Below are 138,340 nucleotides of genomic sequence, written 5' to 3' on the forward strand. Positions count from 1 at the left end.
GGTCACCGCAGGTGGGGACAGCTGTGGGGACTGCCTGGCCATCGCCAGGGGTGTCTCACCTCCACCCTCCCCAGGGCAGAGGGTCCTGGGGATCGCATGTCCCCCCTTCCCGGGCTCTCCTGCCCCCAAGCATCAGCTGCACAAACCCCAAACACTCCCCCCTTGCCAGGAGGGAGAGTCTTTTTGGGGTGTCATGGACCCCACGGAGCTGGGGACAAAGGCTCCCACCCCCAAGCGTGGTGGCTTCCCTTGTCCCCAGGCCCAGTAACACCCACTCAGGACCAGTTATCAATGGGGTGTGAGGGAGTTAATGGGGAGGAGGGTCGCTGGGGGAGTCCATGGGCCTTTCTGGAGCATCCCTTTGGGATGTCCCTGGAGTTGGTCTTGAGGATCCCTGGGGTGTCCCTGGAGTGTGGGGAGGATTCCAGGCAGGTCCCTGATGTCCCTGGACTTCCCTTGGGGTGACCTGGGTGTCCCTGGCGGACGACATCCCCCCCTTGAAGGCCTGGAGGAGGAGGAGGAGCTGAAGGAGGGCTCTGTTGGGCTTATTCGGCTTTTAAACCTTTCTTAGGTTTTTATTTTCTCGAGAACGGGAGGAGGAAGGAGGCAGAGGGGGGATGCCTGCGGCCGAGGATGCTGAGCCGGGCTCCGCGGCGGCTGCGAGGACGGCGGCGGGCACCGGGGGGCGCGTCTGCCCCGTGCGCTGCCACCGGCGGAGGGGACAGCCACCGGCCCGGCCCCCTCCCCGGAACGGGCAGCGTGTCCCCTCCCGGGCATCCCCCTGTCCCCTCCCAGGGCAGGGGGTCTGTCCCCTCCTCCCCATGCTCCCTGTTCCCTCCCAGGGCACCGGCCTGTCCCCTCCCAGGGCAGGGGTTCTGTCCCCTCCTCCCCATGCTCCCTGTCCTCTCCCAGGGCAGGGGGTCTGTCCCCTCCTCCCCATGCTCCCTGTCCCCTCCCGGGCATCCCCCTGTCCCCTCCAAGGGCAGGGGGTCTGTCCCCTCCTCCCCATGCTCCCTGTTCCCTCCCAGGGCACCGGCCTGTCCCCTCCCAGGGCAGGGGTTCTGTCCCCTCCTCCCCATGCTCCCTGTCCCCTCCCGGGAATCCCCCTGTCCCCTCCCAGGGCAGGGGGTCTGTCCCCTCTTCCCCATGCTCCCTGTCCTGTCCCAGGGCAGGGGTCTGTCCCCTCCTGTCCCAGCCACCCGTTGTTCGTCCCACGTGCCACTGTCTGCACAAAGACACCCGCCCTGGGTGGTGTCACCGACCAGCTCGGTGAGCACCCCGGAGCATCCCCACACCCCGGGGACACGGTGGCACAGTGCCACCCCACTGTCCTTCACCCCTGCGCTGTCACTGTCCTGGGTGGGACCTGCTGCCTCCCCCCCGGTCACAGGAACGGGGTCAGTCTGGACCAGTTTGGCCACCTTAGTGCTTGTAAAAACACAGGCGTGGGCCCAAGGGACATGGAGGGACACATGGCCACAACTCTGCCTTTGCGTGGGGCTGGGTGGCCCTGTTGGCCACCAGCTCCAGCCCCAGGAGGGGACAGCCACCCATCACACTCAGTGTCACCTCTGCACTCCCTCTTTCTGCCGTGTCCCCAAAGCAGAGCCAGCTCACAGGCTCCATCACACTGTGTCTGTCCCCTGCATCTCCACGGGTCCCACATACATCCTCTGTGGGGGCCCTGACCTCCTCCCTCTGTGCCCCCCACCCCAGAAAGTGTCCAAATTTTTGGGGAACCTCCCCAACGGCATTGCCGCCCCTGCAGCATGAAGGAAACGTGCTGGTTTGTCCCCCCTCCGACAGCCCCCGAGCACGCTGCTCGCAGAGGGAGCCACCGGCTGCTGCGGTGGGCATGGGAACCCGCGCGGCTGGGGGGGCTCCGATGGAAAGGTTGTTGGGGAGGCGGGGGCGCAGGAAACAGGTCGGAGGGGTGCTCAGAAACCCACAGCGTCACTCTTCCCCCAGCCAGCAGAAGTCACAGCGGGGACGGGGCTCTGACTGCTTTTGCTGATGGCCTCCGCCGTGATGAGCAAAGCGGGGGGCAGGGGGATGGGAGGGTTTCCCCCGCCTCCACAGGCAGCAGCTTGCCCACAAAGCCTGCATGACTCAGACTTATGCCCTACTATTTTGGGATGACCCAAGACAGAGAGCACTTGTTGGGGACACAGAGGATCCCTCCAGTGGGTTTTCCTCCTGCTGAGAGGTGGCACCCACGGGCATCGTGCTCTCACTTTCCATCCGTGGGGCTTTCTTGGTGTGATATCACCTCCAATGGCAGGTTGGCTAGCAGGATGACTAACCACCCAGCCCCTTCACACCTTCCCCACACCCCCCCCATAAATCACACCTCCGAGAGGCTGCTGAGAAACCCCCCAGCTTTCTGCTCTGTGGCAGGAAATGTCACTGAGCCAGCGCTGCAGCCCCAGCCTCAGCAAAACCCCAGCCTCCCTGGAAAATCTCCCTCCTCGACCTCATCCCTCAGGCACCTGGGGCCTGGAATGTGAAGACTCCAGTGATTTAGCAGAGGGAAGGTGTTTGGGCAGAGCAGCTCATCCTTTTTGCATCTCTGCCCTCCAGAGCTGATATGAACTGGCCAGGATGGGGCTGACTTCAGCCAGGATGATGCTGGAAGCGGATCTGTTTGGGGTGGAGGGGAATAAAAGGACTGCGTCACATCTCTGGGATGGAGAGCAGAGCAGAGCAGGTGTGAAATCGGTGCCTGGAAAAAGGGCATGGAGCTGACTGCATTGCTTTCTTACCTTAAAAATACAGCCCGCATCCATACATGCACCCATGCGGCTCAGCTCCCTGCTGCTTGCACCCGTCCTTTGGGAAAGACGGTGTTTTTCATGTATTTTCCAAGAAGCTCTTTTCTTTCCTGCAGTGATTTCATCCTGGGGTCTTCCCTGCTTTCCGCGTGAGTGAATCGAATCCATTCATTGCAAGCTTTCAGCTCCTGCCCACGAGCAGGTGGTTGGGAAAACTTCAGTAGTAAAACTCCTGCACAGAAACCCCCTGTGATTCAGTTTGGGGCTGGAGGGGAGGAGGCAAAACTCATTTTCATAATACTGTGTTGAAAAAGAAAAAACTCTCAGCTGCAAACAGACGGTAGCCGTGATCAAGCAGATCTTGCCGGAGGGTTTCCCCCAGGAGCAGAGTGAAGGGGATGACCCAGCATGTGTTGTGCAGCATCCCTGAGGCACCCGGGGCTGAGCGCGTGATGCTCGAGGAGCTGCCAGGGGCACCCAGAGCAGCTCATCGGGAGGATGGACCCAGCCAGGACAAGCTTTAATCTGAAACACGGGCAGTTCTAGCTTGTTTTTGTTGTCCTGCTCCACTAAACTGAATATCCTCTTACTAATTTATTGCATGCAGTCCTGGACCTAAAAATTGCCAGGCTGATGCCTGGTTTTCAGGGTCTTCATCAAGCTGGGATGGGGTAACTCACCCTGATGAGACATGTCCTTTGGTTGTGATCGGCCCTCAAGGATCTCAGGTTGGAAATTCATGTCTGGAGGGGGAAAAGCATTTGCATGTACAGCAGCGGGGAAGAGGAGCACAGCCACGTGGGAGGAAGACACACTGGTTTATCCCGTGTTTAACTTCCCCCAGCATCTCCTGGGTCTCATCTCATTTCCAGTAAGTGGCTGGATTTCCCACCCACATCACTCGCCACAGACAGCCCCAACCTGCCTCAGTGACGTAGCATCACCCACACCACATCCCCCGTGCCCCAGCGTGGACCACAGGCAAAAGGAGCCCGGAGCAGACAGACAGACACCTGTACAAGGCTGCTTAAACCTGAGATCCTCAGGGAAAAGGGGGAAACAGCCACAGGGCAGCAAACACCCCCTGCAATTAGAGCTGCCACATCACTGACAGGAAAAACAGGTCAGACAGAGGAGCAAAGGGCGAAGGCAGGCGGGAGCCAGGTGGGTGGCATGGTTTCAGGCACGCCACCCAGACACATGAGCTCAGTTTATGCTTCCCTTTTGCCAGCCTGTCCTGGGGGAAGCGGGTGGTGACACCCATGGCAGAACCAGTCCAGGGGTGACAGCATGTGGGAGTGCTGCTGGGCCAGCTCCAGCTCTAACTGTGGCTCAGACAGGGCTGGGGAGGGCAGCGTGTGCTGGACGGGCTGAGCCCAAGATAAGATGCAAGATAAGAAAAACTCCAGGTGGGGACTCAGGCTGGTCTTCTCCAGGGCACAGGGAGGATGGAAGATGCTGTCATGTCGCAGCAGCATCTCTCCATCCCTGGGATGAAACCAGGGATGGCTGTCGGGGCATCCTGATTCCAGGCTCCAGCCAGCTTCTGCTGGGGTTGCCCTGTACCCCCACCCCACCAGGAAAAGCTGCCCAGGGGGATGTTATGGCTGGAGGCAGCACCTCGGATGAGCCTACAGTCCATGCATATCCCGGGTGCCTTTGCATGGTGCAAACAGGCAGCTGCTGTGGGATTTTCTCACCAGCTCTTGCATTTGATTCAGGCAGATACAAGACTTCCTGGGTCTATTGTCCAGCCCAGCAAACCCTCCTCCCAGAGCAGCCTCCAAGGCCGCCGGTAAGGCTGGAGACAGAAATAGCCCCCCAAAACAGTGCTGGGAATAAATAAAATGCTCTCGAGGCTTTTGTTTCAGCCATGTGGCCGTTCCCGCCCCGCCTGTGCCAGAGGAAGCCCGCAGAAGCTCCTGCAATACCTGACCTTCCTGTGCGTGCCCGCTCCCATCGAAACAAGGCTCCCAAAATAACTCGCTCAAACAATGTGGCCATAGTCTGGGTGAGGGTGGTGACGCCTCGGCTTTCCCCTCCAGCTTTTCCCTCCAGCAGCCCTGAAGCCCTTAACAAACCCCGGTGCATATGTTTGCTCATGGCTTTCGGGTTATTGTATTTATAGGAAACAGCCAGCGGCCAGGGGAAACGTAGCCCAGAATAAACCACAGCCTGAAATGTTCGGTCTTTGTTGCTTTTCTCAGGAAACTTAGCTTTTTGCTAAGTTTTTTGTCCTGTCTGTCCTCAAGGAGGGGGGACAGGGACCCATTTGCAAAGGCTGGGCTGGGGAAGGAGACATTGCTGCAGCCCCTTTGCGGGTCTGTGGGGTCTCTGTGTTACCCAGGGACCCAGAGCTCTCCCTGTGGCACTTGGTCCCGTGCTCTCAACCTGCTTCTTGGGCAAGAAAACTGAGCCCAGGCAGCCGAAATGATGTTATCGCAGCCCTGCGCCCTGCACAGCCCCAGCCCATCACTTCCAACCCACTCCCCGGGTTTCAGCATCGCCTTGGCTCACCGTTCCCAGCCCTCCACTCGCCTCTTCCTAGGACACTGTGAAACACTTCGGTGTCCAGGGTTACAGTGAGGGGTTTTAGAGATTTGATAACTCAACGCTTGGCAGCAAAAGAGCTGGAAACTCAAACACCTCGGCGTCCGCATACAGCACCCGAGCGGTAACACCTGGGCGCTGGGTTTCTCTCCCAGTCCTGAGTGAGCTCCCCACCTCCTCTCACTGCGAGGGGGGACTGCCAGAATCACACTTCTTGTTTTAGCTCTGCTGAAACTCGCCTGCCTTTCGGGCTCATTTCTCCTTCTTTACGTCAAGATGCCACAGCCGCATATGCTGCCGGCACCAGCGGGAAGTTTTCTGCCAAACCCAGTGCTAAGAAAGAAACAAGGCAGGGAACGCTTTCGCTTTCAGCTGCCAACCCCCCCTGAAGATCAGGGACCTGCAAAACTCTCCTGAAAATCCTGGGTTGGGACCTCTGGCACAGGTCCCAGGGGACAGAGGTGCCCGTCACCGCCATCCCTGTGTCCCAGCTGGTCCCCCATCACCTTCGATGCTTTGCAAAAGGAGCTCATCAGTGCATCGCTGCAAACCGGCGCTGGAGCTTGCGGGGGCTCCTACCTAACTGCCAAGGCCTAAATATTTTCTGACGGTACCTGCAGGAACAGGCCCTGCAGCCAGCGCTAAGAATAGCGCACAGAAAGGCAGCTGGGCACGGGTTTAAACGAAGCCGCGACCCTTTGAAAGCCCTGCAAACGGGGGCCGAGCGCTGCGCCGGGGCTGCTGGGCTCTGCAACCGGTTCTGCCATTGTGCCGAGGTGCTTTGATGGAGGGTTTGAAAGAGAGAGGGAGGTATTGTTCTCTCCTGCTTTTGTTGGCACGTTTTAAAAGCTTGCATTGCTATTCCCTGCTTCCCTCCATCCCAAGCCCGGCCTTTCTCCCCCACCACCACCACCCCCAGCTGTCAACCATCAGCTCATTTTTTCCCAAAATCAGCAAAAAGAGAGCTGCGAGTTCAGCACCGCTCTGTTTCACGGGCTGGCAGCCAGGCAGCCCCTGCCTTCATTCCTAAAAACCATTCCCAATGTCAAAGCCAAGGGTGCGCGGGAGCACCGTGACTCCTGCCCAGCTCCCAGCGAGCAGCAGAGGCGCAGGCAGAAGGTGCCGGGACCCACAAGGACTCGCCGCTGCTATTTCTATCCCTGGCTCTCGGCAGGTGGTGGGCGGTGAGGAGCGGGGTGCTGCTAACACCACCCCCCCACCCCCCCCGTGGGTTTCTCCAGCAGAAATTTGCCCAGTTTCTCACTCCCAACGGGGCCAGCCTGAAGCAGGAGCAGCAAGCCCAGGGCACGAGGGGTGGGCTGGCACTGGGCTGCGGTTGCTGCTGGGGAGGAGTGGCAGGCGAGACACGGAAGAGGGTGGGGGCACTCCTTGGTCGTGGGGGGACCCCTTGGTCATGGGGGAAGAGGGACAGGGGAGAGCCCAGCCATCATCCCAGCAGCATCCCTCGGCTCCTGCTGAGAAACACGGCACGTGCCTGCTCTTTTCCATTCTTTATTTCAACGATCACATTCTCACTTTGGTCACAGCTCTGAAAGGTTTTTTTGGTAGCTGTCGTGGTGTTTGTTTTTTCTCTTCTCTAATTTGAACCCACTTTCTATAATATTATAAAATTATACAAGTACAGTAATCATCAGTTGATAATAAATAGGTATTTGTTAGTTCACAAAGTTAAAGTGCTTTGAGAAGGGATGTAAGAAGCTCTATCCTAGATTCAGGGGGGGGGGTAACTTGGAAATGTAGTGCAGTAGGAAGCTCTGGCCCGTTGTCCATAGTCTGTGGTCACAAGAGGCACGGGGCATCCTGCCCCCCTTGCCAGAAAGACCCCTCGGGCACTCCTGAGTGTCTCTGAGCAAGCACAAAGCAGGAGCCGTGCTGCTGTGACAGGTTATTGGAAGCATGAGATAGGATGCCCCCTCCGTTACACGGCCTGAGGCTGGGGCATTCCAGCCCTCGATAGGGCTGGGAAAGGTTTGGACAAGGTGTGGGATCGCCCCTCGCCCACAGGCGCAGGGAGAGCATCCCTGTTTTTCACAGTTTAGTCTTGCTCGAAGACCTCAAAGCCCAAGGGAAGCAAACCCTGCTCCTCCCCTGTCCCCTCACTGCGAGGGAGAGGGGCAGATCTGCTCCGGGTGGTGGGGGCAGCCGCAGCCCCCCCGGCCCGTCGGCATCGCCCTGAGATCAGCAGCCTGCCGCCTCTCACCCTGAGGAAGCCCGGTCCCTCTCCTGGAGGAGAGGTGCTGGGAGCAGGGGCTGCCTGCTGCCCACAGATAAATGCCCTTAGCTGCCTGCAGAGGATTTGTGCGTTTAAAACTTCTTCTCGGGGCCTCTCAGGTTTGGTTTGGGCTCTGCTTCCACCTTCCCTTCCTGTCCCCTTCGGTCTGTCCTTCCCCACACCCCAAATCTAGTCATCTTCTGAGGCTTTTCCATGCAAAATGCTAACTTCATGCCTGCCCTTGCCTTGCAGGTTTCCAGTGCTACTTCCTGATCTCCCTCCCATGTCAAAGCCAGCTGCAAAAAAACATAAAACAAACCAAACCGTAAAACCCTTCCAGAGCCCAATTCTCCAGACCAGAAGGGGACTCACATGTGGCACTGGGAGCGTTCCAGCTGCTTGCCAACCCAGACAGACATTAGCCACTAAAAACTTGGAGGCATCAGTCCCCGCTCGGAGCGAAGCACAGATCAACCAGTTAGAAAGGGCTGGCTCCTCCTCTTCATCACATGCACGTTCCCAAAGAGAGGAGTCATCGTGCCCTGAGGATCAGTGCATGCACATCGGCAGAAGTCCCCTGAACGTCCGCACCCAGGGTAGGCTCAGGACAGTCACCAGTACAGAGCTACCAGCGCGGGCTCGAGGAGAGGCTGACGCCGCTCCCTTCACGCTGCTGGGTACTGTGAACGTCCCCCCACACGTTTGGGTACCCCTCCCCTCCCTGTCCCCAAACCCTGCTCCATCTGGCCGTCGCATCTTCCTCGCCATGACTCTTCCACCAAGGCCAAAGATGGAGGGGCTGCTGCCCGGGACCCCTTTTGGGACAGTCAAAGATTAATGTCCGAGGAGTGACTAAGAGAATGGGGATCTCGCCTCAGGAACGGACAGCAAGTGCAGGAAGAACGGCAGCAGCCAGGATGGTGGGAACACAGTCCTGTCGTGTTCAGTGGAAGAGCTCCACCAACACCACCATCAGGAGCAGCTGCAGCCAAGAGCCAAATGTCACGGTGGCCTGGCCCTTCTGGGACATGAACCTGAGCTGGTTGACCAGGCGCTCCTTCACCAGAGCCTGCTTGAAGCCGTCCTCCTCCGAGATGCAGACGTAGTGGCCGTAGTGAATGTGGCTCACGTTCTGGATGAAGTGGAAGCAGTCCTGCTGGGGGTGGGTGGTGTTGCAGGTCTTGATGAGGCTGTTGTTGTGGTACCAGTTGTAGGTAGCATAGTGGGACTCGATGGGACAGTTGAGGTAGTAGCGGGAGAAAGGGACGACTGTGATGTTCTGATAGTCATCTGCTGGAAGAGATTGAGAAGGGAGGGATGAGGCAGGCATGTCCAGGAACCACGGATCCCCCCACAAGCCTGGGAGGAAGAACACTTGGGTCGATGGGGACATATTACACAGCCATGTAATGACAACGGCAGGGCCTGACCCATGCCTGGTGAAGTCAGTGGGACTCTCCTCCCAGGACGTCAGCAAACGCAGAGTTTAAGACCTCTCACCCAGCTCAGAAATACATTATCTAGTGACGAACTCCACACTGAGACTTGCTTGGTGTCTCCGTTTCAGCACGGTCATTCCCAGTTCCCCAGCAATGAGTTGCACAACCCATACAAAGACCTAAGAATCAGCCACCCTGCCCCAAACACCCCCTGGATACACGGCCTACAGCTCAAAACCTTTACATACCTTCCTTAACATCTCCCTTTTGGCACGTTCCTCTCCACAGGTCCAGGTTCAGGTTCTGACGCACCTCTCTAGCAGACGGGAATAAGCATTAAGAAAGTGTTAACGTCAGGGAAGCAGCGATTCAGCGCTAGGAAAGGAATCACCCATATGAAATACAGTGGATCAGATAAGGAAGACAGTTTAAACAGCTGTGATTATTCGGGTAGATACCTCTTCGGAGGTTGGTGGATGACAGATGTGAGACCCAGCAACTCACCACAATCAACTGTTTTAAACAGCATCACAACCAGCAGAGCTACACACACTTCTAACACCAAAAAAGGGGCTGAGTGCTCAAAATCCATTGACCTCTCCCTCTCCAGAGCAGGGTGTCCAGGTGGCCAAGAAGGCCAGTGGTATCCTGGCTTGTATCAGCAATAACGTGGCCAGCAGGGACAGGGAAGGGATCTTACCCCTGTGCTCAGCACTGGTGAGGCCGCACCTCGATGAGTGGGTTCAGTTTTGGGCCCCTCACTCCAAAAAGGCCATTGAATGACTCGAGCGTGTCCAGAGAAGGGCAACGGAGCTGGTGCAGGGTCTGGAGCACAGGTCTGATGGGGAGTGGCTGAGGGAACTGGGGGGGTTTAGTCTGGAGAAGAGGAGGCTGGGGGAGACCTCATGGCCCTCTCCAACTCCCTGAAAGGAGGGTGCAGAGAGGGGGGATGAGTCTCTTGAGCCAAGTAACAAGTGATAGGACAAGAAGGAATGTCCTCAAGCTGCTCCAGGGAAGGTTTAGACCTTATACTTAGGAAGGATTTCTTTGCAGAAGGGGCTGTTGGGCGTTGGAATGGGCTGCCCAGGGCAGGGGGGGAGTCCCCATCCCTGGAGGGGTTGAAGAGTCGGGTCGACCCGGCGCTGAGGGATCTGGTGGAGTTGGGAAGGGTCAGGGTGAGGTTCATGGTTGGACTGGAGGAGCTTCAAGGGCTTTTCCAACCGAGATGATTCTGTGTGAGGGGTGCTGCAGGAGGGATGGATCCCTGCAAAGACAGAGTTTCTGGGGACAACACAGATGTCTGCGCTGTTACTGCCTGGACACGATGGGCTCATCTCTCTCTGTGATGGGAAGATGGCCTCAAAACCATGGTCAGCCCTGGCCAGGAAGGGGAGGACTGAGGGTCTGGGTATTTCTCACACAAAACCCAGCCACGTACCGGTTTAGATAAACCGACTGACAAGTGCCGTTGAACCACCCGCAGTATGGATCCCTCGCCAGCAAGCAGCTGTGGCAGTTGTTGCGATACACCCTGCACATGTCCATGGGTATCTCCACGACTTTATTTGTTGAGCCAACGTAGAGCATCGCCTGCAGGAGGGAAGCAGAAGGGCCGATCATCTCGGCACTGTGTCCCAGTGCCACCTTACGAGTGTCTAACCCTTCTCCTGCAGCTTCACTGTGACACTGGGGTGGTTTTCACCAGCGGGGCTGGTAGGTCTCCAGGCAATACAGTCATATCTCCCGATTGCGGGAGGGGAAGCCACCATCCTTCCCCCCACTAGCCTTGTGTATAAATAAGTTTGCTCCTTCAGTGACAGCAGTGTTGTCACCTCTGGGATGGAGCACCAGCGCTATCTGACAGCTCATCTGCCAGCGAGGCTGGACAACGAGAGGGAAACTGCAGGGGGAGGGGAACAGTGTGCTGGGATTTGGCCCAGGGAGTAAACAGCCGCGTTCTTCCCTCGCCTCCAAAGGAGAGGGGGCATCCAAAAACCTCTGTCATCCACTGACCACACAGAGAGTTACCCAGAACTGGGGACATCAGCCCAGCTGGTAGGATTTAGCAAAGCACGCTGCGGGGCCCCCCACAAACCCATCCAGAGGCTGCTTTTAGATCCAGGAGATGCCATTAAACCAGCTGTCCCTGCCTCCCCTGCTGCCTGCTTTTAAAGCTACAGCCCGACCTGCTGTTTTCCTTTCTGTGGAGCAGGCAGACACCCACCCTCTTGTGGTCCAGGATCATGGACTGGATCGGGTCCTTCTTTGGGAAGACCTGGAGCTCCATGATGTTCTGCACCCCATCTGGCAACTCCACAATCTTGTGGATGGATCCCTTGTCTAGAAAGAAAGAGGGGAGAGCCCTGATGAAGCATGCTGAGAGCAGAAAGGCAAGGCAGAGTGGCTGCAGGCAGGGCTGGGGAAGCCAGGCAGAGAACCAGCTCTGCCTCCAGCCCTTGCTGTGGCAGACAATACCTGCTCTGCAGAGCCAGGCTTAACTGGATTCCTGAAACCAGCCACTCAGAGAGGACGGGACCTTTCTCAGAAGGAGCCTGCTTGCTCTGCTAGGAAATCGTCCCCCAGACAGCAGTGTTCCCCACAGCAGAGCCTTGTCATCCTCACAGCCAAGAGCCATGAGGAACCCATTTCCCGTTGCCCTTTGGGCCTGGCTGTGCCTGCTTTGATCAGCAGCACTATAACAGCCTCAGCAAGAAAAACCAACCTCTCCAGAGCTCTGCTCTGCTTTGATCACTGGCCTGTTTTTGCGTGAGCCTCATCTCACCGCTTGCCTGAGGCTGAAACTTGGGTTGTGCCTTTCTGTTTTTCTAATTAAACTGACTCCCCTCCCCAGTTAAACTACTCCAAAGTGGTGATTTAAGAAAATGAGTCAGTTTGGTGGAGGGGTGGAAAGGCAGATCCTGAGGGAACAGGGCTCAGGAATCCTCATTGTTTACCCTCTTCGTACTTGCATGGTTTCCCCTTCCCAAACAGTCGCTCCCTTCTCCACCATCAACCAGGGGGAGGTGACAGACGTGACCCCAGGTCAGGCAGGGATTAGGACCCCCCAGGTGCTGGCCCTTGGCTCCACGCCTGACCCAGTGAGGGTGGGCACCTGCCCTGCCAAGCCCTGAATGCTGGAGCAAGCTCCCTGGCAGGTCTCTGCAAGGTGTTAGGTGCATTTGAGCTAAGGCTTTCGGCAAAACAGGAACAATCTGAGCATGCGTGGGCCCTAATCCAACCCAGGCCACCTACTGAGAGGCGTCTGCATTTTTTTAATCACAGATTAGGACACAAAAGCCCTAGAGAGTCCCTCCACAAGTGTCAGTGAACAAATCCCAGCACAGTGCAGAAAGAGGGATGAGCACAGCTGTAGGGAGCAAGCCCGGGGAGGCAGGCAGGCAAGAGAGGGAAGCGCTGGGTTAGGCACCTTTGCACCTTCTGGGCAGCAGAAAGCTGCACTGCACGGGAACCCAGGCAGCTGCCAGAGTGAACTCGCCAACCTTTTGCTCTCCATCCCGTTCACCTGCAGCTAAATTGCCCTGGCCCAGCTCCACAGCATCTGCGCTGCCCCAGGACCGTGTCTCCAGCCAGAGGCGCTGGCCTCGCAGGAAGTCTGCGCTGCTGCACTAGAGCAAGCAGGGACAGGAGATGACAGAGTGGGTCCCTTTGAAAAGGATTTCCGCTTGACAGGGTAAAGCTGCACCTGGGGAGAGCTGTGCTACCCCTTCCTTGCCCTAAAAGCACTTGGCCTGAGACCTACCACAGGCTGAAGCAGCCCAACCGGGTAAATCCCATGTGCTGGGATTCTGCGTTCAGCCTGTCTTTGGCTAGGCAGCCAAATTGGATGTATTTAGCTGTACTGGGACTTGGCAGCTCTTTTCTGCTTGACAAACATATGCCAAGCTGGGAAAACAGCCCCTTGCTTTGCTCTGCACTGGGGGTCTCGTCTGCTTCCTTTGGGTTCCCTGCCCTCAAGAGGAAAGCAAACTCCAGGGAACTCCAAAGGGCTCCCAGTACCTGTTGCCAGATAAAGCACATTGTAGCGGCGTCCGTCACCCACAGAGACCTCGTGCACCCCGATCTTCTGGTAGCGGTGTTTGTTGTGGAATAAGGGGCTCTTGGTAGGGGAGAGGGGCTCCACCCGGTCCTCCACCTCTGGGTGGCTGTCGGCGATCTTGAAGGTCTCGCTCGGGGTGTGTTGTCCAGAGGAAACGCACTGCGGCAGGAGGGGACAAAAGCCACAGTCAGAGTCAGACGGGTCCCCGAGGCTGAGGCTCGAGGGCAGGAGAGCAAGGCAGGGCACAGCACAGATCCCTCAGCCCACAGGAGGATGCCCAGGCACAGCACACGAGCCCTGGGGCTGCTGTGATTGTGCTCGTGCCAGGTCCTACCAGCAATCTACCCTGCAGAAGTCACAGTTCAGTGGACTCACGCCCTGTCACCCCCCCAGAGGCTCAGGGGAGCCTCCCCCCACGCTGCTGTTTGCTGCCAGGTCAGCGATGCACCTGCAAGCGCAGGGCTGGGCTGCAGGTTGGCTCGGTGAAACCCACGGGGTTCGTAAACACAAGGCAAGACATTGTCCTCCAGCTGCACACAGGAGAGTTCACCGACCTGTTTGCCGAGGCACGTAAGAGCCTGTTTCCCCTTGCTTTCTATGAAGGCGTTGGGCTTATCCAGCCTCCTTTTGTTTCCAGCAACAAAGTTCAGTTCCTTCCCACAGTGCTTACAACCCTCCTCACGGCCTCAGCTCAGCGGTGGGACCTTCCCCTCTGCCCACTGCAGTGGCAGAGCAGGGACCAGCTCTCCCGGTCTCAGGAGGTCTCTCCACTTCACGTGGGCATCTTTTACCACTCACTCACCTGCCCAGGCTTGATCTCTGGGTTAGGACCATTATAGCCTTTGAGTTTGGATGTCCGAAACACATTGTCAATGTCCCCAAAGGAATAGACGCAAACAGCAGAGCTTCCCCTGCAAGCAGCGAGACAAAGAGAGGGTCAGGGAGCCATCGGCCATCAGCCCTACAGCTGGGGCACGGCTGTGTGCATCACACCTTCGCCAACCATGTCCACTCTGGCTGTTTCCCACCCACGTGCCTGCCAGAGAGACTAAAGGGCTGAAAGAAAGGATTTGGCTCATGGGACACGACGTCCCCCCCGTTTTGTAAAGACCCTCACCAGGTGTTTGTGAAGAGCCCGTAGACTTTGGAGTGCCGCCAGTCACTCGCAGGGACAAAGAAGACATCTTGCAACCAGTTGAAGTTGCCCTTGGTGACTGGGTCGACACAGATCAAGCTGGCCTTCAGGAAGGTGGTCCACTTAGAAGCAGAGAGCGAACTGGTTCCCCCTTTATCTTCCTGGGGGAGAAGGAAAGCAGGGAGTCAGGGTTTGGCAGAGAAGCACACAAAGACCCTCCCTGTCCAGCATCTTGGGTGGATAACTGGGGGATGCTCCAGAGGTATATTTGGTGCTGGTCACTGCAACAACCATATTGCATAATATCCCAGCGAGACAGAACAGGGCTTTCTCTCCCCTACATGCAGGATGGGAAGGCCAAAGGACATGGCCGTACCCCACACAAGCTCTGTGGCAAAGGAGAGAATTGAGCCAGAGGGGCCAAATCATGTGCCAGTAACACCAGGTGAGCTGGCATGTCCATTTGCCACTCCTGTAACACTCTTGCCTCCCACCATAGACTGTTCCCATGGTACCTTACACAGCTGGGCCACTCGGGAGATGTTTCTAGGGGCCTCAGGACTTTTATCTGGGTTGTCTTCACGAAAGAAGTAGTAAATCTTGTCCTGGTGAGGCTCTTCGTGCCTTAACGTGGTGGCTTTGACAAACTGAGGGTCTGAAAAGGGAAGTGAGCCATCAGAAAACCTTGGCCTGAACACACACGTTTCATCTGAAAAGCCACCAGTGGGGCCCAAAGCAGTGTGCTCTGCAGCTAACCACTCACCCTCAGACAAGAAAACGCAAATACCATCTGTGCTGCAGGCAGAGGACAGGTCCGAGCCCATCCTCTACACCCGACCAGTGCATCGCACTGACAACTGCTCTTCATGTGCCCAATGGGTTCCCCTTCCTCGCCCTCCTGCCCAGCTCCACGCAGCTATTCCCTTGAAGGTCAAGTCTGCAGAGCCCAGTGCAGCCTTGGCTGCTTGGCAGCAAAGCAAACCCCTTCTTCCTTCTTGGGCAACAGAGTTGTTATCACAGAGGAAGGCTCCCTTGGTGGGAGCAAGCTGCACTGTTGTTTGTGTTTGCTGTGGAGAACCCAGTGATGCTCTTCCTATTAATACACCACTGCCAGGAAGGGCAGCCCCAGCAGCAGCAGGGTCCCTCTGAGCATCGTTAGTTGGTGTCCCCATGGCAGGGAGTTCTGTGTAAGTGTGGGATTGGCCTTGTGGCTCTATCAGGTTTGTTTGTCGGTGCCCTGATTAACCCCTCTCCACTGCCCTGCTTGAACAAGCCCTGTTTTGCCCCAGTGTCACTTTGATTTGATTTTTTCTTTGGGCAGGGATTCAATAATCTCCTGGGGAGCCTTGGGGGAAGGCAATATAATAAGCTCATGGAAATCGAGGAGGGTCCTTTCTCTCTATTCCCCACCCTATCCCATGCACAGCCCAACATGCACCTGCCTCACAGTCTGGGTGGGGATTTGGAAAGAGTCACTGCCCGGAGTGGAAGTTGTTGTTCTTGTTTCTGCCACTGCACAGCAGCTGATGGGCACCTTTACACAATCATATTTCCTTCCAGCAAGTGACAGGGGACTTGCCACCCATTTCTCTCCATTTCCCCATCTCCTCACCCTGAGCAAGAGGAACTCACACATCAGTTGTTTTGTCCCAGAAGCAGAGGTGAAATTCCCCCAGCTGGCAGCAAGAGAGCAGGAGGGAGCCATGGGGTCCCTCCTCACTGGCATCACGGACGGGGACCAGATCAGCCCTCCCCGCAGCTTTAGGGGTGACCCAACCCAAACAAGAAGCTCTACAGCTACACCCCAGCTGGGCAGAGAGGATGTACCCCTCCAAGCTGTGCTGGGTACTTATGGCCCACAGTTGTGGACTGACAAAGAGTCCAACTTACCTGCCCAATGGGGCAAAGCGGCAGGTCCCATGCCTTCAGGATCCCCCCTCTGTACTTACTCTGCATCACTGTGTCACTGGTGTAGAGCTCTCCACCCCCTCTCACTCGACGGAAACGGGGTATCTTGCCATTCTGCTGGCTCTTCTTGATGGTGGAGTAGATGTCATGCCCTGTGGGATAGGAAGGCTCATTTGCAGGGGGCTGTTTCCGGATGGGGCAGAAGGGTTTGTGAGAAGAAAACAAAGAACCAAGAACTCTCTGGGCACATGGACTCACAGGGATTGTGGACAGAGGTCAAGAAACCCAGTCCTCACTGCCTAGGACTGAGCAGGCCTGGCAGGACTCCCCCAGCCCTTTTCCTTAAAGAGTGGCAGGGCCAGATTCTTGCTGTACCTCTGGGAAGGATCCTCATCTGTCCCTCTGCCAGGTCCAGAGCAAATTCCTGCAGGACCCTCCTTCCCCACTGTTTCCATTGCACTCTACCCTCCTGCACAGACTCAACCCCCATGTCCTGGACAGGAATAAACAAGCTTGTGCCATGCCCTGTCCTGAAAGGTTCTGCATTTCAATGAGGCAAAAGCAAGAAGCACTAAGGCTGATCACCAACTAGAGCAGAGGGATAAAGCCCCTGGAGCAGCCTCAAGGTGTCCCTTTTTTTAAGAGCCCAGCCTTCCTGCACAGCACTACAACTGAATTCCGTGAGCAGTGAGACCTACCATCAACGACGACGAGGGTATTCGAGTCAGGAGTGAAAGGAGCAATACCTCTCCCGTCCCACGAAGTGCTCTCCTTTCTCTGCGTCTAGGTAAGGACAGAAATGGTCCCTAAGTGAGACCAGCTCAGGGAAGGCAGGGGAGAAAGACGCCCACATCCACCCCTGGGGCAGGAGGAAAGCGGCCCAAACGAGGGAAGGATGGGCCAGGCAGAGCCCCTGCCATGGCAGGAGGTGAGGAGAGGGGGGCTACGACAAGTGAGCACAGAGGTGGCATGTGTGGACCTCTGCTCACGCGGGCTGTCCCATGCTGTCGTGATAAACTCCTCAAGGGAGCTGGCATTTGGGCATTTCAGAGCACTCTGTGAAGGAGAGGGGATCAGGGCACCATTTTACAGATGGAAATAGCACAAAATAAACCAGCAAGTGCTTCGCTTTGGTTCCATCACAGGTGGCCACAGCGTACCAAGTTCCAGCAGGTGGGAGCACAGGCGCCAGTCCCACAGACTAACATCCCATCTCCATACTTCTCCACTAAGGTGAGGTAATTTTTATTGTCCTCCTGCAAGAGAAAGAAGAGGAGCATGAGTGGCTGCGAATAGCAGAGCACAGCCCCACAGCACTACCAAGCACAGTGCTGTATGGCTTCCTAGCTTTTTCATGGGTCTTAAAACCAGAGGAGGAAACTAGTATCATCTCATCTCCTGCTCCACAGGCACTGGAGGTCTTCACCCAGACAGAGCATGCGAGAAGCATACACAGTTCCTACCCAGCAGTCCTTGAACCCAAGTCCTCCAACCCTCACCCATCCAACTGTTCCCACCACAGGTAGGACCTACCAAACTCCCAGATGTCATGCACTGTCCTTCATTTTTCACTGGGAAGTCTTCCTAGGGTAAAGGAGAAAGAAATATGCTTTAATTCCTTCCCTCTAAAAGCCAACTGACGTGGGCTCAGTCCATGAACTACCTGTGTCCCTCTCTTCACCAGAAGCAAAGCAAGCATGATGGTGAGAAGGTCATTCAACACTGCAACGCGGCCCTTCTCCCCACTTAAGCATTTGAAAACGCTTGAGGAGGCTGGGCTGGATCTCTCAGGCCCTCGAGGTGATGGGGAGAAGTGGGGATGCAAGGCCAAAGTGGCAGGCATGACTAGCTGGCAGCCTGGGCTGCTCTCCAAAGGATTTCGGGAGAGGATCTGTCATTGTGGAGAAGGAGTGTTCAGTTCTGGGTGGTGGTGTCCAAGGGTTGGGACACATGAACCACGCTGTTTCTGGGAACAAGAAGGGAAGTATCTGGGCCCAATCTTCAGCAACCAACTTGTTTGAGAAGGACGAGAAGAGGCCATGAGAAAGCCAACTGGGGGGTTTTCCTGCTGTATTAACTCAGTGCCCAGCTGATCCAGAACTTCCTGCTTTCAAGGAAAAGCAGCCTGGGCTCCAACAATGGAAAGAGATAGGAACACAGCTTCTCCCCAGTGACATGAGTCTGAACATCCCTTCTCATGCTAAAGAAAGGGTCCCTCACTGGAAAAAATCCTCCCTCTGGGGCAGCAAAGACCTCAGGAGGATCACTGCCTGGGAAGAACCCACCCACAGCTACTGTAGGAGACTTCTCCCTTGCTGCAGCCATTCACCATGGTGACGTTGTGGCTTGCGGGATGGATGGGGCAGGCTGGGCAGAGATCAGACCCTTCCAGGTCTGACTTTGCAGCTGGCAAAGACACCGAGCAAGGTATCTAGCATTTGGGCTGTGAGATGGATGCTGGACACTTTCTTACAGGGCTCCGGGGCCAAAACGTTAGCAGAGCATCCTTACCGTGTAGTTCTCATAGGTTGCAAAGTCATAGTAATAAAGCTTTCCCTCTCCCCCGATGTACATGGCTGAGCTGTTTTCTTTATGGTAGAAGACCGGGTACTTCTCACTCCTGGGAAATACATACTCCTTCGCACCTAGGAACAGCACAGAGGAGACACTCGTCAGGGGAAGCACAGCTCACTGCCGAGAGCACTTGCAGTCAGCTCAGGCTGATCAACTCACTTTCTGTGTCCTCGGTGCGAGTGAGGAGAAAAACAAGGACACGAGGCTGGGGGCCCTCTGGGATGGCTGGCCCAGCGCCAGGCAGGCAGGGAAAGGCAGCTCCCAGGCTGGGAGCTGAGCTTTTGTCCCCTTGGCCCCTGCACAATGGAGCTGCCCCGCCCGGCCCCTGCGGGGCTGGTGATGGAGGAAGAGGAGGAGGAAGGGAAACTTTGCTGCAGGAGCTCTTGTAGGAGAACAAAAGCTCAAAGTGACTTAGAACTGGCTCTGCAGCATCCAGGTGAGCGCTGCCTTCCCACCTGCTCTAATGGCAAGTGCCTCCTGCCTCCCAGATGAAGGGCTCCCCCCCTCTCTGGCCATCCTCCGACAGCCGCTCCAGGCAACTGCCTCGTAGGTTTGGCTCCTGCATCCTCTTGCATTTGACATGCCTGCAGCTTTTTGTGCCCTGCTTTGGGACCTTGCACGTGCTCAATTGGAGCTGTGAATTCTTATACCGCTGAACGGGAGAGGAGCTGCTGCACTGCCTTGCAGCAGGGGGGGGGCGGGGGGGTCAACCTCCCCGTGCCCACAGGGTAGATCATCTACCAGCCACAGCCCAGCATCACACCTCTCCCTGCCAGCCTCCAGCTGCAGGGCCAGCATCCTCCCTCCCAGGGCCAGGAGGGACCAACAAGGTTTGGAGTTCCCATGTCACAGGGTGCACGTAAAGCCACAACTCACGGGCTCCACGCCCCAGCCGTGAACAAGAAGTGAGCTGCAAGACCCAGGACCCATGTCACAATAGGTTGCTGCAGATGGGAAGCTTTCCAGGCCCAGCTGGAAGAACTGCCTGTTCTCTGCTCCTTCCTTCCTCTTTCACCTTCTGGCTTTTCCAGCTCCTCTTTCCTAAAAACATCCTCCCTTCCCCTCTGCATTGCCAGCTCAGGTGTGGGAGGCTGGCCCTGCCCCGCAGCACAGTTGTGAGCCTCCTGTCCTGGGGCTTTTGCTGTCCCTCGATGGGGGCCACTGGTCCCTCTCTGGGACACTGCAGCCTCATCTGGGCAGCTTTGAGCAGCCGTGCCAGAGCTCAGCTCCGCAGCAGGGTGCAACCCCTCTGGCACACGTGCGCTGCCGTAGGCTACCCTGTCTCCTAATGAAATTCACAGCAATGACATGAGAGGAATTGCTCCTCCAGGGGGAAAAGTCTCCGATCAGGACTGACCTCTGCTTAGCATGACAGGGCACTCCGTTTTCATCTCTCCCTCTTTTCCCTTTTCCAAAGAAGAGGGGGCCTCTCTCCTGGCAAGTGCTGCTGCTCCCAGCAGACAAAGGCTGCGTCTGCCTCGGGAGCTGGCTGCCTGCACAGACAGGCAATTAATCAGTGGCACGTGTCCCTCTCTATTTATAGGGGCACTTGGCAGGACAGGCAAAGGGCAATCCTTGCACAGTCCAGCACTCCCCCTCTGCCTGGAGCATGCTGTGCAGGGGCCCCGCCAAGGCTCCGCAGAGCTGAAAGTAAAAAAGACTTATTAGAGGTCACTGGGGCTACTGAATGCTTCTTGATTTGCAGCTTTTTTCTCCACTTAACTACGCTGGGCACCTCCTTGGGGTCTCTAATCCTTGCAGAGCTAAACAGCACCCAGGCCAGCAAGGCCTTCCCATCACCGGCTTGGCTAACGGGGGATGCTGCCAGCCACCACCGTGTGATGGGAAACTCTGCCAGACCCACGGGCCGCAGTTTTGCAAGGGCACCTCAGCCGCAAAGAGAGAGGATGGAGGCGTGCCATGGTACAGAAACCATCTCTGCCTTCCAGCCCGCAGCTTGTCGCTAACGCAACCCTGCCAGGCTGCCCTTCCCCTGCGCTGCGGGACAGAGGCCACGGGGCTGGCGTGGCCACGAGGGGCATTCGGCAGTTGGGACCCTACAGCTAGGAAAGCCGGGATGGACAACGGTCCCTGCCTGCTCCCTGTCCCCTCCCCAGCCCTACCATCCCTCCTCTGTCCAAGGACTCGGAGAAACTCCTGAACATGTGCTTTGCCTGCTGGAGAAGCTGGCATCGAGTCTTTTCAGAGTGACTGTGCAACTCATTTGCCTAAGTGGCCCTACAAGCGGGAAGCCAGCTGGGCACGCCAGCTAGCCCGGGCACCGCACCAGCCACAGACTCAGTCTATGTTTGCCAGGGAGGAGAGGACTAATCCCCTTTTCACGAGCACCCTTCCCAACAGTCCTCTAAATCCCCCTCTTGGCCCAACCTGAGGAGCAGGCAGGCAACAGCCCATGCACACGGGAGCCCCTAAAGCCCTTCTCCCCCATCCAGTTGCCACTGCCAGCACAACCCATCGCCAATATGCCGCAAGCAGGTCTGGCCAGACTTCAGCAAACTTTGCTCTTGTTTTCAAACCTCCAGCCTAGCCCCTAAACTTGCTGCAAATCCAAGAAGACATACACCTGCAGGCACTCCCCACTCCTCTACCTCACCCTTTTGCACGCTTCAGCCCCGCATGATCTTATTACCTTTGATTTCATTTTCAGGTTTTTTTCACAACACCGCCTCTTTCTTAAGCTCAGCTCTGAGAGCTGTGCCAACCTGCAAGGACACACTTCTCCAAACAGCCAGAAGCAAACAAGGCCAAAACAATAATTTGGTTGGCGCCAACGTATTATTTATCCTACTGCTCCCCGGGGACTGCACTGAATCACTAAGCTGAGAGTAAACAGCTCTGCTAGCCAGGGCCTAGAAGCGTGTTTGTGGTTTCAGCGCTGATTTAACTCGATCTGGAAGGGAGCCTTTTAAAGGTGTTTCTGTGAGCGGGTGCTGGGGTCTCTCTGCCTCTGCAGCAGCCCTCTGGCTGACCTGCAAAGCTGGCCTTCAGCCCGTGCTCTACCTTAAACAACTCGGCTTAGGCGAGAGTTTGATCCCCTTCACCTCTGCTTCCCATCTGGCAGGATCAGGGGGAGCAACCCTGCCCCGGTCTGGGGACCCTGGGGTATAAATTGCTTCAAGAGCTGAGGATGAGGAGGCAGAGGGCATCTAATGGCCCACACTATGTCCCCAAAGGAGGGGACGTGACTCTCCTAGCAAGTCCAAGTCTGCTTTTGACACTGCAGAGAAAGGATCACCCCCCTGAAAGGGGGAAGGCATGACCCTGCCATCACCCTCCTTCCAAAATCGAGTCCGGAGCTTCAGAAGACACAGGGCTCATTTCCAGAGCCTCGCTAACCCCGACGAGTCCCTTTGCCTGGCATTTACTGCAAACCCCACCGTCAGCGTGCAAATCAATGGCACAATTGTCAATTGAAATGCTAACCCTGGTCCGGAGGAATGAATGGGAGAAAGAGCAGCTTTGTGCTTTGCAGGCGAGATGGAGAGTACCACACCAGATTGAAGAAGAATAATATTAAATGAGGGAGAAGGAAGGAGCCCGGTGCATCTCGGAAGGATGCCTGCGGGGTGAGGTAACGGAGAAGGAGAGAAATGAAGAGGGAGATGCTCTGGGTGAGATGAGGGCAGGGAGGCCCATCCCAAACACACAGAGCAACGCAGATAACAAACGGAGTAATCCTGCTTCCCATCTGATAGGGTGAAACGGGCCCAGCTCCCTAGAACAGCTTGGGCAAATCCAGCTTTAATGAGACACTGAAGGGCTCTCTGGCTGCTTTTGGGTCCAGGAGCCCCTTCAGAAAGGCAGCAAGAGCCTGGGCAGAGCCTGGCCCTCCCCAGCACCACGGCAAGGGTGGGCTCCCAGAGCATCCCACAGCTCAGTGCGGGGGGGAGCATGTCCCCCACCTCCAGAACAGATGTCCAACTGGAGAAGCAGTGTGGGCGTGCAGCCTCGTTGCAGGCAAACTCAACAACCCAGCTCTCATCCCGGCTGGAGGGCTGACTCAGCTACGGTGGTCCTTCTCCCTTCCACACTCCACCATTCCCCGGTCTGGCAGCTGGTGCCGGCATCCCAGACACTCGGCTTAGTCACTGGCTCGCACGGCTCCCAGCACCGGTAGTGGGCAAGTCTTTACGGGTCTACAATTCACTGATGCTGGGGGAGGACTACATCTCCCTGAAATGGAGATGATGGTTCAAATCTGCTCTGGTGCCAGCGTTTTAAAATAAGGAACTGAAATAAAGCTTGGGAAAAATAAAAAGGGAAGGAGGACGAGATAAGAACGCACTGCTTCTTGGGAGCGGCACCAATGCAGAGAACAGGCAGATCCTTCACTTGCTCCTCATAAAACCCTCGTTAAGTGGGACACCCCTTGGAATATGAAGAGGGGAAATGAGGCAGGGTGTGGGGTTTACCTGCTCCCTGGCATTACCCACTCCACACCACGGGACCTGTGCTGCCCTGAGTGGGGGAAGTCCCTTTAGCTAAGCTGCCTGTGTTCTGCCAAACTCTTCTGCTGCTGCCATACGATGGGGACACAGGGCTGGGCCACCCACCAAATGGCAAAACAGGATTTAAATTACCGTAGCACCAAAGCTCACCACTGTGGTGAATGCAGCCAAGTCACCAGCACCACCGTGCTCCTCGGTGCCCAGGCAATCCACCCAGCAGCCCTGGAAACTCTTCTCGCTGTAACATGTTTTAACACTGTCAGTCATCACCGTCACGTGTCCTACCCTCCCCGGCATGACGCCGCTGACACTGCCACCTGCTCTGCTGCCTGTAGGTCTGACAGCGAGCATGCTCCCGCCTGAATCACGGCACTGGTCGTATCCTTTCCCGTTCCCTCCTTCTCCAAACAATTACTTAGTTCTTCCTTCCTTTTTGAATTGACTGAACAGATTATGACCTTGATAGCAGCACATCTCTGCTGCAATACGACCGGGATTGGCTCTGACGGCAGAGGGAAAAGCTGCTTTCTCAATGCTGACTCAAGGACTGACAATGCGGGGGGGTCCCCCGGGGCTCATCCCCTACACCTGTGCAAGGAGACCTCATCTCCCAGCAACGCGGGCCGGGCCGTGAGTCAGGGCTGACTGTGTGCTTCAGGCTCCTGCACATCTCCCTGCTTTTGGGAACATGAGAGTGCCAGCTCAACTCAATGACATCGATCCCTCTTCCGTTCCCGCTTCCCCAGCGCATGCAGGATGCATGACAAACACCCCAGCACGGGCGGATCACCTACCTTCCTTTAAGGGTTGGGAATGTGATTCAGGCTCACTGCCTTAGTCACCCACTTTGGGGTCAGGACTCCCGGTCCCAGCTCTGACATCACTCTGCAGCCCAATTCCGGTTTCACTATTTCCTCAGGCAAGGCCGGGAGGATGATCCCCAGATTTCCTACCTGCTTGGCCAGATACCAGCCCTGGGAGCCCCACTAGCAGCTGGTCTCCTCTAAGGGGAGCACAGGAAGTCACAGCACCCACCCCAGAGGGATGGAGACACCCCACGGGGCTGCCATGGGTCCCCTCCCTCCCTGGGGGGAGGACTGGACTGCACCACACTGCTCCCATCCAAGAGCCACACACCGTCTGTCTCCCCAGCTCTGCCACAGATGCCGGCAAGAAGCCAAGCTGGGAATTTTTTTTTTTTTTTAGACGATCTATAAATTCCCAAGTTGAGACATTTCGGAAGGAGGAAGTATGCCTCCAGGGAGCTGCTGTGCTCACTGAGCAGCTAGGTTTTCCTTCCCCCATGACTTTGCCTGAAGGGAGCAATGTGACACAAGGAAACCACAGTCAGGCTGGCCAGGGAGATGCTCCCCAGAGCCCTGCTCACCCGTCAGCCATCCCCTTCCCAGGGGATGGACGCCTCGAGCGCTCTGACAGGCTTCTGGGCCTCAGCAGATCTTGCAGCGACAGGGTTTTTTATAGGAACAATTTGTCTCTAGATGAAACGACCCAAGAGGGACACTCTAGGGGGTTTGCTCTGACCTGCCACGGAGTGATTGAAGGGCTGTGAGTTGCAAGGTCTCCAACACGCCACCAGTCAACACACCTCACGGAAAACGATGTGCTTTTGCGGGAGGGCTTCTGAGAAAGAGGCGGAAAGGCAATATAACCACTTCCTTCGCATCGCTCACGAAAAAACCTGGCCCGTTGTTCCCTCCTCTCCCCAGCTTATGCCACCAGATGGGGATTTAGCTGCACCCCTGGGAGCCAGGATCCTTACAGCCACCTCTCAGTGCTGGGGAAGCAGAGGCAAAAAAGTCTGAAGGATCACCCCTCATGGAACATCGCTCCACGTGCAGGGCAGCCCCACACCATTTCAGTTCGACCTATGCTCCAACATCAGTCATTCCTCAAAGAAAGCAAAATAAAAAGAGCAGAACCAATACAGCCCCATCGGCGACAGATCTCTACCCCAGATCCCTAAGAGCTTCCTGAGATGCATCCCGAGAATATGTGTGTGCCCAGAAAGGAAAGAGTAAATAAAATGGTTTCCCAGCAAAGGCAAAGTGCTTTCTCATCAGCCCGGGGTGGGTAAAAGCCCTGACCGTAATTTTCCCATGCCCTCCATTCTGTAGGAAACACTGTGGTTCGGTTCCCAAAAGCAGCACATCCAAGAGCGAGGGCCTGGGCTGTGTGCTGCTTTCCTTTTCGTTTTCCATCCGGGACCGTTGTCCTTCACGCAGAGAACCAGTGAGCCCAGCACTGGGCAGTGCAGGCAACTCGCAGGAGGCTGGAGAGCATCTGGGGGATGTGTAAGCCCCGAGCCCTTGCACAGGCATCCATGCACTTGTGGGAAACCCAGAAGAGGTGTGAAAGCACGGAGGGGAGACATGCAGCTGGGAAGTCCACATTACTCAAACCTAGACCTGACTGCCTTACACATTTCACTCCTCTTTCTTATTTTAAGTTCACAGCAAGTCAGAGCGACGGTTTTAATCTGTTTGGTATTTCTCATCCTGTCTCTCCCCCAAGACAGTTTGGAGACAAGCAGCATTTAATCATCTGCCAAGAAACCTCACGCTATCTTTTCTCACACCCCTCCCCAACCACTTCTGACTCCCTCTAAGTGCCCCTCCAAAGGAAAGAGCAAGGCCACGGATATATCAGTAACATCTACATCCTCTCCGCAGCAGGACTTTTCCACCCTCAGCCAAGCTACATTCCGCCTGCCACCATACGACACTGCTTGCCTTTTCTCTGGCTCCTTCCCCAACCACTCCTGAAGACCCTGCAACTACGGGGTGGCTCATGCAGCCGTTTTCTGCTGCCCTCGAGAGATCCCTACCATCAGTAGCAAAATGCTCCGGAGCAGAGGAAACAATTCAGCCCGCATTATCGGGGATAGATCCTACAAAAGCTCTCAGCCTGTGTGCAATCCAAATGCCCAGGAGGGCCACACTAGTGCAGCAGAAAGGCTTGAGCTTGCAGAGTACACTCTAACTAGACAAATACTCTTTTTTTTTAAGAGTTACACTACAGAAGGGAAATATTCTGGCGCATTAACGATTTCCACTCTATTTCTGGTAAGCTCCAGAGCGTCTTGGCAGCAGGCAGCAGTATGCAGCACAGGGGTGAGCTAGGGCAGGAAAAAAGAGGAAAAAACCTCTCAGTTTGGTAAGCCAGCTGCTGAGCATGGGCATGCCTGCTCAAAAGCTCTTCTGAGAGCTAAGCAGCCTATATCCCCTTCGCGAGGGGCCTCCAAGCTGGAGCCAGAGCCGGCAGCGGTCCCGAACGCCCACTCAGCAAGCCACAAAAGAGACCCCTAACCTGCAGCCGGGAAGGAACAAGCCTTGAATTCAAAGCTTCTGCCATCAGGCAGGGCTTTGTGAACACGGGCAGTGCTGCAAGGCTCCGCTCATCCTCTGAAGGCTCGAACCAGAGTGCTTCGTGCTTCAGGAAAGATGGGTTTCTCCTTTTTAAACACAAAATGACTACACGACAGGCATGGCAGCATTTTTTATGCGTGCCAACACTTTACCAATATCCCCTGCCCCCCACCCCACAAGCTCACCCCCCCAGATTATGCAGCACTGAAGCCTGTGCCGCTGCAACATGAGTCCAGAGCCTTTGATTTCACGGGTGCAGCTTGTCATCTAGCAGGTACGTTTTTCCCTACCAGCCCCGAAGCCGAGCTGCTTGCTGCACCCTACGGATTGCGGGTGCTAAATTTAGAGGCAGGTTTTGTTACTTTCCAAAAGCCGTTTTCTGTAATGACAGTCCTGAGCTGTGCCGTGTTCCTGCTGAAAGCTGGGGAACTTTGGCCTGTGATTATAGTATTTTATTATACGGTCACCGGAACAATGGCAGAACAACAAAAGGATGGTTTTAGCAGGGGGGCTGCTATCTGGAGAGCATGGCTGCCCCTCCCACTAGGAAGATCAGTTTCCAGAGACTGATTTATCATAAAAAGCGTTCCAGGATAAAAATTGCCCCGAGCACCTCTATGAGCATCCACCAGCGTAACAGCCGCTTTACCTTTTAGCTTAATTGGCAGCCATCTCCCACCTCCCTGCTGCTGGTTATTAGGGCAGGGCAGCCGAGAAACCCTTCTCAGGCACCTGCCCTCTTCTCCCAGCCCAGGGGAGGCTAGCCAGGAGGTGGAGGCAGGGAAAGTGGACCTGTGCAGTCCCCCATGGAGCCACCAGCCTCAGCAGAGGTTTAAAGGTGAGAGGATCAATCCGTGGCTCCAGAGCAAGGATGAAGTTTCAGTTCCCTATAGAACAGAGATGACATTATGCATGCAGTGAAGGGACTTCCTCACTAGACTAGGAAGGGCCCTGGCATGCTCTTTGCAGCCCTGCTGCTGTAGGCTTCCCACCCCTGTAATGAATGTCAGTTAGGTCTCAGCCCTGCAGCCTCCTGCGTTAGTGCTGAGGAAGGCCGCGCAGACCTTCTTAGCACCCCCTTTCTACCCGCCCGACCCCCACCAGTATGAACACACAACATCCATTCTTCCCACGTCCATCTTTGGCTACAGCGCCGCATTAGTCAGACTTGGAAAGCCAAACCACCGCGTTACAGTCAGTCATTACAAACCAGACACTCAGATCAGACTTTCCAAAACTTGCGTTATCCAAGATACGAGCAAACCCATGGTCACGGTTGTTGTGAGCAGCCCGAGGGCAGGTGTCTGGCTGGGACTGTCCATGCATTCCTCAACAAAACTCCTGCAGCTCCTTAAACTCGCGACACCCTCTCCCTCCCAGTACTGGTGTGCCTGATAAAGCAGAATAATTTAACCCAAGCGAGTAATCAGAGGTGGAGACATTGCTGCAGGAGGATGCTGATACCAGGCAACAGGATTCAAACTGGGGACTAGAGAACCAAAGCTGTCAATAAGGGCAATATTAGGTTTATTATGCGAAGCAGACTTAAGCTGCTCTGAAACTAGTAGACACGGTAGGAAATGCTTCTGCATCCAGCTCCTGTGGCACTCCTACAGCATTCCTCTGTCACATCAGACACAGTTAGACACAGCCTACTACACCGGGTGGAGCTGGGATTGAAAAGAAAAGATTGCCCAACAGGAGGAACGAGTCCTATTCTTGGAGCAACCAGGAATAGCTGCACACCATAGGTTGTAGCTCAACAGGGGAGCACGGGCTGCAAAACGAGTAATTTCTTCCTTTTAAATCACCTTCCGGCCCTTTTTCTGGATACAAGCTTCTTTAAAAAGCATCTTGTACTCAGTACTTAGATTTAGTTTGTACTCAGCTACTCAGGCTTAGATTTAGTTTGTCCTGCTTTAAGGCACCGAGCCTGACTATATCAACTATAGAATACCCTCCCAGGCCAATTTTCTGCAATTCTGACCCTGAATCGGCCTGAGGGCTGGCACGGAGCTGGAGAGCAGGTCAGCAATTTGCATCTGGCTCTCTTTCCCAGCCCTGAGCATTTCAGTGCAGCAGCCACAACTTTTATTAGTTCGCCCATGCCTGTTGTTTTTTGTGTCACGCTCTTGTAACAGGAGGTGGTTGTGATTCACTCGCTTGGTTTGTTTGGTTTGTTTTTCTTTTTCAATCTGCGCAGAGCAAAAAATATTTTCAACCAACATTTTATGATACCAGCATCATCCACCCTGTGAAAATGAGCCGTCTGCAGAAAATAGCATTGCTGGGAAAGTGAGAAGCTTTCTCCTGAAAATGTCGATGCTCTGAGTGCTTCATGTGAAACTGTCCTACAAAGATGTTTCACACCCATGGGACCATGGCTCCTGCGAAAACAGTGCCACTGTCACTAAGGAGTAACAGCTGGTGCTAGTGCCACAATCTCTCATTTTGCCACCACTCCCCATCAGTACGCGTTTGGCCTCGTCTCTGATCAGCTCTCTTCTTCCTTTGCTAGCTGAACGCATCATCATTGTACCGGTGAGCATGAAGAGCTGCTAGAAGAGCTCCTGCAGCACTCAGAGACGCTTGCTGGCGCAGTTTTCCCAGGGCAACGAGAAGGGGCTGAGCTTGGCAAAGCCCAGGAGCTACTACAGGCAGTGTGAGCAACTTCCAGAAACTACCATTTTGACTCCCCCCATGACCCTGGGCAGGCTTGAGTCAGTTTACCCAGTCGAGGCAGCCAAGGGTCAAGCGTATAATCTTTCTTTTCCCCTGCGGGACCTGCTTATCTCCTGTGAGCTATGCACCAGCTCAGAAGCTGCCCCCTCCAGCTTTCAGCCTCATCTGTTAATGAGAAAGAGGGGAACAATTAAACTATCAGACTCCGTCCTACCCCAAGGTGTAAATGCAGTAGGCAACCAGAGAGGGGCTGTGAGTTTGTCTCAGATTTACACACTTGTGAGTAAACAGGGACAAGACAGTCTTAAGCATGGCAGTAGCTAAAAATAATTCCTATGCTGCACCAAAGGCCCCAGGCTATAGCAGCCTGACCCAGCCCTCAGGCTCCTCGCTGTCCTCACTGCTCTCCTGATGCTCGGTGACTTTCTGGTCATGGGACAGCCTGGGATGCCACCCTCCCGCTCTGTACAGAGGGGCCGTGTCTGCCCGCTCTGTCACCTGGAGAGCTCTGCCCAGCCCCGGGACACAGCGGTCTCCGTTTCTGCACATGGATCAGAAAAGTAAACGCAGTATCTGTGCTGACCAGCAAAAGCCCACTGTGGGATGCGAATACACCTTTTTCAAAGGAATGCCCAGCTGGTCAGCGTTTGGTTAGAAAAATACATGGAGGCAGAGGGAGGATGGAAATAAAAGGGAAGATAAGCAAGAACACAGCGTTCAAGGGTGAGGCACTTGCGTCTGCGCCAGCCCAGGCTGCTAAAGCTGAACTCACTCCCACACTGCAAATCTCCACAGATAGGGAACTTGCCATTTACAGTCTTCCTTCATTAGGACTCTGGGGAGGGTAATAGCCAGAAGACACCCCGACCCATCTGTGTGCTGGATCAGCTGCACAGGGGAAAGGGGTAAAGTGCTTGTCAGTAAAAAGGATCTTAAGGACTTTAGATATGACCAGTGGTCCGGAGATGACCTCAGCCCTTTGTTTTGAGTGTCCTTCCCCTAAGAGGAAGAAATCCTGCAGAGTCAGACATGCTTTCAAATAACTGCTTGCCCAGCCAGCCACCTGTGCCGGCTGCTGAGAGGGCTCCAGGGGTCCCTCACCCTGCCATCGGTGGCAAACACTCCGGAGCATGTGTGGAGACTGGGCTGACTTTTGGGGAAAGCGTGCCCCTTCCTCACCTCCTCCTGGACTGTGCTGCACCATCAGGGAGGCAAAATAAAGGCAAAACAGTGGCCATGGCCTCCGGGCTGGTTTATACGCACTGCATTCACAGAAAGGCAGATCTGCAGAACACGGTGCTCCAGCCACCCACCGCTCTGGCCTGATGCCACAAGTCCAAGTCCCCAGGACTGTTAAATTACTTAAATCCAGCAGCTCCAGGCACCGAGACAGGCTGACTCTGCTTCTTTGTCTTCAGATCTCAGTTCAGAATTGTGCTACCTAAGCCCAGCTACATTTTTTCCCCAGCTTGCAATGTCCCCTCACCTATTCCTTGCTATGAAATCGAACAATGAGGGACCACGGGGCAAAACAGCGGAGTAGTTCAGGCTGCCTGCAGCGAGGCCAGGGCTCTCTCCCTGGGTCTGGTGGGGTCTGGCAAAGGGAGCAAGGCTAAGAGATAGAAGGGTTGCTGTAGCTTTGCCCAGCACCAATTTCCTCCTCTTCCCCAGTGCCGCAGCCCGGGAATGGATCCCACACACGTACTCTTCCCTTCTGGAGTGAGCTGGGCTCTGGCCAGCACCAGGAATCTCTCCCTTCATCCGCAGGGCTGTAACGTCTCAAGGTGTCTTTGCTGAGGCTGCCATACCTGGTGCTAGTGATGGGCTGTGGCATGTAAGAAATTTAATTATGTGAAGAGCTGCCAGCTCCCGCAGAGCCCAGGGCTGAGGCCAGCGTTGCACCACTGCAAATGCAGCACGCCAGGCCCAGCCCCGGCAAATGTCCCGGACTTCTGCCCTTCTCCATCCAGCTCCCAGCCTCCAGGGCCAGGGCTCAAGCCGCAAACCGAGCCCTGCAATAGCACCACCCCTGTGACAAGGGATAAGCCTCTATACATGGATGCAAACAGCAGCAGTGTGCTGACCTGCAGGTTTTACTACAGATGCTGTGCTTGCCTTTCACTGTGTCTGCAGCACTGGGGAAGTGAAAGAGGGCTCCCTGTCACCCACCATATCCCCTTTGCCCCTGTCCCATTTCTTCATCCTCCCCCCTCCTCTCCATCCTCCTCCTCACCCACAGACCTACTTCCTAAAGGGTAGAGGTTATGCTGAGCAAAATGCAATCTGTTAAATAGGACACGGGATTGACTCTTAATGAGTGTGCCACACAGCTACCTCTTATACCTCCCTAATTGAAATCCCTCCTGGCCTATGTCCCAACTAAGCTCTCAAAAAAAAAAAAAGAGAGACAAACAGAGATCAGCACATGCTGATCCCCTTGCAGGGAAGTGTCCTAACACTAATAGGCTTCGGTGTTTCTCAGTGACAGATCGTCGCTGTACTCGATGCTGGGAAAGCCACCCTCTGACACAGATACAGGAAAGGGCCAAATGACCCTTCTGCGTGTGCATGCCAAGCACAGCCCACGGAGACAGGTGGAAATCAACTGCTCGAGCCCTCTCTTCCCCCTCAGCACAGTTTTACTCCAGGACAGGCATTTCCAACCACACCAGACCCCAGCAATTTAACTTTTCCCCCCCGCTCCCCTAAGCAGGGCAGGGGAAGCATCTATGGAGAAACGCATGACCCCCAACCTCTGTTCAGTCTCAGGCTCTGTGCCTTCTCCCCCGCTTGCATCCCCTTTTCTGAGCCACTTCATCTGCCAGCAGATAAAACAAACGATGCAATACTAGGAGCAACCTTTCACTGCCCTCCCTGCCGGTGTCTCTCCCCTTTGTGCGACGGACGCGGCAGGCAGAGGCCACCTCCGAGCCACGCACCCACCGCCCTTCTCTCTGCTCCTGGCCCTTCCTCCGCAGGCAGCGATGGGCCTGAAGAAGAAGGGCTTTATAAATAACGGCAGAAGAATAACAGATGGCGCAGAATAAACCACGGGAAATTCGTGTCCTCTGAAGTTGTCGGCGAATAAGAAACACAGAGGAGCTGTTGTACTGCAGAGCAGCATGAGATCTGCAGCTCGGCTGAACCCGCTGGCTTAGCCAAACACCAGAACCGCCGGGGACAAGACGGGGTCTTTTGTTAAAGCCTCCCTGGAGGGTATTAATCAAAAAGCTTGGAAGACACATGATAAAACCAGTAAACGTTAGTCTGCTCTTTTCAACACACGAAGCTTGTGCTGTACTCTAAGCTTGCTCCTTGAAAACATTTCTTTGTTCAGTTTCTGCTAAGATCAGATCTGATTATAAGTCCTTGCGTGCCATTTCAGACAGATATATTTTCTCAGAGAATGGAGATCTTCTGCAAATATTTACTCACAGAACTCATTTGCAGCTAACAGGGTAAGTATATCAGATGAATAAGAAAATTAACTGTATTATGCAAACATACTTCTCCATTTCTCCCTGCAAGTTAGGGGAAATGGTTACTGTGTTTCAGGGCTTTTCGACAGCCTTTCATACACCCAGCCTGTAGGAAAATGTTTTCAGAATATGAAAAGGAAAGGATTTGGCAAGAACAGGGATCTAAAAATGCGACCAAAAGCAATCAAGGAAGCCAGAAGCCCCCTCCTGAGATCACAGGAATTTTAGCTCATTTTAATGAGAACCAAAAGTCTCCCCAAAGAGACAAAAGAAAGAAAAAAAGACCAACTCTTCTCAAAAGACAAGACATAGGTAGAACATACACAGCACAGGGAATAGGTGTCAGCTGCAGACGCTGCTGCTGCTGCATCTCAAGGTTGCAGCCGACCGCAGCCCGGGACACTTACCTTGTGGAGCTGTGATGATCCTGGGGTTCACCTTGGAGTGCCCCGCTGCCAACACGCCCAGCTGGCTGGCCCACAGGGCCACGAAGAGGGCAACGGGCGACCTCCTGTCCATTTCTACTTATTCAGCAGGCAGAGATCATGAGCTTGTGAGGCTGACAGCTGCATTGCTTGTCTTATACAAAAGAGTGGGCAGCATCAGGACAGCCAATTACAAACAGAGGGCGGGACTATGTTTAACTTCCTAGGAAGCAAACCTCCTAAAACCCAGAGTGCCTCTTTTCATTTAGCACCCCATCTTCAGCAGTTCGTACCTGCAGGCTTTGCTGGGGTTTCTGGTTGTTCTTTCTTTTTTCTCCCTCCTTCTGTAAAGGGAAGGTGGGAGTCTGATGGCTTTGTTCACCTTCAGGCTCTTCAGAAAAGCTGCAGCTGGCCCAAGGCTTGCAGTCAACTTATTACAGAGACTTGAAAGAAGACTATTAAGGTTGATACAAATGAAATAAGAATGAAAATACATGTGTGTAAGAATGCACAAGAAGCAACCGCAGACCAAGGGCACCGAGATGGATAACAAAGGACTGCTGCTCTCAGTTGCTTAAACAGAAGGATGTGTCAAGGCCAGAGCGCCCTGCTCGGATATCGAGGCAGCAGGAACAGCTCGCTAACAGAAGACCCCACTCTACCACCAGGAGAATGCAGCAAGGCTGCAGCACATCTCATGTGTCAGCCTTCTTTCCTCTAGTGCTACAATAAGCTCCTAGTGAAACAAAATACTGCCCAAAAATTAGTTCATCACCACAAGTCAGAAAAAGACTCCGAGCCAAATACCAGAGACATGATGACAACTCAGCTGTGCCCCTTATCTTGTGTTACACATCCCTTCACCAGACCAGTCGAACTCGCATCGCCGTGCTTATGAGCAAGTCGGTGCGAGCGTGGGAGCAAATGACATCTCAGAGTCCATGTGGCAAATCCACTTGGAGCTGGGGTGAAGAAATACTCCCTTGCCTAAGATCCTGCCCTTACTTTTGTGATGCTAATGTTCTCCCAAAGGAGGGGATGAGCACACCCCGCTCACAGGGCTGGCCAGCCACAGGGCTGCAGCACAACCTTCGGAAAGTCACTTTGCTTTGCCAAACCTTCCCATCCTCCCGATTCCCCATCGGGAGGCCAGGAAGGGCTGATGGTCTTTGTGAAGCGCTGTGAGGTTTGTTAATGAGAAGAGCAGGGCATTACGTGCAAGGAAAGCGAGGTGGGACGTGACCAGAATAGGAGAGCCCCACGGGGAACTCACCAGGATGAGAGACGCAGCTGCGCTCTTTAAAGTTGGTATTGAAGCTAGACCCAGGACTGCTCTGCTCCTGAAGGAGATGAAGTGGTAAGGCAAGGGGGGCATTTTGGAGGAAGCAAAAAATTAATGAGCTGGCTAATAGTGAATTTTAAGGACCCACAGGAATTTCCCACCAACTCTAAGTATATGAGGTTTCATCTTTCTCTTTAACCAAATATCTGCTTGGGTAATTACAGTGTGATAACATAGAGATCATTCTGGTTTTTCACTTTTGAACATGGTGGTTCCCAGCCTTGAACCATTTTGCATTCCTGCTCACCTCGAAACAACTGCCCACTTCCCCCCAGAGGCACCTGTATTTCCCTACCTGCCCCATTGCTCCCAGAGGTGCTAAACCCTGTTATCATTTGTTTTCTTGCACAACAGGCTTCCTGAAAAACATTTAATTCATTAAGACTTTCACACAGTCAAGGGTGAAAAAGAAACGTCATTTGTAAATCAACAGCCTAAGCCACACAAATCATACCGGTTCCTTAATAAATATGGGGACTTTGCATTTTGCACCCCAAATTTGGGCTACACTATGAGAGTTGAGCACGTTATTATCTGCTTTGCCTTTTATGATGCGATGCAGCTGGTGGGCTGGGTAACTGGCTTTCAACTCCCACTCTTGACAAAGTTGCCAACTGGAAACACAGAAGGGTTCTGATCAGAGGAGGGTTTCTGTCTTCTTAGAACAGTAAATCCTTTGCTTTTCCCTTTCCTTGCCCCTAACACACACAGCTGGGGTCTCTGCATGGTTAGCTTTTCGGGTTTTTTTTTCCCACCTACAGCTAAATGCAGCTCCTGTGTATAAAATTCAGCTTCAAACTCCCCCAAGACTTTGGAAGTGCTCAGCTCTGGGCTCTATTTCCACACATGATACCACTCCATCTCCTAGACCAGAAGCCAAGATACCCCATGAACATGAGTGTATTGTGGCCCTGGAATCAGAATGATGCTGTAGCACCTCTTGTTTTTGCTAAGCAAGAGACTCAGACAGCTTGGTTTGTATCAAGGAAATACAAAGCTGTGCGAGATCTCTGCATGCAGCTCACCAGCGAAGGAGCCCGCTGCGGGGGAGGAAAAAAGTGACAGTGGTGGAACACACAAGTATACAGGAGCATTGCACCCAAAATGCTGGTTACAGCTCTTCAAATGAATGGTCTTCATAAAAACTGAGCTTTCACTCAAATGCCTTTGTTCCCTCCAGAAGCTACAGCTCCCCTTAGCATCTTTTTTTCTCACCACAAGCTCCTTCAGGGCAGCAAAGTGACTGATCAGCTGGGGTGAGCCTGATGCCCACAAATGCAGAAACACTGGATCGTTGCACAGAACAATATTGGGAAAATAACTTCAACAAGCGGACAACATCTAGAGGGTCAAGGGAGTGGTGGGACACACGCTGTGTAACACATTGGGAAAATAACCCCACCACGAGCTCCCCCACGGGCAGGGCCGTTCCACAGACATACAAAGCAGCACAGTGCAATGCTGCACACATTTGATCAGGAAGCAGCACAGCTTGAATGCTTGGGAGAAGGGTAGAGCTGATTTCAAGGTTGTTCCAACCCTGTACCAGTTTGCAGGAGGTGCTGAAGACAGAACGGTGCCCTGAATACAGCCAGAAACCCGCTGTGCATTAAGTACACACACACCCGTCCCAAAGCAGGCAAACACTTCTGAGAGGGAGTCGGTTTGCTCAGGACCTGCTCAGCCACATGCCATGTCCCCCACTACCCGACGAGGAATGCGTACACAAGCGATCACATTCCAGGCACGAACTCCCCGCTCGGCCCCCTCCTGAAGAGGTTTCCGTCTGCTCCACTCAAGTATCAAAAATTCCACAGCGCAGATTATGTGCAGTTTTTTTCCAGGTCATGCTACTCCGTTCCAACACAGATCAGGAGGCAGCTTCCTCCAAGGATCTTGTAAAAATCATAAAGCACAGATTTTCCTTAAGAGGAACAGTTTTATTCAGCACTGCAGAGGAGACAGACTGCTTGAATGTTTGTGGCCCAGGCAGTCTATTATGAAACCTCCCATTTTAGTTGTCATCTTTTCACAAGAGAAGAGCAGGTATGTTAGAACATCATTCACACAAACATATCAATTACCTTCTGCTAAGGTCAGGAACGTGACCCTGGGAAACAGCCAATAGGCGTGATGAGTTTGAACACAGACAAGTCTTCCGTGGAAAAAAATGTCAACACTGCAAACGTACTTATCCCTGTGAAAGCCAGGCAAGTTCTTTTCTCTGTTGTGACATCTCTTCCAGAAACCTGAGAGGCACATCTCGATCTCTGGCTATTATCAGCCGTGGCAGCTTCAGAACAGTACAAAGAAGGACCTTTTTCAACACAGAGGGACCTTTTTGAACATGGCACAAAGGGCTGAGGATGTTCACCAGGTCCGTCATGCCACACATGTGCAGGTGTTCCACAGTCCCTCCCTAGATGAGACGGGCAGACTGCATGTTTCGACACAGAGCATGGGAAATCCTGTCAAACCCTGCCTGTGCAGGGACCCTGCTGTAGGATGGGGCTCAAGTTTAAACGACCATTGCAGAGCTTTGGAAAATCAGAGCTTCTATTTCTTACCCCTTGTATTTTGCCTTTGGGAACAAGACGACTTATAAATATGGACTTTGAGACAAAAAAAGTGAAATTCCACTCACTGTTTCTTTTGGCACTGACCAACAGGTCTTTCAGTCCTCAGATGACAAAGTGAGGTGGGAAGGAAGCAAATTGGATCATTTATCAGCGAACTGATGCATTCCCCCCAAATCACTCAAGTTCCTTGCAGACAGCTCAACCATCCCCTCCCAAAGCCCCAGCCCAGCAATGGCTGTTAACCCTTCAGCCTCTCCAGGCATGCTGTTTTCACACAAGCTCATCTCCATCAGCTGTTTCAGCCAGAGTGAGTCTGGGGAGGCTGATCAGTTGGTACACCTTGTCCTCTCAGTGCTGCCACAATGCTGAAGGACAGCACAGTAAATCTACTGCCCCAAGAAGTGTCACTAAAGGGCTCAGAAGCCCCCCATGTGCTAAATGTCACCCCTAGGGCTTTAAAAGTGAGTCAGAGAAGGGATGAAGGAACCAGATGCCCCAGCACATCTTTTTCCAGTAGATCAACCCCACTGAATTGCCAAAGGAAACCTGTGGCAGAGCCACCTCACACTCAACTCCCTGGGGAGCAGCACAAAACTCCTATCTGGGACTCCCCTTCTTCAGTGCTTTCCCCTCTGCCGCTGAGGAAACCCCCGGGGCTCACCCCAGGCAGGACCTCCCAGACCAGACCTTCACCACGCTATTCACTGGTCACAGCAGCTCGCAGAGGTCCTGCCTGAGGACTAGCCACAAACTTGCCTCATCTAGATGACCCCGAACCACACCTCAGCCTTTCCATCACAAATAGCCATTTGGTTGGCAAACGCGTTTCACCTGGATGCTTGTCACATTAACAAGCAGCACTGTCAACAGTAATTCAGTGAGAACTCACAGAGCAGGAAAGGAGGTAAAACAGATGCACATCGGTGACACAGACTGCCAAGTGTGTACACACCCCTCAGACAGGGGTGCCAAAAGCTTTAGGCAGAGTAAATAAAATCCAGTGTGGAGTCCTACCCAATTAAGAGAAAGTTAAAACTAAAAAGGAACAGAAGTAAGCTGCTTTGTTGACATTGATCTACTGCACTCCCACCACAAGAGCTGCATATTGACACATTAATGCTGCACAGCGTGTCAGCTCTGTCTTCCTACGAGGGCCCAGCAGGCCAGACTGCGTTTTGCTTACCTGAAACTCTTGGTGTTTCTTTTCTTGACTGCTGTGCTCCTCTGCTTCCTGGCAGGGCCTGGATTTCAGGGCAGCATCGTCACGTGGTGCAGAGTTGCTACCACGCTCTCCTGCAGGAATGGCTACGCTTCAGCAGTGGGCAAAGCAGCCTCTTCAGCAATACCAATTTCTACATCTGCCAGCTGCTCTGAATGGCCCTAAGAAGGGCCCAGCACCCACCACTCCATAAACAAGCTTATAAGCCCCCTTGATCAGCTCCATTAAACCCACAAAGTCCTCCTGGTAACACACAAGTTAAAGTTCACTCTCTGCAACCTGCTCTCCCATCCCCTGCCATAATATGGGTAGGAATTTAAGTCTGCACTTTTCTCTGAGGAATCAAAGCAAGTCACCTGGTTCCCAAGAAGCCACTTCAAGTTGCTGCTGGGAAAAATGCCAACAGAGCCTCTTACAACCTGACCAGGCACATAAGATTAAGTGGAGGCTGCTCAGGAAAGTAAACTATTTTAAAGATATTAAGTTGACCTTGTAGTGTTCAAGAACTTCCAGCAGTGATATCTGTCTCGCCAGGAAGGGAGAGACATCTAAGAAGTGGTCTATCTCCTTCTCCTCCCTCCTATTTTGGCCCCTGCTAGCCAACCCTGGGCCAAATGACGCAGAAGATAAGTGTCTGCAGTTCCGCACTGTCCTTGGCTCTAAATTGAGAGCCTGCCTGGTGACACACAGGCTCTGCACCCCAGATGCACTGGTTTCTCTTTCCATCAGACACAGGAAGCCCTCCATCTCTTCCAGCAGGAGAGTGGACACAGCTCAGGATCTCACTGTGTGCTGGACCCGTTTGACTTATTTTTCCCTGTGACCTCTCAAAATTCTTGAAAGGGACACTGCCCTGGGCAGGGAAGAGCCAATCTTTCTTCCTGCCTCCTATCCACCCTTCCTTATGCATGGCTTCATGCCTGTCACCTGCTTCCTGGTTATTACGTATCCACACAGCTCATTCAGAAGAGCAACTACAGGAAGCCATAAGCAACCAGGTCACAGACTTTTGGGAGGGGAGGAAAAGAAGAATAAAAAAATGAGGCTGAGGAAGAATAAATGGACATGAACTTGCATGACCAGACACCAGCTGGCAGGATCCATGGGATGATTAAATTATGCGTAACTGAGGATCCTTTGGGATCAAAGCATTTAATGCCAGGGAGCTACGGCTCAGAAATGAATCCTGAGGCAGGATGGTCAGCACTCCCTCCCTTCCCTGGAACAGGGCCTTATGCAAACAAACCAATTAACACAAAGGTAAACAGTTTGGAGTCTGCTCTGTGGGATGTCAGGGCAGCACGCTGAGCATTGCTGGGGGATTACAGAGCTTTGCTGTCATTAACAACCCTTTCTGCTTTAGCAAGATTAAGTGACAATTTTCCTCCTGACTGCCCGACTGCCCTAGCTATCTTTGTCACTTCTTACTGCTTCGGTGGCCACAGCAGTCCCAGGCACCCAAAAATTAAACCCCAGAGCTTTACTGGGACCACTGCCACCCCTTTAGAGTGTGACACCCCAGAAGTTACCTGTGCCACAGTCCCACGGCTGCACGTCATCTCTTCCTTCCAGCTGCTGAACACTCTTGTGCATCACGGGCTGTGAACCTGTGGCTAAACCGCAGAACTCCTTGCTGTGGGCTGGCACGGAAGCTACAAGTTTATCTGTGTTTAAAGAAAAGAGTTGTGTGGGGTCTGTTAACTATTAACACCCCATAACTAGCTCTAAAAGTCCCTAAACCCCAAGTGACTGGATGCTGGAAAAATCTATTAGGGATGGATCTTTCTCTGCTTACCCTGTTCTAAAGTTTTTCTGCAGCACCTGTTATTGGCCATTGCAGGAAGACAAGGGATGCTGGCTCTGATCCTGCATAACTCATTTGATGTTTTTATCACACCTGGCGTAGAACTCCATAGCTCTCCATCTTCTCCCTCAAACTCAATACTTAAACTAACGCACCCTGCTGAACAAGTGGACCATGCTCTTAAATCAGCAAGGTATTTAGTTGAGCAGTAGTAGGGGGGAAAAAAAAAAAAAAAGGTCTCAAAGTGATTTGGGGACAACCATTCTGAGTGCTGGCAGCCTGGAACACCCAGAAGTCAGCTAGAGAGACTGCGTGGTCAGAAATGTTCCTGAAATCCCCAGTCTCACCTTAAGAGCTTTGGGGTTTTTTATATTTTAAGTTTCCAGGCTCAGCTCAAGAGGAAGGGAAGTCAGGAAGCTTCATGTTCAAAGTCAGTGGCTCAGCCATTGTCTTGACTTCAAAGGATATATCAGGGGATCTTTATTTTCTTCCCTCTGAACCTTCCTTTTACTTACCATACCCTTAAGCATCCTTGTAAGGCAAAACTAGAACTACATGCACCACTATAAATCAAAGGATTATTTATAAACACTGTGATTTATAAATATTAGAATACTATAAATATAAATGAAACTACTTGGAAATAGAAGTATTTTCATGGTATGACATTTTCAGTACATTTCTGCTTTCACCAAGTTAAAATAAGAGTCAGTTGCCTTAAAACCACACTGATTTATTGTGCTGTTCTCCAGTTAGCATCACACGGACTCTTAGCTGTGGAAAACACAGTTCCTTAAAAGGATGCTTTGATAACTAAAGCCACAGAGCTCCCCTTTCGTCAATTCTAAAGAAAAATGTCGATTCATGCCAGGAAAGGGCCCGAGTCCCACAGAAAGCTGCACTGTAACACCTGCCCTGATCTGCAGACTCTCACCTTAATCCTGATCAGTTGTCCCAGAATCAGGAAAACTCTTTCCTTCTTCTTCGGAAGTTTGCCTGAGAAAGAGCAAGACCAAGATTTCGTTATTGCCAAGGAAACCCCACCAGGTCCCACTGTCCCCTCTTCCTTTTGCCCTGGCACTAGCTTGTCCCCCTCGGCCAGAGTGTTCAGCTCACTCAACCAGCACAAAGCTAACTTAAGAAGAAAACTAAAAATTATTATGTGTTTCCTGGCACTTTGGCATTCTCCACAAGGACAAAGCTGAAAGCAGCCAAGAAACCACAGAGTCCTTTGCAGAGAAAGCAAGCTGATGGGCAAGGGCTCTGCCAGACAAGTTCCCTGCTGCTGTTCACATGGATGTATCCCGCCGGGCTGCCCAAGGTTACTCCTGGCCTAGCAAATCCCGAGTGAGACGCTGCGTGCTGAAGCACTGGAGAAAGTCACCTTCACCAATCTTCTGAATAAATGTGACAGAGAGGAGCTGGGGACCCCAGGTGTGTAGCCCCGCACTGTGCTGAGGAGAACAATGTAGACGTCCGCGATGACCAGGGGCATTGCGATGGTCAGTCCTCTGGCTCCTGCACATTTGTTTGTGGATGGAGCTGGGCAAAACAGCAACACTGGTTTAAGGTGCTCTGCTGCCTTGCCCAGACAGGGAACTGGTTCCTGTGCCAGGGTGCTGCAAGCAGGGGACACTCAGAGCCTCTGTTTGACTAAGGGAGCAAGAAAGAAACGTTTATCTTGAAATACTGGAGGCACGTGGGAGGATGAGGGGAAATCTCTCCAACACTAGTCATTTGAAGTCAGAAATCAAGGCTGAAGAGCTCAAAACTTTGACAGTTTAGGATCTGATCCAACAAACCACCCAAGCATGCCCACACCAGAGAGACTGTGTCTGCACATAAACAATTAATACCTCAACGTCTGCTCCTGGGATAGATCTTGCCAGTTGTGTTCACTTCACATAGGAAGGCTCCAGCATCCTTGTGAAAGCAGAGGAGGATGGAGGTGGGCAGTCACACAGGCTGAGGTACTGCAAAAGCCATCCAGGACGTGAAGCCTGGGAGATTCTGCTCCATCTCCATGTCACCCTTTTGCTGGAAAATTACCCCCCCCACACAACACCACTTTGCTTCTCGTGGAAACAGTCAGCTCAGAACTGTCTTAGGCAGAAAGAGACAAGGCGGAAATGGTGAAAAAGCCATCAAGGTGGCCAAAGTAGAAAAGCAGAGCACATACAGTGAAGGGCCTAGATGCCAGCCAAACCGCCAACCCCTGCAGGTGTCCACAATGCGCCAGCATTGACAGTCAAGCTCCAGAACAAATAACAAGATTACTGAAAACACAGTACAAACAGCTGCTAGCATTACTACTGAAAACACCCACTGTTACTGCTTCCCTTGTCAGCTTCGCTACAGGCAAAGGAAGTGAGTGAACCAAAAATTTATCTTTGATGTCAGAACCAGAAAGTCCCTACTGAAAGCGCTTACGTTGGGGAACTGTGGTCTGACCTCCACCTCTTCTAAAGGGTCAGCCAAGCCCCTCCCAGCCCACTCCCGCCACGGTGCCGGTGAAGCAGTCAGGCCACAGATGCTTGGCTGGCAAACAGAGAGTGGTGGAGTTTGGGCACACAGGCAGGATACTGACAAGCCCAGACCCAACAAGAACCAACGCAACTCGAACCCAAACATGGAAGGGGCAACCAAAGCTGGTGCAGGAGGAGGGGAAAGTGTCAGGGCAGTGGCACCAGGGAGGGACCACAAGGAACAGGCAGGCGGGAGGTAGCGCACTGCAATTTGCTCCCAAAGAGCAGAATCTGTTGTGTTCAGCCACTGACAAGTTAGCACCTACACTTAGCTGCTTTCTCAGCAAACAACGGATACCAGCGTCTCCCAGAGTCATTCCAGCTTTGTTCAATACCTCTCTTGGGATACAGGCTCCTCCAACGACTGCAGATGTCAGGACAAGTGGCTCGGACAAGAGACGTCACGCTCCATGCCCATAAGCCACATTTAGGCTGCTAACCCCAGGCAAAGGGCCTCTCTCCAAACGAGTGGGTGCCTCCCGCAGCCTCCCCCCAGCCGGTTTCTCCCCCTTGGCAGAGACTGTGCTGGCTGAGCTCTCTCTGCGTGCGGAGGTGGCTGCCAGCATCGCTTTCATCTCAAAGCTGGGAGGCAGGAGGCACTCGGCCGTTAGAGCAGGGGGAGGGCAGCGCTCACCTGGCTGCTGCAGAGCCAGTTCTGAGGATTTCTGAGCTTCCACTCTCCTACAAGAGCTCCTGCATCAAAGTTTCCCTTCCTCCTCCTCTTCCATTACCAGCCCTGCAGGTGCCAGGCAGAGACTCTCTTCCCATCCCTGCATCTCTAAATTTGCCTGGTTGCTGAGCACGTCTATTCTAGGCAGCCAAAGGCGGGCGAGATGAGGGAAGCGAAGCGCACGCATCAGTCGCATCGTGAACAACATCGGTGCCAAGTTCTTCTCTGCTATAGCCAGTTCAGACAGAGAATGTGTCTGATGTGGTACTCCAAGCCAAGTAACACAATTTGTGAGAAAACTCAGAAAAAAGTTCTTTCCATACAAAACATCCAGCCAATTCTCAATTATCTGAGCACACAGGGAGGAGCAGAAATAGTCATTATGACAGAAGAAACTACGTGGGTCAACAAAGTGATCAAATCATAAGAGCAAGGTCAGGACAGGAAAGAAATACCATTTGGGACACCAATAACCCCAAGCTGGCCTAAACTAAGAATTGGCATGGTACAGCAAAGCAAACTAGTTGCCCTGGTTGCAGAACAAGTCCTGCTAGCCCTGAGCAGGTCTGAGAGAGCCTGCAAATGCTTTCCAGCTTTGGGCAGCAGCATCTGCGATACAGCTAATCCTCAGCCAGCCTGGGAGGATTGAGGGCTGACAGCAGGGGAAGGGAGGGAGGATGCTGTGCATATGCTGTCCACTCCCCCAGCAAAGCAAGAGGTAAAGGCGCCGGGGATGGGAACAAATTAATCAGTTTTCATACACATAAAATCATAGCCATCGTTTGGAGTGGGTTTCCGAAGTGTGTAATGAGGGCAGTAACCCGGAAGGGTGTATCAAGTCAGGAAAGCCGGTTATGCCTATCACATCTTATCTCCAACATACTGAAAAATAAAAACAGTCCCTCCATGCTGAGAGACTTAATCCTCTAGACAGGATTAAAGGCTATCAGTCAATGGGCTACCCTGGAGAGAACAATCCAGTATTTGCTGGGTGATAGCGGAGATCGTATCAGCAAGCGATTGTAGCGCTTGGAGAGGAATTAAGAGGGGAGCAGAGGCAGCCTGAAGGTAGGAAAGCATTTTCTACTTTTAGCTTCCCTAGTAACGCATGGTGGCATTTCAGGCAAACCAGTTCCCATTTTCACGCCTTGTTAATCTCAATGGTACAATCAGAGTGAAGCCAGGCCCAGCTCTGGTTCTGGCTCCACTCACTTCCCACTGACTGTAATTACAGGCAAATGCCTTTGATTTTCTTTGCAGCTCAGGTCCCAGGCACCAGGATGAGAAGACACTTTGGAAAACACGAGCTGCAGCCAGACTAACCTGTGTCAGAGACAAGGCATTTCTCCCAAGACATTTGGCAGCATCTCACACTCTGGCAACTGCCTCAACCCCTCTAATTGTCTTTTTTTTTTTTTTTTACTGTCACCTTGTGATGGCCATGAACTCCTGCACCTGTGCCCTTGTTCTTGTCAGCTTGCAGGATTCTACCAGCCTCACCCCACACAACTGAGAACAAAGAGGTTTCTGCTAAGAAGGAGACATGCTGCTTCTCTGCAGCACCTTCTTGGAGAGTACCTGTAGCACAAATAGCTGTTTTGTAGTGGCCTAACCCATGGCAGGATGGCTGTGCAGGTCAGCTACACCCCAAACACTGCTCTCCTACCAGACGCAGCTTTGCTCTGTAAGAGGAGTGCCCTCTGCCGAGTAACAACAGCCCTACAACAGGCAAAGCATCTTCTCCAGTTTCCTTCCCGCAATGAGCACATCGCCTCGCAGATCTGGAACACAACCCCGGACAGATCACAACCCAAACAACAGGCAAGTGAATACAGTCCATTTAATACAGTTAAACACAGAGGGGCCACAACAGCAAAACAAGATAGACTGAGGCATGTCAGGAGGGCAGGAATGAAACAACAGGCAGGAGAATGTGTAGACAGATCTAAGACTGCGGAACCGGAGGTGCCACACCTCTCCAACGCACAGAGCCACCTCTTTCTCAGTGCTGGACAAAGTTCTGAGGTCTCATCTCTGGTGGCCAGAAGGAGGAGGCTGGAGAGAGGTCTCTGGAGCTGGAGGAGCTGCCCTCAGCACAGCCAGTGCTCTCAAACAGGAGCACAGTGCCCACCTGCAAGGAAAGGAGCAGCCACCCCAACTGCTCCATGCTGGAGAGAGGAACCCCAGTGCAGAGAAGTTTCAGGGCCAAGTCCCAGACCAAGGAATGTCACAGCTGCCTCAGTACAACTCACCAGTCCAGCCTCTTCTGCCCAAAAAGCTAGGGAGCCCCACCAGCAAAGATGAGCTCCAGGGCAGCCTGAATGTCCCCTCCAGTGGCCTGCAGGGCTCGGAGACTTAGCTCATCATCATGTATGCCCATGTCTCGCAGCTGCTGAAGCTGTGGTTGCCACTGGCTCTATAGACAGGAAAGAAAAGAAGCTAAGAGTAGGTGCAGGAGTCCAAGCAGAAACAAAACAGCCTTCTCCACAGCCCACTCTTCCACGCTGCATTCTCCCACCTCTCTCTCTAGCTCGCAAGTGCAACACTAAGTGTGCAAACAGATCTTGAAAGCTCAAAGTCTTGCTGCGAACTCCCCAAATCCACCATCCCACTTCCACCCAGCACTTTTGCATCAGTCTGTCACATCTCCTGCAAGAAGCACTTCTCCACGATGCCCCTTTCAGCTTAAATGTTCTGCTACAGGAGGCAGGTGGAAGAACCGCCTCCACCCTGCAACACTGGATGCGATATGGGGCTTTCACGGGCTCCTGAAGGCAGAGGCTGTGGCACTGACCTGCAGGCTGGGCTGCCCTGAGGCCTGCAGGGCATGCTGCAAGGCCTGGCTGAAGAGGTCATTGGTGATGGGTGTTCCTGACTGGACGCTGGATGACATCGGGGAGGTGCCAGAGGAGTGACCCTAGAAGGAAATAAGTTGCACATGGATCAGGAGAACACTTGTCACAGGAACTAGAGCTGCACCCCACCATCAGGCCTCCTCGAGCCCCTGTGGAAGAGAACTCAGCCGTAAGAAAAGAAAGCAGCGAGGGCTCCCAGACCCGAGCAGGGCTTGCACTCGGTCAAGCGCTGGATTTATGGCCCAGGAGGATCTCCCTAGCTGCTGCGCTGCAATTGTACCTGGGTTCCAGGGGTGGGTGTGTGGGAGCTGCTCTCTGGGGTGCTCGCCAGCGCCAGCGCAGTCGCCAGCTCGCTCTGGGTGATCGGCCGGGGTCCAGCAGCCCCGGTGTAGCCAAGGGAAGCTGGGCGGGAACCAGAAGTGCTGCTGGATGGTGTAGATCTTGTGCTCTGCATGGAGGAAGAAATAAAAACCACACACCTCTGATGTTGGTGTCCACATCCCAGTAAAATCTGGCTCATGTGGCCATTCGGGGGATCCCTTTCCTACAATTCTTGAAACTCACAAATGTGGAACTTTTAAAAAATAAACATGACACAATGGGATGGGCTTTTTCCACAAACTCAGCTATTACAAAGCTACAGAAACTGGCAGTAAACCTTTTAGTGTATCATCCATCAGCTTGCAAACAAAGTGTTATTAGCCTGTAACAAAACAATTGGCTGTTGACAGGCACTTTTTCAGCCTAAATATGCAATTTCTCTTATAAAATACTTCGTCCTTTGGAGAGGAGAACCTCCCTACAGTGCAGAAGAAGGACAGGGACCAACACTCTCACGTTTCTCAGCCATGCTCATCTGTGCACAACTATCTCCGAGAACGTGTGAGGTTAATGGTTGGACTAGATGATCTTCAAGGTCTTTTCCAACCTTGATGATTCTGTGATTCTGTGAATCTGGCTAGGAAGGTGTTTACTCTGAGGACAAGTGCTGTTCCAAGTTGTGCTTCTGCAGTCTGCTGTTGTGACCCTAGCTCGGCACTGAAGGAAATCCTACCGTGAACAGCATCCAAGCACGGCTCAATCAATATGTTTGTTTCCACAATACCCCTAGGAGCCAGAGCAGCTCATGCCGTTCATGAGACAGAGAGAAAACCTTTCAAGTCTTTTAAGGGCTACAAGTTAAACCCATATTGCAGGCCCAAAAGAGGCATTCCACCCAACCTGGCCACTTACCTGGTGGAAGTCATCTTCATCATCAGAGAGACCTTCAAACAGAAAGCCTCCTGCAACAGAAAGGAGAATCGACAGATGCAGAAAACTGGGCGCTGTCAGGAATTAGGCACCAGATGAGAATCCCGTGGAGTCCTTGGCCACGCAGCCAGGCTCAGCCCCAGCTAACGCACTGGTTAGGACAGAGACCTCAGCACCAACAAGTTCACGTGCAGCAGGTCAGTGCAAGACACGTCAGGCCCATCATTTGCACAGAACAGAGGCCACAGCACTCTGCTACCAACAGTCGTTACACACACTTGGTTGGGAGAGGCCCCGAGGACAAAGTGTCTCAGATGAATCTCACACAGTGCAAAAATCTATGAAACTACAGCGCATGTTTCTAGCTCAGGAACCCAAACCTCTCTTCCTTCCAGCCTGGGGATGACTGTGTCAGTACAGCACAAATTTGTCTGCAAATCCTGCAGCGTGGCATTTCTGCAGGTTCCCCAGTCGCCCGCGTGGCTGACCGTACCTGGCATGTCCCGGTAGGAGCCAGAGGACATGCCTCGGGAGGACGTCTCTGGGGCTGGGAGCGGGGTGCTGCCAGCCACTGAGTGCAGGACAAGGACAATGGCATTCACAAGTGCAGGGTGAGCTGGGATCAGCCTGGAGAGAAAGGGTGGAAGAATGAATCAGGTACCCAGGGAAACTAAGAAATCAGTAGCTTGATACCGGCAAAGAACTTACGGCATAGCCATTCCCAGTGGCTGCACCACCACCACTGCCTTTGGTGTCCAGCAACAAACACCTCCCCACATTGTTCCACGCAGCTGAAGGAGCTGGGGTTCCTTCTTGACCCCACGCTGACCCTCCCATGTGCTCTCATGGGAGCAACTCTCTGCTGTGAGCAACCAGATCCAGATTTGAACCCACAAACTGGAGGGGATGATGGCCCCGTCTCCCACTAAATATCCTTTGGTTTAATCCAACAGCGGAGGGGGATGCATATTGAAGTATCAGCTCCCTCTTTCCTGCTGCTGAAGAAGTGTCCTACCCTGAATCTCTGGCCTGGTGTATCTGTACTGGCAGGCAGGAGCAGAACCCTCTCTCCCACCCAGAGAAGTTGTAGAGCAGCAGTCTATACAACAGAGCAACAAAGGCACTGCTTAGTCACTGCACCAGCTTATGTAAACTTACGTGTCCAGCATGTTGGGGTCTGCAAACACTGAAAAGAGATCCTTGTCCTGTAGGACTCCTGGGAGGGACCAGGAAACATAATGAGTAGAAGACAGGATACAAGAAACAGGAGTCAGTCAAACAAAAGCCATGGGAAAAACCAAAATAATTAATTGTTTTTCAGGAACTGAGTGACTAGCAGACACCATAAATACCCTATTATTGTTCTCTCTGAAGCCTTTTACGTCTTCCTGGAGAGACTCTCAATCATAGCCACACACCCAAGGGATGGGGCTTTCCCAGCAGATCCCAGGGGCTGTGCTCTAGCACAGACAGCTTCACCTTAAGGGCAGGATCAAATCTGGCACACAGGTCACTCCAGCCCGGTTGTGACTGCATCCCATATTCCACCTGCCTCATAGCAACGTGCCAAAAAGGCTAGTAACATCCCAGGCCAGAACAAGCAAACTAGATTTAATTGACATTTTTGTAACACACTGCAGCAGGGAGAAAGCAGCCATCCCCACTGCTCTCCTTTGGGTTCCATGTTCCCTAATCCTTTTGAAGCCAGCATCCATCCCCAACATTACCAAGGGAGCACAACTCTGACACCTGAGCAGGCACTGACTCTTATGCTCCACAAAGGAACCGAAAGGCACTTTCTCCAGAGAAGGGGAACTCTCCCTTCCCCGTGCCAGGTATTAAAACACAGACTATCTTTATTTGGCTTTCCTCAGAGCCTCTGGGTCACATCTGGACTCACCCAAAGCAACAGGGTCGCTGCTGAGGCCGGGAGTAGCTACAATGATCTGATCCAGTGACTCCTTGTTCCCCAGCATTTTGAAGACCTGCCAGAGAAATCAGAGCTGATCAGTGGTGTTGCACAACGAGGCTCCACCGTGGGACTCTCTTCACAAAGTGGGGACAGACAAAAAGACATCCAGACAGCACAGTATGAAGCCCCACTCACTGCATCTCTGTAGGCAGGACTGCTGTGCAGGGCAGTGTGAAGGACCCTGAACTCCCGTACTGCTGCCACCTTATCCACAGGCTCTGCAGGAGGAAAAACAACAGAACAAAACAATTTCTCCCCCTGCCAGCGTTACTAGCCATTTTATATGCCACTGGGACTTCCACACTGCAATAGCAGTGGTGATTCTTTAATGCCCCTGGATTCAGCTAAATGAGAGAGGAAGGGCACAGACTAATGACTGTGAATGTCTCAGTACAGTTACCACAGTGTAACAGGTAACTGCACTCGCACCTTCCAGACGTATAAAAATATATAGATATTCTCCTACATGTACAAAAGGAGCTGTATTAAAGTAACTACTCTAAACTAACCTGTCTTATTCTACAGTCAGGCAGACTAGGAACACACACAAGCCTGCTCATCCCTCGAGTTGAGTAACCAGCCGCTTTGTTCCTGATTCTCTGGCAACACCCTAAAATTGATTACAGTCATTTAAGGGATATTCACTCTCCACATTACATAGCTCATTCCTTAACTCTCCCATCAGCAAGAAAACCTAACACCCATTTGCTGTTGTTAGGGGTGGAGAGTTCCCACACAAACATATCGATCAATTCCTCCTGCAAAGCTCACATCAGCCTCCCAGGAACAAATCACAAGAGCAGCTGCTCCTCAGTCACAGGAGACCCACACCAAGCACATCCTGAGGAGATCTAAGCGTTAACTCACGCTGTCACCTCCTCACCTGGCTTCTGATCAGGTTCAGGCCAGGATTTGCGCAGGACATGAACAGTGGAGCCAGACTGGATGCCATAAAAATCAAGTGTCTGGTCATCCCTCAGCTTACGGCCACAGTAGATCAGATCTAGGAGAGAGAAACACCTAAAGATAAACACCTATGGCACGCTCCGAAAGGGCCCAGGGTCTGTAAGGCAGGACTGCCTGGGGGTTATTCATCCACATGTGTAGCTGCTTCATCTGGTCAGCAGCACAGGGACTTCATAACGTAGGGAAGTTATGGAGATTCAGGGAGGAAATCATGGAGCTGAGATTCACAGACCACGACACTGTAAGCTGCGACACTGCCACCTCCTTTAGAAAAGCCAAACTCTCTCACAGTTCTCATAAGAGATCCTACAGAGGGTGAAACAAGGACACAGAGGAATACAGAGAAACAGTCTGGGTAGCCAGGGATCAGGTTAGGAGGGCCAAAGCACTGACAGAATTAAATCTGGCCAGAGACATCAAGGGTAACAAAAAAAGCTTTTACAGGTATGTCATTGATAAATGGAAGACTAGGGAAAATGTGGGCCCTCTCTGGAAGGAAAAGGGAGACTTGGGTCACCTGGGATATGGAAAAGGCTGAGGTACTCAATGACTTTGTTGCCTCAGTCATCACCAACAAGGGCTCCAGCCACACCACCCCAGTTGCAGAAGGCAAAGGCGGGGACTGAGAGAATGAAGAACCACCCACTGTAGAAGAAGAGTGGATTCAAGACCACCCAAGGAACATGAAGGTGCACAAGTCCATAGGACCCGATGAGATGCATCCACAGGTCCTGAAGGAACTGGTGGATGAAGTGGCTCAGCCATCATATTGGAGAAGTCAGGGCAGTACAGTGAAGCTCCCCCTGACTGGAAAAGGGGAAACATAACCCCCATTTTTAAAAAGAGAAAAAAAAGAAGACCCAGGGAACTACAGGCCAGTCAGTGTCACCTCTGTGTCCAGCAAGATCATGGAATGGATCCTCCTGGAAAATATTCTGGGGCACATGGAAAATAAGGAGGTGACTGGTGACAGCCAACATGGCTTCACTAAGGGCAAATCCTGCCTGACAAGTCTGGTGGCCTTCTACAACGGGGTTACAGTGTTGGTGGACAAGGGAAGAGCAACTGACATCATCCACCTGGACTTGTGCAAAGCTTCTGACACTGTCCCACATGACACCCTTGTCTCTAAATTGGAGAGACATGGATTTGATGGATGAACCACTCGGTGGGTAAGGAATTGGCTGGATGGTCGCACTCAAAGAGTTGTGGTCAGTGGCTCGATGTCCAAGTGGAGAGCAGTGACGAGTGACGTCCTCAGGGGTCGGGGTTGGGACCGGCGCTGTTTAACATCTTTGTTGGCAACATGGACAGTGGGATCGAGTGCACCCTCAGCAAGTTCAACAACGACACCGAGCTGTGTGGTGCGGTCACACGCTGGAGGGAAGGGATCCATCCAGAGGGACCTGGACAGGCTGGAGAGGTGGGACGTGCAAACCTCATGGGGTTCAGCAAGGCCAAGGGCAAGGTCCTGCCCATGGGTCGGGGCAATCCCAAGCACAAATCCAGGCTGGGCCATGAGTGGCTGGAGAGCAGCCCCAAGGAGGAGGACTTGGGGGGGTTAGTGGATGGAAAACCGACTGTGAGCCAGCAACGTGCGCTCACAGCCCGGAAAGCCAACGGTACCCTGGGCTGCATCCAGAGCAGTGTGGCCAGCAGGTACAGGGAGGGGATTCTCCCCCTCTACTCTGCTCTCGTGAGACCCCCCCTGCAGTGCTGTGTCCAGCTCTGGGGGCACCAACATCAGAAGGACACGGACCTGCTTGAGTGGGTCCAGAGGAGGCCACAAAGATGCTCAGGGGGCTGGAGCACCTCCCTTATGGGGACAGGCTGAGACAATTGGGGGTGTTCAGCTGGAGAAGAGAAGGCTCCGGGGAGACCTTCTAGTGGCCTCCCAGTACTTAAAGGGGCTACAGGAAAGCTGGGGAGGGACTCTTTATCAAGGGGTAGGGATAGTATGAGGGGTAACAGTTTTAAACTGAAAGAGGGTAGATTTAGATTAGAAGTAAGAAAGAAATTCTTCTTTGTGAGGGTGGTAAGGCACTGGGACAGGTTGCCCAGAGAAGCTGTGGCTGCCCCCTCCCTGGAAGGGTTCAAGGCCAGGTTGGACAGGGCTGTGAGCAACCTGGGCTAGTGGAAGGTGTCCCTGTCCATGGCAGGGGGTGGAACTGGATGATCTTCAAGGTCCCTTCCCACCCAAACCATCCTGTGACTCTACAATCTCACAAGGCCACACTGGTGTCAGCAAGTTATAAGATTTCTTAACATGGGCACCGACACTGCACAGGCTATCCAAACGACAAGGTACTAAGTCCACTGCGGCATAGCAGAGTGTCTGGAGCATGCTTTGAGCCCCCACACCACGCTGTCTGGTTGGGCCAAGGCTTCCCACCAACGCAACACCACTAACAGAAGGATGTTTGTGTCCCGGCCGCGGCGAGCAGAGGAAGAGGGTGTCCCCAAGTGGTAGGACTTTGACACGACCCACGCAGGCACCTACCGATGAGCTCAGGGTCTGGGACGGACTCCTGCAGTTTGCCGGTGATGAGCTGCTTGAGGTACGAGATGCTGCACCCACCGAGCGGGCATTCTCCCAGCTCCGTCTCCGGCAAGTGTAAGATGGATTTAGGAGCCAGCGGCTGATCCGCCAGCTTCACCGCTATGTGCCACTCCGGCAGGGACATTCCAGCCTTCTCCCTGAACAGAGCCAAGCTGAGCTAAGACCCACAAAGCTCTGGAAAGGGAGGAAAACAAACCAAAGTGAGAGTCTCCGCTAACCAGACGAACACCTCATAAATTCACAGGCCTCACCCTTGCTGGGAAGCACACAGGAAACTAACAGGAGGCCTGACCAACACACAGCCGTGCTTTTTAGGTTCCTACCTCAGTCTTAAGCCATTTCTGAAGCTACAGGGAAGGCAGAAACACCCCTGCTAGCCTCAACACTCAGCCGAGGAAGAAGGGAAGCCAAGAACAAGGCCCGGTTCTCCCGGCAGGCCCTTCTCCAGCCCCCAACAGCCCCGTTTCCCGGCACAGAGACGGCGGAGCGGAGGCAGGCTGCGGGTCAAGGCGCCCGCGGCCGCCCAGCGAGGGGTGCCAGCAGCGGCACACTCCCCCACCCCTCCCACCGCGCAGCCCCCGGCCCCGCGCCCACCGCAGCTCCGCTCTACCCGAATCGGCGGAGCGCACCGGAAGCGGAAGTGCTGCGCAGCTGCGCGGTGCACGCTGGGAAACGGAGTCCGCCGCAGAGGGCGGTGCCCAACGCTGGGCGGTTCTGGGGTGGGGAAGCTGCTGATTGGCTGGTCCTACCGTGACGAAGCGGAACGAGCCAATAGGCAGCCGGCTGAGGGTTTAAAGCAGGGGTGGGCGGGAGAGGGCGCGGCGCGTCTGTCCCCGCCAAGCTGCCTTGCAATTAGTGACACGTAATTAGGTGGTTGCCAGCCTTCCCCGTGGAAGAGGGGCTCCTGGAAACAACCCCCCAGGGCAGGAGGGAGCTGCCTCCTCAAGCCGAGCAATCTTCAGCGCTATCCACCGCTTCATCGTGTCACCCTCTCCCAGAAAAGGAGAAGCCACCCCCCCTCCCACCACCGAAACCTGCGCCAAGGCGCCAAGTTTTTCTGACAGGACAAGCTGTTTGGGTTCTAAAAAAAGCCAAGTTACCATGAAAGTCCAGAAGGGCTGCAAGAGCCACATACCAGTCAAGCTTTCCTCCCTAACAGCTCTTAAAATGGTCTGCACAGTGCAAGGCAGCTTTACATGGCACCATTACATGATTTGTAGAGCATTTACCCCAAATTTTGTTTAAGTTTTAAGCAGGCAGCTACAGACCCAGTTTGAGTCCAATAATCATGTATTGCACAATAATACTTTGTAGCAAGGAGATGGACAGCCCACCCCGAAAGAAAGCAACATAACATCTTACAGTTTTTAAGCTGAAGAAGTTTATTTATTTTCCTACAAAGGAGTCAGTTGTGACAAACCTAAAGGTGACAAATCTAACTTCAGTGTCATCCTATCAGTGTTACATAGGAAAAGTGAACAACCCTCCAGCTACTCCTGGGCCCCAGAGAGCCACAAGGAGGAGGAGGAGCAGCAGCTAGCCAGCCACAGGAGAACTACAGCCCAACAGGCCATTAAACTGTACATGTCACTACTTGGTACCTCAACAAATTAGTTAAAATAAGTAACAGTCGAACAATTCTGGTCCAGCAGGGGAGGAGGTTGCCCCAGCACGCATCCTGGCGAGGACGGCCCTCAGGTGACTGCCAGCAGTCCCTCTAGAAGCACTTGCGATGGACGATGGAGGGGCCAGACTCATCGTATTCCTGCTTGCTGATCCACATCTGCTGGAAGGTGGAGAGAGACGCCAGGATGGAGCCGCCGATCCAGACAGAGTATTTACGCTCTGGTGGGGCGATAATCTTGATCTTCATGGTGCTGGGTGCCAGGGCTGTGATCTCCTTCTGCATCCTGTCAGCAATGCCGGGGTACATGGTGGTACCCCCAGACAGCACGGTGTTGGCATACAGGTCCTTCCGGATGTCCACATCACACTTCATGATGGAGTTGAAGGTGGTCTCGTGGATGCCGCAGGACTCCATGCCCAGGAAGGAGGGCTGGAATATGGCCTCAGGGCATCGGAAACGCTCGTTCCCAATAGTGATCACCTGCCCATCAGGCAGCTCATAGCTCTTCTCCAGGGAGGAAGACGATGCAGCTGTGGCCATCTCCTGCTCAAAGTCCAGAGCAACATAGCAGAGCTTCTCCTTGATGTCCCGCACAATCTCTCTCTCGGCCGTGGTGGTGAAGCTGTAGCCCCGCTCCGTGAGGATCTTCATGAGGTAGTCAGTCAGGTCACGGCCAGCCAAGTCTAGACGCAGGATGGCGTGGGGCAGCGCGTAGCCTTCGTAGATGGGCACGGTGTGGGTGACACCATCCCCCGAGTCCATGACGATGCCGGTGGTGCGGCCAGAGGCATAGAGGGACAGCACAGCCTGGATGGCTACATACATAGCTGGGGTGTTGAAGGTCTCAAACATGATCTGGGTCATCTTCTCCCGGTTGGCCTTGGGGTTCAGGGGGGCCTCAGTGAGCAGGACAGGGTGCTCCTCTGGGGCAACACGCAGCTCATTGTAGAAGGTGTGGTGCCAGATCTTTTCCATGTCATCCCAGTTGGTGACGATGCCATGTTCAATGGGGTACTTCAGGGTGAGGATGCCCCTCTTGCTCTGGGCTTCATCCCCCACGTAACTGTCCTTCTGCCCCATGCCCACCATGACACCCTGATGCCGGGGACGGCCCACAATGGAGGGAAACACAGCACGGGGGGCATCATCACCTGCAAAGCCTGCCTTGCACATGCCAGAGCCATTGTCCACCACAAGGGCAGCAATCTCCTCATCCGCCATGCTGACCGGGCCTGAGGTGAGTAGGGACATGGAGATGTCAGAATCCCTCCTCAGAGGGAACAGAGCAGGAACATCAGGGAGCCCTAACCCTATGTGCTATAAGCCTGAAAGGATTTAATACATCAGGGAGCCCTAACAGCAGTACTGAGGGATCTAAGCTCGGAGGAGACATTGAGGAATCTTAGGAGTTTGCCCCACAGAACCCTTAAAGCAGCATAATACCTCTTTGTTTTCCCAGAACACGTATATATACATGCAGTCTATAAGAAGACAAGCACAGACCCTTCCCACTCCCTCCCCAGAGGCCTGAGGGGACTAGTAGGGATACCCCAACACAAACCTCCACATACACCGTTACCACAGACCTGAGGAAACAAAGAGCCCCAACATAAATCTCTTCCCCCCCGCCGCCTGAGCAGACAAGGGAGACCCCTACCCCCGCCCTGAAAATGCGAGAGGATTGACGGGAACAAAGCTGCCGCCTCGGCCCTCACCTGCGCGCGCTCCCGCTGCCCCCGATGGCGCCTCCTCACCGACTGCCAGGCCCAGCCCGCGCGCGCCCTTTTATCCTCCCGGAACCGGAAGCCGCCCCTCGCCTAGCTATTTAATTGGCTGCCGGACACGGCGTAGCCCCGCCCCTTTCCCCATAGCTGTTTCCGGGTGCGGGGCGGTCGCGCTCGTTCTTCCGTTGCTGGGGCCGTACCCGGAAGTGGGGCGGGCGCTTCCGTTGCTGGGCACCGCCTCCGCCGCCCCGTTTCCGGCTGGGCTGAGGAGGGGCGGCGCGGGTGTGGGGGGGGGAAAGGAAAGAGGTTGTGTTGCGGGCGGAGCCGAGGCGGCCGCGCACGGGCCGGCAGCAACCCGCTCCCGGGGCCCGCGGGAGGTAACGGCCCCGTTCGCCCCAATGGGGAGGGGACGGCGGGGAGTTTGGGGCGGCTACCGGGGGGGCGGGGAGCGGGTGGTGCCGGGGTAGCTGAGGAGGGAGGGGGCGCTACTGGGGGAATGGGGGGGCGGGGGGAGGTTGCTGGGGCCAGGCCTGCACCGGGGGCCGGTACCGAAGCGGGAGGGGGGTGGGCTGGAGCTCACCGTCTGCTTGGACGGGTGGGGCCGGGGGAGAGGGGCTGGTCGCCGGGTAGAGCCACCCGTCCCCGAGTAGGTCCCCTTGGGGGTGTGTGTGGGGGTGTTTAGTGGTTTTGTGGTGGTTACGGGGCAGGGGTCTCCGGTAAAACCGGGCGGCGGCGGGGGGAAGGCGTTGATGGAGTTGTTTACTACCCCGGGAGACCTCTCCCCTCCTCGGGGCTGGGAGGCAGGCTGCCCTCGGCTGCTTATCTCACGCTTTAACTCTTTCAGGTGGTTTCCACTTGGAAAACCTCTTTCCGAGCGTTGTTGGCACGGAGGCAGGCGTTTTCCCAATTACGCTGGAAATAGAGCTAGTTAAAAATTCAAATCAAGGGGCTTTTTAATTAAAGTGCTCTCCCACAGGGATTAAAAACCGCACAAAGGCTGGTGCGTGAGGACCTGAAGGTTAAACTGATTCCTTTCACTGCCTTGGTTGGGAGAGGCACCAGAAGTAAGCTGAGGGGTAAAATGGAAGTTAAAACCTGCAATGGTTTAATGTTATTAGTCTAGTTGTGGTTATCTTAAACTCTGTCCTGATATTGTGACTTAATTATTTGCTGTGAGCAGTGCATCTCCTTGTTGACTTAAAACTCACTGTAACGTTGGCTGCTTCTCCACAATAACATCGATACTCACCGAGGGCAGGTTTTGCCATACCCAAAAATCCATCTTTTTAGAGGCTGGCGAGGTTTGTGCTGGTGAAAACCCTCGGCAGCCGCGCATAAATCCTGCAGTAACCTGTCACACGCTATTGTACCTGAACTCCGGGAAATACGCGGGCGCCGCATACCAGGGTGTTGCTGCACCTGAGGTGTGTTTGCTCGGCGTGTTAGCCGAGTATCAGGTCATTTATTATCGTTAACGTACCCGAGGTGTGTATTAACTGCACGCCCTGCTGAATATCCCCCAGGCAGGAGAGGTGACACCTCACCGGCCTCAGGTGCAACAATATACAGCAAGGTGTGGGCTGTAGGTGCTCTAGCCTGGTTTATTGTGGCTGTTGCAACACCCGCACCAGTTCATTGTTGCTTTACTGAAGGAGTGTGTGTGTGGAGCTAGGCCAGATGGTGTATTGTGCGTTCCTAACGAGTCTAAGACTCTTTTCAGCTGCCAGGTAATGCATTATTGCTCCTGACATTCAAACCACTAATCCACTTTATATTGTTTCATTTGCAAGCTAAAGCTATGCCGCTGCCTGCTAGATAAAAATGCAAATGCACCGGCCAGGCTTTTCATTTTGGTGATGGGCTGTTATTTAGCGCGGGGAAGAGTTTGCAGAGGAAAAATGAGTTGGGCATCGTAGCTTGCAGGCGCTTTGTACAAGAGATGCGGTCTGACCACCTTAAAGGAAGACCTGGAGTTGTGCTAGGGATGCTGGAAGTTGTCTTTCACTTTTAAAACTGGTCTCTGGTAGGTTATTTGTTGTTTTAGAACAGAACTGTGTCTGTTTTGAAAATGCGTGTTAGCAAAACAGTCTCTTTTTTCAAGTATGTGGCTTGAATAGGACAGTGCTGGTTGTAAACAGGGCGGTGGGAGGTGGCCAGGAGACTCTGTAGCTTGTCTGTAGTTGGCCTTTCCTTTGTTTCTCTAGGCTGACTGTATTTTGATATCGATGAACCTTGAAGGGCATCAAGTGAGATGTTTAAGCATCTTTTTACATTTAAAAAAAAAAAAAAAGTGAGAAGGACCATCTTTGTCAGCAGTTCCAGTTTGTGACACAAAGTCCAAAATACACATGCTGATTTTAATAGTTGGGGATTAAAGGTGTAGTTGTCTTTCTAGGATTTACTGTAGATCAGAGCTGTGTTTCTGCCTGTGGTCTGTTCTGTTGGCCTTTGCTCAAGAGGAGGCTAGAGCTGGCTCAGCATGGGCTTGCTGCAGGTCAAAATGGAGAGCTAGGAAAGCTCTCAGGTCCTTCGGCTGGGAAAATCGAAGGGAGGCCATGCCTGGGGCTTGAGATGCACTGGCAACTCTGGGAACCAGGAGCAGGAGTTGCTTGGTGCTCAGCAATCTGCTTCAGGCTACAGTGATCTCTGCTTTACTCTTGTCTCGCCCTACTGGGGAAAAATAATGGCTAAATATAGGGGTTTTTTTAAGACAGACATATAAAATGTAAAGAATTTAGTAACGTAATGAAAGCATAAAAGAATTCAGAGATAACTGGTGTGCAATAAATTCCTGCCCATTTTTTAACAGAAATATGGTCGAACTTATCCCGACTATCTCCTTTTAAGGTAGTACTTTCAGAAGCACCAAACCCTAGATGTTAAACCTAACATTTCAAAAGTAATTATTTAGGAAGCGTGACAAAAAACTGAACTGCTGGGACTGTGGACAAAGGCATTTCAGATGCTGTCTTTGGGGTATATGAAACTGAGGTTATAGCGAATGTGTTCAGCTTGAAAATACAATTAAACAGTCTGAAAATTGAATGCAAGTTTGAGCCTGAGGCTGTTAAACATGAAGCTGATTGTTTCACGGTCTCCTGCACAGGAAAGAGTATTGGCTTTGCACTCTATTTATCCTCTTCCTGGGGAAAAGATGAAAGCATTTTATATTCATACAGACAAATATTTGTCTATCTTTCAGATTCTGCCAATCTCCCAAGGTCGGGGCTTGAACCCTGCCAGATAAAGTCAAAAACGCCCCCCTCTTTTCCCAGCCATGCAAACTGCGGGATGAAGCTGGAAGCTGTGGTTGAGCAGCTGCAGAAGCAGCAGCAGAAGCAGCAAACACCTCTGCAGATGGATTCCAGGGAGAGACAGCAGAGGCAGATGAGAGAAGCCCAGCTGCTCTACACCCAGCAGCTGGCTGTGCAGCAGGCTGTCCTAGCAGCCACATCTGGCAGGGCTTCGGGCGGCTCTGCTGTTGGTCCCTTGGCCAGAGGCCCGCCTGCAGCCGGAGCTACGCGGGCTTTTGATCAGAGCAGCATGAATTCGGAGCCAGAAGAGGAGGAGGAGGATGAAGAGGAGGATGAAGAGGAGGAGGAGGAGGAAGAAGGGGCTTTGGAAGGTGGCGATCTTGAGGATGGCGCTGATGTGACTGGAAAACAAAGCTGCTCTGCTCTGAAATATTTTCACGCTCCCAAAGTTGCCCATCACAACCAAAGAGTGGCCTCTACCTCTAATCCTCTTCCAGCTTCGGGGCACCAGCGGGGACAGCAGGGCAAAGAAGAACAGGGTAAAGACACTACTAAGCAACCGTATTGCGGTTCCCCGTCTGGACGCCAGAACTGGCGGTTGGACGAGCAGCTCAAACAGGTCAGTGTTAACGTTACTTCCTTCTGAATAAGAATGACCATGATCAGTCAGACCGAGGATTTCTTTAGCCCAGTGTCCTGTTACAAGCACTGGCTGTTAGCAAGGGCGTTGGAGAGAGTGCAAGAACCGGGCACGTGCAGAGCGTCGCTTCTCTGGTGTACTCTTGCAGGTTTATTCTTTTAGAAAGAGATTTTGCAAGAACTTGATTTGCTTTACAGATACAGGTTTCCAGCTAATGATCTAGAAACCCCAATCTGTCAGAGCCTCTGTGGGGAGGTGAAGGTTTGATCTTTGGCATGTTTATCTTCTACCTCGCTGCTGCTGTGCCATTCAGAATGGAGCAGGCTGGTGTTATATTTATTTTTGGTGCAGACGCTTGCCTGCTAATGTCTCGCTCAAGTTATTTCACATACGACATCTATAACCCCTCTGTAAGACCCTCAGGATGCAGCGACTTTGGATTTCTGGTTGGTGGTGTGGGCAGGCAGGGAAGAGTGTGTGTCCTGCCACTGATCCTGTGAGTAAGCAGAGCCACTTTATATTTCATGTGTGGGAAGGAAGGAGCTCACTTGCTACTGCTTGGGTTTGGTAGGAGGTTAATTCTGTGTTTGAATGAAGAATTAGTACTCCTTGTAGATAAATGCCAGAGGATCAAGAATTCTTTTCTTTGTTGTAAGTGGGTATTTCAGTTAATGTAGTACTTGTGTGCTGTTTTGTTACAGAGCTAACTCGAGTAGAGTTTCAAAGACATTTACAGCATTTATGTGTATTGAAATTGAGCCAAAGGACTGCACAGTGTAAATAAAGAAAAAAAAAAAGCTGGATTTAATTGTCATTATCTACAGATGTTAGCACGAGTGTGAACAGGGTTAGATTTTGCTTCAGGTAATTCTTTGAGCTAAGAAACCTTGTATGGACAAACACAGAGCTGTTTTCCTTCCCTCCTGCAAACTCTATGAAGGAAAAAAGCTGGAGCTGCCTTGTGGCTGGTGAACCATAGGTGTTGGAAAGTTTGCTGTGGGTGCTCAGAGCAGGCTCTTCCCTTAGCTGCTGGCTGCATGTGCAAGATGATTCGTTTTATGCTGTCACATGGAGCAGTTTGAGGAGGAACTGCCAAAGCCCAGCAAGCTTTATTTCTTCTCCCCTTCCATTTAGTGTGGCCTGTAGGCCCCTGCCCAGCTGTTCCTGCAAAACCGTACCAGTTTGGTGTTTCTACACCAAGGCCTGTGGCAGGAACTCCTCGAAGTTGCCAGGTGAATGGCATTTGTGCTACTGGTGCTATAAAGCATGCTGGCGAGGCAGCCTTGGTGCATGGGATGCAGCAGGCAACCCGTTGCCACTGTATTTTTCTCTGTGCTTGCTCCTCAAGAGGGGTTGGGTTGAAAAAGAGAGTTACTCAAGCTGTTGGTAGGGAAATGAGGTGGGTATGTCGGACAGGGGACGGTTGCTAGAGAAATTGCTTCAGAATTTACTGGATTGGAGTGACTGGCAAAAACTTCCTCTTTCAGGTCTCTGGGTGGAGAATAGTAGGCGGGACTCTGGTGTTAGAGGGATCACTTTCTAAAAAAGAAAAAAACAAAACAACCCAATAAACTTAGCATTAGTCTTTGGCTGTTTTTATTTCTAGCTTGGCTGGAGCTAACAAGTATGTCATTGTGCTTCTTTCCAGTACTTGCTTATCTTGAGAGTCCTGTGAATCTTACTGAACTAATAGGCTTGATTCCTAGGTCATTTGCCCTGTTCTGGGAAGACAAATGACCATAAGCATGCCAGATCTGGTCTTAGTTGATGTGGAATAGCAAAAAAAAACCCGAAACAAACTACTGCTTTACAATTGGCATACTGTGCACTAATACTGATCCAGTTAGTTTGGGCCATTTCAGCAGTAATCAGGTATATTGGTAGTAGGTTGCAGCTCAGTCTGATTTCAGACCCACTTACTCTGGAAGCCAAAGTGCTCAAAACTTCACCGGGAAGCAAAACTTTTAAAAAAAATATCTCTTGCTGCTATGTTAAAGTATGTTTCACTGCTGGGAAGGCAGACAGTACAGCGGTAAAGAAAGGAATTAGCGACTTTCATGGACATCAAGTTAGGGAATTAATTACAAAGGACTGTCAGGGATGTGCTGTGCTACAACAGTTCTGGATGGTGGCAAGGTATGGCAGAAAGTTGTCCCAAAATACTGTTTCCTGGTAGTGTCATTGAAGGTGGAGTACTGGGCTAGTTGGTGTGGCCCGGCGAGGCCTGGCTTACATCCAGAGTTATGCTGGTGAAGGTGCTATGGTGTGCTCAACAGCCCATAGTGAAGTGCCCAATATTAGTGATGCTGGTGCAGTATATTCACCTTGAGTAGGGTAAATATTGCAGATCAACTTGTTTGCATTCACCAGTGGAGTCTGCATACCAGGGAGTAAAAGTTTAACTGCAGTATACCAGTTCAGAGCTGGTGAGCTGGGAACTGCGTGGAGGTAGGAATGAACCAGGGAGCCAGACAAGAACTGTTAGCTGGGGTGACAGCAAAGGGGAAGAAATGTGTGTGCAGCTGTGGGCTGTCCATGTAACTCCGTGTGCTAAACGGTAGCACGCTGCCCCAGTGCAAGCCTTGCTTGAAATTTTTCATTTCAAGGGCTTACTTTAAAGATACCGGGCTTTTTCTTTTTGTCTTTGTCTAAAGTGGTTGCGTTAGGCAGAAAAACCAGAATCAAATGCAGAAGTGCCCGTATTCTCCAGTTTGTTTTCAAAATGATTCCTGAACTTGTCTGTTTTTTAGCTTCTGTTGAGATGGTGGCTAATAACCAGTCCGTATACACTGCTTCCAGCTAGCTCTGCTCTGCGAGTATTTGTGGTATGCATTACGGCTGTTGCTTGTGGAAGAGGGGGAAAAAGTCACTTCTATTTCTTTTCAAGTGTGGATCGTTCTTCTGAAAGTGATGCCTTTGGACAAAAATGTATCTTGAAAGTGTAAGGCTAGGATTGCCTGGAAGGTATGTGGTATGAAGATGGCAGAAAGATAGAAACTACCAGCAAGATCAAGCCCCATTCTGTTCAGTCCCGGACAGCCAAGTAAATAATTGTAGAACAAGCCGGCAGACAAAAGAGCTGGCTCAGCTTATGACATAGGGGCGGTGGGAATCCTGTCAGCACAAAACAACAAGGGAGTGGAGTTGCTTGTCGGGGAGTTGCAGTCCCGAAAGAAGAGCCGGGGGGGTGTGCTCAGCTCGCCTGCTCCTCGGACTTGCTCAAATCCCTTGCAAATCCATCACGGCTCCGACAGCCGAAGGCTCCAGCAGCCGTCCTCGAAAAGGGCGTTGTAGCTGCCTGTCTTTGAAGAAAAATGAGTTTTTAATTCCGCGGGTGAAAATGTTGCTTTTAGCAGATGGTTGGGTGTGGGTCCTGGTCCCGTGGGTTCTCGCATTGCTTGGCGATGTCTCTGGTTCCCTGGGAGAGCCGTGTAGGAACGGCAGGACCACGGCCGCCGTCGTGCGGGTGCTGCTTGCTCCTCTTCCACCCGAGGCTGGTGCTCAGCACTAGCATGAGCAGTTTTGTCAGGCTGTTACTACAGCGCACACATTAGTACGTGCATTCCTTCGTGGAATGTAAAAATAAAGCCAAGGTTTTCAGGCATCAGCTGATACTTAATGCCTTCTTAAATACAGCAAGGTAAGTCTCCATAAAGCAGCTGTCTGACTTTTAGAGAGTGGCTTGTGGTCTGGTTTTTGGGGATGTCTCATGTTAGATTCTCAGAAATCACCAGTCACTCCTGAAAATCCTGACCTAAACTTTTACAAAGGTCATGGTGTTTATTAAGATAAGTCAGCTTAAAATAATTACTTCGCTTTTGCTCTAGGGTCTAGGAATGAGTGGCTGAGATTCCATAACCTTAAGTATGTGCCTCAAGTGGTGTGTGTATTGAGGTATTGCTCAGGAGATACTCATTAATCCAGAGGGGGTGAAGGTCCCAGGAATAAAAAAAGTTGCGTTTCACACGGTGCATTTTTTGCCTCCTAGTTATTTCAGGTATCCAGGGCCCAATTCAAGGGTTGGATTTTTAATTCCTTATGTGGATCATTGGGTATTTTTCTTTTGATGGTGTAGTGGGAGGAGAATTCTTCATTAATAGCTGGTGTTAGAGATTTGGTTTCTTTTTTACTGAAGGCTGTTTTCCGTAAGAACAGATTTTAATTCTTAAATTGCCAGTTGCTGCTTCTCTTGAGATTCATGGTTTAGGTTTGTTTTGATGAAATCTTCATCCCTGCTTCTGCCATAGCACCTAACTTGGTGTTCATACTGGTATGTAACTTCAAGTGAAGCATCAGTGGTTGGAGCAACTAGTTTTTAATATACTGAATAATGTATGGGAGAGGAGAACCAAGAAACTGCTTGTGATAATGACTGTAGGCAGCAGCCTGCAAACAACTTGTGTTAGACATCAGAGAATTCCCCCCAATCTTCATCTCAGGAGGCAGTTCCAGAGGCTTCATCAAGGCTATGTTATATTGCAGGAACTGCTATATCTGGAGCAAAGGAGCAGAGCGAGGAACTCATTTATATCCTGGGGAAGATATGGCCCATTTTAGGATTGGGTTGGGTGCTAAATTTATCTTTAGGAATAGTTGCAGCTTGTCTCCTTCGGTGCCAATTTATAGAAATCCTAGCTCACACTGGGGAATGGTAGGTGGAAAGAGCTCGCATGTGTTGTATTCTTGCACTTCTGTTTTTCTCACTTCAGAGTAAATCTGAGACTCATGTGGCAGTGAGAACTTCTCTTCCCACAGCCATATAGCACTGAACAAATCTTCTTGTCACATTTTAGTTAATTCCTCTGAGTATTTGTGAATAGGAGTCATTCACAGAGAGTACAACTTTTCCTTAAGGATAAGGAAGCAAATTCCTATTTTGCAAAGAATTGTGTCGATGCTGCAGTCACTAGGTCATGGGAGCATTTAAAGAAACGTAATAAAAAAAGTAATGAATCTGTTAACTTCAGTCTGTTCTTTTAGTTTCCTTCCCCATCCTCCCTGCCATTCCTGAAATCACTAAAATGCTTTCAAAACCTATCTTTGAAGCTTATAGTTATTGAATTGAGCTCTGTTATTAGTAAGACTGGGAAGGGTTTATTCCAATTTCAGCAGAGCTTTACCAGGCAGCTTGTGCACACAGTAATTATAACTTGGTTCTCCATGCTTGAGAACTTGCAGCTCAAGGCAGTAGTCCTGATCTTATCAGTGTTTTGTAGTACAACAGTTTTCTTTATAATAGCATCTGTTTCACTTCCTAAGGCTTAACTCTACCCACAAAAGGAATTTCTGTGGATTCTCTGATAATCCTGAAATTGCTGCCCCTGTACCTTTTCATTGACTCAGTGCTTTCAGTTAACCCATGGGGTAGGGGAGGGGCTTTTTTTTTTTTTCACTGCAGTATTTAGCCTAGTCCCTAAGTGGGTATTTCAGCAGATTTCTGCCCTAAAACCTCTCAAAACTGGAGGTCTGCAGTAGGGAGGTACAGAATGATGCAGTAGAGTTTCATGCCAGAAGTTTTTTCCCACTTTTCTTTTACATATTAAAGCTTTAGTGGGTTCTCTCCAGTTCAGAGTTTGTTATTTGAATACAACTTTGTAGCCAGGGCTTTAGCTGAGCCCCTCTCAAACACCTGTATGAAACTGGGGTGGGGGAGAAGGGAATGATCTGGCACAGGAGCATTTCAAAATCCTCATCAATGTCCCTGTTTGCACACTAGCTGCAGTTGTGCAGGCACAACTGGAGAAGGAGATGATGAGCTGCTGTTCTGTTTGCCTTAATGCTTCACTTCATTGAGCACAGTTTTGATTCTTTAGTCTCTCAGAGGGACAGATGCGTGAGGTGGTCATACTTGAGAGGTAGATGTCCTGCAGAGAGGGGGTTAGGCTGCTTATTTTTAAGGTTTTTGTCCTTAAAAGAATGGTCTGGGTGAAGCAGGGAAGCGTTTGTCATCTCCTTTTCTGTCTGCTTGGCAACTCAGGGTTAACTCTGGCTTTTGAATGTGGGATTGGAAACCAAAATTGCTCTGGACATCTGAGCTTCCCTCTAATAAGATATTCCAGGTGGTTAGGGAGTAATCCTAAAATAGCTCCAGATATAATTGCTTCTGAAGCCAGGCCCGCAGCCTCTCGGGGAGGGGGTGGTCCGGGGGGCTCGGATGGCCTCCGAGGTGTGTCTGCAGCGTGGGGAAGGCTCCCTGGCTCTGCCCGCAGCCCATGAAGGTGGCCAGCCCTTCACAACACCTCTGCCTTCCCCCTCCTGCTCGGCATCAGGGGGTAAAGCACAGCCAGCGCTGCTTTTCTGCAAGAAACCAGATAAATTCTTGCCCGTGGTAACGCAAGAGCTGTTTGTCAAACATCAGCAAATTCCCTTGATACAGGCGGGTGGAGGGAGAGGCAGGACTCTCCCCAGAGAATGACCTGCCTCTCTGAACAGTGTTTTTTCCTTCCTGCAACTATTGCCTGACTTACACAAAGGTCTTTTAATGACTTGTGAGGATATATTGATTTCTCAGGTTCCTGCTGTTCATACGGAGGAGGGCTTCCCAGCATAGGGTAACTTTGTTTTCCTAGGAGGAATGGAAAGGAAGCTTGATACCAAAGCTCCTGCTGAGCTCTCTCGCTGTGCAAAGTGTAGTTTATTCTGCGTATGGAGCACCTCTTGCTTCAGTAGCTTCGTGGGGCTCTTTACTGATTTACCTGTTCCAGTTGTGCTCCAATCGCTGTTCTGACTGCTGCCAATATTTGGTATCTTTGGTTGTAGCCTTGGCACGGACCCAGAGGTTTTGGTGAGCAGAATAGTCCCTCAGGATCAAAGCTGAGGCCTGGGAAAGTGCCTGTCGGTGCTTGTACTCTGTTCTCTGAATAAATAAGGCTTTATTCCCCAGCTGCTGAGCTGACATTTCATGCTAGCCTGAGACTTTGCTAACTCCGCCACCCAAAACAAACCTGTGCTCTGTCCTCATGTCTCCACAGCCCATGTGTTGTTTCAGTGCACCCTTGCTGATTTACACCACGGCGCCTGCTGCTTGCACCGAGGTGGATGAGAAGCACGCTATCTTTTTCTGATAGCTTGACGTGGGGAGTGGTAACTGGCTTTAAACCTTCCCAGCTATTGCAGGAGGAAATGCTAATGCTGTCCGCTGTCTCTCACCTCGGACTGCTCCGTGTCATGCCAGGTGATGTCCATCTCTGCCAATTTTCTGGACATATGGCAAAACACTGATGGCTTCAGCTAGCTTTAAGCTCCTTTTCAGTAGCAAGGTGTGGGGGAGCATTACTTCTGTGCTCTCGAGCATCTCAGGATGTAGGTATGGGAAGTAGGGTGCATATATTCTGCTTAATCTTTATATTAAACCTTAATCGTGTAACTCTTTTCTAATTACCCTTTTTCTTCAAATAGAACAAGTAGAATAACGTCTAAAGAGTCTTTAATCCCATGGAAAGTTTTGTTCCTGGAAATTTTACCAAGTTCAAACCCACTGGCAGTAGAGAATTATCTCCTTTAAACCTTCTTCACTTTCCTGTCCCTGTCTTCAAATGTAGCGGAATAAGCTCTCAGCATGACCAAAATTCCCTATGAAAGCAAGTGTTTTGCTTCTTGGAGCACCCAGTTTAACACCACGAGCAGTTTTGCTCTCTGGATTTATAACCAAATACAAACTTGGGAAGAAAGCAGCTCAGCCCTCTACGAAATCACTTTGCCTTGGAGTGTGTAAAGTTGAGGATGGGAAATAGCTTCTGACAAGACTGCCTCTTACTCTGACTGTTTACATAGGTTTGTTGATCTGAGTTCACAATCAGTGGGGTTTTAGGAGCAGCTGGATGTTACCATAATTAGCAAAAAAACTGTGTTTTTAATCTCTGCTAGCAAAGGACACCCAGATGAATCCTCCTGTGAACAAAACCGGTCGTCAGATCCCTTCCTAGAGAGGGCTGGGAATTGATCTGCTGTAATAAACAGCTGACATAACAGAAGTGGCAATAATCCCCCATTAAATATCTTTCAGTTGATGGGACTCAGTGGATAATTGACTTTCCAGCAGGAATTACTGGCTCAAACTAAATCAGCAGGCATTAGGGCAGCTCACTGCAGTGTTTTTTAAAGGGGGAAATGTAGCTTTGCCTGGCCTTGACAAGAGCTATTCATCTTTCTAATTCAATGTATGTGTCACAACCAGATGACTCCCAAGATTTCAGATATTGGACCACCTCTCTAATTCACATGCTTTTTTTTTGCGTTGAAACCTCTTGCTATCTTCAGTGCTTTTCTATCTGCATTAGGATGCTGTGTGATCATCAGGACAAGGGTAGCCCAAGCTACCTTGCCGGGTGGATTTGGCTGTTCTCTTTCCTGGAGCGGCTCTGGAGCACTTGCTATACTAGAGCTTTATGAAGTTTATGGTTTAAAGATGCTTGAATGGTTTTTCAGAATCATTCTTCTGGTGTTGGTCCTGCTGTACAGCCAGAGGCTGCCTCTGCTGGTTTCCAGCCCTGGTGATCATTTCAGGATGATGATTTACCAAGTAGAATAGGCCTAACTAGAGTAATCCTTTTAATGCCAAAGAAGAATGAACCTTAATCCAGCAAAGCTGAGCTTTCCATTTCTGTGGGGAAAATCCAGATCCAGGAGCTTCCAGAAGTAAGTGTCCTGGGTTGGCGAGAAGCTTTCCAGTGGGTTTACTTCCCTGTTTCTTCAGCATACTCTGGTTTTGGTTTTGTAGGTGAGCCGGGGGAGGACAGAAGGGCATTTCTAAGTGTGTTCGGTGTCACCTGGTGAGCAGGAAGGGCAGGATGCCTGGGTAACACCTACACCTTTCACTAGGGGCTCTAGGATGTGCATTGGTAAAAAGATGGACATGGAGAGCAAAAGCATCACCTCTCTGTTTAGGTGTTGGACCTTATTTTACAGCAAATCACCTGCTCCAGGGGGGTTAGTGTACTTCTGTTTAGCAGATGAAGACAGGGGGCTGTTGATGGTGTTGAGGACTTTAGAATGGTTTTCCCTGGTATCAAGACAACTTTTTTGAGATGCGTTTCTGTGGGAGAAAAAAAGAGCTGAAAAACTTCCCCTACCTTCAGTAGTTGCCTGGAAAGTGAAATGGCACTTCCCATTTTGGGCTGAGTGTCAGAGATTCCAGGAAAGTGTGCTGTGACAAATGCACAAATGTCCCCCATCTTCCTAATCGTCTTGATCTAAGCCAGCAGCTGCTTTTGCACATGTTTATGCCCAAAAATGCACATTTGCAAGCTTTCTGGAACTGTCCACAAAGCCTTTCCCTGGAAATCCTTTCACCCTTTCATTTCTCTCTCCCTAGAACGGCAACGTGACCTGGAGTGATGAAGGTGATGGATGCAGAGGAAGAGAAATTTCAAGAGACTTTGCCAAGGTCAGTCTGATCATGGGGATTTTTGGGAAGGGGTAACTTTGGGAAATTCTTCGCCTGATCTGTGACAGAGGGTGACTACAAAGTCCTCACTGTCCCTCTGTAGTGAATTTGTAAGAAAACTGCTTTGTCCTGCAGCCTTCTGCCCTCAACCTGCGATTTTGTTACCTTCAGTCACTGGAATATAGATTGAACTAAGACTTAATAACCACACTTTTGACATTTAAATTCTTAGTCAATACTTTCTCCAGCTGGGGGAAGAGTATTTTGTTTCTTGAACCTGATTAGCCTTGTGGTGGTGGGTTTGAATGTAGCAGCTGTGTGTCACATCAGCCAGAGGAATTCATTTTAGACTAAGCTGGCTCTTTCTGAAAGGGTGCAGCTAATTGCTCTGCAAATACTGGTGTGTTTTCTTCCCAGAGCTCAATGTGTGAGAAAGCACAGAGCTTCATAGGAAACGAGCCCAGAAAGTCCCTCTTCTCGACTAGATGAATACCAAGCAGCTAGCAGCACCTACGGAGGGGCTGAAATACGTATTTCCCAATGAATCTTTGCTTTTCTGTTTTGCTGCTCCGCAAGCATAGCTACAACAGGCAAAAAACCCCTGGAGTGATGCAGGATTCCTCCTCAAGGCAAACGAGAGAAGGAATCGAATTCTTCATGTACAGCGTTGTCTTCTGTCTTATTCTATATCCTCCTGCATCTCAGTGAGAGACTGACTTCAGGCCTTTCAGCCTGTCACTTTATGGCCTCACAGGATTCTTGATAGGTGAAAATTAGATTCTTCTGTTTGAGGTAGTTGTAAGATGACACTCATGCCTGACCCTTCTGAAAAATCAGTGGATAATGTTAGCATACAGTGCCTCCCCTTTGGAATAAGCTGCCGGTGGAACTTTCTTTTAAATGCTTGGGTTTTTAAGCCTTTTGGTAAAATGATTTCTGCAGCAAATTGGTTCCAGGCTGGTTTCTGATATTTTTGAAGGCTTTTTGGCTTATTTTAGAGGAGCCTTTCCTGCCAGGCATTAGTAGTTACAGGAAAGCTTTATCCTTTCATCTCCTCCTTCAAGGGACTTGGGAGTTTGTCACTTACTTGACAATCCCTGACGGAGGGAATCATGAGGCTAGGAGAAGCTGCGGAGAAGTTTACTTCCCTGGTGCCTCAAAGGTGTGGGCCACTAATCTGCCCTGACCCACTGTCACCTTTCTTTTGGTTGTCTCATCTTTCTTTCCAGCTTGTCTTAATAGTTTCTCTCCCCTTTGGTTTCAGGTGGTTTCAACCCCTGCTCTGTAGCAGTGCTGTTAACTGAGTGGAATCCTGTTCCCTTCCGGGTGCCAGTCTCTGCTGTGCCTGGATGAGTTACTGAGGGGCTGAGCAAGGCAAGCTGTAACGAGGGGCCTCAAACTATCACGGCAGCCTTGGCCGCCAAATTGCTCAGGAATCCTTCCTTGTTTCGCCTCTTTGCCTGTGGCTGCCTTTCACCCCCCCAGTACAAACACCAGATCACTCGCTGGAAGACACTAGTATTATTACTTTATTTTCTGTCTCATTGTGAATTGTGCCTTCGTTTTTATTTTTCCCCCAGCTCTATGAACTGGATAGTGACCCTGAACGGAAAGAGTTCCTGGATGACCTCTTCATCTTTATGCAGAAGAGGGGTGAGTGAGCATTTGTTTGAATATCGATGGGATAAAATGGGGCAGAGGGGTGCTGCTGCTGTTTTTGTTCTTCCCTCCTGAGTTGGAAAGATCAAATCCAGCCCTTAAACTTGCACATCAGGTGAAAGAGCAGTGGTAAGACTTGAGATATTTGCCTCGGGAGATGAGCGCAGTAGGAAAACTACCCTGTGACTTAATTTCACAGACACTATTTCTTTACCTTCCTACTTCATACTGATGTTGCCCTTGCACTGAAGAGCCCAAGAAGCCTGATTCCCAAAGGATTTCTGAAACAAGGCTGAGTACCACTGGGGGTTCTCTGGTCTCCCCTTCAGGTGGCACGATCACACATCTTGTCATGTTTGATTTCAATGGCATGTGGAAACTGAGTGTGAATGCCTTCACAGTCTGCACAAAGTAGTGGCATGCAATCTGGGGACTGGGAAAATAGACACCAAGCCACATTTTCCTGTAGATTCACAATGTGTCAGCTTTCCGTTTAGTAATTTTGTGTAACCGAGTGCGGAAGCGCGCAGTTTCTCACATTCCTCCCTGTGGTGTCAGCAACTTGCATCTCTCCTTGCTACAGGAGCCGTGATGCATGTGTGAAGTAGCTTAGCTGGGATGTCACAAAAGTCTTTCTGTCCCCCTAGTTATCAAAGTTCTGTTCCCTCATTGCAAGCTATTCGTAATAAAAAATGTACGTATATGTGGTATTGTATAAAACATAACTGGACATTTGTGGTAAGTCCTTTGTGGTGCTCTCTTCCTTTACCCCTCCAAGCATGCCAGGCCAGACGGACTCTTCCAGCAAAGGTGCTTCAGACAAAAAGTGTTAAATTGCGCTATAGACCTTTTCATTGTTTCCAAAGTCTGCTGAAGGTAGGTGTGAAGAGCAGACATAAAAAGGACCCTTTGCTCCCTCATGGCATAATGGCCTCTGAGCCTGCTGGACCAAACGAGCCAGGCTGTACTTATTTGGAAGGGGCTGCCTTAGTGCCACAAACCCTCAGAGTCTAATAAAGTGTAAAGATGCAACCTCTCAGTCTCATCCATTTGAAAATTACCTGGTTGTTGGGTTGGAGCTAGAGTCTTATTTCCAGTTGTCTTTTGAACCCTGCATCTTCAGATGCATCCCCCCCTGCGGATGACTAGATCACGAGCAGAGGAAAGGCTATCCAAAATGCAGCTATTGCAATTGCTCTCCACATCCGTGTCTGTTTTTCCTGGCATGGCTAGAGCTGACAGCTGACCTCTGTGGATTTTCACTCTCCAGCAGTTTTGAGGTTATGCTTCCAAGTCAATTAAAAATTAGAGCCAGGTTTTGCTGATATTTTTGGCTTTTGTGTGCAGAGGCATAACCAAGCTTAATTAGTTTACTTGCAAATGTTAACCTGAGCTCGCGTGTTAATGTGAGGGCTGGGATGACTGACAGAGAAGACAATAATCCGAAATGTGTGATTGGCAGCAATAGAAACCTCCAGATACCTAGAGAGAAATCTGCTTAATACTTCAGTGTCTCCTTCCTATTACCTTTTAATTATTTATAATTGACATGTTCCCGGTGCAGGGGCTGAGCTGGTCACCAGCTGGTTGCTGTAGGAGTTTAGCTTTTAATCATCTGGGCATTTCCAAGTGTATTTGTTTCTGGAGACTCCCTTGTTTTCTTGGTTGCTAGAAGGCTGAAAATGAAATATAAGAGCCCAGCACCCATGGGGGGAGATGCCATGAACTGAGAGCCCTCTGCCAGAGAGGCTGGAAGTGTTTGGCCCTGCTCTGGGGAGCTGGCTAGATGGCAGGGTATGAGGCAGTGGTATGAAGCTGGCTTTATATTTTGGGACCCCCAAAAGAAATAGGCAGAAGGACTCTGGGGAGCTAAGCTTCTTCAGGTTGAGAGGAGAACTGAGCAGCATATGTTGAGCTATAGGAGGCAGCTTCTCTTCTGTCATTAATCTGAGCTGCTGTGTCTTACTGTAAAGGAAATCTTTTGACTTGGCATGGTTTTTCAGAAGCTGTACTGTCCACTCTTCCCATGCTTGCTCTCCCCAGCATTATCTACAGCAGGGCTTCGGTTTTCTAGTGAGCAGATCAACTTGCCCACTGTGTCCTATTGTGGGATCTTCAAAAATCTGGGAACTCCTACAGCAAAGTTATCATAGGATACCATTCAGACTTTCATTTCTCCTCCCCTTGCTTTAGGTGCCAAACAAGCATCCTAAACCAAACAAGGCTGAACAGCTGCCTTGTTCTGAAAGGGTCCCCCAAAGATGGATGCAATGGAGGCCTCATTGCACCTGAGAGCAAAGTGCTGTGTTTCTTAGCTAGTATGTGTGAAGAGCTGGTTAATTTGCACCTCGTGTCTGAAGGGAATGGAAAGCAGCTCTGCTAATAAACATTGCTGGTGTAAAGATGGGGGATTTTGCTGTTGTCCAGAAGGAGCTGGAGAAGTGCTGGCTCTTGTTTAGGGCTGATGGATTTGGGGCACAGATTGCTAAACTGATGCTGAACCAAAAAAAGCCTGATGTGAAAGATAAACGACAGATTTCACAGGAGCTACTGAGTAGTTGGAGGGATGAAAAGATTTGGTTGTTGGTGCTGCTGTTAGGAATGTACCTAGAAATGTGAAGCCATGAAACAGGCTTAATGCAGATCAAATGTGCAGGTCTCATCTGCCTCTGAGCACAGCAGGTTGTCGCTGAATGACCACAGCTGCAAGTGATAAAATGGCCCTTCAGTGGCAATAATGATGGAAGAGGGAGATGAGAGGAAAGCTGTAACTCTTCCTTTGTTGGATGTTTTATTCCTTGTATGTGTTTAGGTGAATGGGTCCCACCATGGCTGTGATTGAAGGGGCAGATGGGGAGAGGAGGGGAGACCAGCCGATGAGAGCAATTAGTGTGCAGGACTAGCTTCAAACCAGGCCTACGACAGGACCAACCTGACGCAGCTCAGCAGGGATGATGCTAGTTTGCTGTGTTACCACTTCCACCTTCTCTTTTCTCAGCTCTTCTGCAGTCTCAAACCAAAGGTTGTCCTTCCTCAGACTGAGCAGGGATGAGCAGCTTCACCAGTGGTTTCCCTCCATCTCCACTGCTGATCTGGTGTCTTGTGACCCGTTCAGCCTCGATGTCTTAAGGTCTGGTTTCTCAGAAGCTGTATTTTTAACCTCCTGCTGCATGAGAAGCCACCTTACGGGCACGTTTGTGGTTCAGGGCATTTTTACAGGCACGGGCTGAGGCTTCTCTGCTAGTGCACTGTGGAGTGGGTTGCACTGCAGGCACAGAGGTGGGAATTGTTCTGCCTGCCACTGAGGACACTGCAGGCAGGAGCAGTTTTTTAAGTGCCCAGGCTAGAGCTGTGTCCACTACAGTAACACAGGGTAATCTTGTGTTCCCCCATCTTTGGTATCACCGAAAAGAATTTTATTACGGAAATGCACGTAGCCAGATGGACAAGTTCATTTACGCAGATCAGACTCGGTCTTAGAGGTGATGACATCTTCACTTCTTTTCAGGTCTTTCTCACCCTGTGAGCATACCCTGAAGCTGAATTTTTTTGTGTGTGTGATAAAAGGCATAGATATGATGAGTAGTAGAAAAACGTAGGTGTTAGCCCTGTAGCATGTACTAGGTAGCATAGCTGGACTGCTTTTTGTCCCCAGGTAGTGAAGCAGTGTTAGTGGCATGATTCTTCCAGCCACTCAGGCAGCCACCAGTAATTGAGGTGACTGTATTCCACTAGTGCTGGTCAGGAGAGAGTTGGAGTAGTGGGACTGTTTGATCCCCTGGAAGGATCAGCAGTGCTCCTGCAAGACATTCCTCCTGAGCAAAGGTTTGATGGGGAAGAGATCTAACTGCATGCTATGGTGTATTAGGAAAGGCTCCCTTTCAAGGGAAGCTGTTTTGTTCATTTTAAGTACTGCCTTTGTGAAGACCTCATAAAATGTCTCCAATTGTACAGCTCTACTAATTTTGTTCAAGGTTTCTGTGTGACCTTGGTTTTCCCAGATGGCTTGACCATTCTGTTTTTTTATGTGTATATACATAGAAGGGGCTTTGTAAGTCTGACCGTGTGGTTTTAATGTTTTCCTGCTGTTGTATGCTGTCTGCATGTTTTAGATGTGGAAATACAACAAATCCAGGGTATTGACAAAAGCATTTACTGATGGATTCTTTTATCTGTAGGCCAAGTGGTGTTTATGAAATGTTTGTTCAGGGAATACACTTCATTCCTCTACTGATTCAATTTTGCAGGTTTCTTTTGATCCTCCGGAGATATTTTTGAATCTGAATTAAGCAATGTAGTTCTCTAAATGAGACATCAATAGACATAAATTCTCAGCATCCTTTGCTTATGCTACCTGGTTAATGCTGAGCCACAGCAAATGCTTCCCTAAATAGCAGATGATGTTCTGCAGTGGAAAATTCTCACCCGAGACACTGCAGAGGTCTCTTCTGGATGGTCCAAATTAATCAGGCAAAGGCGTCTGCCCCGTTAGACCCTTGGATTTGTGCGCAGCTGCGTCTCTGCCTCCTGTACCTCCTTTGAAGAACCTCTTCTTTGGGCAACTGTCCTGACTTAGACTCAGGAAAAATGGTGACTGGTGTCTTGTGCAAATGGTAAGCAGTGGGGATCAGTGAAATATTTTAGGTTTTTACTGTTACATTGTTAGAAGGAATGAAAAGAATGACTTCTCCTTAAGTGGCAGGGGGAACTGGCATTCTGGTTTACATTCCTCTGTATTCTTTAAGTAGTTTGAGCCTTTCAGAACAGGGAACAGAGAATGTACTACTCCATGTACTTAAACACTTTGAAGTGATGCTAGGGTAAAAACAGGTGCAAAGCCAAGTGCTTGGGATCTTTGAACAAGTTGAATCCAGCTCCTCTGCAGATGCAAACTCCTGCCTGTACCTGAGGTAAGGTTCTCTGTAGCATCCAGAACACTCTCACAGGGGATGTTTTGCCCATCAACCTTAGGTGCCAGGTGACTAAAAGTCTCCACCAGATACATAAGTAGATATTTTCGGGGAGTTTACTCAGGCAAATTTGCAAAATTTGCATATCACAATAACTTAGAAGTAGTTATCAGCAGGCCCTTCCCATAAAAAACCAAACTTTCTCCCCTTCTGTTTTTCATACATCAGAACATTCATTGCATCAAAACATTCATTGCAGACAGACGTGAGAATTTTTTTCTCTAATTTGAAAAAAGTCTGGAAGTTTCCCTTTGGAAAGATCTAAAAAAATCTTTTCTGGGAAAATACCCAGTACAGTACAAGTAATTAATATCCCTTGGTTTTAGGCAGCTGAAAAATGGTGGTTTAGAGTGACTATTGCTTTAGCTCCAAAGAAAAATCCTATTGGAAGCTGTAGTTGTAATTAATGGGAAAATAGTATTAGGACTTTACTTGGTTCTGGCTTACAGGAGATTTGTTTTAAATATAGTCAGCATGAAGAATGTTTGAGCAGCTTAAATGTTTTGATATGAAGTGAGTTGGCACTGGACAAGGGTATAGAAGAAATTAATTTGAAATAATTGGCTGTTGTTGCTTTGCATGAACCTTTCTGTAGCTTATTCATCTGATAGCAGTCTGCTCTAGTGATTGCCAGCTGAAGATCTCTGAATCCCAGGTGCTTCTTCCTGGGTCTATGGAATTGAGTGATGAAGTCAAAGGGGCTTTTTTTCCTCACTTCCCCTGAAGATTGAGATGTTAAATTGTCACATGTTTCTCCAGCATCTCAAAGTCTGGATGTTTGTGTCTCAAACCCTGGTGGTCTTGAGTTCTTTCTAATATTTATACTTCCTCTTTGCTACGGGTGTTCTTGGCCTTCCCCCCCCCCCCCCCCCCCCAAAAATTTTAACAGCATGTTTTTCTAATGGGTAATGAAGTGCTACGCTCAAGCAGTGGAGAGATGACACTGAAGAGATGACCCTGTAGATATCCAGGTGGATGAAAGAAGGTAGAACTGTTTGGCATGAAGATGCTCCAATTCTTGACTTTGTGCAGCCTTGTCTGACTTCATTTTGCCCAGCTGCCCTCGTTTCTCCACATTGCCTTCTGCATTTGTACCTGTCTTTGCCTAGAGAAGAAGAGGTTGTCCGCTTGGTTCAGAGGTCATATGTATGGAAACCCACCACCAGTTGCGTGGTGGCTCAACATCTGGTGAAGAAATTTGTAATAGCAAATATATTGGACCCAGCTGTGTCAGTAGCAGCCAAACAGTTGGGCTGGAGTTGAGCTGGGTATAAGAGAGCAAATCTCGGTGGGATCTCTTGTTTTGGGGATGGAGAAACACCCTGTGTGGGAAGGTTAATGTGGCTGGAGCCTGGGCTAGTACAAGCGGGGCACTGGATGCCAGTTAGGCTGCCTCCAGTTCAGCAGCCGAAATCTGATAAGGGGCTGCTGTCAGCCTCACTTATTGAGGAGGGAAACAGAAACTTGATGGCGTTTCAAGGGGTGCAGATAAGAAGTGGGCCTCCTGTCAAATAGAGCATGATTAATTACCCTCTATCCTGGCTCCTGCTTTGATAGGAGTGTCTAATGGTCTGCAGGCTTGCGGATCAGGTGGTGACATTCCTGTTGGGAGGTGAGAATGCCTGCTGTGGAAGTGCCATGCGTAGGGAGAGATTAGATCAGCGGTGGCACGGGCAGGGAGGAAGAAGGGAGAGGTGGTTTCCCTTCTGCATACCTTTTTATTTTAACGTGGAGTGAGTGCTCGGGACAGGACTCAAACCAAATCAACAAATAAAACCTATACAAAAGAGCTGGAGTGGCTGAACAGGCAGCTTTGCATGAAGCCAGCCAGAGTTTGTCCTTGGAGAGGAATTCAAGCAAACCAGGAACTGAGGCAGTGCAGGGTTCAAGTTGATTTGCTTGTGTGCTACACTGCTGGTTTGCTGTTGAACTGAATTTTACCCCTGTTTAGCCTGGGAGAGTGGGGAGATCATTCATACCAAGTAATTGCTCTGTCTGCCTTCAAAGAAACCTGAAGATCTCTTCAAGGTTTGGTTCAAAATTTTTTTAAATCACTGAGGACTTCCCCAGTCTTCTGAGGAAAACCTGGTTTTTTTGGCTGTCTGATATTATTTCTCTTCAGAACATAGAGCAAGAAGTGGAAAGAGCAGCTCTTTCCTTACCTGTACAGGTCGTGGCTTAAAAATGCCCCCCCTTTATGCCTGTTTTTCACTCCAGAGTGTGCTTTATTGCAGTTGGAATGTTGTTCTGCAGAATAAATATTTGGGATTCTCACCTCCTTTGTTCCTTACTAAAAAATGGACACTTCTGAAAGTAAATTGGATAGGAAAAAAATGGGAGGTGATTGAAAAAGTAGTGCTCCAGGCTGGGTATAATTAACTGCTCTTTGTCTCTTGCGTGCAGGACAAGTCGTGGCTTAGGCTGCTTGCTGGTGGGGAACTCCCTGCAGTAGGCATGGCTCAGCACGGGGAGAGGAGAGTGGCCCTTGGCAGGGGATCTCCATCATGGACGACTCGCAAAACCGAGCAAATCCCTGCAAAACGACAGGGGACTTCTTTTCTATAATTTGGTTAAGAACAGTCTCAGGGACGGTTCTTGTTTAACATCAGTCTGCATCTTCAGATTTAGATCCAACTGTGAAATCTGGCTAAGATAGGATAAAGAACAGGAAAAAAACCCACCTTGGGCAGCGTGCTTGGATAGGTGAGGAAGATGTTAGTCCAAAGCTTAGTTCCCCTTCAAGAAATGGGAAGGCTGAGCCCCAGCACTGAGCGAGTGGCTGTTGCTGCAGGGGAGCGGAGCCTGCGTGTGCTGCTGGCTCAGCCCATGCCCCTTCCCCAGATACTGGTTCATTGCCAAGAGATGTAAAAACAGTCATTCAAAGATTATCTAGGGTTTACAGCTTCCTCAGTCCCTTCTTAAATAGCTCTTAAAGAACAAAAATCAAACAGTTGCTCCCTCTGCCTCTCCAGCGCAGGGGACATAGGGGACATTCAAGCCTATCCATATAACCCCTTTAGGCTTCTGTTATGTCTGCCTGAAACAGAAGAGGCTTTTGAACAGGGTGAAACAGCTTGGCAGAGGGGGCTGCTTGTTTCCCTTGAAGGACAGAGATGTTTATAGCTACAGTCAGGCTTCCTCCAGGGAAACTCTTTATTCCAGAAATCAGAATTGTAGTTACAGCTGTCTTTCCCTTCACAAAGCTGGGAGCCCATGGGCTATGGGATGGTTCCTCTTTCTCCTTCCAGAGTTTGCCTGCCCTAGAGTTTGTCTTCCTGGGGTCTCCCTTGCTCATCAACTGTGTATCATCCCTTTTCCAGTGGAAGCAGACTCCTTGTGTCCCACCCTTTGGCTGATTCCTTGCAGGAATGACCCGTATTTACATAGCTGGCGTTATGCTAAAAGGAAAAAAAGTCGTTTACCGAGAAAATGAGGAGAGGAGCCAGTCATCTTCCTTGCCCTCTTCTCAAGTTGGGCAAGGCTTCCGGCTCTTTGCGAGCACAGTTCGTACAGCATTTCTGAGAGCCGGCAGAATAGAGAGGCTTGAAAGTACAGTAAAATGAGTTTGCCATCAAAAGGCAACAAGTCTTATGCTGTGCCCCCGGCTGCTGACCTTTCCCTCTGGAATTCTCCCCTCTGACCTCCGGATCATTAATCCTGATGCTGCCAGATGACAGTAATCCATCATGGCCCCTGACAAGCCTTGCAGCCGCCTGTGAAAGGATCCGCTCGGCTTCAGCATCCAATCGTCCCATGATACTCGTTTTTCAGCCTTTCCTGTTTGAGCGCTGGGGGTTTCCAATAAAGACTTTATCGCCTTGCCTTTCCTCGGAGAGGGGCTGGGGGAGGAGAGGGCAGTGAGAGCAGCTTCTCGGCTCTTTTGCAGTCAGATCCTATGAAACATGCAGAGCCCTGGCTTGCTCTGAAAAGTACAGTTAATTTACCAGGTCCAAACCCCAAATCATTCTTTACTAACTCTGGGGGAATATTACTTGGAGTGGTACTATGAGAAAGCGTGGGAGGAAAATTGCATCTCCATGCTCAAGTGGTAGAAGGAAGGGAAGTAGTTTTGTCCCTGCTGTAAAGTTTATCAGCCTGCATAAAGAAATCTTACGGGGGGGGGGGCGGCGGGGGAGGAAGCTATAGATTTTAGCTTAGTTTATAAAGCTACAAATTAAATTTCAGGGCACTTTGGTCTGCGGGTCTTGTTTAAAAGCAAACTTCAGGAAGGGAAGGTGTCAAAGGGGTAGTAACATGAGGCAGGGAGGTCAGATCTGATTGCTGCTTCGACTCCAGCTACGAGCAGGCTCTCTGGAAATACATTTAAGCCTTTATTTCCCACTGATGTAGATAATGTTTGTCCCTTGCATAGGAGCATTTGGATAAATATACTTGTACCTTTTCAAATGCTGAGATGGGAGAATCCAGAGAAGAGTAAAACTGCTTAGGATAAACGCAGAATAAATGTGTATGTATACAAGTATAATATAAAAGTAGATATTTCCTTATACTTCTGCATTAGCAGCTTGTTTGCCCGAGGAGCCTTATTCATGATTGTTCCCTTTCGCTCTCCATCTGGTCACTGTCCAAAGAGAGCTGGATGAAAGTCTCTTCTGGACAAGTTAATGCTATTCCCTAAATTGGATTGGGGAAAAGTGGGTGGCTTTGAGCGATGCAGCGTCGCTGCAGGAGTGGAGGAGAGAGAGGGTCTTGATCCTGCCCCAGTGGAGCAGAGGCTTTGCTGGCAATGCAGTGCCACTTAGGGCACCCCGGCTTTCCTTGCTGCTGGGGCAGAACTGCTAAACTCTTAATGAAGGGGCATTTTGGGGTGGAAAAAAGCCACCCCTGGCTCTTCCTAGAAACCTCTGAGATAAATATTTCCCTGCTTTTCACTTGGAGTGGGCTGGGTGTGACTCTGGTTACTGTGGCTCAGCTGATGAATGATAACTTAAGGCTGGTAACATGATCACTCCCAGCCCTCTGTGTGTCTGAAATGACGCTGTTAGTGTGCTCTTAATCTTTGCAATAACACACCGAGACAAAATGGTGGCTGAGGAAAACCCGAAACAAACTGAGGATTGCATTTACACAGGCTGGCCTTTTGGGAGGGACCAGCTCCTGGCTTCAGGGGACCGGCTGGGATGGATGGAGCCACAGGGTGTTTAAACAGTTTGGAAACGTCTCTATCTCTGCTCCCTGAGGGAACTGTTGTCTCTGAAATGCAGGAAGAGGATCTGATGCAGTTTGTGAAATTACTGCTTTGTGGACTTTTCTGTTGTGAACAGGGAAGGGGTTGTTTAGACAAGGCAAGGAAAAGAGGATATGATAGATATAAAATGGCAGAGCATGCAGACTGAGCCTGATCAGGTTGCTCTTTATGTTTTCTTACTGTTTAAGAGTTAGTAACTTGATGAAATTGAAGGCAGCCCTTTTAAAGCTGAAAAAGTTTACTTTTTTCTAGCCAACATCTCATTAACCTGTGTGAATTGGTACCATGAGCTAATGCATAACAGACTTCAAAAAGAAAAGAGGAAAAAAAAAAAAATTACACTTACATGTATAATGAGGACATCTGCAGAGCTGAGCTGAAGTCCTTTTCACTAAACAGAATAAACCCCATTTATAAGGGCCATAAACTGCTCTGCTTCGGGGCATTAACCGAATCGCTGGCTGATGAGCAGTGGCAGAAGTCTCCCCTGTGGGTTGGGTATTCCATAATTGTCCATTACAGCGCTTCGCAGGCTTTCCTGTAAAGGCTGGTGCTGACCATTGTGGTAGGCAGGATACTGACCTCAGATGGACGGCTCTTTGATCCAGGACAGTATTTCCTACGCAAAATAAAAGGTTTGCTACATCAGCATTTTCCCCCCCTCTTCCTCTCCTTGCCTAAATCTCATTAGTTTGACCTTTTCAAACCCTGCATGCTTTATCACTTTAAGGTGCTGCTAAAAGGGCACTATCAGGTTAAAAGTCAGATTTTCTTACCTCTGTTAACCCACCAGATGACAAAACTGAACAGGAAGGATAGAGCCGTTTCCCTGTCTGCCCTCTCTATCCTCGCAAGGATAGAGCAGGACCTTGTTCTGGGCTCCAGAAAGCGCTTGGATGCCCAGTGCTTCTCCCAGCAGCCATGAGGATGCCTGGCTTTGCCGTGTCAGCCACCGGGCACGCTGATGCTCCGTTACACTGCTCGTTTGTTCACCTCCACCATCAACACGATTTCTCTAGCTTTCTCACAAGTTACTGCTCCAGCAGCTGGGTTGCAGTTGCTACCAAGGTACACGCGTGGCCTCATCAGCGTGTCATTTGGGAGCGTGTTCGGGGAAAAGGAGTGGGAGGGTGAAAATGCTTTGTCAGAGCAGAAGCTGTAGCAAAACGTTATGCACATGCTTGTGAGGGAGGACAGAGGTAAATGTACAGGGGGGAGGGCGATGCTCTCAAGTGTCACGTACCCTTTTCTGTTGCTGTTCCCAGGCAATACAGGATAGCAAATCCTGGGGAGTGAGGGAGCTGAATCCCAACGTAGCTCAAGTTGCCTGGCTGCTCAGCCCCTTCCTGAACACAAGCAATACAGATTTTTATCTGAGATTGCCCTGGGAGCTCATAAAAAATGATTCCTCTGTGCTGCTCCCTCACCCCTAGGATTGAATAGTCCCTACTTCCCCTCTTTCTATTTTAGAAGTTGCTCTTAGCTGCAGGTTATTATTTGTCTGATAATTGCTTTTGCCTACAGGAAAGGATTTTTCATGAAAAGGACGTGCCATGTAGCTACACTTCTCTGGCTCATTTACTCACCCATTGAGAGGTCTCAAGTCAGGCTACAAATAGAGTTGCCTGAATTTCCTATTAGAAAGAAGATCGATAGCCCCAACCTGCCGGTTTTCTTGGCTTCATTTTCTTTCTGACTCCATTCCCTGCTGTTTCCCTGCAGGAACTCCCATCAATCGGATCCCCATCATGGCAAAGCAGATCCTGGATCTCTACATGCTCTACAAGCTGGTGACGGAGAAAGGAGGGCTGGTGGAAATCATCAACAAGAAGATCTGGCGAGAGATCACCAAAGGCCTTAATCTGCCCACCTCCATCACCAGTGCTGCGTTCACCCTCCGAACCCAGTAAGTCCAGAAGGTCTAACAGCATGGATGTGAACTGGGGACTGGGGAGTGCCACCAGGGTGGAAAAATGGGAAGACTAAGTTCTACTCTGTGGCCAGGGAGGAGCTGATAAATTCCTTTAGTTATCCCTCTCACCCAAAGCTTGCAGTTCTTCCTTTCTATTCCTTCTCTTGTTTTTCTTCCTGAACTCGTTCCCCTTGCATCCCTACAATCCCAGCACGATACGACGTCGCCTTGTTCGCTGTGCTCTGCACCTCCCTCCATCCTGTGCCTTCCTTGCCTCTTCAGAGCTTAAACACCTCGGGGCAAGGAGGGTCTTGCTCTTTCTCTGGAGAGCACATGGCACAGCGAGGAGGGAGGGAGGCCTCCTGATTTGTAGGCATTGAGTATTAACTTGATCATTTAATGTCTGTTATCACTACTAAGTTTGTGGAAACTTGCATTCAGCACCTAATTCCTGTGAGGATTGCTTTTCTGACCCACAGTACCTCATATTGATTAGGCAAGCAAAAAAAAAAAAAAGGAAGAAAAAGCAAAATAAGCAGAGGAAAAAGAATGGCAAAAGTAAAACCTGTTGTAAAATTTGAGCAACAGGGCAAAGCTGTGCTTCAGTGACTTGAGCATGGAAGGCTGGACTCTGGGAATCCACACCCAGCTCTTATGCAGACTCGGTTTTCTTGGAAGCTGTTAGAGCCCAGGGAGGGAAGCTCCTTCCCATTTCTACAGCCTTTGGTACAAACAGGCTGTCTCCTGCAAACGTGTGCGCCAGAATTCAGCAAAAGTGTGAAGGTTTGGTGCTGGCCAATACAAATTCCTCAAACTTCCTTCCTTGCATTAAGTGTTACAGTCCAAGATCTTAATTCTTATCATTTCAGATGTTATCTCCATTGTGAAGGAATTCTGGATGATTCTTTTCTGCCCTTGTGTGTGTAGTAGTATGTGACTATGTGCTTCCCTGTAAACATGGAGTAAATTCAAAGTGAGAGCTGTGTTTCACACCCAGACTGCTCGATAGTTACCAAACCAAGCGCAGCCGTGGTCACAATATGCTGAGAAAGACTCCAGATCTGCGGAGGGCCTCAGAAAGTCTTCCTGAATGCAGTGCTTGTTGCTGTAGCCTGTAATTTCACGTTCTATTGAGAATCCTACTTGAGTTTCCCTGTGCTCACCTCTCTCCCAGGTACATGAAGTACCTATATGCCTACGAATGTGAGAAGAAATCCCTCAGTTCTCCTGCTGAGCTTCAGGCTGCAATCGATGGCAACAGGCGGGAAGGCAGGCGGCCCAGCTACAGCTCCTCTTTGTTCAGCTACTCGCCCACCACCACGGGGCCTCCTTCCCTTCTGTCTCCCCCAAAGATCCGCTTCCCCATCATCGGCGTCGCGCCAGGCAGTGGGACCAGCAATCCTCGGGTGTCTCCAGCAGCTGCTGTCAGAAAAGGTCAGCTACTTTTACTCGCAGAAAGAGGGTGGTGGGGTTAGGAGGTGCAGGCAGTGAAACACAGATATTTTCTATTTTGTCCACCCAGGCTACTTTGGAGTTGAGAGTAGTGGGACTTGGGTTTGCAGAATATTCTGCCTGCGGTTTAAACCTTTGCGTGCTTGCATTTGGAAGGGCTGTGGGAGGGACTAAGTGACTCCTTCCTTCTTTAGGTGATGGTGTGCCCTTGACTGTGTCTATGCCAAATCGTATTGCTGTGCCAGTGACCTTGGCTAGCCAGCAGGCAACTGTGGCAGCAAGAACAGCCACCCTGGAGCAGCTGAGGGAGAGACTGGAGTCGGGAGAGCCTCCAGAGAAGAAGGTCTCGCGGATGACGGAGGAGGAGCAGCGGCTTGTCCAGCAGGCTCTTCAGCGCAACCTGTTCAGCATGGCGCGGCAGATCCCCATGAAGATCAAAATCAATGGCAAGGGTGAGCCTCTAGATACACCAAAGGTCTTTGCAGGCTGCAGCAGGGAGGGAATTGCTCCCAGTCTAGGATACACACAGGCTTGATTATCTCCCTAGGTACCAGGCAGAGGTCACTGTCAAGAACCTGTTAAAATGGTGCACAACTACTGCAAAGCTGAACTGTAGGAATATTTTGTTAGGTTTTGCTTACTGCTGCTGATCTTATTCTGTGCTTGTTGATGCATAATCTAGCATCATCTGAATCCATCCTGGGTTCAGAAGCCCCCTGGCTGTGCTCAGAAAGCTCTGCATCTAAACTGATAAAACCCCCTTGACCCATACAGGACCCTTACTCTGAGCTTATGACCTCCTGTGTTGATCACTGTGAGATTGCTTCAGGACTCAAGCTGTTACGTCTCCACAGAACGTGCAGTGTGGAGAATTGCCAGTTTCAGTTGATGGGAGCTCAGCTGTCCTTGCAGCAGTGCTCTGTTGCATGCTCTAAATATGCCCCTTCCTTCACAGGAAGCACGTGGGTTGGCTGAAACTGCTCTGGGCCACGTATCTGACCCCCTCACGGTTAATACCTGGGGTACACTTCAGGTCTGAGAGCGTGGTGTAGGCTGGCCAGAGGCAGCTCTGCCATTCCACAGTCGGTAAGATGACTTTTGGAGGGGAAGCCCATCGTGTGACAGATGCTCAGCTTTCCCCCACCCTGCTCTCATCAGAGCCTCATGCCAGCACTGTGCTGCGGGAAATGATTTTTCTGTCCTTTCCTGGACAGGAACCCTTTTAATTGATTGTGAAGGTAACAGCTTTTTTCCTTATGGGTAGCAGTCTGCAGGAAGACTTTTAGGAATCCTTTGTCAGGTGTGATGAGGGGGCCACAAAGACCTGTGGCCTATCTGCAGGGGGCCCGATGCATCCCAGGGCTTTTAGCGAGTCAGGTGATTTCTGCCAACATCTGCTGCAGCTCTACACACAGCCTGCAGGCAGAGAACTCCTGGCAAGGCTGGGTTAGAAGGTCACGTATAAGCAGCATTCATGGCCTGGGAAATGCACTCCTGAAATGCTTTGTAAAAGGGGAGTCACCCTGTAAAGGTCACATTGTCAGAATCAATACTGTTATACAGTGGCTTCAAAAGCTGATTAAGTGCTGTGGCTCCCTTACCTGTCCCGGGGCTGCACTTCCCTGGACAGCAAAGCCTCAGAAAATCTCAGTCCCAACAGCTGCTTCCTCCAAACCTTTTGATCCATTAAAATTAAAGGTCTCAGACCCCCTATTAATTGTACATTTGGATGTAGGCACAAGGCCAGGCAAGTCTGGCACAGCTTAGAAGAAAGGGAAGAGCTGTTCTTGAGGCCCTCACTAGCAGTGGTGGTAAACACTTTATTGAGACGTTTTGCCAGAAATATATATGGCAAAGGGTCAAAGCAGGTTCCTCTTTGAAGCAGTAGCAGCTTGCTGCGGAGTTAAATGGGATTGGGACTTCACATCACAGTTCCTGACAGCTACACATCCACCTGAATTCCACACTTACATAAAAACAAAACAAAAACAATAGCAGTGAGCAAAAGGGAATACAAATTTTATCAAGGAATGTTCATTCCCTTTCATCTCACTTTATTTTTTTTATCTCTCTGCCCTGAACTTCCTAAATCAAAATGGTAGGAACAGTTCTAGTCTCTACAAATAGTAACAGGCTGAGGCCTGAGCCCTAAGGATTCACTGATGCTATTCCCAGCTTTGTGAGCTGACTGTGGGTCAGTCAGTCCTGTCTTTTGTGCCCTAATTTTCCCAATTGCAAAATAAAAATAACATTGTGCTTTGCAAAGTGTTTCGAGAGGCGCTTTTTGAAAAGCACCGCATGAGCTTATCGTAGCTTGATAGCAACATTTAGGTTAAATGTTAACAACGTCCGTAGCGTTCTTTACAGGGACAGCGGACGTGCTGTCCCAGCAGACTTGAAACGAGCTACAGAGATGCATTTTACGTGGGATGTCAGAGCCTGAGCAGACTGTCTGCATAATCTCTCTCTGTTTTAATAGCCCAAAGCCCCAAAACCAACATGGGGTGGGCTGGTAACCACGATACGGCTGTGCACACCGTAAGCGCGCATTCACGAGGGCGGAGCAGCGGCACGGGTTGCTTGGGTTGGTGTCCAGGGGAGTTTGATGTTTAGCTCCCCTTAAATATCGGTGCAAATTGAACCCCTGCTCTGCATTGATGCTTCCAGAGCTGCCCGTTATGGCTTAGAAAGGACTCTCCAGGCTGAGGACACAGGAAAAAAAAAACCCCGGGTTTCACAGACGCTGCAGGACCGGCCAAGCGTAATGTTTCTGGGTTTGAGTCCCTGGTGCTGTGGGTAGTCCCCTCCCTCCAGCGGCCGCTGGAGCTGCTGCAGTCTGAGCCCTGCACGGGGAGTCACACCAGCTCCCGGAAAACCTGCCACCCCTCAGCGAAGGGGTAGGGTACTGTGCACGCGCTCCCAGGCTGCTGCAAGCACAGCCACGATCCAGCCCATTTAAATATGGCCTTGTCGCGCGTGCTGGCAGCTTTTCTTTGGAGGGGATGTTAATTTGGCCCTCCAGTGTGTGAGTCAGAGGGATTTGCAAAGGCCACTGGGCTCCCAGCCTACCCTCAGTTCACACTGAAGCACTTAAACACCTTTGTAGACTTTTTGTAGGACTGGAAGTGGACACTGTGTGGGGATTTCCTCCACAGAGAGGAGGCAGGAGGAGGGCTGTGTACACCTTTGATCACCAGTGCAGGGAACAGGATAGTTCCTCTCTAACTCTGCATCTCTTCTTTCTTGAAAGAAGATAAACCAGACTCGGCGGCAGCAGCAGCACTGAATTTGTCACCTAACGGCATTGGGAGTATTAACATGTCGGTGGAGATTAACGGCACAATTTACGCTGGTGAGAAAGAACCGCTCCCGGGGACGGGTACAGAGCCAGGCTGGTGGTGCAGAGTAGGACGTGGAGAGGATGGTGTGCTCCTGGGGGCTGGTCTTTGCCAAAGCACAACACGTACGACCTGTCTGACTTAGAAACTGGCTTAGATTTCTGTTCTTTTTTTTTTGGGGGGGGGGGGGTTTATTTTGGTCCTAGGCAGTCAAGATGAATGCCCTTTTGGTGGTGGTGGTCATAATTTTAAAATCTAAGGGAAGGGACTCCTGTAGAAGTGTTGCCCCTCTTCTGCTGAGGAGTGGCTTTACTCGGCTTTTCCTCATGCTCCTCTGGGAAGCACAAATTGTTGTCCCCTGTACTCTGCTCAAGCCATTTCACTTCTGCAGGTCACACACATGCACCCTGGGGCAGAGCCCAAGTGGGAGGCCCTGGCACTGCAGTACAGTGACAGTTACTTCTCTCCTCCAAGGTTTGGGATCTTTATCTTCTGTAAGCACAACATCCCTGACAGAACCTGCCAGAACAAGTCCCAGGGATCCCTTCTTACACCCTCATCACCACTGACCCTCTGATCTGCCTCCAAGTCTTGTGCCGAGCCCCTTTCTGTTGGGATGAGGTCTCTGGGGTTGGACAGCCTGCCCTTTGCTCTGTACCCTCTCCTTCTCAGCCCGGCCACCCCGTGGTCCCAGTAACCCTTCTCGTTCCCTCTCTCTGCCTTGCAGGAGTGCTGTTTGCCCAGAAGCCAGTCGTCCATCTCATTGCAGGCTCCAGCACCCAGAGTTCCTGCAGCAGCAGCAGCAGCTCCCACTGCTCTCCCAGCCCTACCTCATCCCGGGGAACCCCCAGCGCAGAGCCCTCCACCAGCTGGTCTCTCTGATGGTCGGCCGAGCCTGCTGTCTCTCACACTGGCCTCCGGCAGCTCTTCCTCTCTGCTCTTGGCAGGGAGCGAGCCGGGAAGGAGTCGCACAGATTACCTCATCTCAAGGAACCTGCTTTTGTGGTTGGCCAACAGCAAGATGATGATGATGCTGAAACCTTTCCATGCCAGCGAGTTTTTCTTCATCGTCTGTTTGTCCAGCCTTTTTCTTTGTTCTCCCCTTTCTTCCTCCCTTTTGCTTTTTGTTTTCTTCCTCCTCCTCCCAGGGTTTGCTGTGTTCCTGTTGGGGGGTGGGATATGGAGGCGGGGGGCATGCCTGGCGTTTTTCAATCAGGGATCGTCTCTAGGAGCTGCGGGTGGAGAGATGGCTGAGACGTCACCAAGGCAGGTGGAAAGAGCTGGAGCCGGGGCAGGGAAACTTGGTTCTCCTCGAACCAGTAGCCACAAGGACTCTTCCCACAAAACAGCTCAGTGTATTGACAATCCTAAGAGCCAGCGGGGTGCCTTGCCCCTGTCCTCCCGTGGCTTGTGCTGCAGAAGGCCGTGTGGCTGCAGAGCAGGCGAGCTTCCTCGCTTCTCTTCAGGCTCTGTTGTGGTCCGGTGTTTGTATGTCCTCCCCTAGAACACGTGCTCTTGGCTCGTGAGCATCCTTTCCCCTTTCTGAGGTCTTGGCAAGAGGGGGGAAGGACTTTCTTACCGCTACATTTGACCCATAGACACATTAAAAACCTCTCAATCAGCTGCTTCGTTCTCCTGGCTGGTGCTGGCCTCTCCCCTGCTGTTGCCTTCTTCAGGCTTTCAGCCAAGTTTTAAATGCCCTCAACCTTGTCTTTCCCTCCTCGAGGAACTCGTCCCACTGACATTTACCCTGGCAGCCTGAACTTACCGTGGCTTGGTGTTTCTTTGCTCCTCTGCCCCCTTGACACGAAAGGGCTCTCATTTAGGTTGAGCTCAGCTTCCTGGAGCGACTTCCTTCTTGTAAGGTGTCGTTCAGTAGCCCCTGGAAGCTCTCCGCATCCGTGCACTGAGAAAATAGAAGGTGAGATTTGAAATCTTAACTCAGTGGGGCTGGGGGGGGGGTGCAGGTATTGCGGTTAATGTTACACGTGCGTCTTTTCGCTGGTCTCTGAACAAGCCTGCAGAAGCCCAGTCCCCTTCAGATTGTACGTGAGCAAAATGAAAGTGGATTTCAGTTGAGTAAGACCTTCTGCTCTCCTGGGTGGAAGCAGAGAAAAGGAAATCAAGCCTTTCCTTGCCCATTCCCCTCAAGCCTCCAGCTGAAAGCAAGTGAAGGCTGGCCCTGGCTCTCCCGTGTCTGGAGCCAACCAAGCTGACTTAGTGACTCCGTGGACTCAGCTCCTGCTCAGGTGGCCTCATTCTGTCCCCTCTCTTCTTCTGGCGTTTCCCACACAATGTTTTCCCCAGCCTGGAGATCAGGCCCAAGCACCATCCATCCTGCCCTGGTGACGTCCTTCCCATCCTCCAGGCCCAAGTCAGGTTTTTTTGAGCAGTTGAAATACCTCAGATATGTACTTGTTGTTGGGTTATTTTGTTTGTTTTGGGTTGGTTTTTTTAACCTCTTCAGGAAGTATTGGCATATCTTATTGCTTGTTTTTTATATGTGGTTTTGCTGACATTGTGTTGTTTGTTTTTTATTTTTAATTGTATCACCAAAGACAGAAAAAAAAAAAAAAAAGGCTGAGCAAAGGAGCAGTGGCTTCCCCATCCTTTAGGCCAGCAGGAGACAAGCTGAACAGTGTTGTCCCAGGACATGTGCATGACACAGGAGGACAGGTCGAGGTAGGAACAGAGAGCAAGAGTGACTGCTTGCTTAGATCTGTCCTTCATGTTGGACACAAGCATGTCTCTGAAGTCCCTATTATTTTTCTGAGCTCTTGGATCTGTGCTTACCTTTAGCCAAGCTGCTTAGTGCAGCGGGGTGGTGACGGCACCGCTTACGCTACCGACTGGCCGAGCCTCTCGCAGGAAGGTGGTTTCTGGCCCCTGGAAGCACAGCTTGGTCGTGTGGTGCTGCACCCAACCCCCTCCTCAGCTGTGCTGGGACTTTGCTGTCCCAGACACGGCTAATTCTGTCTGTGCTACCAGACGAAGCCACGCTGGGTAGCCTTTGAGAGAGGCGCCAAAATAAGAAGCTACTCTAGTTTTTCACCTCTGCGTAGGTGCCTGTGTAACAACCACCTGAGCTAGTAGATACATTACAATCTAAGTGAAAACCATGTTGTAACTCCAGAGGTTCAGCCTGCTAAAATTCCGTTTCCTGGAGCGTGCTGGGCGAGTTGCCATGTGTCACAGCAGTAAGAGGAGAGGCAGTCACCTTTTGTCTGCTGCCACAGGTGAGCAGAGCTGGTGGGAGCGTTCAGCTCTCTGCAGGACGGGAGGCTCGAGGTGCTGTGGCTGGTAGAGGCTGTGCCTGCCCGCACTGCTGAGCCCAGGCTTAGCCTAGAAGAGTGGCCTGGTTACGGCCAGAATAGTTAATTGCTTGTTTTATACTACTGAAAAGAGCATGGCTTTAAAAGTCACCGGGCCAGATACTGCCACAGGAAAAGCCCCGTCAGCAGCCTGAGGATTGGACTTAAAAACGTACGTAGAAAACAAAATGAATAATCCTTCCTTTAAACTCTCAAATGTCAGGTTCTCCTTTTTAACCCCCCAGCACTACTTGGCTGGGCCACTGCTCTGTCCTTGGGAGCTGAGGCTTGTGTAAGCCACAGGCGGGACCTCCCGGTTGCAAGAGGCTTTATGCTCTATAGGTTAGTTTATACACGATGACTTGAGTTATCCTGCTGCCCGGCGGTGTGAGGATTTGGTGGGTGGAGGAGGAGGGAAGGTGGGTGAGAATGCACATGTCCTGCGATGGGTGCTGCTCCCAGGGGTCCCGTCTCCAGCTGCTGTCAGCGGGAGCAGCGACCACCCGCCCGCCCGGCACGGGGAAGCGGAGCTGCTCTTTGGCTGCAGGGCGTTTGCTTGGCAGATCCCGCAGGCCTTCACCGCATTTCATCCTCGCAGGCTTGGAGAGGATTTTCCAGACTCTGGGGCTTGTTCAGATTGGGGTTTTTTTTTCCTTTTTTTGTTTTCTTTTGGTTGGGTTTTTTTTTCCATTTGGGGGTGGGGTTGGGGGCTGTTTCCTACAAGTGGGACTTGGGGCACTTTTTGCTTTTCCTTATGCTTTCTTCTCTGGTCCTGGGGAGCAGAGGTTAGTAATGGGTGGTTTTGCTTATGTATCACATGCTAACATTGTGTTTTCTTGCACAGAAAGGCACTCGAATCACTGAACTGCTAAACAGCTTTGACACTACTAGAGTATTAATGTTTATAAGCTTTACACAACTAGACTGGAAATAGACAGGGACTAACAGATTGTTTTGTATCCAATTCAGGGAAAGAATCAAGTTGGGATGTGTAACAGATACCTCAGTAAAAATAAGCTGCAACAATAAACTGGTCCTTGCTCAGTACACAGTGACAAAGACCAGCCATTCAGACTGTGAAGAGTAACCCTTCCCCTAAGCCTGGCTTTGATACTGGCAGTTGGCTTAATGCGTGTTTTGCCGAACTCCAGATCTCTACTGAGCTGCCAGGCTTTGGCGACAGGGTTATGGAAACCAGCAGCAGAGACGGGGCGGGGGAGCTGGGAGCCGGGGAAGGCTGAGCAAGGGTGGCGGATCCCCCCCTCTGCCCGGCTCCGCTTCATTTCACTCGACCGTGTTCGATTGTATAGTACTCAGGGGTTTTGATACTGCGGGTAGGACTGTTTCTCGCGTGAAGTGCTCCGCTTTGCAGTGTGGCTAATTCTCTTTCAACTCCAGACCAGCGAAGGTTTTGCAGTGAGCAGCCAAAAAAAAAAAAAAAGGAAAAAAAAAAAAAAAAGCCCCCAGCTTGCTTCTGTGCAGCCTTGATGCTCCTGTTTCAGGGGGAAATTTGCCAGCTGGGTTTGATGCCCAGCTGGGGGGAAAAAAAAAAATAAATGAAAAAACCAAACCTGCTTGTCCTCTTCCAGCAGATCCCAGTTTATGCTGGGAAGGCACAAAGATTGTGAGCTGGGAAAGAGGGAAGAGGTGAGGGGGAGGCTGCGCGCCTGCTCGGCTCCCAAAGTGAATGTGAACGTGTCACACCAAGTCCTTTTGGTCGCTGCCTGCGTGTGTGTGTGTGTGTGCTCCAAACGGATTCAGATCAGAAGATGTTTTCACCAAACAGCTGCAGCAGCCTTGCTACTAGTTTTCTTACCTATTTAAAAAAAAAATAAATAAATAAATAAAAAAATGTGATAGCCTAGGCGGTGGATAAATACCTCAACGTCTCCTTCCAACAAGTGTCTGTATATGTTGTTGTTGGGTTTTTTCTATCTTACACGTTATCTGAATGTTTATATTCCAATAAACTTCTACCTCTTCACATGGTGACCCTGCAAGCCTGATTTGTGGCCGCGCTGTTTCGCTAAAGGGTGAGGTAAAGATTTTCCAGCCCCTTCTTCATCCTGGGGAAGTATTCCCAGAGGCTGGCTCAGCCTAGATGAGGTCTGTGTCCTTGACGGTCTTTCTGCTCCCAGTTTGTACCTTTGTGGGGAGAGCTGGGCTGTAAACCTGCTCTGGCGTGATGCAGTTTTGGAGCGGTGGCTGGAAAGGAGCTGGGTACCTGGGGGGTGAAATGAGCGGGCTGGGAAACCCCTACAGCTGCTGAAGATGTGAGTTACGCTGCACCAAGGGCTCGCAGCTGCGGCTGTACCTGCCCTGTGTCCCTCACCCAGCCCTGGCTCCCCCCAGGAACAAGCTGGGGCAGGAGCTGCTTTCCCAAATCCCTCCGGTGTCGCCGCCTTCTCCGCACAAAAAGGACACTGAATGCTTCCAGAGGGTTTTGCTGTTTACACAGCACCTGATGTTGTTTTTCCAGTCATTGAACCAGTTCAGCAGTTGAAGAGGAACTGGTTCCCAGCCCTTCTTGTACCAGCGTTCCACAGCTCAGGTGTCTGCGGTTGTTCTGGGTGGTGGCTGGGTGCTGGGGAGACCCGCAAACACCCAGCCCACAGCGGGGGCTGTGACACACACCAGCACGGCCTCTCCGTGCTCGGATCCACCCAGGGCTTCCTGGCTGTGCTGGGATGCTGGAAAGCAGCACGTTGGGTCTGCTTTGAGCATCCCCACTGCCTCTCCGCGTATAAAAATCCTATCATTTTGATTCTGCTACTTAATTTGCTATTTCCTGTCTCTTCACAGTTACTGTTTAATAAACAGGAGTGGGTTGGTTTTGTTCGTTAAGAAGATGCTGTCCTATTTGGATGTCATCATAATCAAAGAGTAACTTTACCTAGTCTTTGCATAAACAGAGATCTTCTAATGACTTAGAGCTAAATAACAAAACCAGGTGTGACGCCTGCCGATGGGTGCAGAAGAGCCGCCTGCTCGCGCAGCACCCAGGCTGCAGAGTTCAGCTGCCTGTGGGTGTCTCTGCTGATGTCACACACCCCCTCCGTGTTCTGCAGCCACCCTGAGGATCCCAGTTACCGGAGGAGAGCAGGCTCGCCCCCCCTGGGCCCCTGTCCCAGCCTATCCGGGCAGTGGGCAGGTGTAGGCAGAGCCTTTCCCCCCGCGTTTCCTCCCCTCCTGCCCACTGGCAGGTTCAGCTTTTCCCAGCTCCAACTTTTCCCCACGTGAGCTCACCTGAGACGGCTCAAGGACTCGACTGCCCTCGCTCGCCCTGAAAGCCGGATGCCCGAAGCAGGTAGGTGGGCTCTGGCACGGGGAGGGGACCAAACCCTTGGTGTGCGCTGCCATGGGGTTTATCCACTGGCAGCCTTAATATCAGAGGTGGGAAGGTGCTGGTCCCGGTGCCAGGCTGGAGGGGGGTCTCCGCCCAGCTCCAGGGGTGCTCAGAGACCTGGTCTCAGGTGAGGGGGGGGCTCCGTGTTGGCCACCCCAACCTCACTGCCAAGGCCGAGGACACCCCTGCAGCCCTCCCGGCCTGCAGCCCTGTTACCTGCTTCATGCAGCAGGTCCCTGGGCAGCATCCTCCAGCGCGGCTGCCCCAGCACCCAAAGCTGGCACCCCAAGGGATCCGATACCCCTTCCCCGCTTCGCCCCATAGACCAGTGTGGCTCCGTACACCCGGGATGGCCACGCTCCAGCCTGCCCAGCTCACTTTCCCAGGGCTGGACGGCCACGGGCATTGGCAGCCGTTGTTTGGGCTGGAATATAATCCCCCAGGCAAGTTCACATCCCAACCCCCTCCATCCCTCCCCTAAATGCCACCATTCTCCGCTCATCCCAGCCGCAACCTCGCTTTCCTAACAAATAACAAAGGGCTAAAGAGAGCCCAGCAAGGATTAAAGCATCTGGGTAGGGAAGCCCAGCCCACGGCATGAGACACCGCTTGCTTTTCTCTTTCAAACATTAAGGTCCCTTTATCGAACCCGGCTCAGGCGCTGGCAGATCTTTGTTCAGACCCTGTTCTCCCTAATCCCTCGCTGCAGGGCTGGAGGCAAAACCAGCTCCAGGCATGGGGAGGCTTTGCACTGGCACAGCGACATTTGCATTGGCGCTTGTTGCCCACCTCTGGAACACAAGTTTCCCAAGAAACTTCAGCCCCAATGCCCAGGACTGTGGCTCCCTGGTCCTTAAATGACCAGTGTGCAGAGCTGCCACCCTGCTCAGTTGCTGTGGAGCACAAAACCCCATGGGGCTCCTTGCTGGGAGGGAAAAAGCCCAGCTCAAGGTCTGCAGGATGTCAGTCCTCTGGGCACAGCTCGGGGAGGAGGTTCCCCCTCTTTTGGGGCCAGGCTTGGGTGCATAACACCTCAGGAACCACTTCCACTTTGAATCCAGCTTGGACACCCGAAATCCCCCCCTTACAGGTGTCCCCAATCCCCTCCAGCAGCACCAGTGCCTCCCCACCTGTTTCGTGCCCCCACCAAGCAAGCAGCTAATCATCAGCTGTGCCCAACCTGCGTCAGCCTGGCTGCAGGGCTGATAAAAGCCACTTCTTCCACAGCCCTTAGCATCCCTGGGGTGAGGCTGGGTTTGTTTTAGCCTCGTCAGAACCGGACTGATGTCAGGCTGCCCGTGCCCGCGGATGCTGAGCACAGCCCTAGTCCCGCCGGCTCCTCTCCCACCTTCTGGCTCTGGGATGCTCCAGTTCAATCCCAGTTTGCAAAGATGGGGGGTGGGTCACAGGTGTGGCAGGGGAGGCGGGCACCCAGTTCTTGCTCTTTGCCGTTGCTCCATCACCCATGGAGAGCCACGGTGCTGCAGCCCTGGTGAGATCCGCGACGGTAACAGCGCCCATCTCTTTCCAGTGTATCTGCAGGTCTTCCTCAGCGCGGGGCTGGCCCTGCTCTGCCTCAGCATCCTCCTGAGCTGTGCCATGTGCTGGCAGCACCGCTGGCGCCCAGGTCCCGCGGTAACGGTGGAGCTGGGACCCGCTGTGCCCGCCGGGACGGTGCCAGTACCCGTCCAGGGGCACTACGAGGAGGTGGCGGGAGAGGTGCTGGATGCCCAGGGGGAGGTGGGTCCCCCAGCATCACCGGCATCCCGTGGGGGGTTGCTCCATGGCAGAGCCTCCTTGCCCAGCCTCCCCTTCTCCCCAAAGGGAGCACGGCAGCACCACTGCGCCAACTCCAGAGCCAACCTCCTCTGCAATGAGGAGAGCCCGCTGGTCCAGCCCATCCCGGGACCCCCCGCCCTCCTGCCCTCCAACACCAGCCCCAAGCAGCGTCCCCAGCTCCACTGCGACTTGTTCTACTCGCCGGCCGAGGCCACGCTCACCGTGACCGTCCTCGGCGTCTCCCACCTGCCCGAGGGGCTGCAGGGCAGCCGGGGCTCCTACGTCAAGGTGTACCTGCTGCCGCGGCTCCCGGTGTCCCGGCACGCGGCGTTGCAGAGCAGCAGCCTCCACCCTGCCCGCCGGGAGCCATGCCGGTTCGGCCGGTACAGCCTGGAGGAGCTGAGGAGCTTCACCCTGCGCTTCGCCGTCTACGCCAGGTTTCGCAGCCTCAAGGGCTCCTTCGTGGGAGAGGTCCTCTTCCCCTGCGCTCAGGCCACCTGGGATCCCCGGGCGTCTTCCAGCTACAGCTGGGAGCTGTTGAGCACCAAAACCAAGCTCAGGAAGGTCAGGACAGCAGCATTCTCCAACGGGGGGGTGGTTGTCTTCACGTTTTGGCTGAGGTCTGCTTGGTCTCAGAGCCCTGAAACTCCACAGCAAGAGCCAGAGCCTCCTCCTAGCCTCAGCCGGTGGAAGGCAGCGGGAGGGATAGAAGGTGCTGAGGGAGCAGCCCCCCATCCCCATGGTGTCCTCTGTCGTGGTGCAGGTTTGTGAGCTGCCCACAATTAACGTTCATCAACCGTAACGACTGGCAGCATCTCTGCTTGGGGGCTTCATTGAAGATGGGGGTGCCGGGGTGGAAGGGGTATATGCAGAGCTGGCACCATCCTCGTAGTGGCGGTAAGCATCAAATTCACCTTCTGGACTCATTTTTGCCCATTCTTGACCCACCCGTAGCGTAGGTGGGAGACAAGCGTCCCTGAGTGGGAGGGGCTGGATGAGGTTGGAGAAGGTTTCAGGGCCTCTCCTGCTCTCTCATCTCACCGCAGTGCCTCAGCGCCCATGACACGACCCGCAGCGTCCTCTCCTCCCCACCCAAATCCCTCGGCCAGCTCTTCCTTCTCCTCCAGTACCAAGCTCTGGCCAGTCGCATCAAGGTGCTGGTCCGCAAGGCAGAGCAGCTGGGCCGGCTCTCGCGCATGCCAGGCACACCAGGTAGGGCACCGGCCGTGGACGGGGGCCAGGAGATGCCCAGGTGGGCACAGGGAATGGCTTCCCCTCCTTTTGCTCAGCAGATGGTCTTCTTTCCTCTTGAACTTCTCTTTTCTAAGCAAAATGAGTGCAGGTAGTGCAGCTAGATACCTCCAATACGGCCCCAAAATGCTTAAAATGTTTAAGTTTAAAAAAAAAGCATGTGGCTTTGTGTCCTGCTGGCTGTTGTGATCTCTGGCTCCCCCAGTTCAAGCCTGAGATGTGGGCAGGGGTGTGATCTAAGGGCTTTGGAGGTCCTTGCTCCTGACCAGGTGCAACCAAGATGGACGTCACCTCTCCATCCTCTCCCCGCAGCTCCGCAGAGCCCCGCGGAGGCCTTGTAGCCCCCTTAGCACCCCGATTTGGCTACCCATGCCATGCAGGAATCTGGCTCGTGAACCTCCAGCCTCCCTCCCTGGTGTGTGTCCAGAGCAGGCCCCTCTCACCAAGCCTCTGTCTCCATCTCCAGGCCACTACGTCATCATCCACCTTTACCACAATGGCCACGTCATCGACACCAAGGAGACCAAGTCCATCACCGGCTACAACCCCATCTGGAACACGCCCTTCCTCTTCAACCTCCCCGCTGGGGACATCCAGCAGCAGGAGTTGTCCTTGGAGTTCACCGTCATGCAGGTGAGCAGGACGGAGGTGACCATGGCCAAGAAGGTGGCCTGAATGCTCAGGAGCCTCTGCTGCAACCGGGAGTCTCAGCCCCCACTTGTGGGAGGGCTATAGATGAGCCCAAAGGAGCTATGGAGCCCGCGGGAGGTTGCTGGGGTGGGATTGGTCTTCTCAGGGCAACGGGTGTCTCCAGCTCTGCTTGAAGGCCATCAACCATATCCCACACTGCTTCTGCCCCTCTCCCACCACAGGCTCACATCTACACCCGCAGCTCCCCGCTGGGCCGCGTGCAGGTGGGTCCCCGCGCCCCTGGGGCCGGGCTGCTGCACTGGAGGGAGATGTGCAGCCGGGGACAGCTGGAGTCGGCGCAGTGGCACCGGGTCCAGCCCGATGCCCTCAGATCCTGATCCTGTCCGCAGCACACGGGTGGAACTCACAGGAGCGAGCCAAGGGGGATCTCCAAGCCTGGGAGAGGTGAAGTCTCAGCCCGCATAGTCACGGGGGAAGTCTGGGCTCCATCTCCAGGACTGGAGATTGGTGGTGGTCAGCACAACCCCCTTCTGAACGGCTCTGGAGGGGAACGAGCCCATCTGAGATGGCTTCAGCCTCGGGGAGAGAAGAGGAACCTTTCTCTGCTACGTCCACCAGACACCCGCTTGGTGTCCGCACCTGGAGTGAGCCCTGAGGGCCTGAAACCCTGGCTGTGGGAGGAGATGGGTGGGAAGATCACCCAACTGGGAGACCGGCCCCGTGGCCACCATGGTGGTGGTATCTACAGCCCCTTCAAACCCACCATCACCAGCCCACCCCTTCCACCCAGTCCCACAGCAGTGAAGACCATCATCATCCCCATCCCCATCCCCACAGGCTGGGGCACACCCTGCTCTGCTCCTCAGCGAGAAGAACCGCAACGACTCGTCGATATTGCCCCAACCCTCCCTGCGCCGGTGCTAAAGGTGTCCATCAGCATTTTTAATTAGTTGCCGGCCCAAATGAGTGGTCAATAAATAAATAAAGGGGTCGAGCATGATGGCACATGTGAAGTAATTGAAGCTCTTTCCTATGCCGGTGCTCTTCGCTTGGCTGGGCCGCGGGCCAGCAGCGTCCATGGTCCATCTTTAGGAGCAAGAACTGTCCTACGGAGTGGTGGCCTGGGTGGGGACGGTCACCTACTCGTAGGGCAGGAGGGAGCAAAGCCCCACTCGCGTCACCCTTGTGTGGTGCTAATTAGTAAATAAAGAGGAGTGAGGCCCTCTCTCCGTGCAGATTAACTGGACACAACCTCACCCCCTCTGGCCATGACCCATCTCCAGCCCCAAGGGCAGGTCCCCATGGGGACAACGGTGGCTCTCAGCCCTGTTTGGAGGAAGGAGAATCTCTGCAGGGCCTGTGGGAAGAGAAGGTGCATGGGGCGCAGTGGTGCAGACCACGGCGAGGGTCGTCATGGTGGGGATTGTCATGGTGAGGAAGGCCATAGCGAGGGTTGTCATGGTGACGATTGCTATGGAGGAAGGCCAGGGTGAGGATCACCATGGTGAGGATAGCTGTAGTGAGGAAGGCCCAGTGGTGAGGAAGGCCATGGAGGGGAAGGTCATGTCGAGGATGAGGATGGCAGGGTGACGAAGGCTGTGGTAAGGATGACTGTGGTAAGGGTGACTGTGGTAAGGGTGGCCATGGTGAGGAGGACCATGGTGAGGAAAGCTGTGGTGAGGAAGTCTGTGGTAAGGATGGCCACGGTGAGAAAGACCATGGCGAGGAACCCATGGCAAGGAAAGGCCATGGTGAGGCAGACCATGGTGAGGAAGCTGTGGTGAGGAAGGCTGCAGTGAGGAAGGTCATGGTGAAGAAGGCCATGGTGAGGGAGACCATGGTGAGGAAGGCCATGGTGAGGCAGACCATGGTGAGGCAGACTGTGGTGAGGAAGGCTGTGGTGAGGAAGCCGATAGCGGGGCAGACCATGGTGAGGAAGGCTGCGGTGAGGAAGGCCATGGTGAGGGAGACCATGGTGAGGGAGACCATGGTGAGGCAGACCGTGGTGAGGAAGGCCGCGGTGAGGAAGGCCGCGGTGAGGAAGGCCGCGGTGAGGAAGGCTATGGTGAGGCAAACCACAGTGAGGAAGGCTATGGTGAGGCAGACCATGGTGAGGAAGGCCGCGGTGAGGAAGGCCATGGTGAGGGAGACCATGGTGAGGGAGACCATGGTGAGGCAGACTGTGGTGAGGAAGGCTGTGGTGAGGAAGGCTGTGGTGAGGAAGGCCATGGCAACGCAGACCATGGTGAGGAAGGCTGTGGTGAGGTAGACTGTGGTGAGGAAGGCCGTGGTGAGGAAGGCCGCGGTGAGGAAGGCCGCGGTGAGGAAGGCCATGGTGAGGAAGGCCGCGCCGTGCCGAGGCAGAGCCCAGCTGCCCGCCCCCCGCGCAGGCCCGTTCCGAGCGCTGCAGGGGTTAACGGCGCCCTCCGGGGCACCGAGCGGCGGCGGGAGCGGCCGGGGCGGAGCCGCTGTGGGCGCGCGGGGCGGGGCGGGGCGGGGCGGGGCGGGCGGCGCCGGAAGCGGAAGCGGGCGCGGGAGCGGCGGCGCTGCTGGGCCGGGGGGGCCGGGCCGGGCCGGGCCGCAGCCGCGGAGTCCGGCGCGGAGGGCCGCGGAAGGGCGGTGAGCCAGCGGGGCCGGCGCGGGGGGCGCGGAGCGGGGGTGGCGACCCTCGGCGGGGCGGCCATCGGCCCTCGGGCCCGGCCGCAGCGCCCCGGGGGAGGCGCGAGGGCGGGAGCGGCGTCCCGGTGCGGGCAGGCCCGGTGCGCTCGGCGGTTCCGTCCCGCGGGCACCCCCCGCTGCCAAACGGTTCTCGCGGGCCGGGGAAACCGGTTTGTACGCGGGTTGTGGTAGGGGGCAGCGGGGAAATAACCGGGAACGTTGCGCCTCCCTGCGCCCTTCGGGGTGGCCTCAGCGGGGGGTGGGACGGCCCTTCCCTCCCTCCGTCCTCCCCCGGGGAGCGCCCGAGGGGTTGGCGAGTCGGAAACCTGGTGTCTCCTCAGATGCATCACTGCAAGAGGTACCGGTCCCCGGAGCAGGAGAGCTACCTGGGCCACCGGTGGAAGAGGAAGAGGTCTCGGAGCAGAGACTACGAGGGGAGGCTGCGATACCCACCCCGGAGGGATCTGGCCCGCAGGTCGCGATCGAGAAGGTGAGGGGGGGGGTTTGGGCAGCGGCCATCGGATAAACTCCGGTCCTCGATGCCGATCGTGTTTCAGAGTGAGCGCTGAGCGGTGGCAGCTTTCATTTTCTGACTGCCGATCAGCTTTAAACCTGTAAATCCCAGCGATGGAACTAAAGGGCTTAACCGCGTGTGCCTCCCCTTACACACTTCTGCATCTCGCCAAAAGTTCTTCCCAAAGTGACATCTTTAATATTAACGAGGGAGAACAGCTTGCCCTGGAATCATCTTTCCCAGGTCTAACGCTGTGGAGGCATTGAAATCCTTCTCTCCTGACAACCCGTTTCCTTCTGAAAGTATTACCAATCAGATTTAAAGTAACAATACTTTTCCCTCACCTACGCTGTCAGAAAGGACCTGAGCATCGCTAACCGATCTTTCCTGCTCTGGCTCTGGATTTTACCTTTGATCCTCTCTTTGTTCAGCGTTTCCACAGGGACAATTAGGTGCTGGAAGCAGGGTGGATGAGGCCTCTGATTGATAACAGGAGCAGCGGCGAGGGCTCTGGAATAGAGGCGGGAGCTGTGTGCTGACACGTCGGGGTGTGCGACCGAAATAGGCCGGTGGTTCTCGCTGCTCGGTGGTACCCGAGCTGCGGCGGTTCCGCTGGCTCAGCCAGCAGTCACACAGGGCAGGTGCAGCCAGAAGGGAGCTGAGTTCATCTTTAATTTCCTGAGGTGTTCTACAGATTAATTTCTCTTCCAAGCCTGGCTTTTGTTTACTTGAAGGAAGCGGATTGTGAAATACAGCTGATGTCCCCAATGGGTTTTTCCATTTTTTCATCTGACGGGTTATGCAGGACAGATTTGGATGAAAACAGGCTTCTGCTAGGTGAAAATCTTCTTGCCTCTTTAGCGTCAGACTCTGAGCCTCTCACAGGTTTGCTGGTCTCCTCAGGTTGTTATTTCTGATTCCTCTATATCTTAAAAGTACGCACTGAAGTTTCACAAAGGTGTGGCTGGAGTATCGGTGTTGGAATGGAGCTGTGGGGTTTTTTGGTGTTTTGGATAGTTCAGCAGTGACCTAGAGCTGCCGCTGTCTTGGCAGGCAGTTTGAAATTTTATTCTTGATCCAAGATGAGATGAACCCCCACATGCATACCTGCGTCCCGTTAAGCTGTCAGCGAGAGACCTAATTGTTGCCAAAGCAGAGAGGTGTGAACAACAAGAGTTCCTGTCCTGGACAGGAGGGACAGGAGACGCTGTAGCGAGGTCTCGGTTGGCGAAGCCATTGCTGTTGCTGTTGACTAGGTGACAGCATTGACCTGGCCCGGCGTGTGCCCAGAATACTGCTGTTTATCGTTGGAAAGCCAACATGCTATTCTTATTTCTGAGTTGCAACATTTTCTACTTAAAAACCCATGGCTTTTCACTCGATGACATGTGAAGCAAGACTTCTAGTGGAAGCTGTTTTATTAGAACAGTTGCAGTGGCTGAGATGGAGAAGACGGTCGTGCTTGTGGGGGGCAGAAGCAGACCACTGCTAAGTCATACCATTTTTGCTGTCCAGTTCAGGAGAGGTGACCAAACTGGAGACCAGATTTTCCTTCTGGCTCTTGCTAATGATCTGCTGAGCCGGTGTGCGTGTGTACACCGAAGGTTTGGTGTTTAGGGGACGCCAGTCCCCCCTGGGGTGATGACTGGAGCACCGCTGCTGGCTTCAATTCTCGTTTAGGAACTAATGAGAGACCTTCCCGGGGGAGGAGAAACGATGTTAGAAAAACACTTGCGTATGGTGGCGGAGGTGGCTCAGATGAGGTAGGCAGCTCAGATGGAGCTCTGAGTGGGTGGTTTCCCCCCAGCTCCTTGAAACGTGGGAGTGCCACACCATTTTCTCTTGCAAACTTTCTCATTTTTTATCTGAGAAATGGTCAGCATCTGAGCCGCAGCGGAGGGCTGGTTTGAAGCTAGGACTCTTGCTGTTGTTTCCCTGCCACCAGGGAGTGGGAGCAAGAGCACTTTGTTTCAGCCGGCCTCTGCCTTTTTTCCAGGTTTATAAATGCATTCTTGTTTGTGCTGCAGCCATGACAGGATGCCTTATCACAGGAGATACAGGCGGGACAGCGACGCCTACAGATTTGAAGACCGAAGCCCGTCTTTTGGAGAGGACTATTACTCGACCCGCTCGCGAAACTGGCGGCGATCCAGAGGCAGAGAGCAGCACCGTCCCAAGAAGCATCAGCATCACTGCCGGAAACGCAGGACCAGGTCTTGTAGCAGTGCCTCCTCGGTGAGTAGCATCCAGAACGAGCTCAGGATTGCTCAGGGTTTTAACTGTTCTTACCTCCTTTCAGCTCTGAACACTCTGGGTGAGTACCTCTAATCCCATTTTTTTGTGTTTGTTTTCATTACGTGGAACATATAGTCCAAAACCTGTGTCTTGTTAAGCGGGAAGCGTTTGTAGCTATTGGTTTTTACTAGTCCAGCCCCTGTAGCCTTAATACGTGAGGAAACTAAGCTGTATTCTTTACAGGCGGGGAGGGGATCAGGGAAGGCTTCAAATGGCGCACACGATAGGCTAACAAGGGCGAGCCTTGGCCTCAGGCCAGCCTGGCTGCTGGGGCTTGGTCATTGTTCAGGTTTATACGCGGCCAGGGCTTCGGTTCTGCTTCCCTGGGGGGCTCCGGCATGCCGCGGTGGTCCGGAGCGCTCCTGTGAAGGCACGTCGATTTGACTTTGTGCCAGGATCCCCGACCAGATGGGATCAATCAGCCTGGTTCTCCTGAGCTGTTAGCCCCGTGGTTATTAACCCCTGTCCCGCTGTACTTAGAGAAGGGCTTCCACCTTCGGAGGATATGCACGTCTCCTCTTTGCCTATTTCCACACAAGTGGCCTTGGACTTCAGTGAAGCTGAAGACTTGCCCGTTTTCCACCCTGAAATGTAGTATTCCTTTCGGGGATTAACAGGGAATATTTGGTGGGGAGGACAGGGAACACCCTGGAAGTGTTGTGAGGTATCAGACCAGATGTCTCTGCTTCACTGCTTCTGTAAGGAACGTTTCCAACTTTCACACGTTTGTTGCTTTTAAATGTTATTACAACTAAAAGACCGAGTCCTGATCCCTGCAGTTACAGTGGATGTCTGCATGGCTGGGTCTGTTGCTTTCCTCCTTTTCTTTCTTTCCAGTTGACTTTTTAATTTTAGTTTTAGAAAGAGCCAGGGTTATGATGAAAACGCTCCAGTGCGGTGTGCGTGCGTGCGTGCGAGCGATGATAACAGTGTGCAGGTTTGGGCTGGTGTGATCTAAATCCTTTGAAGTCTCACAGCTCTCTCAACTGTCCTCTCTACCTTCTCCTCCGTTTCAGCTGACCTTTTGGGGTTTGATGGTAGCTCATTATTTTGGACTAGCTGGGGGGCGAGGGGCACAGAAGAGAAGCCTGACAGAAGCTCGGGCGTGGAAATGTAGAGTTTTGTATTAATTTCTCTGGTTGTAGAGATTGTAACTCTATTTAAGGCCGAACAGAAAAAGATCGGGAATTAGGGCAGCTTGCTTTGTGGACCCTGGGTCCTTCCAGGAACGTTCGGCTGGTTTTCCAGTAGAAGCTAGCAGTAGCAGGGGTGAACTTGACCTCCTACCTTTAGTGGATGCCTGAAGGGGAGTGAAATGCTCCCTGGGGATTAATCTCGCTGTCCTGTTCCTAAAGTTCTCCCAGGCTTAAAATTGCAGCCTAAGGCCGATGTGCAACACCAGGTCTGTGTGCAGCCAGTCGGGCGTACGGATTTAGGATCAGCGTGGTAGTTGGTTTGGTCACGAAGGGAAGGGCTGGTTCGTAGCCGGGGCAGGACACGGCTCTGGGCAGCTGGCGCTCTATTAAGCAAGGTACAAAAGAGCACGCAGAGGGAGAACTGCTACTCTGGCTTCTACTGGACAGCTTGTCCAAACTGACAGCTTGTGTACCCTTCGTCACGTTTGCCAGCGGAGAAAATGACGTTCTTCTGGCAAAGCCCTCCTTCTTCTTGTGCCTCTGGCAGCGTCCTCCGGCGCTTCGGAGGAAGCTGCTCCTCTGTGGGGAATGGTGGTGCCAAGCCAAGCCACCTTCACACTGGAGCTTCCCAGCTGCTGCTTCCCTTCAGAGAAGAGGGGGGCATTTTCCTGCCTAAGAGGCGGCGGCACCAGAGGCTGTAGCTAATGAGAGTTTTCTTACATACCTGTAGCTGTTGATTACTTTTCTGTTTTGAAGTTAGTTTGTGTCTTGACGTGTCCCTTGCAATATCCCTATCGTTATATATGCTGTGTGCCTTATGAAATGCTGGGATCTGGAAAATCCAACCACCGACGCACCGTCATCTCCACCTTTGAATGACACCACAATCCTGCCGCTCGGAACTGCCCGCTGTGCGCGCTGGGTCGTATGCCGTTTCGGGGGGCGGTGTGTACAGAGAAGCCAACAGAGCAGTAAGCGCAGCAGGAGCGTGGAAGATGACAAGGAAGGCCACCTGGTGTGCAGGATCGGCGATTGGCTTCAAGAGCGATGTACAGCCACCTTTCGTAAAACTTTACCTCTCTACTTTCTATCCCCATGTTAGACGAGATCTCTCGTATTGTACTGGAGGGGTCTCTAGTGTTTTATTGCTTATAAATGGACTGACCAGTAAATTGCCTGAGGCAGACAATAGACACTTGAGTTTTAAAGAGTGTAGCAGTGAGAGACATTTTTTGCTTTGACATTTTATTGCTGTGAAATTGCAGGACCTCAGCTCTCGCCAAGGCTCTGAAGTTCACGTCCACTCCTGTTTTCTCTCCTAGATGAAATTGTCGGCAGCCTTGGCGAAGGCACTTTTGGCAAAGTGGTGGAGTGCGTGGACCATGCCAGGTGGGCACCTTTCCCTTCCGGATAACACGCCTGTCCCTCGTGCATCAAGCCCAGGTGCTCACAAGCGTGGCAGGATTAACGCCGCCAGTTTTGCCCGGGCCTGGGGCTCCACTGGACCAAACTCCTGTCACCCTCCACTTGTCGCTATGGTAGAAGTTATTTCTATAACAGCAAGTGGAAAGGAGATGGGTTTGTAGCTCAGCCCCCTGAGCTTGCAGGCCAGTGTGTTAAGGGAAGCAGGGGAGTGTGTTCAGTGTCCAAGGGCTTTGGCACATGCTGTTCTACTGCAGTGAGTTCCAGCTGAGATACGGGCCAGGCAGCTGGGGAAAAGCGACCTCTTAAGCTGCCAGGGTACTTTTTTTTTTTTTTAAAACATCTCCTGCGATTACACTTGACCCCTGTCTCCTCCTGACCTTTTGTCTGGCTCAGAGCTGTGGGGTCAGCTCAGTATAGGAGCCGCTGGGCTGTCCTGCCTCCTCAGAAATCTCTCTGGCACGGTAGGAAAGGGGAGGTGGCTGCTGGAGGCCCAGTGACCTTACAGCCTGCCGTGTCAGGAAATGCCATGCTCACAGAGCTGGCCGCAGCGCTCTCTGGAGTGTTACCCAGCAGTAGCCTTTTGCTTCAAATTAACTACTAGTCAAGCAGCGTAAATCTTGGGCAGACCTCAAGAGCTTTGTTGGGACCCAGAAATGACAAAGCCTTTTAACAGATGAAAACATGACTGGAGTAACTGGGATGTGCCCTCTCGCTGTGGACGGAGGACAGGTGTATGTAGGCTTTTTCTGACTCCATCCTTTTGTCTCTTCCCTTACAGAGGCAAATCTCAAGTGGCACTGAAAATCATAAAAAATGTTGGAAAGTACCGAGAAGCTGCCAGGCTGGAAATTAACGTCCTGAAAAAAATCAAAGAGAAGGACAAGGAGAACAAATTGTAAGTTCCTACAAGACTCCTGGGTAGTCAGTACCACATCCTTACAGTCTGCTTGGGCAATAGCCAAAGAAACACAGGGCTGAGGACTGGAATACCTGTTACTTGCCTCCTGTGCCAGGGGGAAAACCTCTCTCATTCCTCTGTGTTCTGGGAGAGTCTGTCTCTAGTTCTACTGAGCACTTGTTTACTTAAAACAACTGACATGCCAGGTCATAGTGAGGAAAAATCCAACTACCTGAAAGGAGGTTGCACAGAACTGGGGATGAGTCTCTTCAACCAAGTAATAAGTGATAGGACAAGAGGGAATGGCCTCAAGTTGCACCAGGGAAGGTTTAGACTAGATATTAGGAAGGATTTCTTTGCAGAAGGGGTTGTTAGGCGTTGGAATGGGCTGCCCAGGGCAGTGGTGGAGTCCCCATCCCTGGAGGTGTTCAAGAGTCGGGTTGACCCAGCGCTGAGGGATCTGGTGTAGTTGAGAACTGTCAATGTTAGGCTAATGGTTGGACTGGATGATTTTCAAGGTCTTTTCCAACCTAGATGATTCTGTGATTCTGTGAAAATTAACCAAAACTTTTCTAACAACCCCCTGCTGCCTTGTCCCATGTGAGTCGGGGATCTCTGTCTAAAGGTGGTTAAGTGGGGAGGGGGTGTCTGGTGTATACAGGGGGATGGATTACTGTGCTTCTGAATCAGCTGGCTCGGAGCTTTTGCTCACCAACCACTTCTGAAGTTGCCAGAAACAGGGAGGATGACTGTTCTGTCCAGTCCCTGCATGACAGTTAATCCTCATGTCTTTCTCTCTGCACAGCTTGTGTGTCCTGATGTCAGACTGGTTCAACTTCCATGGCCACATGTGCATTGCCTTTGAGCTTCTGGGCAAGAACACTTTTGAGTTCCTGAAGGAGAATAACTTCCAGCCATACCCTCTCCCTCAGATCCGGCACATGGCCTACCAGCTCTGCCATGCCTTGCGATGTAAGTCACCCGGGGCCAGCCTTGCTAGGCGACGATGGCTCCCGGAACAGGTTGGGAGGGAGCTGAGGAGGAGCTGGCTTAGTGCTCGGATAGGCAGAGTCACATGGGTGCTTCAGTGTGTGCTTCTAACATATATTTTTTTTGCTCTCTTCTTCACCACCTGTGCAGTTTTACATGACAACCAGCTGACTCACACTGACCTCAAGCCAGAAAACATCTTGTTTGTCAACTCAGATTTTGACACTCTGTACAACGAGAAAAAGGTGGGTTATGTGTGAAAGAGGAGTGAATAGATCAGGAATAGCCTGCCCTTCCCCCCCTGCAGAAATCAGATCTTCCCTGTTCTGTACACAGGGCTTTAAAAAGTCTGTTTAGTGGGAACGAACTGGAAGTTGGGCCTCTTCTTTCTCCCATGTTTTCTAAAAGCCTTAAGACTGCTTCAGGGGCTCCAGTCCATGAAGTGGAGCGTTCAGTGGCTTTCCTTAACACTGATCTGAGGTGTAAAGAGCTCAGAGCTCCACAGTTATAATCCTTCCAAGCAGTAGTGCAGACAAGGCAGTTCTGGGGTCAGAGGGCTCCTCTCAAAGCCTAGGTTAATCCCAAACCAGCTATTAGAAGCACCGAGGATTTCTTGTTTGCTTGCAGAGCTGTGAGGAGAAATCTATTCGGAACACGAGCATTCGTGTGGCAGACTTTGGAAGCGCCACCTTTGATCACGAGCACCACACCACTATCGTGGCTACCCGGCACTACCGTCCCCCAGAAGTGATTCTGGGTGAGTACTGCCGGGGTTTTGGGACTCTCATACGGGTGGAGGAGAACAGTTGTCCCAGGGATGCTCTAGGATGATGCTGTCTAAAGGAAAACCAGCTTGAGAGCACTCCAGCTATCGGGGAAGCAAACTGGCTCCAGGGGAGTGTAGACTCAGTGTAAGCTGAAACAGAAGTATTGGGAGAGACCCAACAGTCCTCCTGCCAGCATGCAGCACCAGAAAAGTGCACAGATAACTTCTAGGTCTGTCTTCGTGTAATTCCTGCGGTTTTAACAAGGAACTAGTAGAAATCTGGTGGGACTTGTTGAGAGCACGAAATTAAATTGATTCTCTTTGCAGAGCTGGGCTGGGCACAGCCATGTGATGTCTGGAGTACCGGCTGCATTCTGTTTGAGTATTACCGTGGTTTCACGCTCTTCCAGGTAAGATTCTTGCAAGAGGCGTTGTACCCTAAGAATCTGTAATGTCTAAAAGGGCTGAAACAGGTGAAGAGAAGGGAAATGGATGGGCACACACTTTGCTGGGTAAAAAACTGGATGGATGGCCGGGCCCAGAGTTTTGTGGTGAATGGAGTTAAATCCAGTTGGCGGCCGGTCACGAGTGGTGTCCCCCAGGGCTCGGTTTTGGGGCCACTCCTGTTTAACATCTTTATTGATGACCTAGACAAGGGGATCGAGTGCACCCTCAGTAAGTTTGCAGATGACACCAAGTTGGGTGGGAGTGTTGATCTGCTCGAGGGTAGGGAGGCTCTGCAGAGAGACCTGGACAGGCTGGAGCGATGGGCTAAGGCCAACTGGAGGAGTTTCAATAAGGCCAAATGCCGGGTGCTGCACTTCGGCCACAACAACCCCCAGCAGGGCTACAGGCTTGGGGAGGAGTGGCTGGAGAGCTGCCAGTCAGAGAGGGACCTGGGGGGGTGATTGACAGCCGGCTGAACATGAGCCAGCAGTGTGCCCAGGTGGCCAAGAAGGCCAATGGCATCCTGGCTTGTATCAGCCATAGCGTGGCCAGCAGGGACAGGGAAGGGATCTCACCCCTGTGCTCGGCACTGGTGAGGCTGCCCCTCGATGAGTGGGTTCAGTTTTGGGCCCCTCCCTCCAAAAAGGCCATTGAATGACTCGAGCGTGTCCAGAGAAGGGCAACGGAGCTGGTGCAGGGTCTGGAGCACAGGTCTGATGGGGAGCGGCTGAGGGAACTGGGGGGGTTTAGTCTGGAGAAGAGGAGGCTGAGGGGAGACCTCATGGCCCTCTCCAACTCCCTGAAAGGAGGGTGCAGAGAGGGGGGATGAGTCTCTTGAACCAAGGAACAAGCGACAGGACAAGAGGGAATGGCCTCAAGTTGTGCCAGGGAAGGTTTAGACTGGCTATTAGGAAGCATTTCTTTACAGAACGGGTAGTCAGGCGTTGGAATGGGCTGCCCAGGAGAGTGGTGGAGTCCCCATCCCTGGAGGTGTTCAAGAGTAGGGTCAACATAGTGCTTAGGGATAGGGTGGAGTTGGGAACTGTCATTGTTAGGTTGATGGTTGGACTGGATGATCTTCAAGGTCTTCTCCAACCTTGATGATTCTGTGAAATACAGATCAGGCACTAAAAATCAGGAGCTGAGTTTGAAAACAAGCCTGGGATAACTCACGGTTTGAGGACTTGTGCCTTGCTGGAAGGATAAGGTTCAGATCACTTCTGGTTTCCTCACTGTGCCTGTGAAGAATAGAAAAATCAAGAGAGGAAGCAGAGGTGGACAGGCAGAGGCTTGTCTGTTCTACCCCTGTACTCGTATAGCAAACTTTTGTCATCAGAGCTCCCAGGTTCTGAATTAACACACCATTGCTCTTTTCCGGTGCAGACCCATGAGAATCGTGAGCATCTTGTCATGATGGAAAAAATCCTCGGGCCAATTCCATCTCACATGATCCACAAAACTCGGTAAGAACTTCCTCTTAAACTCAAGACAGTCCAGCCAGCTGTTTGTGGCTGGTTGCTCAGGATACTGGGTCTCACCTGTACGGCTAGAACAAGGGGAGATGTGCTGGAGGTACGTGTCCCACCAGCAGCCTTACCCAACACCACCTTTCCTTTGCAGGAAGCAGAAATATTTCCACAATGGGAACTTGGTCTGGGATGAGAACACGTCCGACGGCAGATACGTCCAAGAGAACTGCAAGCCGCTGCGGGTAGGCGCTGTGCTGCGGCTGGGGCAGGGCGGGCTGTGTGGCGAGGCTGAACCGCTGTGCCATTCCCTTCCCCGGATCAGCGGTGGGGGGCTTAAGGATGGGAATTGCCCTTAGCAACTGGCTTCTAGAGAGCCCCAAACTCTCACCTGCAGTAACAGAAGTTTATTGGTCTGGCTGAAGCAGGACAGGTGCTAGGGAAGGGGAGGGAGGCTGTGCTTCAGGATGGGAGATGGCGGTTGCCTCGCTGTGTCACAGAACTGGGGCCTAGGGTTGGGTCCCTGTCCCAGCAGAGCGCTACACCCCTCTCTCTGTCCCCCCTGCCCTTCTCTTTCAGACATACATGTTGCACGACTCGCTGGAGCACGCACAGCTCTTTGACTTGATGAGGAGGATGTTAGAATTCGACCCTTCCCGGAGGATCACGTTCTCGGAAGCCCTCCTGCATCCCTTCTTTGCCGGCCTCTCTGCGGAGGAGAGGCTGCTGTGCGGGCGAGGCGCCAGCCGGGACCTGAGCAGATGACGGCTGGGGAGGGTGCGACGCTGCCGGCTCTGTCCATACACCATCGGTTCGGTCCCGCTCGTGCTCTTCTCTGAGTTCAGAGGGGCTGGGGCACTGCGACAAGGACCCTGGGGAGGGGAGGGGAAGAAAAGCTACGTCGGAAAGCACAGATTTGTCTATTTATATGTTGTAAAGTTAAAATAAAGTGTTTCTTATTGTTTGATACTTCCCTTGTAGGCAGGTGCAGGGTTCTCTTGCTCCCCCAGTTTGCTTTGTCTGCAAAGGAAGATGGAGAGACTGAAAAATTAACAGGAATCTTTGCTTCACTGGAGGACAAAAAGTGAGGGTGAGTGGACTGAACTCTCCCTGGCCTCTGTCCTTGCTCCTCCGAACAGCACAGAGCAGCAGGAAGGCTTGTTCCAGCTGTGGTGTCAGGCTCTAGAATGACAGCAGACAAATAAATAGCTGCACGCAAATAGCACACATGAATAGTTGCACTTTATTTCAGGGCATCCCCCAGTTGCGGCAGGAATTAGTCGTTACAAACATTAGGTCACAAATGGAATATCAAGCAGTGACATAGTGCAGTGATCTTCACATGTTAGTGACCAGAGCAGCACTCGTGGGCAGTTCCTACGACGGTGGTTAAGGTTGTGGGTAGAAACTATCTAATCTCAAAACACAGCTAAAAAAAGTGTTGCATTCTTTGAATTAACTCGGGCAACGTGGGGGAAGGGGCAGAAGTGACCCAGACCCTTTCTGGGTCTCTGAGTGCTCCAGAAGAGCTCTCACCTGCACAAAAGATGCATTTTGTGGGTGAGGCCAGTACTTCCTCAAGTAACCCTTTGTATCTGAGGGAAAGTACAGCCGAATACTCAAATCTACATCTCCAGAAAAAGTGAGCACACCATAAAGTTTAACTGTGCCAAACACAGCCCAAAGCTGCCTGCTGTGCCCTAAACACTGCACGGGCAGGGACTGGGAATCCCTTTCCTTACGTGAGGGTTTGTACCCTCTTGTTGGGCAACATGGCTCCATTTTTTGTTGTTGTTTAAACACGGGGAACTCAGTGCTGCACAGGTGGCGATGCCTGGGGCCTCGGTGCTTCCTGGGGCTGGGCAGCAGCAAGTACAGACCTGATCCCAGCAAAAAACATCTTTAGGGGGTTCAGTGCCCTTCTGGGCACGTAACCAGCCACTGGCACAGCAGCGTAGAGGCAGAAAAGGACCCTGTGCTGAAGCCTTGAGTATTTCTACACTGTTACTGCTTAGTGCCTACAATCTACAGTTTAATAGCCAAACCCAGAAGAGGCAAGAAAAGCCTACAGCCTGGTTCAAGGAAAGCAGAGATTGAAACACCAAGTTCTCTTAGAGAGTCTTGAGCAAAGAAAGTGAAAATAAGGGGACTAAAGCTAACACTGTACAGCAACAACCAAGGGACAGCCATCCACCTTTTTAACCCAGCCACTGCTCCTCTGCCTGGCTCAAGATTAGATGAAGCTGGAACAGCTGAAGAAACAAGGCAGAGGGAAGCCTCGCATTTGTATTTGAAATAACTAGCCCCACTGCCATCCCTTCCCCGTGCAGCCGAGTCAGAACCACAGCTTGTGAAACACCACTACAGTTCTAGCTGAAACACAGCTCACCTGAGGAACAGGTGCTTCAGCTTTGCCCTTTCCACGGGAGAGGAACCACTCGAGGGCGGAGCTACACCCCATCACAGAACTGACCAGTCATCCAGCCCCTCCGTGCGAGCGCTAAGGCCACTCAGCGTGAGCCAGCAGACGCAGTTCAGTGGTCCAACCTCAGCGGGGAAAGCAGCTCAGGGGAACCAGGGGTCCAGACACCGCGAGGGGCAGAGCCCTTTGTCCTGCTGAGGTAGATATGGCAAGGGGCAGGCGGCCTGGCAGGGGAAGAGACCTCGGGCAGGGGCAAGCCCAGCGCTCACCAGCCTCCTGGCCTAGGCTGGGTCTTCCCCCATCACTCCACACTTTCAGGCAATATTAATTACTCAACTGCTTCTTTTCAACCAGGGCAGTCTCTTCCCTCCAACTTTGTTCTTGGCCTTTGTTCTAAGCAGATGAAAGGGAAGGACAAGCGCCTGATCTGTAAATCCTCACCCCTCGGAGCACAAGTGGGTCAACAGGTTTGTTAAGCGGGACTCTACCTGCTTAGCAGAGCCCAGCCACAGAGCAGCTACGAGAGTAGGTGCCCATTTCCTCGTGTCCCTACGCTTCAGCCTCAGAAGGGATCCAGCTTCCCTGGAGCAAAGGCACCGTCCGAAGCTCTCCCAGACGCCAGAACAGGGTCTGTGCAAGGTGTAGGTACCTGCAGGAGCTCTGGGGACAGGCAAGGTACCAGAAGAGCAGCAGAGCTTCAAGCACTGCCCACACTCACAGCATCGGGAGCAAGCAAGGAGCTGAGTGCCTCTGCAAGAGCAGGGCCCGTGCCTTGCATCTGCCGGTTCCCCCGCGGGAACAGCTCGCCCTTACGGCACCTCGGGCACTGCTCCAGGCTCAGCGCTTCCCCGGCTCAGCTACAGGGCACTGAGCTTTCAGAAAGCACGCACAGAGCCAGCACGATGGCTTCCCAAAGCCAGCCAGCTGATGGCTTCTCAGCTTGTCCCTGCTCTAGGCACTGCACCAAGGCTCCATCGGGCCAACAAAATGAACGCAGGAAAATGGGGAGCGCGTGCGGCACAGGAGCAGTTAGCAGAGCAACCCGGGGCAGATCCCCTACGGTAATTCAGAGGAGAACCTCCTGCCGTACCGCTCCAGGAGGGCAGCGGCTCTCACCACGCCATCTCCTGCAGGCAAACGGGACCACGGGAGCCGAGGACCCAAGTCCTTCCTCAAGCTGGTTCCCAGCACGTGGGTGCACGCACACGAGCCCACCCTATACGCAGGCTTTGAGCCCAAAGGGAACAAATGGATCCATGACCTACTTCCCAAACCACACTGAGTGTAGGAGGGATACTGGAAGCATTGGGGGAACTTACCCAAACATCACCTGCACCACACAGCACGCAACAAACTCAGAGTGACACTGCCCTGCTTCACTATGCTTTCCCTGATTCAGCCACTCACTGTGCCAGAAAAGAAAAAAAAACAAAACAAAAACCAAACGCACAACTATGCTGGAAAAGTTTTTTTCCAAAACACGCCTCACTCCCATAGACCTGGGCTTCACCCACTAAGTGAACAAACAAAAAGCCAAGAGAGTATATAAGCAAGTAAGGCCTAGCTGAGGACATCAGTGTTCCCAGAGCATGTGCGACCTGAGAGCTTCTGGCTCCTGACACAAGCTTTCCAAAGAGGGAACGCTCTCCTTGAGGGGCTGGAGGGTCCAGGAGGGAGAGCGAGCTACCCCTGCCTTCAGGAACATAAAACAGGGGAGGGGGAGTCAAAAAGAACAGAACAAAACCAAATCCTCCTTTCCGGTACAACTGCAACAGAAGGTATTTCTACACAATCAAGGGGTGCTGTTCCCACCAGGACGCCCTTGCTGGGTCCATCAGCCCAGCAGGACAGAAACACATCTCAAATCTCCACACCACCCGTCACCTGTACCACCACATACACCCCCTCATTAAACACCCTCCCGGCTGGGCCTGGGCAGCAGCGGCCACCTTCGCCGGGGACAGACACCATCTTCCTGCATGTTCCTTCATACAATGGCACAAGAGAATGAAAACATCTTTGCAGGAACATCCGCTTCCTTCTTTTTTTGTTTCATTTTATGATTATTCCTTTTTTTTTTTTTTTAAATACACAATATTTCTTCTGGAAGGAAAACTCTCCAGAACTTCACATCCTTAAGGCGTCACGAGTTTACTAGTCAGGATCCACTGGACAGCTTATTTGACAGACCTCCTCCTCCTCTCTTCTCTCACTTCAGAGCCGTGTGGCTGGCTGGGCTCTAAGTGGAATGCAGGGGGATGACGAATTTGCAGCCGAAGGGCGAGTGGTAGTTTATTCCCACTTCTTGAAAGACCTTCTGGGGAATGCCAATGTCACAGAGATACACGCGCCCTGCCCTCTCGCCCAGGGGCAGGGGCAGGCCCAAGGCCAGCGACCACTTGGCGTCGATGCCCTGCTCCATCTCGTTTATCGGAGGGTCTATGCTGAGGACGGGTGCCCGGTTCTGGTTGGCCCAGTCCACAACTGCTTTGTACCAAGGCTGATCTCTCAAAAAGGCATTTTCATGACAATCTAGGCAGTTGATCACTAGGTCAACAGGGGTATCTGGGAGATCTGAAAGAAATACAAACACCGTTGAGCGCTGAGGGTCAACCCCAAACCATGAACTAAGGCTCAGTGCCTTCCCTCCTTGCACTGCCAGCACATTTTTTCATTTTTGCCTCCAGCACCCACAGTCTCACTGCATTCAGTCTGGCCTTACCTGTGGCTACTACTGTCCTTCTGCAAAAGACATCAACACCAATATTTAAAAGCTCTTCAGCCCTCTGGAAACGTTCACAGACTCAGGTACAAAATCTCATGAAGTGGTCAGGACTTGAGCAGCCCCAGATGCCATTGCTGAGCTAGCTCACTAGTCCAGGCCACCCAGGGAAGCAGTGGTGCACTCTCTCCATTATAAAAGGACTATTTTATATTCCACAAGCTAAGAAGAAAGGCTATTTTTCTGGAAAGGCAGTTTGCGTGCTGCACTGCTGCCTGTCCCACTGAGCTCCATCAGCCTCACTGCACTCACCTGCTCCATTCCCCTTACCTGACAGACCACAAAGTCCTTGGTGCAAAATGTTTTGTAATCTTTTGCAACAGGCAAGTAGCTCAGTCAGCACAGCCCCCCCCCACTCTGCCAAAGCACGAAACGTTGTGCAGTGCCCTAATTCCCAGGTTTAGTTTCTCCCAAGAAGTTTAAATGAACCAGGTTTGAAAATACCGCTGGTGAAACGACAAACAGAAGGCAGCTCTCTCACAGAAGACGGAGCAGCAGTTTATTCTAGGGCATACTAAGAGATGTGAATTTTGACAGCTGCCAGGACTAGTTCAGCAAAGCTGTCTGCTTGGATTGAAGCAGCAGTTGGATGCTCATTGACTTGCAGTTTCAATATGCTGAACAAGAAAGGCCCTTTTCCTAAGAGAATGGCTGGTCTGACTCAGATCCATACAGCAGCTCTTCCGTATTTGCTCATACAGGAAACATCTGTACCAGCACAACTGCTCCACTGTTGAACCTCTCGAGTCTCTGCTGTCCCGCCAGCCTCCCAGCAGCCACCGCCTGCCTGTGCCGGTGCCACTAGATGGTGCCACCGGACCGGGCAGGCACCGGGGAGAGCAGCTCTGCTCCCCACTCCCTCACCTTTGACGCTGGACACCTGCTGGCCTTGCGTCTTGCTGAAAAGGTTCAGCTCGTTGGTGATGGATTCCAGCATCTTGACAAAGTTGGGTAAGAAAAGGATGACGTGGACGTCGTGGTTGGAGAGGTGCCGTCCGCAGCTGATCCCCTGGGCCCCCTTCACGTGGGGGCCGCACAGCAGGGCTACCGTGGGCCGCTGGTGCACGTTCTTCGGGTTCAGCCTAAACGCAGACAAGAAGGGACTGTTAATAAACCCGAGAATCTCTTACCTTCTTCCTGCAAGAGAAAAAGAGTAAAATGCAAATTGACAGGTGTTTTGCAAATCTTCCGTTGCCTCGGAAGAAGGAACCCACATCCTTTTGTAGCACTGACACTAGAGCGCTGCTCTGCTTGCAGGTTCCCTTCAAGACTTCTTTGCACCCACAGCAGAGAGCACAAGGTCCCAGTCTATGGTGGTTCATCATGAAGCCAACTCGTACTTCCAAAGCACAGGCCATTTTCACTGCTCATGTAGCAAGCCTGAGCTTGATGCTATTTCAGTTTTAGGAGGCTTTTTTTCTCTGACGCTCTGATTTTTGAAGAAAGCTAACTACACAACCTTAAAAATATGGGATGAGTTACCCCATCAGCAGAGCCATAGTTAAAAAAAGAAGAAAAGTCATTTCTACTCCCTAAACCTCACCAACTGCAAAATAAAGTTGATTTCTTTAAATGGCCTGCAAGTCATCGAGGGTGGCTTATAGTAGGATTTTCAGCTGATAGGGTCAGTGCTGCCTGGGATGTCATCACTTACTGCTCTCAATCAAATGATCAGGTCCTAGTAAAGTACTAGAGAATAAACAGATGGAGACTTAAGGCTTACCTTCCATTTCAAGAGCAAGTAATTCAGAGCAGCTATCAACAACATGAAAATACACATGCAATTTTGTATTTTTTGTATCAGAACTAGTGTGGCCAGCAGGGACAGGGAAGGGATCTTACCCCTGTACTCAGCACTGGTGAGGCCGCCCCTCGATGAGTGGGTTCAGTTTTGGGCCCCTCACTCCAAAAAGGCCATTGAATGACTCGAGCGTGTCCAGAGAAGGGCAACGGAGCTGGTGCAGGGTCTGGAGCACAGGTCTGATGGGGAGCGGCTGAGGGAACTGGGGGGGTTTAGTCTGGAGAGGAGGAGGCTGAGGGGAGACCTCATGGCCCTCTACAACTCCCTGAGAGGAGGGTGCAGAGAGGGGGGATGAGTCTCTTGAGCCAAGTAACAAGTGATAGGACAAGAAGGAATGTCCTCAAGCTGCTCCAGGGAAGGTTTAGACCTTATACTTAGGAAGGATTTCTTTGCAGAAGGGGCTGTTGGGCGTTGGAATGGGCTGCCCAGGGCAGGGGGGGAGTCCCCATCCCTGGAGGGGTTGAAGAGTCGGGTTGAGCCAGCGCTGAGGGATCTGGTGGAGTTGGGAACGGTCAGGGTGAGGTTCATGGTTGGACTGGAGGAGCTTCAAGGGCTTTTCCAACCGAGATGATTCTGTGATTCTGTGAATTGTCTGCTCACATCAACAACTATGCTAAGTGCAGTCACAGAGCAGACCTCTTCAAAAGAGTCATCACATATATTTATGCAAAGAGCAGTAAGTGCACTCCAAAGCTGCTAGCAAATTGGGCCCTCCAAAAGAGCAGGATATTCTCAGTTTGGGTGTAGATGCCTGAAAGCTAATTTAGCACTGCAAAAAGCTAAGCAGCACTTTGTTTTCATGAGATGACTTTTGGTTTTATCGATATCGTTATATTGTAACATGTAAAAACAAGGGAAAGGTTTACTTATTTGCAAAAAGGACTGGCTCGCTAGATATTCTGCAATGGTTTAATCTGCCTTGGGCTACACCTGTGCAAAGCTCACGTTCCCTGAAAAAATTCCCAATAAGTGGAGAGAAAAAGCTCTGGTTTGCCTTTGACTCAAGAGATACTTCTGCTTCTGGGACACAGGAGCCAAAAAAAAGCCCTTAGTAAGTCATTCATCTAAGATGGTATGTTCAGCCCTTTCCTACAGAGACTAGAGATGGGGAAAAAGCAGCGTGAACATGGAAACCTACTGTAAGCCTTCCTCCTACCTCAGCAGCCTGAGCCTCGCACTTGTTCTCATGATTATGCAGAAAGAGGCCAATACACGAACTACACCACAGGTCTGCAGGGCAGTGGATGAGTTGTTTCTTTCTGAGGCAAGGAAGGCAGAGAGGTGACAGCCACCTCCAGCTGCAGGACCACCGAGGCACTAGCACGAGCAGCAGCAGGCATCCACATCACACTGACCTCAAAGGCAACCTCTCAGCCTCTTCTACCTCACCCCACTTAGCGGAACAAGACAAGCTGAGCTCTGCTTAGAGGGGACAAACCCACAGCAGCGCGAAAGGGAGCAGCTTTACCTGTTGGGTCCCCCCAGGAGGCTCAGGGCCATCTGACTTGCGCACACTCCCGTCATCTCCAGCCTCCGCTCCAGAGTCAGCCCGTGCTTCTCAGCAACCGAGAGCAGCTTTTTGTGAAGCTCGTAAGACACGCTTGGAACGACCAGCCCAGAGTCTAGGGTTCAAAGAGAGGGGAGGGAGGAAGTCAGAAACGGGTGTAATCAGAGACTCTTCCAGAATGCTGCAGACTGGCAAGGTTTTATATAACACCACTTAGAAATAATGACAGTGAAAAGGCTTATTAGCTGTTACCAAGGGTCTGCTTAAGCCAGTAATCCAGGTTCCTTTCGAGACCAGCAAATGGATCCGAACTAGCGCATCAGTCAGCTTACTCTGAGTGAAGCAGAGACAACTAAACACAACTGCTGGGCTTGAAATAATAGCTTTCCACAAAAATTCAGCAGGCAGATGGCAATTTTAGCAACACATGGACCAGGAAGGCCTTTTTGACTTACAGACTGAATATTAAGTTCTTTCTTAATGGTCTCCAGGCCACCAGCGCTTTAACCCATGCCCAAACACACATAAGTGTTCCTAATCATGGTGAATGTCAGAAGAGAAGCTGTGAACCAGACTTCCCACCAAAAAAGCCTGGATGCATTCTGCCTCCTGACATCAGTAGTGACCAGCCCCAGACTTCCAGCCCCTAACCCACATACCACAGCAAAACAAGACATCCCATATTTACTAGGTAGGTGTCCCCAGCACCTGAGCCGTGCCATGCCAGAAGGACTGGCTTCAGACACAAAAGCTGAATCGTGACACACTGGAGCAGCAGGGGAACGAGGCAGCTGAAAGAATAAAGCCTGTAGAAAAATACTTCTCAGATGTTTTTGACAGCCTGGTCTGCAAGCCAGGAAATGCTCCAGCATGTGGATCAAGGGAAAAAACAAACAAGAGAGGTTTTGTTAAGTGCTGAGAACAGCGCCTGCAGTAGGCAGCAATACAATCCCCGCTCGCTTCTACAAAAAGCCTGCCTGGAATCAGCAGGTAAGAGAAACACAAACCTGAATAACTGTTCTGGCCGATTCTTTATACTCTCCTTCTGCAAGCAGGCCAAGCTGGCGCTGACTTCACAGAAACAAACCCTGCAATAACATCTGTAAAATCTCCTGGAACTAAATATAGAGGATTCCTTGCCACCAAAAGGCAGCTTGCTCTGAGGGGAGCCACAGCAATTTTTCAGTGGTGTGTTGAATAGTGGAGTACAAGGAAACTGAAAATAATTACTTATGGTATATGGAGAGAGAAGTGCAAAATGTAAGTGACAGGTGAGGAAACTGCTGCAACAGCCAGCCAGATATCCCTGAATACCTTCAGCCACAGAAAGCCGCCTCTTTATTCTAACTTTTCTCCAAAATAATTCTGATATCCAAGCCCCTTCGCTCTGTGTTTGAGGATTTGCACTTATGCAGAATCAGCAACACACACTATCCTTCCCTTGAAACATCCTCCTGCAAGGCCTGGATGTCCTTAACTGTCTCCCAGCTTAATTCCCTCCCCATATGGGACAGCCACAGAGCTGGAGCACAGCTGCCAGCAAGAAAAGCTCTCAGCTCCTTCTGTTCACATCGTTCATAAGCACTGCTCCGAGCTAAACAAGCAATCCCAGTAGAGCCCGGGGGAGCAAGAGCTCTGTGAATTTACTGTTTGTGCCTACTCTGGGACAGGCAGATGAGGTGCACAGAAGTCAGGCATGCAGGTCAAAAAGGTCCACACTCAGACCGATGCCTGCTACAGCTCAGGCACAATGTCAAATGTCAAGCCAAAGTGTGAACTCGGTCCTTCCATCAGCACACTCTGCTTCTGCGGTGTTCAGCAGCCAGCACCCCTGCGCTCCCACCCGCCGCTCCGCCTCTGAACTTGGGGCAACAGCAGCCAGCTGGGTGCTCACCACAGCCCAGCGCCAAGCAGCACCAGCACGGTGGGGCTCGGACCACCTGCACTAACGGGAAAGAGTCGTGGGAACATGACACGGCCCAGTGAAAACGCTCTGCCGTGATACGGGCTCAAAGGGGAACAGCCACAGCGTACACATCCGCTCAGAGAGGAAACTTAACAGTTACTTGTGGGCTCCGGCTCTTTTGCAGACAAAAAAACATAACAAGAACCAGTTGTAACAAGCAAGTGCCATATTCAAATGAGAAAAGCAGCATGTATCTTAATTCTGAGGAATTATTTGTACCACTGTATTTCCCCAGGGCGCCCCAGTCACAAACCACTAAGTCAAGCTATGGCGGAAATGGCAGGTTTTGTACCTCTTGAGGTTTCCAGAGTCAAATCGGAGGTATTCCTGCAACGTAACAGTAAAATGTTGCGGAGCAGATCCTGCTGAATCCTTCTGGCCTCCATTTCCACACTCACCAGCTAGTGCTTTGCAGATAGAGGCCCAAACATGTTCAAACACTTGACCTTGCATGTTAACCGCTAATTAAGCTACCTCTGCTAATAGTCTTTCATTACATGCAGCACATGCAAGCATGCACATTATCAAAGTCATTTCAGACTCCTGATAGCAGCCACGGAACATTTGGAGTCATAAGCCACTAATAATCCTAAACCCATCACAGCAGTCACGCACCTGCCCGGTGTTCACACACCCTCTTAGCCTCCAGAGTCACGCAAGGCTCGGCTCTGCCTCTTTCCCATTCATATTTTTGCTACTTCATCAGGTCTTGTTTTTCAAGCTTGAGGGAGGACTTGGAATGAGTGACCTGAGGTCAGGATCTCTTCAAACAGCTTGACAGGACGCATCCTCTGCTAACCTGAAACAGGGGGGTCCCAAACTGTACTTCTGCTCCTTCTGAACTGCGGGAGCACAAATTCCCTGCTTAAACTCTGCACAAGCTCCCCAAGCTTTTGGGTGAAACAGTTGATCTATACTCTGTATCTACCCAATTTGGTATGGGTGTTGCCAACGTCTTCTCTGTAGCCATTTACATCTTTCCCTCAATCCCTTCCCCCAGACCACGAGCCTCAGTAAACCCGCATTTACCATCAACTCAGTGCCCAGTGGGTTAATGCAAAGGGGGTTACTGGGAGGCAGCAGAGGCATGAGATGAACTTGTATTTAGCATGCCAGTGCTACACTTTGTCCTAATTGCTCCCTCTCAGGAGCAGGCTTAAATGCCAAGAGAACTTCCCTTCTTCGCACTCACGCAAGGTCCAACCAGTCAGACGGGCTTATCAAAACCAGGCCGATGGAGTTAAATAAACTCTGGCAGAAAGCAATCAAGGAGGCGACGTGTAAACCCACAAACAAGAACACTACTGCAACAAAACTGAACGCCTGCCAACTTTAATTATGTTTGGGTTGGACAGTGCATCTTTATTGTTTGGTAATGAAGGTAATAAAATAAATTAGCTCAGGCCTTTTAATATTAAATAAATGTATTTTACAGCTGCCTGGAAAAAAAAAAGGCAGATATAGACTAAACAGTTTTGTGACATGCAGAGTATTGCTGAAGCCTGATTAAACATGAAGTACTCTCCGTTTATGAGGCACACTGTCCTGGGCACTACAACTGTGAACAAGTTCTCTCCTCGAGCTTCACTATGCAATCTTACACACATACTGGTTGGATTAAAACACCCTACGCCAGCAGGAGGACTGCGCTAACTCTCCAGAAGTTAACAAAGTAAGAGTTTTTCCCCAAACAAGCCCAGTGCAACGTTGATGTCTGAAGTCCAAACGCCACCCATGCTTACAGTGGCAGGAAAAGAGAAAAAAAACAAGAGAGGGTTGCTGCTGGAGTAGCTCAGTGTGTAAGCCCCATCTCTTGACTATTTCAGCAGCTCTCTAGCTGCTAAAATAGATACAGGTGAGCTGCACAAATGGATGAAATGGAACTAGACTTCGGATCTCCTGAAAGCCATACGTAGCATCATGAACTCTTTCCTTTAGCAATAAATAACTCCAGGTTCCAGAGCCACACAGCTCATAGTCTAAGATGCAGTTACATGGAGTGGGTATAACTCTTCTCCAGTTGAGGCAGAAGGGACATTACTTGCTGTCTTTTGCTGGTTGTAAAGCTGGAGCCACCTGACTGCAGACTCAGCAAAACAGTTACTTGCCCCACAAACGTGAATGATTTTCGCCATAACCTTAAGGGCTAGATTTTTTTTTGTAATCATCATTATTTTTAATTAAGACAAATTCTGCGGGAGTTCTGGCTGACCTTCCAGTGTCAGCCTCTCCCAGCATTAGTGCACAATTCACTCCAGCTGAGCAAAAAACTGTCTGAGGGACAAAGAGACTTTGCCCCATGACCACTTTGTTTTCTCCTGTGGTTGGATAAAATGAACTTAATTTGCACTCTACTCAAAGATCCCAGAAACACTTCACACATTCAATATACACAATCGCTGTAAGGCAGTCATCCATAGACTGAAGAGCTAAAAGCTACAGAGAGTAGAAAAGTCAGTCAAGGACATGGCACACAAAAAAAAGCACCATACTGTCAACATCATCCTCACAGAACAGACTCAGCCTTAGTTTTGTAGCCTGACCCCGGCACATAAGCTCTGCCTGCTGCATTGATTTACTCCTAAGTGCGTATTTTCTTCCACTATCTGCTTATCATGGGGAAAAAGAGTTTCTTGAAGGACAGGCTTGAAGTCTGATTAGGGGGAGCAGAGAGAAATATTGACACTTTGCCCGATTTTTTGAGCACAGTCCTGTTTTCACTTGACAATTTCTACAGCAGCTGAGTTTGAAAAATCCCACTTACTTGCAGATGAACCAGAGATGGAAACAGCACATTTTCTACACTAACAGCATTAACTAGAAGAGACCTGCTTTGGACAAAGCCTTACTAGTACACCAGGGAAAGAAATACATACCTGACCTACGTGGCATACAGCTCTCCTCTTTACTCATCTGTGTGCTCATAAAGACACTGTCCTGGCAGACACCACTGCTCAAAAAGCCAGGCTTTGGGTACAAGCCTGCTGCATGCATCTGCACCACCTACACCGTGTGGGAAAACAGAAAGTTGAGGTGTTGTGGCACATGAGAATTTCAGTCCCATTTCATGCCCACAGTCCAGGCGAGGGAGATTTTAATCCAGTATAATCATCATGAACTGCAACCCAGGTATGTGCTAGCAGTGATTGAACAAAGTGAAGAAGAAAGGAGAGATGAACTGCAAAAAGGAACCATTTGGGCAAACCGGTATGCTTGAGATTTGTATTGTATAATCACAGATGATGAACTGAGATACTCCATCCTACTGCAAACTCCTCTGAGCTCCAACATACCTGCAGAGCGCTGGCTTTGCAGTTACTGCTAAAAGACCTGATCCCAAAACAACAGTGCTGTTCAAACACAGATCGTTCCAGTGCTGACAGCCAACAGAAGGAACAGAGACAGACCTATGCTAACACACATTTAAATTCTCTAGCTGGACAGCTCTGGAAGTAGAAAAAAAAAAAAGACAGCTCACACCTCATACAGCCTTTCCAGGGAGGCAGATTTTTGTTAAACAGTTGCACCTCTCCTTTCAAGCATCATATACTGGTAAACAGATCAATAGCAGCCAGCCCAAAAGAGTAAAGGCTAATTATATATTTGGGAGCAGTGCATATGTGGAGTTCCAGGGACGGACTCAGCTCAGTCATGATCAAAGACCTGGTAAGTTCTATTAGCTTCAGGTTTTCATTTTTGTTAGCAACAGATCCCCATGTTCATTCCCTGTTCACCACCTATTTGGCAGCCTGGCTCCGTAAAATTAGATCTCAGGAAAGCATCCTGGTGGATTGAAGTGTTTATCAAGCTTTGCTTACATCCTACATGAAACAACTTATTTTAGTCAGTCATAAAAACACAGACTGGAAGCCCTGCAGATTAGTCTTTTGGAGAACTGGCATCAGCAGTTTGCTGGTTTTACCGCTGCACAATCCTGGTTATTTCCTAGCTCCATGGAAACGTGGCATAAAAGAGCATGCAAGGATTCACAGACTTCTTCCTCTCCCACAGTGACAAGAGCTGGATATTAGCTCACTGTCAATCACCAGCATCACTTTGTTTGTGCTATTATAGCAGACAGAATAATCACTGTATCAACCAGAGCTCTTAAGACAATCATCTTCAAGATTGGCCTAGGGTAAAAAATTACAAAGTACTTCTTTTCCTCTCTAACAAGCAAGTGCTTTTTGCAAGTAGAGCTTCCCTGAGGAGTCCAGAAAAAACCTCTGTCAGGAGAATTCAAAAGAAGGAGAATTCTTGCATAGATATATCCAAAATCATGGCTTTCGGGGCTACTGGCACACTCATTTAGTTTCAGCAGCTGCTGCTTTTTGAGCCACTAAGAGGCAGGCTGCCTACAGCTTAGCATCCTCCTTCCAGTTGCTAAACAAAGAAATCAGGATTTTTTTTTTTTTTTTTTTTCAAGTGACAGTCCATCATTACTCCAAGCATACTGATTATCTTTCTGTCCCTCGGAGGGCTGACTCGCCTCAAAAAGCACTAAACTGCATGCCAGAAACAGCAGGCAAGTTACAGCTGTTTACAAGAGCTTTTGCTAGATAGCCATTCGCATTTCCTAAGCAAAAGTAAACTTCCTCAGTGGACACAAAGGAAGTCATCCTCTGTGGGAAAAACATCTAGAGACACAGCACTGGGACACTTTTATCATCATTCACAGGACTGTGAACGTGCCCAGCTCAGCACAGGCGACAGGGAACTGTAGTTGTCAATACCCTGCCCGTTGTGTGACACGACAGCTTTTCTTTCAAACAAATCCAGAATTCCATAGGGGAGACTAATCACCCAACAGTAGCTAATGAGGCTAGCGAGACTCTGCAAGTACAGAGGGGAGTCATTTACCACCCTCCCTGTGCAGGCTTGCCAAGAACAAAACAAGAAAACAGCAGTGCTTTCACTGGGCTGCTCCCTTCAGCACACTGCAAACAGGGAGCCAAGAGTTTCCATAGTAAAGGACGATGGTGTTTAGCAAACACGATTTCATTTTCATCCCCTGAATTTACTTACTGATGCTTGCTGTTTATTGCATGTCAGAGTTTTCCTCCCAGGACCTGTACTGCTAGAACACCATATTAGCCATACTTCTCAAATTGGCAGCTAACAGTAGGTTAGCTTTTGTTTCAGACTAGACATACATAGAGGCCCTGTCTCCTCTCAGACAAGCCAGCTGGAAGATGAATTGACAAGTAGTAAATTTAAAAAAAAAAAAAGTAAATCACATACGAAAATGAAGAAGTGCTTATTCACACAGCACACAGGCCATTGGTGGAGCTTCTTGCCACAGGACACTGCAGAGATATTGAAAGCTTGCACAGATTTAAAAAGCAACAGGTTAAATTAAGCAGAAGAAAAAAAGCCCCATCAAAAGCTATTAATACTAAACTATCACTTCTGCTTCAGGAAGTCTTAAAATTGTGAAAGACAAAGCACTCAGAGGAAAGTCTCACTGCATGTTTACTCTTTTCTTTCACTTTTCCTTAAGTACCCTTGGAAACACAACACTGAGCTGGACAAGTTCTGATACGACTCAGTATGTTTTCCTCTCATTCGAGGCCAGAACAGATCAATAGGAAGATGGATGACACAAATGGAAAACTATGATATCGTTGTATAGCAGAACCATTAAAAAAATATATATGTTTTTTAAAAACTGAAAAGCAGCAAATCAGTACAAATGAATCAGCTTCCTTCTCTGAAGTGTTTCACACCCCAGATGGGGTTTCTGGACAGAAAGACAGATCAAGGATCTGATCACACTTCTGCTCAGTGGCCAGACCACCAGGATATCACCTATTTAGTGTCTCTCTACAAAAAGATCTAAAGTTTCATTTTATTTTGATGTGGAAAACAAACATTCCTGGAATGCAGAAGTTCCTTCACTCCTACATTTTGCAAGTGTTAGAAAGCATGCAAACCAACGGCAGGACACCCCAACTGAAGTTACAGGGAATCTGCACCTAAATGTAGCATAAAGCACATATGCTATACTGGATAGCATGTGTATGTAGAGAAATAAAAAGACTGCTTATAGTAAAATCCATTCACGTACATAAGCAGCTCTGGTGCTTGGTCACAAAACTACTACTGGACATGAAATGAGAACAGTTCTAGCCTTCCCCAGAGCCATGGATTAGGACCTGAACAACTGCTCTCCGCATTCCGATTTCAGGAGCGCGGCCTCCCTGCAGGCAGGCAGCTCACTGATCCACCCCACTGCCTCCACCTCCATCCAAGCACCTACCTAGGGGCAGCAAGGACCAGAAATCAGACTTGCAGGAGAACATCTGGGCAGCAGCTGGCACCAGGGAGCTGAACCAGTTTCCCCCAATGATACACTTGACGAATGCTTCAACTCAAGCATCTGCCTGGAAGTTTTTCTTTCCTTTTACAATTAAGACTAAGGTAAAGCAAAGGAGAGAAAGACACAGCCAGCTCTCAGAACACACACTTTACATGCATGTTAATGCTACGCTCATCCAGATTTCTGGGGCTCGATCTTTCACACGGCAGCAGTGGATAGTAAGGTGGGGAGGGACCCCACATAAAAAGCCTTTTGTACAATGAATGTTTGGAATTACGGATGGAAGAGCCAGAACTGTTTCTTTTTACACCAGCGCCATTTAAAGTTCCACAAAACCATGCAGAAATATATAACAATCACCCGAAGAGTATCAGAAGCACATGAAATCTCCTGCCTTTTACCAAGAAAGCACGAATGACGATGTGCTACCGTGTACCAGAATCCTGAGACCATCTCTCCCTCTCAAGAGCCAGCAGTCAAGTCCACGCAGGTTCATCACGCTACTGAAATCAAAGCAAGGATTCAAATGGCTCTTATTCAGGTTCCATTCTTGTCATCCAACCATCAGTTTGTTCCCTAGTGCAAAAACACTTACCTTGTTGCCCTATCTGAGCATTTTTTTTATCTCAGAAATATTGCAAATTAAGGTTGTACACTGATACAAGGCACAGATCCAATCTTAGGTAAATGAATGCCCTTGCTCGTACCACATTAAGCTGACAGACACCCCTTGGGGAAACGATCCACCACATGTGCCCCAGAAAAGCAGCAGAGTCTGCATCCTTATCAGTAAGGGACGTGGCATACCCGTGCAGAATTCTTTGTTAGCGTTCTGGGGTACGACAATCCTTCTGTAGACTATGGGCTCCGATTCCAAGATGTTCTCGTCGTGCCGATAGCGAGCTGGTTTCTCATTTGGGGTCCCCCGGGAACGAGTGCCACTCCTCCTCTCATAAGTTTCAATCTCTTCAAACACAGCTGCCTTGTCAAAAAGGGCCAGGTTCCCTTCGAAATCAAAATCTGTGTCTGGGATTTCATCAATGTCATCCCCGAAGCACTCATCATCTTTGCTCTTCATTTGCCCGTTTTTCAGGCCGCTCTTCTTTGGAGTCACTTGGTTTGGATGACGGCTACTGGATGACCCTAAATAAAAATAAAAGCAAGTTGAAAGTGTGTCATCAATGGAAAAAGCCACGTTTGCTCATACACTTTGCAAACTTTTGGGAGAGGGGAGCTCACGCTTGCAGTCCACCGACTCAAGGGATACTCGCTTCCCAAAGAAGCTGTGGACCTCATCTTTGGCATTACTCACGTTAAGATAAGCTAACGGAAAAATAGAACAAGGCATCAGGAGAGAGACTTTCAGGGACTTTCCACTGGCAAGGTTAGAAAAACAAGCTTGACCACAGTAGCAAAGTGCTTCTCCACACTTTATTTAATTCAAGATGGTGTCACATTAGTGATACGGTAATAAGCTAGCCGTGCTCTGCGACAGTTTTCCTCCTATTCTGAGCTCATGTTCACGCAGGCATGTGGCCCAAGACCTTCTTTGGAATTTCCCTAAATTTCAGAAACTAATCTAGGTGTTTTCTTTCATAACAGGCTGGCCACCTGTTAATGATCTTTAAGGGAGAACTTAAAGCTCTGAATATAAAGCATTTCTTTTTCCTCACACTTGCTATCAATAGGTACACATTTCTGTAGCGATATGAAGTCCATTTCCTTACTCCTATTTCATTATTCTACTTATTCATCATCTTGCATGTTTAAGTACACTTCTTTCCAATCACAGGTAATTGTGAAAGCCTGATTTCTCTGGAGTGAGACTGATTAAAGTCTCTTCATTGCCAGTTTACGGTTGGAGATCAAGGACTGTTACAAAACCATATGCAATTACCAGGTCAACATACCCCTTTACTTGCTTATTTCTTACATTAGTATTCAGGTCACAACAATATTGATGTTTGTTATACCCATTGTTAAATTTGCAATTACTGGAAAATATTTCAGGCCAATTCCAGCAATTACAGATATTGCCTACAGCATCCAACAGATGGAGTCAGAGTTATCACACCAAAACTGCTTGCTCTACTAAAATATTTCTCATAATGATAATCACCTTTATACGAATGAGTTTATTGGCAAAATCCATTTGATAACACAGCAACAAATTGCCACCAAGTTACCACGATGATGTGCGCTCTTTATATACCTCCTCCATAAATTAAAAAGCAGCATTTTTTTTGTCTTTACACATTGTCAATCAGTGGGAAGACAGGGAGAATTTCAAGTTATCTAAGGATACTTAGAAAACATCACAAAAAGATCTGCAATAGGTACAACCTTCATGGCTTCCCACAAAGTTACTTGTCACCTTTGTAAGTGCAGACAAATCTAGCTTGGTCTTGACAAATCCCTCCTTCTCCCTGCCTGGAAAGGCTTATTTGTAACCTCGGGTCAGACTGGCGGAACAGCCGAAAGCTGCCTAACAAACCCGAGCTCTGAAATCCCCCACTTCCAAAGTGCAAAATCCTCCACTCCATGGGCAGGAGCAGCACTTCTCCTAGAAAGTGAAGGGCCTCCCTCCTGTCAATTGTTTCCACAGGAGTGTTCATTCATTTCAGGATCAGGATGGAAACCGGCATAGTCAAGACCAACGGGCCAATTTCAGCCAAGTTAACAAACAGAACTCATCTCTCTACAGCAAAGTTATTCAGTAGCTCAATTACACATCTTAAAATGCTGCTGCTAACTCCAGAACACTCATACGACTACCTGAAGCCTTTATAAAAAACACTATAAAACCAGACGGGAGCAGAGCATGCTTTCCTAGAAGATAAAGGCAGGCTTGCCTGCTATCAAGGACTTTTTAAGCTCTGGCAAATTTGTTCACCTAATATCACGTCTGACTTACGTCACGCTGAAAGATGACTTGCTAAGGATATGTACTCAGGTTTATTCTCAATTAGGAATGCATTGTCTCAGCAATGATTTTCCTCCATTTATTTCTTCCCTATATTTTAGGCAGCATGTCACTTGTTTTTTTCTAGAGAACTGTTTCAGTGACTAACCTGAAAGCTTTCCCAGCCCCCACAGCAAGGAAGTTCTTTGAAATGCTTGGCAGCTCCTTCTCTGGAGTATGTCTCAAGTACTTGAGCTAAACAAAATAGACCTGAACACCCTAAAACACTCCCTCTCTCAAAAAGCTGCTGCAGCTTCAGTCTCCAGATATGCCATGGTCCAGCAACAACAAAAAAGTACACAAGAAGTCAGAATCCAGTATTTCACACGTTGAAAAGCAGGAGATAAGACCCCAAACCTCCAGGGTTTTGAAGAGTCATTGTTCACCATTAAAAAAAAAAAAAAACAAACAAAAAACCCCACAATAATAATTGTGGTAGTGCAAGCAATTTGTTTTTCTGGTCTTTTTGTTTGTTTTAAATGTGGCAACAGTCTGAGTGCTCAACTTATACCAGTTTAAAAATAGTTTTGCTCAAGCATGCCTAGTAAGCACTGAAGAGACTGGAAGAATCATCTTTCCTCAGCTTCATCACCTGGCCTAATGAAAGATATCAGCTTTTCCCTTTCTTCTCCAACACCATTGTATCACTATAGCTACAGCACTATGTTTAAAAAATATCTTAAAGGGCACCTACAAAATTACAACAGCTAATAGCACATCTCTCGCAGCAACAAAGCTACCCTGACTACTGTGCTTACCGTAACCTCACTGCATCAGGAAAATCACTGACCACAGCACAAAGCCACTTACCTCTTCAAAACAGCAGTATCAGTACAACAGCCAGCATGAAACACCTATTCTGCATATCCTGGACCAAATGAAACTAGCAGTACAGCTTTGAGTGGTCAGCGTTACCACACTTTGACAATACACTCTATTTATAGGGTCTCTATTTATGAGAATTTGAAATGACTATTAACTACAGCAGGTCATTCATTTTCAGACACAGTGATTTTCAAGCTGCTGGAGATGTCATCGAGTTTTTATAAACAAACGGGTAAGAACTGAAATACAGTGTAATACACCTTTTGCCAAGAAGCCATTGAAGGACAGAGAGCACAATTCAAGAATTGCTGGTGACAAAACACGATTTAGGAAAGAGGAAAGGGTAAGACTTTCTGGCAAGGAGAATTCCAGTATGCAAGCTGTGACCACCCATTTACATGCATAGTTTTGAGAGAAAGGGAGAGCTTCTTACCAACGCACAGCTTTCACTCTCTGCCCTAGATAAAGGATTCCCAAACCAAATTTGACATATAAACCACTCCAAAGTTGTACATAACTTGGTACGGAGCTAGCAACTGCCACTGCTGACAAGGGAATCGCATCCAACGCTGCTGCCGTCAGCCACACAAGAAATGAAAACCCAGACCAACACAACAGGCCGAGTCCTCCAAATGTTCCTAAACTCCAGGTCGAAGCAATAGTCAAGGGACCCCGTGAGTTGAGATGAATAAGCTAGAGCCTAACCCAAACACAGTGGCAAACAAGCCTGCTTCTTGTGTCAACGTCAAGTGTTATGGCAACCCAGTCCCATCCTGTTACCCAACAAGAGTTTTTATGCTCATTGCCAGGTACTTCTGCAAACAACTCCACGTAACCCTCGGCTGACCTGAAAAGCAAAACGTGGGGATAGATGCACCACCACGCAGTGGATCCAGGGGACAGAAGCAGCTGATGTGAGCAGTGTGTAAATGCTGACGGAATAAAAAGCTGCACTAGAAAAGCTGTGAGAACAATGGCTGGAAAGCTCCCCAGGCTCCCCTGCAGACACAATGAATGGGAGCCAAGACCGTACCTCATCAAAACGAGACGTGCCGGCATTGTGGTGGGCAGCTCTCTAATCCATACCGCTGGATGCCAACTCTGAAATACTGCTGACCCACACAACTGGCTGTCTTTTCACAGACCGCGTTACAACCTTGTCACAGAAGTTGCACAGAACACGGCAGAGGCCTCCAACGAGCTCTGAGCAAAGTGACGCAGTGCTCCTCTTAAAGCATCGCCATCTAGACAGGCAAGAAGACCGGCAGCTGATTCCGTTCAGGGAAAAGAGAAGAGCCTAAAAAGAGGGCAAGGGGAAGGAAAACGCAGGCAGAAGAATCTGAGATAAAACCAACAGGAGAAGCGTCCACTGCCTTCCAGGGCACTAGTGTAACACACCAGACCAAGCCATTGCCTGAAAGCCGCTGTTCACAGCTACGCTTGCTTCCATGGCCTGATCCAGGTGGCTACAGAAAGCCAGACCTTCTAGTCCAGCTCCTTCTGGATGGCAACTTCCAGAGGCTCTGCCCTGCGTGTGTATGCGTGAAGCTTATTAAGGAGAACAGCACATGGCTCCACGTCAAGTTGGCAGCCTGACGCTGCACAGAAAAGCGCCTCCCTCAAAAGATAAACAATACTTCCCAGGCTTTTTTTGTTTCTGAGGAAAAAAACCTTTCATGTCTAGCACACAAGCAAACGTAAAGTCTCTAGAGAGCTGGCCGCCTTCCTGTGAGATCCCTGTGGGAGCTTTTGCTGCCAGCCCTGGCATGAACGAGCCTGGTGCCAGCACGGCACAGAAGCCATTGTTGTGAAACCTGCGTTGGCATTTGTTGTTTATTGATTCCTGTCACACAAGTACTCCAAAAGGGGAACTTTGTCCCTGACTTAGCACGCTAAAGGGCATCAAGAGGTCAACTTTCAGCTGTACTAAACTCTGTATGACTGCAGTTCTAGATGACATCTCAGCCCGTTCTCCCCCAGACACTCATACCCACCATCTCCATAGGCCCAGGACCTCTTCTGTCCCCCTCCCCAAATTCACGTGTCATTTTCCCTGCTCTCCAAATACCCTCTAAAATGTGTGTAAGAGTTCACTTCTCTACCTCATTTATTCTAAAGTTAATCCAAACTAACAATAATCTACATCTAGCAGCTTGCTCAACTTGTTTCAAAGTCTGTAAAAGAAAATCTGACCTGCCGTTGTGCTTATGTAAAACCAACACAAGCTGTTTGTGGTTTGAAGTACTTGCTGCTCACCCCAGACCTACCAGACACTGGCAAAACAGTATTAAGTCCGGTAATCCTCCTACACGCTCCAGCCAGCCAGAATAAAGCAAAGCAGAAGTTATTTTAGACATTTAGGTAGCTGACCTTGAAGTTTGGAAAAGTTTTTCTAAAACCAACTAAAGTAACATACTCAAACAACTGGAATTTACAAAGGGGTAGGGAATTTTAAAAAAAATAAAAATAACCTTAAAGGAACCACAGTTCTCTTCCTACAGCAAGCACCACACAGTGTTTAGGCCTAGGTAGAGGTAAAACACTCAAAACCAGACAGGCTTGAAGATGGTTAGGTCACCAAGGAGCGTGCGCCTCCTCCTCCACATCGTTCTGGCCTTCCTTCTCCCGTGGACGCCATTTGGCAATCATTAAATAAAGTGAAAATGAAAAGAGTTACAACCCTTTCAGAAAATAATACAGCTGTTGGTGGGGGAGGAAGACTTCTGGAGGTCCAGGAATCTCTCCACAAAAATACAGCCTTCGATCTCCCTGTTTAACTGGCCTTGTCCACCTTGGTTTTGTTGCTTTTCTAAACACAAAAGCAAGGGGAAAAAATGAAGTCACAGAAACACGCGGGATACATACCGATGTTTCAACAATTAAGTCATGGAAATATGCTGCATATATACTGACATTTCGGTAATTGCATGATGAAGATCTGGAAAGGAGCACAACCCAGGGGGCTTTGAGAAAAAAAAACGAACATACCCAATTTTGGCACAGCATGAGAGCTGGCTGAAGATTTTATGAACAGAAATAAAAATAACGGATGCTTGACTTTGAGATGCGCTGATTGTATCTTTACATCACCCTCATTAGAGCCAGTTAATTTGTATTTTTAACAACACAGCACATAACATTTGTAATTACTTGTGGGGTGATGTTGTAATAGGTTACGGTTATACAGGCTTTAAATAGAAAAGCTTCACAATATTGCAATTTGTTTCCAGTTCCTTTTAGAGGAAAAATGGAGGCTGGTAATTGGGTAATTTTCAAATAGAAAAGATAGTAGGAAGGAGGAAATCACTGTAACTAGCATTATTCGGCTGTACATTTTCTAACATTTGATGCTGGTGAAGCAGAATAATACACAGGGTGGAACAGGGAATATTTCCTCAAATGAAACTTGAATATTCACTTTAACAAATAAATTGTTAAAGAAGTATTTGCATTTTATGAATATAGGCGTCAATCACACTTCTTTCAGAAATGCTGCAGTAAAGAAAACACCAGTATGTTGGTCTTTGCATACTCAAGGTTATGGGTGAGACTGCATCACCATTTAAAGGGAAGTGCCAGACATTTGGAAGAGCTATACTTATAATACTCTGAGGCACAGCTTGTGAAGTCTCTCCTCACTATTTAACTTCCTCTTCTCCACAACTTCAGGTGGCAATACAAGTATAAAAGCAAACAAACAAAAGTTTCCAGCACCGTTTGAAGTGTTCTTGCTGAAGAAGGGAAGATGTTGCAGCGGGTAACCCAGGCAGGCAGAAAGGAAAGTTGCAGGATAACGCATCTACTCACAGGAATTGTGTCTACGACGGAAGCCTTTGGACTGAGTCAGTGTTTCCATGTGTCGATCCATGTAGCTCTTGGAGCACTGCTGCTGTGGAGAGATGATAATATCCTGATTCTTCATGTCTGTTCTCCTTGGGATATTCTGCGGGGCACTGCTGGAGACGGGCTTCTTTAACACTTTCCCAGTGCCATTCTGACTGGGACCCACTTGGCATCCAACACCAGGGATGCCCATTTCTGTCTGCTGCAGATCCCCACATTGTCTGCTGTCCCCTGGCCCTGGGATCTCCAGAATTTTCAGCTCAGTAATGTCACCTGCCCTAAAAACACCAAAAGAAAAACAGACATTCAGGAATGTCTCCTTCGAGGTACATTTGCAAAAAATAACCCCTAAAGGAAAATATGCAACATTGTACAGTGGGTTTTTTCTGATGTCACTATCAACAGAAACAAGGAGAAAAAAAAAAGTATTTTAATGCTCGAACACACTGGATGTTTCCTCAGACATCAAAATATAAAATTGAAATTACATGAAATCTTCAAAATAACAACTCAAGTATTTCTACACTGCACCTGGATTTTGCTTGAAAGGTTCCTAGCTGAAACAGGAATCAAACAGAAAATGGAAGCAACAAGCACAGACCTTTGTAGAAACCTGCATTAATTTAACAGTTTCTAGATAATACAATTAATCTCAGCCTTGAGGCTATTACTTTTAATCCATTTCTGCAGAAAGCTACCCTTAGATTACTGCAATTCACGCTCAGACGAGGATGGTGCTTCCCATTTCCTCAGAAAAGGGATAAAGAAAACTAATGTAGCACTGGGCATGAGCCAAAACCAAACAAAGAACTAGTTACAAAGACCTCCATTTGCACTGACTGCAAGAAATGAACCAGAAATTAATGTCCCCTACTTTAAACTTAATAGGTTTTTGTCCAAATGGGATATAAAAGTAGCGAGAGCTTGCTACAGACTTCCACACATCTGGAAGAATATGGTTGTCGTCTTTCACCACTCACTCTCTTCAAAATCCAAGGGGAAAAAAAAAAAAAAAAGAGTATTGACTTCAGGTAATCAATCTTATTTAAAAATCAGTGACTCAGACTCTTAACTATCCTAATATGCCAGGTAATGGGAAAATGTCCAGTGATGAGTGACTCTTATTTTTTTTAAGCACAGTGCTACCAGGAGCTGGTGGGAAAGAACTCCTGAGAGCTACAACACTGCTGCATCAATTCAGCTTTTTGGTTCAAAACTCTCTCCTGTCTACACAGAGGAAAGAACATGGCAAGAAACAGAGGGGATAGAGCTGAATTTAATAAGCGCGCTTGATTTAATTGTATTGGGGCAATAATTTTAATTGATCTACCACTCTGCTTTCTCTTCTGTCACACTTTAATTACATATAGTACACAGGTTGAGGGCAAAGCTTTCAGAGAGTATGCCAGCCCCCTCAGCTACCCAAAAACCTAACAACACAATGTATACACACACATACAGTCTCATCCACAAATAACCTCCACGTGTGAGCTACACCACTTCTAACACAGGAATCACAGAGCCAGAAAATAATCTCCTGCACACAAACTAACAGAAACACAAGAGGTACTTCTCATCCAAAGATGCTCAGTAGCAGTAGGGAGATTTAAGGCAAAGAGCTCACTTCCGGGGAAAACCAAAACAAAACATCCAAACTAGATCCAGACCTTGCCTGGAAAAAGGCAGGAGGAAAAAAAGACACTAACCTGAAGGTGACTTCTGGCACGAGGCACTTGACCCCGTTATGGAAAGGCCGCGTCAGGGAAATGGTCTGGCTGACCTGATCCACAGCAGACACTCGTCCTTGATAGACTCCCAGGCTTTCTCCACAATTAATTGACACGATGCTCCCGAGCCAATCCGTAGCCATATTTCTGGCACACAGTTGCTGTAAAGACACAGGCCTGGCCGTAACAAGATGCAGAAAGTGACAACCTGAATCAGCATCAACTGCATCCCCCAGCCCAGAACCCTGGCTCCCACCCAGGCTCCAGCTTTGTCAGCTTCTCTCTTCTTTGTGGGGTGGAAATCACATCCCTACAGACACCAACGATCACAGCGAGCGTGTAAATCCCTGGATGGGGCTTTGCCTATACTATTGTTTGTAACGCACATCGCCATTTACATCATTAAAGGAATAATTTTCTAACTGAATTCAAGACTAACAGCCTCCAACAGCAATATTTAGTCCTGTCTGCGGACATTCTCCCTGTAATTTCAAACAGGGAATTCATCTTCCCTTCCTTTTTTAAAATTTTGGCCTACAAACACTGGGGCAGAACATCTTTTGTGAATACTCAGCAGTGAGAAGATTGATCTCTGCACATACAAATGAAAAGCACCTTTAAGGGAACAGACGGATACAGAGGGGGGGGGAAAAACCCCTAATGCTGGAGTTCAGGACAAAAATGTTCATGCTCTCCAGAGCCACAGTATTACTGCCACAATTAGATAAATGAAAAAAGAAAGTTGCACTCCTTCCCAGCATCAAGTTCTACCAGAATACGGGGGGAAAATTCACTTGGTTTAGTTATACAGTCCCACATAATTCCCTCAATTTTGATGCTTGGCTGAACTTGTATCAACACACTTTGAAGCAGCTAAGCGCATCTTTTGATCCGAGATTTCTTCCTCCAGACAAAGAACACAGGAAGATGACAGGCTCACTAGCATCATGGTAGCGCAAAAGAGCTGACAAGCTCATAAATGAAAATGACTACCGTATATATTCGCCTGTCATGCTGTAATCAACAGTAAGAGGGAGAACACTTGGTATTTACTATAAGGAACACAAAGACAGAAAGCACAGAAGATAACCCAGGAAGATTAACATCAATATATAAACCACATTTCTGTGGGAGTCATTTTAATTCTCTTCAAGCCCTTCCTGTCCTGAGCTTCTTGGGAAAAGATGCAAGGAAAAAAACCCTGGCAATAACTAGGAGGCATGCATGTTAGC

General features: G+C 50.8%; 6 protein-coding genes and 1 long non-coding RNA gene across 16 annotated transcripts in view; 2 read left to right on the plus strand and 5 right to left on the minus strand.

Annotated features, from left to right (window-relative positions):
• Positions 1 to 6,819: 6,819 nt before the first annotated feature.
• SEMA7A (semaphorin 7A (JohnMiltonHagen blood group)) lies at positions 6,820 to 33,241 on the minus strand. 2 transcript variants are annotated; one of them, XM_074836874.1, is made up of 14 exons: positions 33,091 to 33,241; positions 18,605 to 18,738; positions 17,627 to 17,677; positions 17,254 to 17,349; positions 16,792 to 16,876; positions 16,135 to 16,245; positions 14,701 to 14,840; positions 14,168 to 14,346; positions 13,853 to 13,961; positions 13,011 to 13,209; positions 11,218 to 11,333; positions 10,432 to 10,583; positions 9,242 to 9,309; positions 6,820 to 8,844 (listed from the first exon to the last, which is right to left on the minus strand). In XM_074836874.1, the coding sequence occupies exons 1-14, from the start codon at positions 33,200 to 33,202 to the stop codon at positions 8,498 to 8,500; spliced, it is 1,899 nt and encodes a 632-aa protein (XP_074692975.1). In that variant the 5' UTR covers positions 33,203 to 33,241; the 3' UTR covers positions 6,820 to 8,497. The 2 variants fall into 2 exon arrangements, with proteins under 2 accessions (XP_074692975.1, XP_074692974.1); XM_074836873.1 differs by having other exon boundaries at positions 6,820 to 8,847.
• Positions 33,242 to 41,940: 8,699 nt separating this feature from the next.
• On the minus strand, positions 41,941 to 53,509 carry UBL7 (ubiquitin like 7). Of its 5 annotated transcripts, none has more exons than XM_074836877.1 (12): positions 53,175 to 53,454; positions 52,792 to 53,025; positions 50,209 to 50,328; positions 49,461 to 49,543; positions 49,254 to 49,338; positions 48,512 to 48,569; positions 47,847 to 47,980; positions 47,336 to 47,385; positions 46,383 to 46,550; positions 46,042 to 46,164; positions 45,500 to 45,663; positions 41,941 to 42,025 (listed from the first exon to the last, which is right to left on the minus strand). In XM_074836877.1, exons 2-11 carry the CDS (start codon positions 52,973 to 52,975, stop codon positions 45,526 to 45,528), a joined length of 1,143 nt encoding a protein of 380 aa, XP_074692978.1. In that variant the 5' UTR covers positions 52,976 to 53,025; positions 53,175 to 53,454; the 3' UTR covers positions 41,941 to 42,025; positions 45,500 to 45,525. The 5 variants fall into 5 exon arrangements, with proteins under 5 accessions (XP_074692978.1, XP_074692980.1, XP_074692977.1 ...); XM_074836879.1 differs by lacking the exon at positions 41,941 to 42,025 and adding an exon at positions 45,070 to 45,378; XM_074836876.1 differs by lacking the exons at positions 41,941 to 42,025; positions 53,175 to 53,454 and adding an exon at positions 53,462 to 53,509 and having other exon boundaries at positions 45,070 to 45,663.
• A 700-nt stretch (positions 53,510 to 54,209) lies between these two features.
• LOC141928746 (actin, cytoplasmic type 5) lies at positions 54,210 to 56,285 on the minus strand. Its single transcript, XM_074837417.1, has 2 exons — positions 56,194 to 56,285; positions 54,210 to 55,710 (listed from the first exon to the last, which is right to left on the minus strand). Exon 2 carries the CDS (start codon positions 55,697 to 55,699, stop codon positions 54,569 to 54,571), a length of 1,131 nt encoding a protein of 376 aa, XP_074693518.1. The 5' UTR covers positions 55,700 to 55,710; positions 56,194 to 56,285; the 3' UTR covers positions 54,210 to 54,568.
• Positions 56,286 to 56,441: 156 nt separating this feature from the next.
• ARID3B (AT-rich interaction domain 3B) lies at positions 56,442 to 93,316 on the plus strand. 3 transcript variants are annotated; one of them, XM_074837182.1, is made up of 9 exons: positions 56,442 to 56,579; positions 59,405 to 60,075; positions 69,410 to 69,481; positions 71,062 to 71,134; positions 83,042 to 83,225; positions 84,406 to 84,665; positions 84,878 to 85,135; positions 87,937 to 88,035; positions 88,749 to 93,316. In XM_074837182.1, the coding sequence occupies exons 2-9, from the start codon at positions 59,494 to 59,496 to the stop codon at positions 88,901 to 88,903; spliced, it is 1,683 nt and encodes a 560-aa protein (XP_074693283.1). In that variant the 5' UTR covers positions 56,442 to 56,579; positions 59,405 to 59,493; the 3' UTR covers positions 88,904 to 93,316. The 3 variants fall into 3 exon arrangements, with proteins under 3 accessions (XP_074693283.1, XP_074693284.1, XP_074693282.1); XM_074837183.1 differs by having other exon boundaries at positions 87,934 to 88,035; positions 88,413 to 88,867; XM_074837181.1 differs by having other exon boundaries at positions 56,443 to 56,579; positions 87,934 to 88,035.
• Positions 93,317 to 100,880: 7,564 nt separating this feature from the next.
• On the plus strand, positions 100,881 to 111,923 carry CLK3 (CDC like kinase 3). Its single transcript, XM_074837338.1, has 13 exons — positions 100,881 to 100,978; positions 101,359 to 101,507; positions 103,559 to 103,766; positions 105,918 to 106,011; positions 106,285 to 106,351; positions 107,166 to 107,282; positions 108,091 to 108,257; positions 108,426 to 108,520; positions 108,903 to 109,032; positions 109,369 to 109,451; positions 110,872 to 110,951; positions 111,109 to 111,199; positions 111,534 to 111,923. Exons 2-13 carry the CDS (start codon positions 101,359 to 101,361, stop codon positions 111,717 to 111,719), a joined length of 1,467 nt encoding a protein of 488 aa, XP_074693439.1. The 5' UTR covers positions 100,881 to 100,978; the 3' UTR covers positions 111,720 to 111,923.
• On the minus strand, positions 107,129 to 111,209 carry LOC141928699 (uncharacterized). Its single transcript, XR_012624833.1, has 3 exons — positions 111,086 to 111,209; positions 110,662 to 110,726; positions 107,129 to 107,244 (listed from the first exon to the last, which is right to left on the minus strand). It is a non-coding gene; the product is annotated as an uncharacterized LOC141928699 (long non-coding RNA).
• A 251-nt stretch (positions 111,924 to 112,174) lies between the features above and the next one.
• EDC3 (enhancer of mRNA decapping 3) overlaps positions 112,175 to 138,340 on the minus strand; it is a 28,135-nt gene continuing 1,969 nt past the window's right edge. For 2 of the 3 annotated variants that reach the window (XM_074837335.1, XM_074837337.1), the window contains exons 2-7: positions 137,088 to 137,285; positions 135,346 to 135,659; positions 128,559 to 128,894; positions 119,428 to 119,581; positions 117,023 to 117,240; positions 112,175 to 115,950 (exon numbers count right to left, since the gene is read on the minus strand). In XM_074837335.1, the coding sequence (XP_074693436.1) occupies positions 115,616 to 115,950; positions 117,023 to 117,240; positions 119,428 to 119,581; positions 128,559 to 128,894; positions 135,346 to 135,659; positions 137,088 to 137,251 (1,521 nt within the window). In that variant the 5' untranslated portion in view covers positions 137,252 to 137,285 and the 3' untranslated portion in view covers positions 112,175 to 115,615. The remainder of the gene's footprint in view (positions 115,951 to 117,022; positions 117,241 to 119,427; positions 119,582 to 128,558; positions 128,895 to 135,345; positions 135,660 to 137,087; positions 137,286 to 138,340) is intronic. The other variant, XM_074837336.1, reaches the window with a different exon arrangement.

Source organism: Strix aluco, chromosome 12 (genome assembly GCF_031877795.1).
Source record: "Strix aluco isolate bStrAlu1 chromosome 12, bStrAlu1.hap1, whole genome shotgun sequence".
In the NCBI taxonomy this organism is placed as follows: domain Eukaryota; kingdom Metazoa; phylum Chordata; class Aves; order Strigiformes; family Strigidae; genus Strix; species Strix aluco.

Bases quoted from the DNA above. Each gene is read 5' to 3' on its own strand.
- SEMA7A (XM_074836873.1), bottom strand. From the start codon at position 33,202: ATGGACAGGAGGTCGCCCGTTGCCCTCTTCGTGGCCCTGTGGGCCAGC. The intron at 16,246-16,791 runs GTAGGTCTCACT...CCTATCCCACAG, and splicing joins TACCCTCGTCGTCGTTGATG to GGCATGACATCTACTCCACC. The intron at 9,310-10,431 runs GTACGTGGCTGG...CCCGTCTGCTAG, and splicing joins CAGTCGGTTTATCTAAACCG to AGAGGTGCGTCAGAACCTGA.
- UBL7 (XM_074836877.1), bottom strand. From the start codon at position 52,975: ATGTCCCTGCCGGAGTGGCACATAGCGGTGAAGCTGGCGGATCAGCCG. The intron at 49,339-49,460 runs GTGAGTGGGGCT...TTTCTCTGGCAG, and splicing joins GTCCTGCCTACAGAGATGCA to GTCTTCAAAATGCTGGGGAA. The intron at 45,664-46,041 runs GTCAGTGCCACA...TCCTGTCTATAG, and splicing joins CAGGGCAGCCCAGCCTGCAG to AGCCAGTGGCAACCACAGCT.
- LOC141928746 (XM_074837417.1), bottom strand. From the start codon at position 55,699: ATGGCGGATGAGGAGATTGCTGCCCTTGTGGTGGACAATGGCTCTGGC.
- ARID3B (XM_074837181.1), top strand. From the start codon at position 59,494: ATGAAGCTGGAAGCTGTGGTTGAGCAGCTGCAGAAGCAGCAGCAGAAG. The intron at 83,226-84,405 runs GTAAGTCCAGAA...CCTCTCTCCCAG, and splicing joins GCGTTCACCCTCCGAACCCA to GTACATGAAGTACCTATATG. The intron at 88,036-88,748 runs GTGAGAAAGAAC...TCTGCCTTGCAG, and splicing joins TAACGGCACAATTTACGCTG to GAGTGCTGTTTGCCCAGAAG.
- CLK3 (XM_074837338.1), top strand. From the start codon at position 101,359: ATGCATCACTGCAAGAGGTACCGGTCCCCGGAGCAGGAGAGCTACCTG. The intron at 106,012-106,284 runs GTACAGCCACCT...TTTCTCTCCTAG, and splicing joins CGATTGGCTTCAAGAGCGAT to ATGAAATTGTCGGCAGCCTT. The intron at 108,521-108,902 runs GTGGGTTATGTG...GTTTGCTTGCAG, and splicing joins CTCTGTACAACGAGAAAAAG to AGCTGTGAGGAGAAATCTAT.